Source organism: Pocillopora verrucosa, chromosome 1 (assembly GCF_036669915.1).
Source record: "Pocillopora verrucosa isolate sample1 chromosome 1, ASM3666991v2, whole genome shotgun sequence".
Taxonomy (NCBI): domain Eukaryota; kingdom Metazoa; phylum Cnidaria; class Anthozoa; order Scleractinia; family Pocilloporidae; genus Pocillopora; species Pocillopora verrucosa.
Genome location: NC_089312.1, coordinates 291,614 through 416,722, shown reverse-complemented (window position 1 = coordinate 416,722; position 125,109 = coordinate 291,614). Strand labels below are relative to the sequence as shown.

The 125,109-nt window shown below is 37.3% G+C and overlaps 17 protein-coding genes across 22 annotated transcripts; 10 read left to right on the top strand and 7 right to left on the bottom strand.

The window, feature by feature from the left end:
• Positions 1-1,777: 1,777 nt before the first annotated feature.
• LOC131785506 (uncharacterized) lies at positions 1,778-3,419 on the bottom strand. The gene is given in 9 exon segments (XM_066173223.1): positions 1,778-2,008; positions 2,010-2,066; positions 2,068-2,121; positions 2,123-2,158; positions 2,160-2,249; positions 2,252-2,340; positions 2,343-2,460; positions 2,462-2,496; positions 3,326-3,419. Coding segments are annotated over 9 exon segments (804 nt in total).
• A 73-nt stretch (positions 3,420-3,492) lies between these two features.
• Positions 3,493-8,704, top strand: LOC131785466 (ras-related protein Rab-28). Its single transcript, XM_066173177.1, has 6 exons — positions 3,493-3,571; positions 3,918-3,942; positions 6,163-6,237; positions 6,426-6,456; positions 6,589-6,666; positions 7,256-8,704. Exons 1-6 carry the CDS (start codon positions 3,493-3,495, stop codon positions 7,352-7,354), a joined length of 387 nt encoding a protein of 128 aa, XP_066029274.1. The 3' UTR covers positions 7,355-8,704.
• Positions 8,705-9,495: 791 nt separating this feature from the next.
• Positions 9,496-13,051, bottom strand: LOC131785494 (biorientation of chromosomes in cell division protein 1-like 1). The gene is made up of 3 exons (XM_059102385.2): positions 12,919-13,051; positions 12,636-12,760; positions 9,496-11,841 (listed from the first exon to the last, which is right to left on the bottom strand). The coding sequence occupies exons 1-3, from the start codon at positions 13,048-13,050 to the stop codon at positions 9,738-9,740; spliced, it is 2,361 nt and encodes a 786-aa protein (XP_058958368.2). The 5' UTR covers position 13,051; the 3' UTR covers positions 9,496-9,737.
• A 70-nt stretch (positions 13,052-13,121) lies between these two features.
• LOC131785419 (suppressor of fused homolog) lies at positions 13,122-19,355 on the top strand. The gene is made up of 10 exons (XM_059102305.2): positions 13,122-13,639; positions 14,290-14,424; positions 14,648-14,784; positions 15,359-15,531; positions 15,633-15,718; positions 16,477-16,549; positions 17,207-17,559; positions 17,754-17,892; positions 18,638-18,706; positions 18,825-19,355. Exons 1-10 carry the CDS (start codon positions 13,500-13,502, stop codon positions 18,894-18,896), a joined length of 1,377 nt encoding a protein of 458 aa, XP_058958288.1. The 5' UTR covers positions 13,122-13,499; the 3' UTR covers positions 18,897-19,355.
• Positions 19,356-19,993: 638 nt separating this feature from the next.
• LOC131785420 (mitoferrin-2-like) lies at positions 19,994-24,941 on the bottom strand. Its single transcript, XM_059102306.2, has 4 exons — positions 24,682-24,941; positions 23,200-23,422; positions 22,162-22,218; positions 19,994-21,728 (listed from the first exon to the last, which is right to left on the bottom strand). Exons 1-4 carry the CDS (start codon positions 24,796-24,798, stop codon positions 21,187-21,189), a joined length of 939 nt encoding a protein of 312 aa, XP_058958289.1. The 5' UTR covers positions 24,799-24,941; the 3' UTR covers positions 19,994-21,186.
• A 1,341-nt stretch (positions 24,942-26,282) lies between these two features.
• On the bottom strand, positions 26,283-33,831 carry LOC131785489 (fibronectin type 3 and ankyrin repeat domains 1 protein-like). Of its 3 annotated transcripts, none has more exons than XM_059102373.2 (13): positions 33,673-33,831; positions 33,104-33,148; positions 32,339-32,504; positions 31,745-31,869; positions 31,184-31,265; positions 30,981-31,058; positions 30,393-30,458; positions 30,062-30,227; positions 29,164-29,209; positions 28,808-28,902; positions 28,629-28,706; positions 28,367-28,411; positions 26,283-26,647 (listed from the first exon to the last, which is right to left on the bottom strand). In XM_059102373.2, exons 2-13 carry the CDS (start codon positions 33,108-33,110, stop codon positions 26,558-26,560), a joined length of 1,044 nt encoding a protein of 347 aa, XP_058958356.2. In that variant the 5' UTR covers positions 33,111-33,148; positions 33,673-33,831; the 3' UTR covers positions 26,283-26,557. The 3 variants fall into 3 exon arrangements, with proteins under 3 accessions (XP_058958356.2, XP_058958357.2, XP_058958359.2); XM_059102374.2 differs by having other exon boundaries at positions 33,104-33,145; XM_059102376.2 differs by having other exon boundaries at positions 26,547-26,647; positions 28,625-28,706.
• A 335-nt stretch (positions 33,832-34,166) lies between these two features.
• LOC131785521 (WD repeat-containing protein 11) lies at positions 34,167-46,872 on the top strand. Its single transcript, XM_059102430.2, has 28 exons — positions 34,167-34,370; positions 34,800-34,869; positions 34,982-35,023; positions 35,138-35,465; positions 35,899-36,127; positions 36,540-37,291; positions 37,411-37,495; positions 37,932-38,029; positions 38,154-38,229; positions 38,379-38,487; positions 38,653-38,778; positions 39,317-39,421; positions 39,674-39,780; positions 39,909-40,023; positions 40,250-40,418; positions 40,512-40,623; positions 41,555-41,614; positions 41,796-41,861; positions 42,120-42,213; positions 42,558-42,803; positions 43,339-43,434; positions 43,799-43,869; positions 44,378-44,472; positions 44,567-44,664; positions 45,326-45,406; positions 45,831-45,895; positions 45,979-46,061; positions 46,474-46,872. Exons 1-28 carry the CDS (start codon positions 34,306-34,308, stop codon positions 46,599-46,601), a joined length of 3,771 nt encoding a protein of 1,256 aa, XP_058958413.2. The 5' UTR covers positions 34,167-34,305; the 3' UTR covers positions 46,602-46,872.
• Positions 46,873-52,778: 5,906 nt separating this feature from the next.
• On the top strand, positions 52,779-61,841 carry LOC131785470 (cytosolic phospholipase A2). The gene is made up of 15 exons (XM_059102357.2): positions 52,779-52,918; positions 54,219-54,306; positions 54,836-54,982; positions 55,097-55,215; positions 55,601-55,638; positions 55,724-55,859; positions 56,299-56,435; positions 56,945-57,167; positions 57,543-57,660; positions 58,093-58,230; positions 58,826-58,939; positions 59,179-59,451; positions 59,659-59,843; positions 60,259-60,448; positions 61,055-61,841. The coding sequence occupies exons 1-15, from the start codon at positions 52,904-52,906 to the stop codon at positions 61,282-61,284; spliced, it is 2,151 nt and encodes a 716-aa protein (XP_058958340.2). The 5' UTR covers positions 52,779-52,903; the 3' UTR covers positions 61,285-61,841.
• A 4,122-nt stretch (positions 61,842-65,963) lies between these two features.
• On the top strand, positions 65,964-76,046 carry LOC131785518 (E3 ubiquitin-protein ligase Mdm2). The gene is made up of 7 exons (XM_059102425.2): positions 65,964-66,310; positions 69,216-69,262; positions 69,802-69,861; positions 70,446-70,640; positions 71,194-71,283; positions 71,748-71,943; positions 72,371-76,046. Exons 1-7 carry the CDS (start codon positions 66,279-66,281, stop codon positions 72,843-72,845), a joined length of 1,095 nt encoding a protein of 364 aa, XP_058958408.2. The 5' UTR covers positions 65,964-66,278; the 3' UTR covers positions 72,846-76,046.
• Positions 76,047-76,917: 871 nt separating this feature from the next.
• LOC131785462 (ciliary-associated calcium-binding coiled-coil protein 1) lies at positions 76,918-85,957 on the top strand. 3 transcript variants are annotated; one of them, XM_059102348.2, is made up of 11 exons: positions 76,918-77,065; positions 78,275-78,471; positions 82,232-82,323; positions 82,656-82,742; positions 83,217-83,299; positions 83,423-83,567; positions 84,007-84,079; positions 84,345-84,476; positions 84,985-85,012; positions 85,235-85,359; positions 85,629-85,957. In XM_059102348.2, exons 2-11 carry the CDS (start codon positions 78,349-78,351, stop codon positions 85,701-85,703), a joined length of 963 nt encoding a protein of 320 aa, XP_058958331.2. In that variant the 5' UTR covers positions 76,918-77,065; positions 78,275-78,348; the 3' UTR covers positions 85,704-85,957. The 3 variants fall into 3 exon arrangements, with proteins under 3 accessions (XP_058958331.2, XP_066022121.1, XP_058958332.2); XM_066166024.1 differs by lacking the exons at positions 76,918-77,065; positions 78,275-78,471 and adding an exon at positions 79,673-79,794; XM_059102349.2 differs by lacking the exons at positions 76,918-77,065; positions 78,275-78,471 and adding an exon at positions 81,576-81,705.
• Positions 85,958-86,102: 145 nt separating this feature from the next.
• Positions 86,103-88,978, bottom strand: LOC131785460 (E3 ubiquitin-protein ligase TRIM71-like). The gene has a single exon (XM_059102344.2). The coding sequence runs from the start codon at positions 88,827-88,829 to the stop codon at positions 86,607-86,609; it is 2,223 nt and encodes a 740-aa protein (XP_058958327.2). The 5' UTR covers positions 88,830-88,978; the 3' UTR covers positions 86,103-86,606.
• A 379-nt stretch (positions 88,979-89,357) lies between these two features.
• Positions 89,358-93,137, top strand: LOC131785461 (TBC1 domain family member 24; the record flags this gene model as incomplete). Its single annotated transcript, XM_059102345.2, has 9 exons — positions 89,358-89,752; positions 90,368-90,681; positions 91,436-91,561; positions 91,679-91,778; positions 91,939-92,024; positions 92,170-92,340; positions 92,476-92,561; positions 92,741-92,813; positions 93,078-93,137. Coding segments are annotated over exons 1-9 (1,401 nt in total), but the record flags the coding sequence as incomplete, so codon positions are not given.
• Positions 93,138-97,650: 4,513 nt separating this feature from the next.
• On the top strand, positions 97,651-102,109 carry LOC131785430 (ATP-binding cassette sub-family C member 4-like). Its single transcript, XM_066173093.1, has 5 exons — positions 97,651-97,781; positions 98,165-99,390; positions 99,505-100,069; positions 100,616-100,749; positions 101,196-102,109. The coding sequence occupies exons 1-5, from the start codon at positions 97,651-97,653 to the stop codon at positions 102,107-102,109; spliced, it is 2,970 nt and encodes a 989-aa protein (XP_066029190.1).
• A 52-nt stretch (positions 102,110-102,161) lies between these two features.
• Positions 102,162-106,654, bottom strand: LOC131793045 (RNA/RNP complex-1-interacting phosphatase-like). Its single transcript, XM_059110457.2, has 10 exons — positions 106,529-106,654; positions 105,579-105,654; positions 105,362-105,411; positions 105,135-105,234; positions 104,845-104,924; positions 104,714-104,760; positions 104,568-104,628; positions 104,398-104,444; positions 103,815-103,890; positions 102,162-103,682 (listed from the first exon to the last, which is right to left on the bottom strand). Exons 1-10 carry the CDS (start codon positions 106,651-106,653, stop codon positions 103,121-103,123), a joined length of 1,224 nt encoding a protein of 407 aa, XP_058966440.2. The 5' UTR covers position 106,654; the 3' UTR covers positions 102,162-103,120.
• Positions 106,655-106,743: 89 nt separating this feature from the next.
• LOC131785522 (reactive oxygen species modulator 1-like) lies at positions 106,744-107,982 on the top strand. The gene is made up of 2 exons (XM_059102431.2): positions 106,744-106,979; positions 107,642-107,982. The coding sequence occupies exons 1-2, from the start codon at positions 106,867-106,869 to the stop codon at positions 107,748-107,750; spliced, it is 222 nt and encodes a 73-aa protein (XP_058958414.1). The 5' UTR covers positions 106,744-106,866; the 3' UTR covers positions 107,751-107,982.
• A 2,466-nt stretch (positions 107,983-110,448) lies between these two features.
• On the top strand, positions 110,449-119,079 carry LOC131785523 (uncharacterized). 2 transcript variants are annotated; one of them, XM_059102433.2, is made up of 8 exons: positions 110,449-110,500; positions 110,680-110,768; positions 111,115-112,834; positions 114,710-114,796; positions 115,057-115,532; positions 115,839-115,953; positions 117,151-117,328; positions 117,762-119,079. In XM_059102433.2, the coding sequence occupies exons 3-8, from the start codon at positions 111,235-111,237 to the stop codon at positions 118,159-118,161; spliced, it is 2,856 nt and encodes a 951-aa protein (XP_058958416.2). In that variant the 5' UTR covers positions 110,449-110,500; positions 110,680-110,768; positions 111,115-111,234; the 3' UTR covers positions 118,162-119,079. The 2 variants fall into 2 exon arrangements, with proteins under 2 accessions (XP_058958416.2, XP_058958415.2); XM_059102432.2 differs by lacking the exons at positions 110,449-110,500; positions 110,680-110,768 and having other exon boundaries at positions 110,960-112,834.
• An 826-nt stretch (positions 119,080-119,905) lies between these two features.
• LOC131785471 (uncharacterized) lies at positions 119,906-124,867 on the bottom strand. The gene has a single exon (XM_059102359.2). The coding sequence runs from the start codon at positions 124,366-124,368 to the stop codon at positions 123,019-123,021; it is 1,350 nt and encodes a 449-aa protein (XP_058958342.2). The 5' UTR covers positions 124,369-124,867; the 3' UTR covers positions 119,906-123,018.
• Positions 124,868-125,109: the final 242 nt, after the last annotated feature.

Sequence of the window (125,109 nt, the reverse complement as noted above, 5' to 3'; positions counted from 1 at the left end):
TCAATAACCAACTCTAATATGAAATGTGGGAAGCTAAAATTAATTGATGTTAACCAGAGGGACACAAAGAGAAAGATTTACAGCAATAAAGTTTCATTGTGTATGTATGGTTTTCTTTTCTTTTTTTCCACTTTTAATCAGAGGTCGATGAAAGAAAAATTTTGTCAGTAACATGTCATAAAGGAGCGGGAAGAAAATAACATTCTGCCACTAAGATTCAGTAATTTTCTACTAATAATTCTTCTAGCGTATCGCAAGCTTACCAAATACAAATTTCAGATTGCAATCTAGATACAAGTTTGACCGACACAATAAAACTCAGTTTTCCATAAGTTTGACGACACACGGCCCTAAAATTGGTATAGATGGCTGAATTGACATAATCAGTCACAACAATAGAAATCTGAAGGCTGTTTTTTCTCATAAAATTGATTTATCTTATTGATATATATTTCAAATTCATCTAACAAAATGAAAACAATGAAAAACTGCATTTAAAGTCTGTCTTAATGTGTAATTGTAAATTGAAATTGAACAAATAATTGATACAAATCAAATATTCTTTATGAAGCTGTTTGCCCTTTTGTTCTGAATATTAAAATACGAAAAAAAATTAGTTAGGAAAGATAACTTAAATCACAAAAATAAAATGTAGCAGCTTTTATTTTTATCACGCACTTCCAATACAACCTGTAGCAAATATACATTGTAATCTATGTTCCTCAACGTGAAACTGCTAAAATAAGGTTCTTCAGACCCAAGATTTCCTTGCAACTCTTTCCACCTTTTCTCTTTACTTTTAACCAATACGGTAAAAACCCTTTCATCCATATGGTTATAAGTTTTTAATTATCTCATCAATATTTAATTACCTATTACAAATTTTACTCATAGATACTATATAACTGAACATCATACCTATGGAAGCTGAAAAAACAACCTCTTCTGTATCCTCTCATGGTATACAATGTTCCATTTGTTCCAAGGATGGCGAAGGGGAGAGGGGAGGGGGTTGCGATCGTGTCAAAGCAATCTCCTGTGTGGTAGCCTGTGGCGGGTGATCGTGCGATACCAACGGAGATGGGTAAGCTGAAAAACGAAAAATGGTTTCCCCTAACGTTCTGACACAAAGAAAACACACTCAGCTGACCCAAAAAAAAACAAACAGACAGCTGAAAGCAACAATTTTTTCCTGCATCATTAATCTAAGGCCTCAAAAAACTGAGTAAAATAAATTTACACACTCTCCGCACATGAGAGTAACACGAATCAGCCACTTAAGCTGACAAATGGACGGCTTGGTCAAAGCCCCACCTCAAAATTGCTGGCAAGGTCCTTACCACTGCTGATAAGGTCTCAAAATTTCTTTTAAAAAACAGTTCTAAACAGTTCATAATATTTGTTTCCTTACCATTACATTTCCAACTTTGCAAGCCCGATACAAGCAAATTTGATATGAATGCATCGTATTATTTTATAAGTTCAAGTTTGTAGTAAACAGACTTCACAAAGTCCTGTATTTGTAAGCGCGTTAGTATAGCTTACCGAAATTCCTGAGGTGAAAATACTTGTTTCATTACCAATAGTCAGGTCAACAGGTAGTTGCCTTTGCTCACAGTATTCCTCAGGATAATTCCTATAAGGTGGCTTTGCACATGACCCCTTCTCGACCACTTCCCCCAGCACTTTTCAAAAACCTTAATCCCTTTCTTTTTGTGTGGCTCAATGGAAAACCCAACCATCTCTCAGTTCAGGAATCTAAAGGATCAGCTGCTATTCAGGAAAAGGAACAACTCAGGTACAACCATACGGAGGGGTAGGATATGGCAGTTGTTCTTCGGTATATAAGTTGTTGTTTAATTGCCAATTTAAGAGAACAAACAAAATCCTGCTCCCGTGGACAATTACACAGTTCCTTATAGCCCACCCACCACAGCACAGCCCTTTATCATGAGGATGGATTTTGGCTAATGGTTTCTAAAATTGTGGACTGTATACCCTTCTTAGTTGACACTATGCCAACCAGGAAAATGGGGCGCAAACGGTAAAATATGCAAACCAATGATAATTGATGGATTTAAAATGCCTCTGCCCTGGGATAGATATAGCTTATCTAATAAATGTGGCCAACATTGAACCCTCCCATACTGAAGGCATAAAAGTATAAATGGACTGTTTTTATTTGAATTCATTTCCTCTAGTATTTCCACAAGTTCCAGACTGATCTCTTTGACTCGGTTTAAGCGCAAAGGAAAGGGTTGTATGGGGTTGCAGGAATCATGATGGTGTCAAAGCATTTTATTTTTTCACATATTTCGCTGTATTTAGCCAGATGCTTATTTGTGCACTATTCCAGCCCCAAGAAGAGCAACCAACTGGGCTTCTACTGGATTCTGTTCCTGTTCTGTTGACAAACGCACCACTCTTATTACACTTATCCTCAAAGTTATGGAGGAGAGTAAAGTGTTACAATGTGATTCCCAGAGGCACAGTTGACTGATTGTACGCCAGACTAGGAAAGCTTTCTTGTCCGCAGTGTGCCAAGTGCCATGTTTATAATAAGTTAATTAAATTCCACAGAGGGACAGAAAAAACCAAATGTGTCTGAAAAAATAAAGGTTAGTGCATGCAATAAAAACAATATTGTGCACTGTGTTAATTTGCCATGGATTTTCAATATCGGGTTGTTTAAAAAATATAGAGAAAGTCTCACCCTTCAACTCCCCACCATGACGTGAACAAAGATTGAATTTCTCCTCACAATATCAATACAATATCAAGCAACCAATGTGATGAGAATTAAAAGAAAAATTATGAAGGGATTATCAGTAGATCAAACACCACGATTCCAGAATTAATAATGACACTTTGGGAGTGAAAGGGTTTAAATGCAGCATTCTTGCAAAAAGCTGGAAGGTAAACTTCCATATAAATTCATTCATAATATTTGTTGGCTTGCAAGAACAAGCTACAACACAAGGGCTACAAAAATGGTCATTAATATCTATAACAGACTTTGGGAAAGAGTTCCCTATACGTCCATCTATTCTTCTCAAAGCTGTAGTCAACAAAGGCAATTAAACCATCTAATAATTTGTCTCCGCAAGTGTCTTATTTATCCAAGAATTGTGTGGATAATGAAGTATGCAGGACTGTGCGGGAAAAGCTTACCACGATTTTTTTTTTCTCTTTTTCATTTGTCGATGGTTCCGTAAATTGATACAATCGTAAAATCATTTAAACTTTCAATTGACAATAAACTATACAATTACAATTATACAAAAATATAACTTAAAAAAATACCCAAATCACCCTAAACTTACACCATTGCCGCCATTGTGTCTACGCAAATCGTTTGAGCCCACGGCAATGTTGTACATGGATTTTGTTACCGTGACGTCACTACAAACCAAGTCCATCGGAAGCAAAATGGATCCACAATATTCATGGTATCAAACTCGGTTAAATCAGCTTTTGAAAAAACTGAAAAAAATGACGATTCTGATGAGGAAAAGACCAACAGACCATCAGCTTAAGTTTGTTCTTTTAGGTGATGGTGCATCGGGCAATGGTAAGGGTAATAATGGAGTTCAGGGATCATTTTTCAGTCCGTTTCGAAGCCTCTAATTCGGATTATATTAGAGAATTTGGTTTAAAAGTGGGCTGAAAATTCCCTTAAATAAAGGCTAGTTGTGATACTCTTTCTTTGCAGACATCACTCTGTGTCAAGATATTTCTCAGGAGAACCGTTTGACAAAGCTTACAAACCGACACTAGGAAAGGATTTCTTTTCTGGGAAGAAGCTGTTTTTACAAGTTACGTTTCGAAACTTGAAATCTGTTGTAGAACAGGTGCTATTGCTTCGGCTTTATCACAGTCATTTTTCACACATTATTGACCTATGCTGCTTTTTTTAGGCGAATGGTCCCACGTCACGTACACGTATTGGTTGATATGGAGGCCAAACCCTCGGTGGAAAAATGTTAGACAAATATATTTATGGCGCTCATGTAAGTATGATAAAGCAAGCAAAGGCATAGGAGATGAATTGAAAAGAAAAAACTTTCTATTGATGTATTTATCATTCAAAGTTCATTACCCTAAAGTGGTATTGAGTGATTCCAATTTAAGTCTATTAGGGTCAGGAGAAAAGAGAAATAAAATCATATGTATTATACACTTGGTTAATTTAGGTTTTTTGTTGGTAGAACTGTAAGAAGGTAGGCTTAAATGTAGTTTCTGATAGATGTCCGTCTCAAAATCTAAACCATAAAATAACCCATAAAAGAACCAAATAATTTACTACCATGACTGATGAGATAAACAATTATGATAAGTGCTAAATGGCTGGTAGTCAGTAAGGAGGATTTATTTCACATTCTTGGAATAACCAATATACTAACATGAGCAATACAAACGGGGGTTAGTTTCTAAGGAAAATGTGGTGCTGCATCGGTGGGAGAGTATAGCAGGTAATTAAGTGTTAACAACTGAGTTGAAGACATAAATTGGCCACCATAAAGGGTAAAAAACAGGAGCACCATGATTGGTCAAAAAACCATCATTGATTGCATCAGTCAACTCATAGAACATTGAAACATTTAGAGATGTGCCAATAAAAGCCATAGCCAACAATTTCTATTGGTTTACCAGCATAAGATCCACAGTGAATGTTTCCTGACATCCCACATGGGTTATATACTGTGTGAACTGATTAGAAACTTCTTGTCTGTGGGAATAATATCTGGTGGTGAGTGGAGATGACACAGTGATGGGGAGCACTCACCTCTCACCACCGTGGCATGGATTCACTCTCAAACACGGGGCCACTTATGAGTTGCGGTTGTTGTGTTTCTGTTGTCCTGTACTCAAAGTTGGCTTTTCTCCGGGTCCCTCCACATTTTTTAAATTTACCATTTTTACATTTCCAAATTTCAATTAGACCTGGAAACAATTGACATGAGGAGCAACGCATGGATTGTCCACTGTTAAAATATTACTATATAATCAGTATTATATCATCATCATCATCGCATTTGTCGTTGTCATCATTGTCGTCGTCGTTCGTCTTCATCGGCATCATCATCATCGTCATCATCATTATCTATCATCTAACTTGTCATGGTGCTATTCTTCTGTCGGCTGTGCTACTCTGGTGGATGACGTAACACACCAGGATAGTTTTGATAACCTTGAAGAATGGTGTGATACTGTGCAAAAAGCCCTTTGTGAGAAAGGATGGCTCTCGATTACATCATATAGCACTTGTTAGCTAATAAAGGGTAAGTCATGTAATGGTTTTGTTGGAGTTATTTGGGATATACAAACGAGACATGTGTTTGTTCATTCTCAGTCGTGTGAATGAGAAATTAATATTTTTATCTGCCACACAATTAAGAGCCACCATCAGTGATTAGTCATAAGTGGACCACTTGACAATCACAGACATTCTTTGCCTAATACTCTGATTACTTCGAAGGAGAGTAATCAAGCTGCTATGGAGAATATCCCAGTTAAGTTTTGTTTTGGTCTGAGCCCTCTTGATTAACAGGGATGCAAAAAATTCTTTCTGTTACTTGGCATTTTTTTTTTTTTGGCGGTGACTTTTCTTTTTTTGCTTGTGGACTAAACATTTATTTAATTTTTTGAACTTTTCTACTGCCTATTATCATCAGGACCCGTGACAAAGAGCAACAGTACAGCTGTCAAAACATCATAAAACTCAACTGACACATTGACTTTGCAAATTGACAAGTGACGACTTTAAGTTGTGAGATCAATGATTTAACAGCCATTGTTTATAATTTCTAATTATGTTTGCCTATAGATAGCCAATTTGTTACTTTCGTGTACTGATTTGGTAATGTATGTTATCACACTTCCAGTTACAAGTTAACCCTTTACACACAAACATATGACTAGGAAACTTCTACCATAAATATCTTCTATAGCAATTCTAAGTTGCTTTAAGGAGACTTTGTTGAAAGATCAAGGACTGGTTTTGTGGTTATTGTTTCCCGTATATTTGATCCGCAACGTGCAATTCATGGGTGATCTTGTGAGGAGACTTTCGATGTTCGTGCACTCTGTTGGGTCCATGGGTTAAAGACAGGAGCACGATCAGGAATTTTGTTCCTCTGACATTTTTTACCATCTCTTTAGTGGACTGGAGCATCTAGAGTGGTCAAGATCGACACAAACAGGGGAAATTTGCTCAGGCGCATATGGGTTGTCCAGGTAAGAACTCTGGACGTATCAGGGGGTTTCACTCTGTCCTCTCTCCTAGTTTACTAGTGGTTTTTTAGTTTTTTTCATCATTTTAATGCTGATGTGCATCCAGCATTTAACCTGGGCACAGGGGAAGTGAGGTCGTTTAATGTTGTAGTGGAAATTGAATTTTTCGGTACTGTTATTTTTGTTTTTAGTTACTACGTATCTGCCAAGACAGCAGACCAGGTTAGTTGCTCTGTATAAAAAAATAAAAATCAAAGTTAAAATGTTATGCCCATTGAAATTGATTTTATGCTGTTTTCAGAACTGAGTGTCACAAGTGTGATGACAGTAAACATTGTACTTTATTATATACAGATCAGCCTCTGCTTTCAAAAAATAGCTGCAGAAGTATTAGGAATACGGCTAACAAAGAATGAAATGGAGCAACAATCTGTATCCTTTAAAAACTGTTGTGCAAATGTATTATGTCCATTAAATACTTATGAAGATTGGTAGATCATAAGGGTAACTGTTTGTTAGATTAGGATTTAGTGATGTTACCATCTGGTCACATTTCAGAACCTTGTGTATTGTCTGTGTGTTATGTGGCCAACAAATAATATAATCTTATAGTCTTTGCAATATTTTATTACAGTTTCCAGTATGTTTTTATCATTTAGGTGTATTGAGAGGACAATTGGTAAGAATGTGTTTCACCCTTGGTAGTTTTATTTCATTTCTGCTCCCATTTTCATTGGTTTTCCTTGTGCTTGTTGATTTGTCACACAGCTGTTGTTCAGCTGTTTCTTCCATGTTGCTTGGATTATAATTTATGTTCATATTTTAGTTTGACAGTATTGAACTTGAAATCAGTCTAGCCATATTGTCATAGACAGAACTTTTAATTTGTGACTGCAAATGCCTGAAGCTACCATTAGCTTTTCTTGCTTAAGTCTCCAGTTGCATGGTTTTTATGTTGAGTGTTAGGCTGAATGAGGAGTTGTGGTTTGCCATTTTCCTTGACACTGGTCTTAACATACAGAGAGTCATTAAGGCTGACATCATACAGTATGGAAATCATGAAATGCCTTCAAGAGCAACACCATCCCAAACCAAGAGTTCCTTCTGCTCTGTTCAGTAGTTACTGTAGATACTTGTCATAAGTAATTTCATTTTAGACCAGATTAATTTGTAGTGGACAACTGACAGGGTAATGTTCTGCACTCTGTTAAAAACTTACTGTACCAAAGGTTTTCATTGTAATTTATTTTCCTATTGTAATTGAGAGGTAAAAAATCAGAGGATTTAGCATTCTTGTGGTTTGAAAAGAAAGTAGACCAAGCTGTGAGATTGATCCCACTACCTTCTCATTTGACAGGAAATTATGAGTAACCCTTTCACTCCCAAGATCTCATTAGTAATTTTCCTTACTGTCTGCCATACAAGTGTTGTACTGTTACTGTTTACTAGATAATTTTATATTGAATGAACTTATTATCACCATATAATTTTTTTTATTCCTATCTCCTGTCTGCTTGATATTGTATTAATATTGCACGGAGAAATTCTGTGTCTGTCACTCATAGAAGTTTAAAGGTTCTAGAGACTCAACATAATGGTCACACACCAAAAATTTCTTAGTATGATATGAAATCAATCTCTTTCAGTTGGTGCTGTAAGAGTTGAAGTGTGTAGATGCCAGTCGAGATAATTGAAAAAATAATAGTGTAAGGGCTGAATGGTAGAATTGATGAATGCTCTAGAAACCTTTTTTCAATCTCCATCATGAAAAAGTAGACTGAATGAATATGACACTGACAGGGCTTTGACTAATGACACCATGGGTTTGGGTCTTGCTTAGCAGTATCACTGCATCCTGTGATGTAACCAGCCTCACACCTCTTTCTCTCATTAACCCTTTAACTCTCAGATCAGATTGTAATTCTCCTTACTGTCAACCATACAATTCATGTAATGTTAGTCCAGAGAATTTAGTATTGGATCAACTAATTGACCCCAAATTGATATTTTTCTTTATTCTCTTCACTTAACTGGTTGACATTGTATTGATATTGTAAGTAGAAATTCTTCTGTGGTCACTCATGGGAGTGAAAGGGTTAAGAAGTCATATTGATTTATGTTGCATTGCATTTTTCTATTGGGAACATTCACAATGCAGGAGTGGGACACCAGGCTTCAATTTTGATGGAAACCAGTCTTGAAATCAATGAACTGTACAGGGGTATGAAGTAGACTGACTTTCACAGGCTTTCACATCCTCCTAGATCTAAATAGTTTAAGTGTTAACTGACTGCTTGTAATATATATCTAGATTTTATACTTTGAGTTAAATTTTGTGATTATCATTTTCCCAGTTAATGTGGTGTAGGAGCAATATTATCCTGTCTTCTTTTGGCGTACAGTGTACAGTTTTAATATATCCTTAAAATGTGTGCATTGAAAGTTAATAAACATTCAACGTGGACTCTGATGCCATTACAGACTATCTTTGACCCATTCCACTTGCAAGAACCAAATTTAAATTCTCTGCGATGGTTGTCAAACAAGTCTTATGGGACTTTTAAGTCCCATAAGACTTGTGAGCTTAAAAGCTCTGAGAATTTAGATTCAGATAAAAATATCATGACGGATATTTTCACTCCATTTATTGCCTTTCTCCTTGAAATGTATAAATATAGTTAGGAGAAATTCCTTTTTGTTCAATCCTGAGATTGGAAGAGTTTACCAGGCAAAGGACTGTGGCATAAAACTTCCAGCAGCAGGTGTGGTAAAATTCCTTAATCACTGTCTAGTGATAACAAGAAGTGTGTTAGGTTACATAGGGAATAGAAGGGATGCCCAAGGACACTGATGCCCTACTAAGATGGCATTGCATGTGCAAGTAATGGATAAGGGCAGTGTCAAAAGGACCCTGCTTCGTGAGTATTTTTTTCCTTTTAAAGATATTGGGTCAGACCTTTGTCGTTATTTTACAAATTGCACAAGTTGATTAGAAAAAATCTATATATTTCTCTTCATCTGCTCTGGATTAAAAAAAGAAAAATTCAAGAAATTTGGCTTCAGCAGCTTGATTTTATAACTCTTGGTTAACTGGGGCATGGGATGATGAAGTAAATAACTAAAAAAATGTTAGTTGAAAGCATCAGGGCTTGAAATAATCACCAAGAGCAAACTATGCCTCCCAAAAATTGCCTGCAAGCAGGCCAGGTCTAGTGTTCATGATGAATTCTACCCCACAAAGAACACAGAAACAGTTCTGTGATTTTATTTTTATTAGATGAAAGCAGCTTTGAAAAATCCTTTGCCTCTTCTGAAAATATATAGTAGGCATACTTGAACAGGTAATTTCTTGGACAAACTTATTTCACGCATGTTGCTCCCTAATAGTTTGCACAAATCCTGTCAGATAATTTCGACTTGGTGAATCGCATGTAGCTGGAAAGAACTATCAGGATAATCAAATTGTACAATGACTTGTATAAAGGTTCTCAAGTACTATTAAGCTAATTAACATCATCTCGACTACGTTTGCGAGGCAAAAATACCTCTCTTGTCCCTTCACTACTGGGCGAGTAACACCGTGTTCGTTTGATCTGTCTTTGTGATCGCGTACTTCTAGACTCTTTGGTATCACTTTCACTCCTGTCTGTTGTTGCACCACTATCTTCACGTTCACGTGCTCTAGAATGCCTGATCTGACTTCCAGATTGACTACTGACACGTCTGTCGTCTTTTCGAGGTCGCCCTCTTCTTCGGGGTTTGTCAACATCAGATACACTTCGTACTTTGTTACCCACAGGGCCAGGTTTTCTGGTCCTCTTCTCACCATGCCTTCGTTTATGAGAACTTCTGTGTTTTTCTTTGCTGGCTTCGCCCTCTGATGTTTCACTTTCACCTTCCTTTGTGCTCCTCCGTGAGCTGATTCTTGTCGAGCGGCGCCTTGGTGCTGCATCAGAATTCTGCTCACTCTGCAACACGCTTATCCTTTCTGTGTCACCATCTCCATCCAGTTCTCTCTTCTCTATTGTCTTCTTTGTTCCCTCTGCCTCCTCCTCCTCCTCCTCATCTTCATCATCAAATGACGACAAGTCACTTGTATGAACAGAAGACACATCGGATATGTCTGATGCACTATCTGAAAATTCACCCATGGAGGATGGCTGTGTAAAGTCTACTCCAACCAAAGAGGATGCTTCTAGATTTGAATCACCTAGAATATCGTATCCTTCTTTCTGTCTGGACAGGAGCTCAAGGCTTTCCTCTGACAAATTCAGTCTCTGTACCTCATGACTTGAAGTGTCCATCTTGGAAGCATCTGATCTTGCCTCTGATGGGAACTCTTTAGCAACCTTTTCAATCCCACCATCACTTAACAAAGATTGAGGCATTTTTACAGTGTTTATAATATTTTTGAAAGAATCAACAGGGTTTCTCTCTTCACTATCTGTACCAATGGCTCTGGAAATCTTTTCAGAAAACAGCATAATTGGCTCAAATCTTTTCACATTTTCATCTTCTTTGAATTCACCAGCAGAAACCGTGACATCCATGGCAGGTGTTTCATTGAATACACTCCAGATTTTAGGAACTTCGTCATCTGCTGTCACTGTTTGAAAGCTGTCACTTTGCATACATTTACTTCCTTCATTCAGCACCATGTTGTCCTGCTTCAATTTACCAAAGTTAGATATGACCTTTGTCCCTGCTTTGGCTCTTTGTTCCGCCATCAGTTTCCCTGGAACATTGCTCTCTTCATTCATTTCACAAACATTAACTGTTTCTTCTTTGACCTTGGAGTTAATCAATGTGTTTGCTTCATTTCCTTTGTCGGCCTTCACTATTGTTCCCCTCATGATTTCCTCCTTGACAGCCTCAGTTTCTGCAACTCCAGACAAAAGATAACTTTGATTCGCATTTTCATTCTTTCCCTCAGATGTCATGTATTTGTCACCTCTTTCATCCAGTGAGGAAGAAGCACAACTTTCCCCTGGACTGGAACTTGCCAGTTTCAATCTGTTGATTTTACTCATCTCATCCTTGACTTTGTAAAAACTCTCTTCCACTTTAGGTGTAAGACGACTCTCATCTCGACTCATATTCTCTGCTTTCACTCTTGATGTCTTGCTTTTTCCATCTTTAGATTTGCTACTCTCATCTACCTGTGTAACCTTTTCATCAAAGGGACTTGCATTCTTACTTTCCTCGCCTTTTCCCGCATGCAAATTTGACTTCCCCTGCATAGACTGATACTTCTTTCCTGTTGGAAAACTTTTTGAGGTTGCACTCTTTGAACCCTCTTGAGCCCCTGATTTCTTATCAGCAGTCTCTGTTGTCTTGGCAACAGTGCTCGTAAGGCCTGGTATGGGAATAAGGTCACTAATGTCACATATCCCAGCATGCTTGAAGTCAGAGCTTGAGTTAGATTTGCTATCCTCTTTTTCATCCACTGTCTTGTGTTTGCGATTTTGTTTGTCTTGATTCTGTGGATTATTTTGTGTGTAAATGTAGTTCTGTACAACACCTTCGATGCGAGTTTGGAAGCCTTTGGCTTTAGTATCAAGAGCTTGGGAGATCAGTTGATTTATGCCTCGCTCCAACACTTCTGATCTAGAACATTATTGTATCTCTCAGTTAGTAGGTGCACCATAATTGGTCAATTCAGTTGGCCATACTTCACTGTATGGCCGCTAAATTTAATAGTTTGTTTGAATTGAATTGTTCACCCTCTATTAAAACCCAGAGACATAACATGTATCTTACTAAGCTTGTTTTCGCAGTCTGTACTGTAAGTTACAGAACCTTGTCTTTTTTTGCTCTGATTTATGGCCTGCACACTTAAGGTGAAAAAAATTTGGTCCATACCTTTCATTTTGGACTGAGAAAAAAGGTTAGTAAGAGGTATTATTTCACTAAAAATTAAAAGTTCTATTCCAAATTGTATCATAAGTGCTAAGTCAACTCTGTCAGTATAAATACAAAAACATTTCTTCAGAGAAATCTAATTCCATCTACATCCTTAACTTTGTTTAATTTTATCACAGCAACTTATCCTATCCTTAAAACAAGTCTGTATTAAAGTAAGATAAGCTGCAGAACTATTTTCAACTGAGGTTGGTTAAACCTACATAAAAGAAATGGTAATGGCCAAAGAGAGCAAAGGTAAATCTCACAAGAAGATAATAAGAACTCATAGTAAATATATGCAAAGGAAATTAAGAGACAAAGTTGCAATTGATTTAATTTAGCATCTGGCTCGCCTGTTTAGAAGGTAGGGCAAGCTTTTAGGTATGATCACAAAGCAAAAGAAAAGCCATCCTATATTACCCACGACACTCATTTGAAATTTCTCCAATAGTTCTATTCATAAATAAATTTTCTGAGAGTTATTATCATATACTTACTGATTGATATGTTTTCGCAGACTGTCTCTGACTTGATTTTTGGGCAAAGCGTCTGTCCAAGTCTGTTTTGATAAGAATGTAGCCACATGGCTCTCAACTCTTTGCTTCAACTGACGATAGGATTCCTGAGCGAATAAGGTTAAAATCAGTGAAGAACAATGTGCATATGTAGAAAAAATTATAGGATTTTCTGAGCTGAAGTTGCGATAACGCACCTGTCATACTCGTCCTAATTAACAATACTTGATTAAAAAACAAGAATACTTGTCGGTCGTTAACCAACCTTTTGCTCCAATTCGTCAGTGCAGTCACGTCTAAACTGGTCAAAAATGCCTTGTGACTTTATATGTTGTACAATCTGGTCGACTAAAAGCCTCGATTTGTAATCAAGTTTGGCTGGTCGTTCGGCCGCCATCTTGAGAGTTTGTGAAAGACATCCATCCCAGAAGTCTGTGCTGCATAACCTCACCTCGGTCCAGTCTTCTTCGAAATTTATTACACATCTGAGATTCATGTTTGGCAAAGTAAGGCTTTGGAGCCATGATGAAGTTTGACTCTTGAAAACGCTTTTTACCACTGATTTGCTTAATCACGTGGCTACGCTATCCGGTAACAAAGTGTTCTCTCGTTTGGCGTGATCGCTGAATTTCTCTTCAAGAACCGATCGCATCGCACATTCCATCGATGTGTGTTATGACTTTACGAAATTTTATCTCATGACTCTAAAGTTTGGCTTTGGATAATTAATAGCTCAGGATCAGAGGGCATATTTGTTTATCCTTTGAGTTTCCAATAGTAGGCTTGTTTCTATTATCCTGTTTACTTGCGCTTAAAATTCTGTGATCAAAATATCTGCGGGAAGCGATGTCAGGATATTGCGGAATGTCTTTACCGGCGCCAAGTATTCCAACGCCTCGAGGCTTAGAAACAATCTACTCCACTCTAAGACAAATCTATCCTGATCAACCGAATCCGCTACAAGTTACTGCTCTGATTAAATACTGGTGAGTACATTATGAAAGGAGACAAGCTAAAATACGATAGAGATGTAGAAACGGCCATTCTGCAACTATCTTTACATATATCACAGGGTAAATCTGCTATAAGTCGTCACATTTTTTACCTGTTCTTAAAACTAGACTTCTCACTTTGTTATAGTTACAGAGCAAAATTAAGGCAAGCACTTTGAAATTGAGCTTAGAAGGCCTTTGCAGCTCGTTGTTTAGTCCCTGTGTCATGATGCAAAATGTATGAAGGTAACTGTTAAGGACCAGTCATGTTTCATCCCTGTGGAGGGGGATTGGGGGATTTTTGGGGGGATCATATGGTTTTCAGGGGGAAGAGGGGGGGCATCAGTCATTGTTAACAGGGAGAGACTTTAAAAAGTTGACTGCCAATTAACTGCTAATGAGGGGGGGGGGGAGGGGGGGGAGAGATCATAGCAATTTTACAGAGCCTTACAGGGGGATCACCAAATTTTAATTTGACACAAACAAAAGTCTCTGACCCTCCTCCAGGTGATAAATACAGATCAGACCTTAAGTGTTTACTATGGGTAGCTCAGAGGGCCCAGGTGACAAAATCCTTGAAGAGAGGGATAGGGGTCACTTTCCTTATGAGACTTGATGTAAGTTACTGTGGCCTTTCTATGCAGGCTTGGTGGTCCTGATCCCCTGGATTTTATCAGTATGTTCAATAATCCTGGCAGTCCAATGGAGGGGATTCCCTCACACTGGCACTATATCTCAGCGGGACTGTCTGATCTCCATGGCGATGGACGTGTTCATGAGTATGTGTGATAAATTTTTCTATTGATTCACATTACCTAGTAGAAACATTTTTTTTTTGTTTCAGTATACTGTTTGGTTTTACCCAACACTCACTTTCCATAAAATGAAAAGCGTTTTCCTTCTAATTTAGTCCTTTTTTCCTCCACATTTTCTATTTATTTCTCTGGAGTCATGATATTATTGCAAAGGACCTGAAAGAACTTTTTTTATGATTTGCTGCAGAGTCAATAGGCGAGACAGTTCAAGTGGATTTGGTTTTGAGCTCACCTTTCGTCTGAAGAAGCAAGTTGGAGAGACATCACCACCCAGCTGGCCAGCAGAATTGCTCCAGTCCCTTGCACGTTATGTGTTCCAGACGGGTAAAGACATAAAGCTCTCTTGCAAATTGAAATATATTAATTATACAGTAGGTTTAGAAGTTAGTATGGTTAAGGTTAGCTTAGGGTTAGGTAAGGTTAAGTCTGTATTGATGCACCTAGCTGGAGCTTATCTTGGTCTCCATGTAGCTTGAAGCGACCACAAGTTTTACTACTCTTCCCTGAATAGGATGCTAGTCCATTACAAAGTTACCTCCCCTCACTCCCACAGCATTTCATCAGGCATCCTTGAAAATTTGCTTATACTCATTTATACTCATGGGTGGAGAGAGGCACTGCCTAAGAACACAACACATTGACTCATCAAGGTGTCAAATGGAGACCTCTCCACCTGGAGTCCAGTGCACTGACCACTGGGCAACTGCACCTTCTACTGTTTATAGGTAGGCTTAAATTCATTTATCTATCAAAGAACCTGGTTTTGGAAACCTTCAGAGGAAAATAGTTAAATTCTTTTGACAAAAGGAAGAGGTGATATGCAAATGAAAAGTTCCCTTTTCTTAGCCTTTGTTTAGTGCACTATGTTTGTTTTATATGATAATTTTTTTTTTGTAAGACAACATGCTAGTGAGTGGAGACCATGTTTCCTGGCATCTCCCATTAGACCAGACACCTTCTGCTGCTGGTCAATATAACTGTAATCCATCCCACATACAACACATGCTGATGGTAGATGATCCTCGTGTACCAGTTATTACAGGTCCCTTGGGATCAATTCGTTTCATTCAGGTAATGTAAAGCACTCTAGCAATAATTTTAATTGTTTTTGTTTCTCAGTCTTTATTGAATGGAATATAATTATAAACTAGTAGTGCACTTACCAACAACAGGTAGTTGGGATTTGTATAGAAGAACTGCAAGCAGCACAACATTGGAATGGTATTGCTGTGTTGGATCTATTAAAACAAGTACCTCCGTAAGTTTAACAAAAATTAAAATATCCATAAGTAATGAAAAAACTACAGTTTAACCTCTCCACAACAGTTACCTTTGGGAAAGAGGAGAGTGTGAGTTGTATTATTAAGTTGGCCATTGATAGGAGGTTGGTAGGTGGGAAGGGGGGAGGGGAAGGGAAGGGGGAGAGGAAGGGGGAGGGGGAAGGAGAAGGGGAAGGAGAAGGGGGAGGGGGTGGGGAAAGAGGGCAGTGAGGGTCCAATATCTTTATTTCCAAAAATTCTCATCATATTATATAATATAAATATGTAATACAATTGATTAGGCACAGGTAACCTTTGGAGAGAAACTAAATTCACAGCTCTAATTAACACAAAATATTGCCAACTTAATACCTTAACACCCAAGATCTGATTGTTAACTCTCCCCTCTAGCTGCTACACATTTATCTGTTGAATAGTTACAAGAATTTAGTTTTAGATCAAGATAACAACTTCTAGTGATTAGTTTGGCTGTTCTCATTACCTTTTTGCTGGATAATCTATAGATTATGTAGGGAGAAGTTGCATGTTAATTACCTCTGGTAGTCAAATGGTTCAACAAGTTGAGGAGTCATTCAGAGGGTTTGAGGCCTAGCACTATGAAGAGAGCTGCTGATAAAAGATGTATTATGAGATTTATGTAACAAATACATGTTTTTAGTAAACTTTGTTCAGTAAATTGGTAAAAGGTAAATCAATGATTAAAATAAGTCTATCAATTTCTTCCCCTTGTTTTCAGAGCTGGTGGACCATGGCTTGTGACTGACATGGACAGGATAGAATCAATTTTTGTAATTAAACCCTCCCTGCGGGTAAATCTTAGTTATCTTTCATTGGTTAAGTGACACAAGATAACTGGAAAAAAAAATTTTAAAAATGGTCATGTTACAATTATTCGATTAATTCAATTGGGCGCTCCACTGGTCATTGAATGTTTTCCATTTTTGATGCTGTTTTTATTCAAGGACAGGATTTATTTTAAACTCATATTTCTCTAACCACTGACATCATCCACAGAAAATTGTACGTAATATTTTTGATATTGATTTGTAAGGAAGGGGTAGATTACTGAGTTCTACCCTACTTTTTATTTTATTTTATTTTATTACAATACTCCAATAGACACTGTGTTTTTCTGATTGAGGAAACCCTTTTTTTCTGTTCAAGAGTGGCGTCGATGTGTAATTTTAATATCACTTGTGATGTTCAGTCTAGGGCAGCATTTTTGCAATGGCAGCATGTAATGAAGTATAAATGTTTTTTGTTCAACTACTGGTATTTGATTAGAAAAATTTATATTATTTGTTGTCATATTAAAAATTACACAATTATGAGATATATGTCCAACTGTTACAGAAGGAGGAGAAAAAACACCTACATTATTTATCCAAAGCTTTCTAATGACATAACATTTTTAGTTACCTCTAATCTAAGCTAATATAATATTATGTTGTCATTTTTATTCACAGGAAACAGTTACAAATGGAATTGAGAAAGAGGGCTCCAATCTAAGTGGTGTCAGTGCAAAATGCTGGTGGGAAGAAAGCTTTGTAAATAATTCTACCAGCCAACAAACAAGTTTTTCTTATGGGTCATCGAATGAAACCCAGACTGGGAAGGATCTGAACACACGCTTCCCTGTCCTACCACCAATACGCAGTGGGTCTTCCTTTACATCACACAAGGCCACAGATGGTGTGACGACTGAAAGACGCTCTGCTTGTAGTAGTGTTGTCAGTGAAATTTCTCGCACACGAACTTTGCGAGGTATTCATCTTCGGTTTGGTTTGGAGGCAGCCATGCTCTTACCACTAGCTCTGAGGTATTCTTGAAAAGAGCTGTACACTTTCTCCATATGGTGATGAATTCTCAACTTGTTTCCAGTAGATAAAACTAGTGTTTTATAGTCACTGTATTATTTTTTAAACTCCATGTAAAAGAAAAAAATAGATGATGGTGATAATGATGATGATGGGGTTGCTAGATAATAATGATTGTGGTCTGTTTGTTAAACAGGGGTCGGCTTAATCATGGACGACACTTCACATTCCATAGTTCAGTCAATGACATGGCCATCACACTTCTTAGTTCTAATGTAACTGGTTCCATTGCTGATAATGAGCACAGGTTTGCAGCATGTGGAACTTGGCTTCAGGTATGTATGAAAAAGATCAAATGTATGCTAAGTATCAAAGGTCATTCTTCTCCCATCACCTTCCCTCTCGCAGGAGTAGATCTGTAAGTCTTGTGACAAAAGGAAGAAAGGGAGAGAAGAAAAAAAATTGACTGTGGGAGCTTGAGTTAACCCTTTACACCCCAACATCAGTATTCATTTTCTCCATACTGTTCTCTGTACATTTACTAAGATGCTGACAGGGAGAATATGTTCAACAATCAAGAGTTACTTTAGTTGGTGATCATTTCCTTTATTCTCATGACACTAATGTTTGATACAGTAGTGATATGGTAAGGAGAAATTAGACACCAGTTTCTCTGAGGGGTTAAAGGATTAAAGAAATGCCTGGGTGGTAACACCTTTTATTCTGACATCAGCATGTTTATTCTCCATACTGTACCATATACACCTGTACATTCCCCATGAGACTAACATAAAGAATTTGTTTAGCAATTAAGAGCTTCTTTAAATTTGAGATCATTTCCTTTATTATTGCAAACCTGGGTGTTTGATTCGAAAGTGATATTGTGAGGAGAAATTGGATACTGTAGTCAGCCTTTTTACATTTGAGAGCTTGGTTGCTAATCGCAATTTTCTTTCCTAACTGATTTATTACCATTAACATGTCCAGCGTAATCATGCAGGCTAGAAAATGAGATCCAGATCATTTCTGTTCAAGTCAGTATTGTTTGTCAGTGTATTCTTTTTCTACTTCGTCTATCAGGTTTTGATAACTGAGGACTTCCTACAAACACTTGACAGAGACCTGGATGTTTTAACAAGGCCCAATGAGGTATCCTTGTGTCAAATATTTAGGGCTGTTTTTTTCAATTATTATTTAATTTAAAAGTGTTGTCTCTAAAGGAGAAATCTTTTATGATGACTTAGGCTGAGTGTCACATTTTTTTCAGCTTGTCCTCCCAAGAGAATATCGCTGGCCAAGATATGGAATGATCATCTCTGTCCTTCCCGATAATAACTAGCTAGGAAGTACTGCCATCATAACACCTTGTAGCAAGTGGTTAACTCTGACAATGTTTAATTATAAACTGGGCTTGGGGTAGCTTCCAGAGGAACCTGTCCTCTCCCTAGGTAGGAGTGGAGAATACTGATAAACACAGGATTCTCCCCACAAGATGACCTATGCCATAAAATTGTTGAAACTTAAATGCCAAATATTGTTAATATTTTACTCATGCCTAATTCCAAATATTCTGATGAACAAAAACATTTGTCCTGTTAACGGGAGACTACCACAAAAACATGCAAAAAAAGACCATAGAGAGCCTTATACCCAGGAACCCTGGCTAGATTTGTTCTGTACTGCTTAATGCACAGGAAAATGAACTCTCCCTAAATTTAGCAATTCTTTTTAAAGAATATAACTTGTAGCATAACAGTAACAAGGAAAGGTGTAAAATAAAGAAAAAAGGCATTTCCAACTTTTTGACACAATTTTTCATGGTATTGTCATGTGGGGTTGTTTGAACAATTTTTAAAGTCAGGCATTCATGCAAAGGGAAGATAGAGCCATGTAATTTTCTGAAAGCAAATAGGTTAAATTGACATATTTTTACCAGCTTAATGCCAGTAAATAGTTTGTGCAGTTAAGAAAAGATATCTTACCTGAAGGGGCTAATATTGGAGTGATGATTTAAACGCCAAGACCCTACAAGTCTTTAGTAACTGTCCACCTCTAAGGGAGAGCAAAAGAGTGTCCCCTTCATTCTTTTCACCCTCACACTCCTATTTCCCATTGGAATATAGCAGGAAAAGGAAGGGAAATATTTAAGGGGATTAGGGAGAGAAACATCAGTCCTCTGTTGCCTTCTTGCCTCATCCAGGTCCCCACCGATGTTTACTTCCACAATTTTTCAGCCATATAGGTTCATAATTGATTGAACCAGCCAGGCAGTATTTACCATATCCTTTATTCTAGGGAGTGACTAGCATCCAGGTTTCTTCATCATTATCACTACTGAATCAAGTTTTAAGGTTGTGAAAATACAGGAAATGATCACCCACTCAAGAAGCCCTTTCTTCAAAGGTTCCAAGGCGACAAATTATCAATAGAGAACAATGCATTTTAGTGAGAAAGAGCTGAATTTTATTCTAAAATCATTCACAATACAAATCTTTATCTTTAACTACACCTTTTCAGAGTGAAACTGGCAAACACTGTGAGACCGAGTTTGACTTCTGCTCATATATATATATATATATATATATATATATATATATATATATATATATATATATACATACATATATATATATATATATATATATATGTATAAACGTACACAGCCCTTTCAAGATTTGTTTCCATGCCATAATATAAATGATTAAGATACCTCATACCAGTGAAATGGCAAGACTGGTAGAAGCTCTTGCTGCCCAGAAGAGGTCACAAAACCCTGCAGAGAAAGTCTGTAGTCCTATCTTACTTAACTGCAACAAGCTCTGTGCCCCTCTAACAACAAGAAATGGCTGAAAACTGAAACTGCAAATTCTTCTTTGAAGAGCAGCCACCCCAAAATTCAAACATTATAACACTGTCTTACTATCATCATATTTGCCTTGTCATGGCAAACACATGGATATACTTTCCATGTAAAAATAAACATTGGCATAAGATTTGCAGCTCCCTAATGTATCAACAATTTGAATTAATCTACTGGTGCATGGTTAACTTCCTTTTTCGGTTTTATACTCTTAATAAACTACTTCATTCCATACCCTAAAGGCACTGTTAAGAGTTTTAAAATGCATCACATGATCTTCCATAAACACCTCAAACACTACCATCAGCAGTAAAACTACACTGCTTCCAAATTATGTAGAACTGTCCAGTGAGGCAGGAAGTGGCATAATAACACTGAAGCCGACATTCCTCTCCTTAACTTTCTCATCTACATTTTAAACCTACAACAAGGCAATAGAATGAAGGAACTGGCACATCATCATTTAGACAAAATTCCTTCCTTCTATCTTGAGTTTGACTTTCAACTACATTAAAAAGCCACAGCAATACAAGGAACCACTGAATCCAAGTACTCTGTATTCCTTCCAAGGTGGTTTAAAACTTTCAATAATGCTGTAGTCTCCTTAACATATATGAAAACTGGCAAACCAGCTGCAGCCAAGAAATCCATCTTCATTAATAAGTCGATTAAGGCATTCCATGGAAGACTCTATGTGATTACTGATAACTACCTTTTCATATCTGCAGATAAAAGAATCTGCTGTTGTGATTTCTCCATGCCCATCCTTTTAAGCCACAGTGAGTTCATAATCAGTAGTCTCTTTCTCAGTCAGGTGCAAGAAATGTTTGAAAAACTCGTAAACTGACCAGCAAATAGCACATGATGGCATTTGATAAAGCACTCTAGCTTGAACTCCTTGGAAATAACCAGAGAAGCCACGAAGTCTGTAAATAGAGCGGAAAGCGGTAACCATTCCATTTAAGTAAACATGTCCTTCTTGTTTACTTACTAAGCAAACAGCTTCCCTCTCCTGGGTGTTAAGTAACGTCTTTGCTACATCCAGTGGTGTGGTTATGGCAGCTGCAACAGCTCCCGCAGTTGCCCCTGCTATCACATGAGTCTTTGGGTCATAACCACGCGAAGGGTTTAGTGTCTCTCGCGCATATTCATACACAGTAAAGTGTAAAGTTTGGAAAGGTATATTCATTGAAAGCTGAGTTGTGTAACTGCGATAGAAGGCTCTGAATCCTTCCTCACGAAATACAGTCCTTATGCAATGAAGAACATTATGATATGGACTCCCATACATCTGCATTCTTTGCTTGATCACTGATTTGACACCACAAAAGAAGAGAAATACAGTGTTAGTATCTATGTACTGTATGGCAACACTTAAGATAGTATTGTGTATGTACAAACAAATGCTAAATAATGGAGGGCCAATAGTTAACTGTATGATTATGTGTGTAATCTGCCCAGCAGCAGAATGGCTGTCCAGAATCTTCCCGAGCTAAATAATAGTTATCAAAGAGAGTGCCACATCACCAACTGGATGGTGAACTGGCTTCACCTTAAAATAGAATTGGAGACCTGTTGACTGGAGTCATCACCATTCAAATATAGCTATCTTCTTGAATTACATTAAATAAAATGATTACAGATTGCTTCAAGCTATTTTCAGTGACTTTATGTTGCATGGGTATTAAAAGGTGGTGAGGGATAAAACTAGTGATGAATTAGAAGAAACACTGTCTAGATACACCTTCTATAGGATTCATGGCACCATCATGAAATACTGTTGCACAAATACCAGCCAGACCTACGAGGAAAACATATTAAAAGCCAGTTAATGTCTGTTGACAGATGATCTTTCTTTAACATAAGATATTTCAAGTTTGCTTGACAATTTTTTTTTTTCCAAAAACAATTTCAATCCACAATCATTTGAGGTAACAAGAATTTCAAAGTTCGAAACAATGAAAAATAAAATAGAAAGAAAAACAAAGAGAGAAATTCTTCTTTTGTAGCCACATTACTTTATCAGTTAAGTTCAAGGCCAAATGATGAGCATGCATTTTGCTATAGAACTGAGAGAGTACATATAATGCAGTAATGACCAAAATTTTCCAATAACCAAGCAGTAACATCTCCCTCTACCAAGCAAATGACAAGAAAAAGGTAAAAATCTACCCAAGAAAAAGAAACAATAAAAGCTACAGATTAGGAAGTTATGCATAAATTTATGAACATGCTTAACTACATGTTAGCAAACCATATCTGGAATGTCTTCTCAGATATCATCTGGTGTTGCTGCAACTTAAGAAAAGGAACAACTGTTCTCCAAAATACCTTACGCTAACTACTAGCCAGAACCTGAATAAGTTATATGAAGTAAATGTTTCCCTTTTGGACTGCCTCACTTTGAATCCATGAGCAAAATAATCAAGAAAGGGAAATTCTTCAAATATATTAGACAAGCTGGATCAAAAATATTTTTGTTGCCAAATTATGTGAAAGTGGTCTTTCAAGCTCTCCAAATCTCCAACAAAAAAATGAAAATACTGCCTTTGTTTTCTTTTGAAAAGCTGAAAATACACCAAATAACTAATCACAACCATCAAAAAATAGACAAGGGGATTAACTTTTTAAGAATCAACTTGCAGAATATACAATTTTCTTCCAGTAATACAGAGGAAACATTGTTATCTCTTGCCTTCTCTTCACTTTCACTAAGTTTAAATTTTCTTCAGCTCTGATAGGTGTATCATTAACATTCTCAAATGCCTACAAAGATACCTACCATGTGAAAAGGGATTGTAAGTGTCTTGGTTCCCGTTCAGAAACTTCTTAGTGGCCTCGTAAGTGCTGAAATACAGAGCATGTGCAGGGCCAGCTCCTATTGCCACCACATTCATTCCCCTGAGTGGGGTAAAAAGTCCTTCCCTTTTAACCATAGTTGTAAGAGCATCCCCAATGTTTCTATAACTAGCATTTGGATGTGGACGCAAACTCTGCATCCTTGTCTGTAATTAAAAAGGAGGCATATCAGTTTTTTCCACCGCTAAATTTTGAGTACTTGACCATGTAAAGCCGTCCATATGAATTAGTTTCATTCCTCTTAAAAAAAAAAAAGAAAAAAAAGAGCGAAACCTAAGTGACAAATATGATTTTACATAATCCAGACTCAAAACAGCACAAACACTACTTTAACTTTTTGAAGTTTTCTACAACTCTTACATGATGGTCAAAACTTCACACTGATGCAAATTTCAAACTTTTTTTTTTCATCCAACTTCCAAAATAAACAAGAAGTTTGAATACAAGGTACTTGTTCAGACTGTTTTGTTGATATTTTTTTCAGTTTTTATTTCTTGGCACCCTCACAAGTGACAATAATTGCAATACAGTTTATGTTCCCCAGCATAAATATATTTTGAGCTCTTGTCAGAGTAGTTACAACCCTTGCCTATCAACTCCAACTAAAATGACTTTGAGTCCCACCCAAAACACACTTAAATGCATCGGAACATAGACTCTACTATTTTGTTATCGTGATTAATTTGTTAGCACATGCAGTTATCTGCAATACAAATAGACATGCTTCTGTATAAACTGGATTGTTTAAAGGTGTGCTATATCATAACAAAAGTGTAATGTTCTTTTAATTCCCACTTCTTTGAATGCGTGTTAAGTCCAATATTGCAGTATCAATGCTATCCTTACAGAGCAAACATTTCCCCTGCAATCTGGCCAGCAACGACAGGCATTTCCCGAAGCTGGCTAACTTGTTTATTGAGGGAAATTTAAACCCCAAAAGATGTAAATAAAAAGTTTTACAAATTCGACCTATAAGAACAACTTTTTGAGCTGACGACGATCTAAACGACGTAATCGATAATTGCAAAGCCTTTAATTATCTGCGGGAGTATTTCTGGTTAAAACTTAAACTAATGACCCAATATCATCCACAGTGACGGTGTCAAAAAATGAAAGTTCTAGATTTCTTGCCGAACATTAAAAGTGAACTATGTGTTAAAGGCTATACCTACGATTTACAGATGTAAAACTAAAATTGGCGAAAACATTCCACCCACCCAATGTGACCTAATGTTGAATTTCACAAGGCCACGAGTACTGATCGAGACCAGCCTACATGTTTTAAGATAGACAGCCGATACGTTTCCCGCGCTCATTGAAGAGAAAACCCATGTTTTACCCATGTGAATTGTTCGATTTGATTACGTTTGATTTTTAGAATTCTCAACTCGTAGATCGATCGTACCTTCACGCAGTCCACGGGGTACATTACACAATGTTCCATAACTCCTGCCATAGCGCCCGCGGCAAGATGTACCGTCACCTTTTCCGTTGGTAGGCTTTCATACTCTGAATCATCCATAACGCAAGGAAAACTAATGGACTCCAGCCTTAAAGTTGCAGTAAATCCCTAAAAATTCGTTGTTTGTCCGCGAGTTTCTTACTATCTTGTACTCAGTTAAATTCCACCCGCCATATTGCACAGTCTTAGTTAGCTCACGTGTCACGTGACGTGTATCATCCACTGAAAAAAAGAGAATCTGTAAAAATAGCCAATCAGGTTGCTCAATATACCGAGACAAAGGGAACGTGACGAAGAGTTTTTGGATGGAAGCCACACGAGCGGCGGAAGTTTTAGTTAAAAACAATTGTGGAAGCTAGTTGAAAAGTTACCGAAACACAATTGCTTCTTTCCTCCAACTAAAAATACACGATAACTTTGTGGCCTAGTAAGTTTCATTTTATCGTCTCAAAAATATTTGTTAGCGACACTTTTTTAGCATGATCAATATCTGCTGTTCATGACGTAATGATTACGTAATCGTACAAATGTACATTTTCACAATATTTAAGATTTTAAAAGTAGTGATAATTCTTCCCCTAAAAATGGTAAGTACAGATTATGGAAAAAAAATTTCTTATTCTCAAGATACGGTGGACTTATTGGTGAGCGATCACACAGAATGCATTCTCGATAATATCATGGAAATTGAAAGGCGGAACTTCGATTAACGGTGCGTAACTAGCAAACAACATCACAAAACTTTCGTGGTAGAAATGTAGCTAGAATTCCTATCTACTACAAGAGAAACGACGGACGTAATTTTCCGTATTTCATAAGATCGCTTGTAAGTATCTATTTAGGATCATACATTTAGAGAAGATGACTCCCAATAGACTTGAAATTATAAGAGTGTTATTAATACCTGAGGACAAAATATACAAATTAAAAGGTTTGCGTAAGAAGTAAGGTGACTGAATAATTCTTCTGTCTTGCCTTAACAAGTAAGAAGGAAAAAACGCGATTTTTGCGGAATTGGGTCACAGACCGCGGTTTTGCCGCAAGAAACTTGGAAATTATAGCAACTATGACCAAGCCTTAGCTTCGAGTAAACAGGAAAACAAACAAACCAATTCCATCAAGAGACGAACACAATTGACGTTACTTCAAAAATAATTAGCGAGTCTCAAAGTCCACTTGTTGCCACAAATTACGTAAATGGTCTTCCTGAATAAATTTCACACACGCATAAATATAACACCTTTAGAAACGGCTGAGCGCTGGAGTATTTTGCTTCCTCGATCTGTAAATCCTTTGAGACACTGCTTGATGACGAAGCCTCCAGTTGAATGAGACAACAGAACTGTTCCGAAGGTCGACTTCTGTGAAAAGCAATATTTCTTTTTACAGAAGAGAGGTTTTTTGTCTCATGACCGGAGAACCAAGGTGTGTAATTTACGACATTGCGGAGGGGGGGAATTGTTGTTTGGCATCTTGAAAACAACAAAAAAACCTCTGGAAGTAAAGTATGTACGTTAAGAAACGAAGTTAATAGAAACAATTGCTGACCTTTCAAGTGATTTATTTACGAAACTTAAATCGTGATCTATAAAATTCGACAAATGGTTGAATCAAAACCAAACATCAGATCGTGTTCACAAACAGCACGAAAGGCTGGTTAGAAAACCGAACACAAAAAAATGGCAATCGGTGAAAGATACGCGAAAAGTCACTTGATTAAAATTAAGAATGCGCATGGTTGGTTGTTGAAACTGCATCTTCACTCTGACCGGTTGGATGGAACGAATTGGAATTTGCACTAAGTTATCCACTGATGATTTCAAGTGTCCTCGGAATCTTCTGTTTCTTTTTCGGGTTTCACATCCGTTTCATTTCCTTCCATTACTTCTTTAAGATAACTAGCGACTTCCTGTAACGGAGATGAACGAAATAAAATCAGTGAAATCAGATTTTATATGAGCCGAGATGTAGTTATCTCTCGAGACGGTTTACAGTCAAGTCGCCCGAGAGTCATCTCGCCCGAAACCTGAGTCATGATGCCCGAAATTTAGTTATGTCATCTGAAAAAAAAAGTCAAGTCGCCCGAAGAAACAAATACTAAAAAGATCTGAATTTCAGACTGTTAATAGGCAATAACGTAGGAAATTTTTATCACTAAAGCACTCGTTGTTTCCGACAACACCATGAAGATTCTTAAAGCGTTGTTCGTTTCTAACAACAAAGGGAAGCGTTCTCCGTTTCTAACAAAAAAGGGAAGTGTTGTTCGTTTGGTATGTACTCGTTTCTTACTCATGGACATTTCGTAAGCTTGAAAAACTTTTTCTTGGCTTCTAACAAAGCCATGAAGACTTTGACATAGAAATCGATCATATGGTCAGAAAGGCCATGTGATCAACCGTAATCAGTCGTCGCACTGTAGGGCTTGTTGACGTGGTCTAACTTCATCATCACACTCAATGCAAGGGTGAATGCTCATTTTGATCAGTTCGTATTCGTATCGTAGCCAGCATTACCTTCTTCATATATACTTTGATCGGATCAAAATATACATGCGACCGCCAGAGTACAACTACATAATTTATGCCTATTCTGATCCTAAGGGAAACGACGCTATCAGACTACTACTGTGAAAAAAGTCACAAGCATAAACAATAGACTGTTACCTTAAAAATATCACACTTACCTTATGCAAGGCAACAAGTTAATTTTTAATGTTACGAAGTTCACAAAAAACACAATTTTATTTGTATGTTACTCACTTTACCTTTTACCGACTTGTCGAACGCGACAATCGACATTCGTTCACCAGGTGTTTTCATCTTTTATTGTTAAGAAAGTCACAAATAGACACAACAGAACTTTACTTGTATGTTACGCTGCATCCGTGCATTTGTTGTTATAGAAACGAACAACGCTTCCCTCTGTTGTTAGAAACAAACAACGCTTTTAGAGCCGTTACTCAAACATATTTCAGTTCTGCATGACCATATAATCGATTTCTGTGTAGTCAAAGTCTTCGTGGCATTTTTAGAAACGAGAAAGAGTTTCTCAAGCTTACGAAATGTCCGTGAGTAAGAAACGAGCCCATACCAAACGAACAACGCTTCATTTCTTTGTTAGAAACGGAGAACGCTTCCCTTTGTTGTTAGGAACGAACAACGCTCTAAGAATCTTCATGGTGTTGTCTGAAACAAAGAGCGCTTTAGTGATAGAAAATTTCTCAACGTTATTGACTATTTACAGTTTGAAATTCTGATCTTTTTAGTATTTGTTTCTTCGGGCGACTTGACTTTTTTTTTCGGGCGACATTACTAAACTTTCGGGCATGACTCCGGGCGAGATGACTCTCGGGCGACTTGACCAGTTATCCTCGAGACATGTAATCATTTTTGTTATTTAAAAAACGTCTTATAACTTGACAGAAACTACTAAATATTACCTCGGCAAAAAAGAAAAACACGAAACAGGCACTGATAAACCAGAGGGAAAAAGATAGTTTGGTTTTATCAACAGTAAAGAGTTTCTAAAGCTGACGTTTTTAGCGTTAGCCCTTCGTCAGAGCAAGAAGGAACAAAAATGTCTGAACCACTGTAATTGTATGAGCCTACATTCCACCATAAAGACATACCTTTCTGCCAAACGTCTCAGAAAAATCAACAGCTCTATGTCCATACTAAAAAGAAAGTAAAAAAAGGTGAAGCAAGGAATGTAAAAAAATAATAATACTGAAAGAAAATAGAGCAATACGGAAATCCATGACAGATGCCATGTTTTGACCAAAGCAAGTTGATATCTACACAGTAAATAAAGAGAAAAAAATATTTGTACTTCCTCGCTCTTGCACAATCTCTCCTAACTACACAATCTTAATACTAAACGTACTTACAAACCTCATTTTCAGCATAAACATCTGCCCCTTTTGTCACCAGTAGCTTAATCAAATCAACGTTACCACCCACTGCAGCAGCCTGAAAAAACGTAACAAATGTTAAATTATTCAAAATTAATTTTTCAAAGTAGTTCGTAATAAAATGGAAAATCTACATTGAGCTGAGAAATATAACATTACCATCAAAGCAGATTTCTTTATCTTGTCCTTTTTGTTCACATCTGCCCCATTTTCAATCAAAATCTTGGCCACCTCAACATTTCCATTCAAAGAGGCTGCAACATAAATTCGGGAATTACAAAAGGTTAAATTTGAAGGGATCTTTCAGCTAACATCGTCATATTCTGTGTGATTCTGAATTTTGGAGTGGATTGATTGGATGAGTGAAGTAATGAGTCTAACATTGACATCTATGCATATTAAAAGTGACTCAACCCTTTTTCTGCTGATTGAAGACTTTTTAACAATGAGATTATAGCAAATCAAAATTGGAAATATCAGAAAATATAAACTGTGAATTATTTACCACTGCATACCAAGTCTTATTAAAGGTGAACAACCAAAATCATCTTCGATATCAACCTGTTGAAAAAATTATGACATTTAAATTACCCTCCAATGCTTCCATTGGTAAATTAGAGCTGGTAAGTTTATGTATTAATTATAATTGGTTGTGGAGCTGCATCAGAGAGAAGGATGGAGGAAGTGCTGTTTGCAGGCGAGGTAGACCTTCCAATGGTGGAAAAAATTGTCGGGGTTGGACAAACAACACTGCAATTTTACAGGGCCTTATTTCCAACATGCTGAACAAGTATAGCTTAGATAGAAAATAAGAGAGATGGTAGGTTTTGAACTCAGTAAAGAAATAGAGAAAGATTTTTTTTTGTCTTGTCACAAGTGTGGGACAAAGACAAAATTCTGAGTCCCCATGAGGAATCAAACCTCAGACCTTTGGATTCTGCACTCCAATGCTCTACCACTGAGCCGCAGACTCCACTGTGAGCAAGATCTATTGCCAAGTTCATATGATACACGTCCTGCATACTGCTATGATCAGCAATGTCAATAGCATAATGTTTGTAGATCAAAAATAAGAGAGATGGTAGGTATAGCTTTATTGCTTTTTCAGCCAAGGTGCGAGGTGAGTGAATAAGGGGAGTCATACTGTGGAGAAGTGGGTCAGTAAGAAGTTATAAAAGTAGAAACAATGTGATCTTTCAGCTCCTCCTCTATTATATGACTCACCCTTGGCACTCACCTTACACTTGTCTCCAAACAAAAAAAAAAAGCATCCCCTTATCTGCAAGCAAAACTAGAACTGGACAGGATGCACATCTTTTACTGGACAGTAATGAAACAATGAAAAATCTGACATCAAACAAACACAACTTGACATTGAAATAAAATGACTATTTGATACAAGAATGGTCATACATCAATTCCATTGTCCAACAGCCATTGTATGCAGGCTGTGTTACCACCATCCACTGCCCAATGAAGACAACAAGAGCCACCATTGTCTTTGCTATCTATAAACGCTCCTTTTCCAAACAGCATAACTGCTACTTTGATGTGACCACCAGCACAGGCCAACATCATACTAAAATATTTTTAAGAAAAAGCATTAAATACAAATTAATTTTTATATAGATTGTAGCTTTAAAAACATACTTTATAAAGCATATATCATATATCATTTGTATATCAAGCTGTTTCATTAATGAATCAGATCTGGCTCTAACTGTTAAATTAATCATTAAATCACCTAGTTTTTCCACTTGTGTTGGAGTAGTTGACATCAGCTTTGTGTGCAATTAAAGTTGAAATAATGCTGAATAAAAGAAAAGTTACCAATAAATTATAAAAATTAATGTTATTTCTAAGAACAGTTATTTAGGAAGAGGAATGAATGAACTCTCTTGGAAAATATTGCAGTTTAAGGAAGTACTTTTATCAAAACCTTTCACAGAAAATGGGAGACACTGTAGCATAGAAGTTAGTGTGCTGGACTCTGGACCAAGAGGTCTGGGTCTGAGGCCTGGCCATTGCAATATGTTGTGTTCTCAGGCAAAACACTGCACACTCACGGTGCATCTCTCCACCCAGGAGTATAAATTGATACTGACCAATTGTCAGGGAAGCCTGATGAAAGGCTGGGGGTAACTTGCATCCTACCCAGAAGAAAGTAGTAATACTCCTAGTGGCTTCATGCTCAAAAGACCCAGATAATCTCCAGCTGGGTGAGCCAGTAGGCTCAAGTACATTACTTTTCAAAGAAAATGCTTTGGCTCCCAGGCAAACATTTCTTCAATAACTCATTATAGTATCTGATTACCTGTGAATGAACACAAACCTTGTGTAACCCTTTTGAGAAGCAATCATCAGAGGAGACATTCCAAATGCATTAGGACAATCAACTATGGTTTCAGTACTAGTAAAATACAAGAGTAAAAAGAGCAAACTTAAATTTACTGCACTTGATGTCACAAAATTTTTCAATTTTTCAAATGCCATGATCATGAGCCACTTTGAAAGTTAATAGGAGAGTCCACCAACCTTTCTTCAAGAATTGATGTCACTTTCTCAACTTCCCAGTTAAGGACTGCATTGTGAAGGTCACGGCCAGAAAGTGGAATTTCTTTGCAAAACAAAAAAAGAGTTTATTACTTGTCACTCCAGTGTATAATTTTCCTTTTTTGCAGTACAGATGACAATTTATCAACAAGTCTTTCATTATCAGCTACTTTAACTATTAAAATCAAAACTCCCTTATTTAAAGGAATATCAGTGGTTAAAGAAGATTATTAGTTATCCAGTGAGTTGTCAACAAAAGTATAACTCTCTGAGTTGAAGATTACATCTTCAAAATGTTTTGAACACCTTGTAATTGCTGCCTGTAGTACCTCTTATTACCATCTAAAATTGCTTAGAATTCTTGAAAATTCAACAGGTAAAAGGATTGCTTTACCGGTTTAAAAATTTATTTTACCTGTCATGCTTAAAATAAGGGAAAACACTGCATAAAGAAAATGAATATTATCTTCTGTTTAAGATCAAAAGTCACAGATAATGCCCTTAACACTGACAAAAGTGAGAGCAATAAGACATATTACTTACTTGTAGTAGTAACAGATATAACCTGACTCCAAGGGCTGTTCCCATTATTATTACTTATTCGAAGACGATAGCGATAAGTCTTGCTTGGCTCCAGGCCTTTGAACTCATTGCTTTTAGCAAAGCCACTGAGGGACAATAAAAATTTTCATTGAAATGATTAGAATTCTATTACTAACATAACAAATCTACACTACCAGTAAATATCATATGAAACTAATTCAATACAACCCACGCACTGGTTACAGTCAAAGTTGCTTAAGGTATGAGGCAATGAGACAATCATCAAATCATAAACCAATTTAAGATATAGAGTGCTCTTCAATTAGGTGCCTTAACATTAAAACCAAAATAATCACCATGGCCATTCAGAAGAAGGGAAAATACTTTTAAGAGCCAGTTAGAACTCAAACTAAAGCCAATCAAACAAGCAGTTATTAGTTTTCATTTTGCATCTAATTGTTTGAGGAGAGGTACACGTTTCCTGAATCAATGACAAGGCAAAGTTTAAAAAAGGCAAAGCAATTGCAGCTTACTTCTGAAACTCAATTGAAAAATTCTCTATAAACCATCATAAAAAATTAAATGGCTCCATACTTGTAGACATTTCCAAATCCTTTTCGTCCCTCCTCTTCTTCTTCCTGTACACAGTAACGTAGCCTCCCTCCTGAGCTGTCTTCAGTACCTGCTATCTGATCCCAGTACAACTCAATGCTGTTGAATGTAACTTTTCCAACTACAGGAGGTGCTGGCTTCTCAGGAGCTGTGTATGGAAAGAAAGGAAAAAAAGGAACTAATTGTCAGTTCCTGTTTACACCAACAAACTGATTGAAAATAAAGAACAAAATCAACTTATAATCTCATTTTAAATTATATGATTAAAAAGTATGCCCTGATTCAATTGAAATTTTCAAAACAATTTCCATTTTATTTTCTGCAGTTTCAGGCTATCATTATGAATACAAGATAAAGATTGAACATACTGAAACAGAAAAACAACCACTTGTTTGAGAAATATCAAACTAAGAAAAAACTAGAGACACAAAAGTCTACAAATACTTTAAATACTACTATATTCCTTATCTAGTGGGATCATTATTAAACTTTTTAAGGGATATTAAAATAACCTTCGTCATTTCTTCTTAGGGTGAGACTAGTTGACCATTGAAACCTGGCCAATGTGGGGAGGTTTTCACATGAAATAAGAAATGTTGGCAGCTGTGGAGAGTACTGAGTGAGCTTTTACTCTGTGGTTTAGAGGAAGAGCATCTACAAGACTAAAGGGCTTTGAATTTCAATTCCTCGTATGGAACTCTGATTTTTTGTTTCCACGTCATGATAGATAAATTCATCAAGTCTTACCTGACATTGTTATGAGACCACATCAGCTGAACTTTCCAAGGACTGCTTCGTAATTTGTGAACGAAAAGCAGCAATAAAATTCATGTCTGTTATAACCTCTGTTCTAAAATGACTAACAAAATTTTCTTAGGACGTAAAAAACGAACACCAAAAGTATTTTGCTGTTGACAACCTTTAATACACGATCACTCTTTAAAATATTTTCAGTGATTTTAATCAGATGGTACCAGGTGCTAATTAATGGCTTTCAACGCCTGAAAAAAAAAATATGAATAAACGCTGAAAGGAATTTGAACAAAGTACAATGGTTACTTTGCTCTTAACCCGCTAATTGCAAGTACTTAACTACCATTGAGGTATGAACTCCCCAAGGATTACTAAGAGGCCAATTAAGAAGTATTTCACGAAATCGTTATGTCATACAACAAAATAATATGGAGTTACACATATAGAGAGGATCGGTGAAGGAATAGTTCAAAAAAAGTTGACTTAACTGCCCTTCGCCATAATCAAAGGTTATCCTGAAAAAATTCTAAGCTAACACATACAAGGCGATGATTTGAGCTTACCATGTCAATCGCAGGTTTGCAGGATTACCAGAAGCGACAAAAGACCTTCTGTCCTTTTATAGGGCAATAATATGGTGATATTTTTTGCATAAACTACTGGCATTGTAGAGTATTGAGAAGTGACCCCTCCAGCAGCCAGATGTTGACGCTTCTCACATTTAGTCCCAGGGCTTTAGAAATTGGCGCCATCGCTAATAGTAAAAAGCAATCTCTTCCAGGGTATAGAGAGATGATGGTCTAACTTTAATGACCATTGCCACGCTGCTTCTCTGCCTTTATTTGTTTTTAAAACTAGGTAAATTTTTTCTTGAAATATTTTTTAAATCGTTCTTTATACTACATTCAGAAAATAAATAAATGATAGCATTTGTGCTGACCCTCTCATCCCTCCCTAAAGATAATTATGATTTTCGCTTTTTTACAAACCAGCGGTCTGAGGAGTAAACAGCTGATGTGTTCTGTATGAACATATATAATGTACTGCAAAGACGAAACAAGGACTACAATGGCGGAAATAAGGGGTGCCTTTGGGGTATAATTAAGGATTACTGGGTCTAGATCTAACTTTTTCTACAAAACCCAGTCATTGTGCAAGTTTGGATTCCGATATAACTGATTGAGATTTTAACTACCATGAAGCTGTCGCCTCGAGTTTTGCCTGGTGCTCTTCATAGTCATAACAGAGGAGCTTGTGATTGGTAAGTCTGCTGGCCTGGTTTCTTCCTCCATTGAACAATTTGAACACATTGAGCCCATTATTCAAAATCAATCGCACACAGTGACGTTCCTCGTAACTTTTGTATAAAGAAACTCTCGAAGCTCGAGCATTGGTATGTGAATCTGTGATGTCGAAAAAGATGGTCGAGGGACCAATTTCTTTATTATAATTGTTTCCTCTTAACAGTGTTTGCTTCCTATCCCATTAGATTCATATAACAATCTTGTGTTGTCTATGACAGTATGATGAAAAAAGTAAACTGCGAGAAATTAAAGATAGACCCCTTTCCAACATCTCGACTGAAATTTTCCCTATTAACTTTGCATATTATTTTGTTGGCTAGTTCTGATAATGCGTCATTTCATCAAATATATTTGAAGAATTTGTTGTTTTTTGTTTGGTTTATAAGGGGACGACAGTCACTGATTGCCTATGGTTGTCAAAACTTTGTAGTTGTCTTTGATCCCAAATCAGTTCAGGTGAGGATAATCAGTTTATCTTCTAATCGTTTTATTTCAGATCTGTGGCTTGAAAACTAATTTCTGTATTTAAATTGTCTAATATTCTCGTCACTTTTTTCTTTCTTCACAGGTTATTCAAGTGCTAACCTTGCACACTGCCCCTTGCACAAAGGTAGGTAAATTTAGATCTTTAGGACTATCTAATTCTCCTGATTCATGTTTTTATTGTTTATTAAAATTGTTTTATTTATAAAGATGTTTTTAACTTTACCACATTCATTCTTAGGTGAAATGGGCACGTGATAATTACCATCATGACAGTAATTCTCCATATATACTTCGTCTTGCATCTGGAGATACATCTGGTAACGTCATTGTCTGGGACATTTCACAAGGGACTGCAGTGACTGAGTTCTCAGATGGAAACAGGCCAATTCTTGATCTAGAATGGCTTGCAACTCAAGATGCCTGTCATGATCTTTTGGCAGTTCTCCATGCTCCATCATCAATGATCCTTTGGAATGCTGATACTGGCACAAAATTGTGGAAAAAGACTTTTCAAGAAGCTCTGCTCTGCTTTGCTTTTGATCCTTTTATATCTTCAAATGTAACCTGTAAGTTGAAATTTTATCTTTAAAAAGTGCATACTACATTGAAAATACTGGTCAGACTTTACAAATGGTATCTTAACCCACTAATAAGGCTATGTCACAATTTATTACAACATCTGAGCCCAGTGAATTGCTCTTTTGCTCTCCTTGAAAGAATCCATAGGTAGAAGCAGGAGGAAAGTGAAAAAAAGCAATCAAGAATTACTAGTGGGAGAATTCTGGAAAGCAGCCAGAAAATATTTTTGAGTGATCAGTGATATCTAGCAAACACTTTGAATCAGTTAAACTGTAATTAGTTCAATCTATAACAATAAAAAAAGCAGTATTTCTGAGTTTATGAAACACATTTGTTGGACATATTCAGGAGGATTTTTTTCCTAAAACTCATCCAAGAAAAAGGTACTAAGTTGCATTCCTTTGCCTTAACCTTGTTAAGTGATGTGTCAGGACTGGATTCTCTTCATCAATGACTTTTCCATCGGCAAAGCCCCAGAAAGCAATGGGCGTAAGTTTTACCTTACAAGCTCTGGCTCTGCATCACCTAGTGGCGGTTATGTTGGCTCACCAACTGCTGGCCCAGACAGCAAGAATGCAACCAAACAATCCACACCCAAGTCTGCTCTCTCTAGGATGAGGCTATGGGGAGGAGGTGAATCAAAAAACAGGTAGAATTTATATGTTTTGTCTTTTTTATCCATGGGAGTGTTTCACCAAACATGTCAAGTTGTATTTAACCAAAGGGGCCCTCAGGTACCTTTCCTAGTGGGAAAGAAAGTTTACAGTTCCTAAACCCTCCCCCCCTACTCTTTCTCTTCCCAGCATGATTGCTAGACTCCAAAAGTATTTTTTTTCCAATTTGCGTTTTTCATATTTACAAAAACTCTGTTAGAGATTGTAAGAGTGAAATTTCATGTCCTGTATCAGTTATGGTTTCAGCCTTTAAGTAAATTAATTAATACTTAGTATATTTGTGAACAAGAGAATAATTGAAACAGGAACTAATTTCTGGGGATAATACATTTGGTAAAAATGTCTTTTGGATTATAAAAACTGTTTCCTATCATTTTCCTGTTTAAGAGCTGGAGAAGAAAGTGTGGCTTTGAGTGACTGTCTTCAGCTTGCATACCTTCCATCTGCTCATCATCATCTTTTAGCATTGTTTCCAAGGGAAGTAATGATCTTAGACATGGAAATCAACCAGGCAGTTTGCTCATTCAGTCTGGAGAGAAACAGCCCTTCTTTTCTTCAGGTCATCCCTTGTCAACAACGTGATGTTCTAATGTGTTTACATGAGAATGGCAGTGTGATCATGCGAGTGCGTAGAAGAGTAGAGAACAATCCTTACTTCACTGAACCTGATGAAAGGAGTAATGATGTTAATTCATCTGTAGATATAATCTATGAGAACAAATGCCAGTCAGATCCACTGCGTCTCAGCAAATCAAGCCGACTCTTTGGCTTCATGTGCTGTCCATCAAGTGAACGGAAAGTTGCCCTTTTGATTAGTGATGGAAGAATGATTATTTGGGAATTAAAGGCTAAAAGGCTTCAAGGAGAAGCATCAGTCTTGTCACAGGAAGCTTTGAAAGCTTCACTACCATGCAACACAGACTCTGAACACCTGCGGTGTCATGTCAATCCTAATTTGACACTTTCTGATGTGATTCCTCCACCTCTTACCTCTGGAAATGTCATTCAAAATTCTGTTCATTACAAGTTTGTCATGGTAACCCTTTCCAGCTCAGTATCATCTCCTCCAACTTGTGCTGTCATGTGTCCGCCCTTGACTACTAAGAATTGGGGGAGTTACAAGCCTTTGTTAGCAGTTGGTAAGAGACTTCATTACATGTCATATTGTAGAGTTTTGCTACAACTTTGTTTGGTTAATATATAGAACATACTCAATATAACAATTTCTAAAAAGATTACTAATTGTCTTTTTGTACAGGAAACACCCAAGGTTGTATTCAAGTTTTCAATCTGGGTACTGGCTTACTTGCAAGAGAATATACGATTCACACTGGAGCAGTGAAGTAAGACAATTTACCTACTTCGAGAAAAATTCAGTTTGAAAAATACACCGAAAAAGCTAACTGTTGTGATATTTTTTTTTTAGGAGTGTTAAGTGATGTCTTAGTTTTGAACAAGTCTACTGCTGTAGTTCCTAGGAAATTACACAAGCTCAATGGGAATTACTGACTAACCCTCTGACCATCCAGACTGGATGCTATCTAATTTTTCCTAACAGTATCACTGCTGAATCAAACACAAAAGTTGTGCGAATTTAGGAAGTGATCATTGCCCTAAGAAACTCTTTATTATAAAACAAATTCTTCTTGTCAATACCTTAGGAAATTTATAGAGAACAATGTGGAGAGTAATATGCATGCTAATGTGAGGGTGTAAAGGATTAATGTATAGGGAATTTTTTATTAAAATAATAAAAGATATTTGTTGTTTCCATTACAGAGGGATTACATGGAGTAGTTTGGAGAGCTTTTTCTCCTGGGCCCAGGCCTCAGGGAGCACATCCAAAAATGAGCTTCAACTGGTCAGCATAAAAACTGGTAGGATGTCGATATACTTGAGTGTTCTAGGAATGTGCTTCTGAATTGTATTTTGCTTGACCAAGATTTTTATTTCCACATATCAATTATAAGTATTGTTGTTTATTGTTGAAAAAAATAACAGGTCAAACAACACCTATTGAACTTGGTAAAGCAGCAGAGGAATCAACTGTTGAGGCTCTCAAGGTTTCTCAACTCAGGTAATAATTACTTTCAATTTTTGTATGAGTGTTAAAAACAGACTAACTGCCACAAGGATCCCAGTCTCAACTTCAGCTCCTAATTGAATCCTTTTTCCTATTTTACAAACTTTTAAGTTTTATTAGATTATTTGCCTTTAATTTTGCAGGCAATATTTTCTTGTTGTGATTAAGGACAGACCACTGCAATTATGGGATTTAAAAAATCTCACAGTACTCAGAGAGATGCCATCAAACTTTCCATCAGTCACAGCTTTGGTATGTGTGGTATAGTAGGCAACCATTCAAATGAAAGCTTTGAAAGAGTCATTATTTTTCATTATCATTACAGTGTAGAGTAGATATATAAATATGCATTTCATTAAAACTGAGTGATGTTGTTTTCAATAGTTAATCATAATTTAATTGTCCTTAACTCTCCAGGAATGGTCACCATCTCTTCACTCCAAGCACTTGAAGAAAAAACTGAGTCAGCAGTTGGAGCAGAATGCTTCTGGCATTGCAGCAAATGTTTTGAATTCAAGCAGGGCAAACCAAACGCAGACACAGGTGAAAATACTCCCTTCAACGACTCCTCCCTTGTCCTTTGAATCACAGGAAAAAATCATCTTCTTCATTTTGCAATTAGTCTACGAGCAGGCCCCCTCTTAATTAAGCACTAGAGCTCTAACTTCTCTTCACCCCCAGGCCCTGAATAATGTGAGCGGAGAAAAGGTCTGCTAAGGGTCTAGACTCTTGGCAAACCTCTTCCCAACCTCCCCCCAGATAATCCAGCAGGCAGAGAAAGGCAAGTCCTTCTGCACTAATAAAGACACCTTGTTCACTGGTTTCTTTGCAATAGATAATCTTTCCTAATTAATTCAAGTATAGAATCTTGGACTTATCTGCTGGGTTTTTATTTTCACACAAAACATCTTGACTATATACATATTATGTGTTCCATCAAATCTCAGTGCAGTCTTAGAAAGCATACTGTTACAAATTACAATCAGTCACACCAGGAAGTGTTTTTTCTGTCTTTTGGTTCACCAGATTAACTTACTGCTCATAAAAACATGTTTTTTGTTCAATGTTTTTTTTTTCTCAGTCCTGGATAAAAGAGCACTTTGTGTGTGTGGATCAAGACAGAGTGTTGTATCATTTCCTTGTAGAGGGGACAGTGATCAAAGATGGCTCCAAAGTTCAGTGTGATGTATGTTACTCAATAATTTATGGTCAAACTTTTAGGTTGCAATAAAGTTATTTTGTCTTGTCATGAAAATGCTCCTGTGTTACTGTTGGGGAGGGAACATAAGGAACAGGTGGCAGAAGGTATGGCGAATTTCCCCCCCCCCCCTCCCTCTTAATATTTAGAACTTATTCAGTGAAACCTCTCTGACTGTTATTGTTGAGTTCATTTTTTGTTTTAAACACTGAAAATTGTGTTTCTCCCACCTTTCCACAGAGTACCCTTGGAATTGTAACTTATGTTGCTTGGAAAGGTGACTATTTGGTGCTGAGTGATGTGGATGGCAATTTAAGTATTTGGGAATTAAAGGCAAGAGTAACCAGGTAAAAACATAAGTTCTGTAAGTCTGAAAAAAAACAAAAAAACAAAAAAAAACAAGCTAACACAGGATTAATTAGTGTGAAATGGTAGTAATTCCTAACCATTTTGATCTCTGTTTTTACATTACAAGATCTATTGCAACGCACAGAGGACACATAAAGAAAATAAAGTTTGCTCCTGGGCGGGGTAACTTCAAACTTGGTGTGCTCTTTAGTGATGGAGTTGATATTTGGGACCTACAAAAGGTAATTTATGTTTTTTTGACAGCACATTGTAAATAATATAGATCTACTCAGAAACATGTTCCTTAGAATGGCATTTTTATAGCTTTCCATCACCTTACGCAGTTAACGTCAACAATATGCAAGTATTGGGAATCATTTTTTGCATTCTGTAGTGAATTCAAGATTTGTGACATTTTGTTGGAATACAAAATTAAACTGTAATAACTATTTTTTTTTTCATCTTAAGTTTGAGATCTTCAGTAGCTATAAGCTGCCAAAGGAATCTCCCCCACTTACTGACTTGGACTGGTTGGCATCAGACCTACCCATAACCACCCACACTAATGGAGCTATCCTTGTGATGACCATGGATTTAAATAACTCCACCTCATCTATGGCTCAGATGGATCTTGATGGTATGTACCTGTGTTTGACCCCTCCCACTGCAACATATTTTGTGTGTAAACTGTGATCTGTTCAATGATTGGCTTTGCTGTGTTGTTATTAAGGTCCTTTATGGTGTCCTCACATCATGGAGCCAAAATCAAGTCTCATTCTGAAGTCCATTTTACAGCACTCACTTGGAAGGGACAAATACTCATTTACGGATATCTCAGACTTGTGAGGCTCAGATGTATTTGTTTTGCTATGTGTAGAGGTAGTGTTTGTAGAACGTATCCTAGTTTGGAGAAAGATGTTTTTCGTCTTTTCACGAGCGTAGGACAAAGAAAAAATTGAGTCCCCATGAGGAATCGAACTTCAGACCACTGAGCCACAGATACTCTACGGTGAGCGAGGCCTATTACGAAGTTCATATGACACGCGGCCTGCATACTAAGATTAGCAATGTCGATAGCGTCATTTTTGTATATAGAATGAAAGAGATGGTAAGTCTTGAGCTCGGTAAAGTAGTAGAGCATCGGAGCACGGAAATCCGAAGGTCTGAGGTTTGATTCCACATGGAGACTCAGAATTTTTTCTTTGTCCCACGCTCGTGACAAGACAAAAAACATGTTTCTCTGTTCCTTTACCAAGTTCAAAACTTACTATCTCTATTATTCTACATCCTACTTTAAGCTTATACTTAAACACTGGATAGTGTTGAAGGCGCGTTTTGATTGGCTACTAAAACTCCGAATATCCTTTGTTATTCACCTCCGAGCGATGCGCGCAGGATTTGATCCCGAAAATTGGCAATCGTTGAGGAAATAAATGAGTTAAAGTCATCTTTTTGTGCTATGTTATCTCACTGTTTTTAGTTTTGTGGCTCGGTAAATATACACCACTAACCACCTCCACTTCGGTTTCTAGTTGTTAATTGATACTAAGCTGTACTTTCCATTACAAGGAGGAAATTATTAAAATATAAATTTTGAGGGTTTTTTAATGTTATTGGTGATAAACACAAAAAGGAGCACAAATCAGGAAAGCACAAACGGTGACAAATTCCACTCAATTGTTGGGTAGAAAGTAAAGCTTTTCCTGTTGTCAGTTCTATTGCTAAAGTCTCTCAACATCTTTTCATTTACTTTGTGTTCTTTACTCGGTTTAGGGAAATCAAGAAAGAAGAATCTGTCAGTGCAATTCAAGATCAACTAAAAATGATTCCATTGTGAGTACAAGAATGTTTTTGTCTTTGGGAGGAAATTGCACTTCACGGCCTGTTCTCATGAGATTCCTGAGAAAAGTTCACAACTGTTGCTACCCGATGACTGCATTCTTTCCCATACAGAACATATAACAGACGATAAAGCTGAAACTCTGGTAATAGGAAATTTCTTTTTTTCGTACAGGGCCATTGAAAATCTGCTCCAGAATTCGACTCTAGGGACTGCACAGAAGTGCTACCTTGCTGCTTTGTAAGTTCAGTCTCATAAAAAAGCTTTGGGTCAGATTCAATCCTTCAATCAAGTTAGTATGTTCTGTTCAACACTCTTGGGTTTGCGCCATTTGATATACGGATTACTTCGGCTGTTAAATCTGTAATCATCAGTGAATTAACAAGGAGAGCTATTCTCTGTACGTTATTAGCTTTACTGCCAAGAGTTAGTTTCAAATCTCGTTTGCGCGTGAATTGCGGCTGGACTTAAGTCTCTCCTTATAATTTATCATTTTAGTTTATTTGGAGATGAATCCGAAACAGCCTTTTGGGAAGTTGCTCTTCACTTCCTCAGACGAGAAAAAGCCAGGTTGTTGTGTGCAAAGCATCAGGTACGTGTTAATTTAACTAATAATAACATTATCCTCAGCAGAAAAAAACTACTTAGGTTGTGTAACAGTCAGGAGGGAGGTTAGTCTTACGAGTTTAGTGGTACATAGGTGCTGATCCATAACCTGACTCGACTTTCTGACTACTCCCTCCTGGTTGACAGAATAGTTTATCGCCAGTATCTCCCCCACCCCACCCCGCCTCCCGATCTACCTCTATCGCTCAAACCCAGACACCTCAAATCCAAATTATAATGCACTTACCATGTCTGCCTTCATTAGAGGACTGGCCGCGCTTAAAAACGTCCTTATGAGTTCACAGTTGTTGATTTTTGTTTACCTTGCAGAGTGACCATCAGCCCTTGTACAATCGTGCACGATCATACTCAGCTGATCTCTTCAACCCGTCCGAGGCTACAGCTAAGCTCAAGCGGAGCTTTAGTGCTAGGAGCCTGGACTTGCTGTCAATCGACGATGACCTAGAATTGTGTGGCCAAGAGGAGACTGGTACGAATGGAAGCGAAACCTGTTGCTGCTACCCAGTCTCCCTCGACACTTGTTACGACATCCTTAGTGATACTGATGCATTCCAGGTGAGTCGATTCTTTAGTAAGTAAATAAACAATGTGCTTCCTTACACCTGCTCCAACAAGGCTGTAACTCTACTCCTTTCCCCTCTACTTACTGGAAAACCACGGTCACTCATGGCGCCTGCAGTCAATCAGCCCACACCAACCACCTTCCAGAACGACCAGTTCAAAAGGAAAGGCTTGTTTCTGTGTTTTGTAAAAATTTCACCAGAGTGGTTTTAAATCGTGAAAGATATTGTTTGGATTCTAGTAGCCAAATTTAAGAAATCAACAACAAAGAAAAGCGCTGCATTTTCCGTATCGGAAAAAAACAGGAAGACTCTTTGGGAAGTTTAAACAATCATAGGCGTCGTCTAGTTGTACAAAAAAATCCTTAAAATTCTTCCGAGTATTTCTTTGGTGACTCTGTTTGGAAAGAGGAGTACGCAAAGTCATGTAGTACTTCTTTTCACTTTAGGTATGGCTTTTCCTCAATCGGTGGACAGGAGTTTGTAATGATTCAGTTTTTTAACCATTGCATCTTTTGATCTTTTCTCAGAGGAGTCAGTTGGACCGACTCGCTCTACATGACAGCAAACGATCCACATATGAACATACGAAAAAATGTGCCGATACTCTGGTGCTCTTGGGACAAGTACGAACACAGTTTGACTTTTGATTTATTTTGTATACTCATCAAACTATGTTTTTGTTGATGAAAATGGCAAGTAAAGCTTGATCTATAGATTGTTACAGTTTCAATTTCGATAAAGTATGGTAAATTCAGTTCTTCTTTTACAGCTCAGCTCTCCCCCTTTGTACGTGAAAAAAAAAACAACCATATTCTGTAAGGTCCATTTCCTGTAGTTCGCTTTGTAATAGGCAAGCCTTGAACGTTTGGGCTGTGGTCAGCCTCAAGAGATTTTCGCCAGGAAGAAGGGCTTAGTGATACAATTATTGCCTTAACTTCGCTACATTATTTTTTTTATTTATTTACTTTTTACACGATTTTGTTACAGGCAGACAGAGCAGTGCAGTTGTTCCTCGAGACAGATTCCGCCAATGATAACTATTATGTGGACTCTCTAAGGTATTCTTGAACATCAATTTTTTGCTCAATAAATTTACTTGGTACCAAAATTTGACTCGGGGACTGAGTTCGGTGATAGTGCATTTATTTGTCGCAAGTTCTCTGAATTTGCATTAGTTTTGATGTACTTCGCTCTGATTGGTCAAGAAAACTCGCGCCACCTTCTCAGCCAATTAGATGCAAAACTTAAACCAATCACGACAATTAAGTCTAGCGTTTTCCCGCGCTTTAGGCCTTTTACATGCATTTCCTTTGAGTTCTGATTGGTTCATCGTGTTACCATAGTTCTGATTGGCATTTGTGACCACTTTGAATTTGTTTCACGGCATTTGATCAAAAGGTTCACTGAATAGAAAAAGAAAAAACGAAAACGAAACAAGATGTTGAAGTGATTAGCTTTTTGTGGCCTCTTCCAGTGTCTTAAGGATGGACTAAAATATTTCTCAATAGGAGCGTCCTCCCTACGCTTTCATTCCCTTTTATTACCTCTCATCCTTTTCCTCCATAGGGCCTGTCTTGTGGCCACGATTCGTTCGTCGGGTGCTTCACAGAGCACCATCAAACTTGTGGCCACAAATCTCATCGCTAGTGGTAAACTTGCAGGTGAGCATTATCGTGGCAATTAACGGGCATGTGCAACGTAGCTGCCGATGTTGAGCGGGTTCATAATGAATCTTTTTTTTGTTATTATGTACAGAGGGAGTTCAGCTCCTCTGTTTGATTGACAAGGGATTGGATGCCTGCCGTTATCTTCAGACATATGGCGAATGGGATAGGGCTGCGTGGCTAGCAAAGGTAATATCTTCGCCCTCTGAACAATTTCCTGTTCTCCTCCAGTGTTTCTCTGTTAAGTCACCACTTTTCCTTTCTTGGGAAACCGCAAAATAGGGCATATTTAATCAGTATCGATTGCAGCCTGGGATTCCATTGGTGTTGCGTTATTACATCTGGGAAGCGTGCGCCATCCTCTCAACCAAAATGCGAAAATGTTTGTTATTTATATCGTAATAACCTTTACTGTAAGGTGAGTTATAAAATTAGTAAGATTTAGGTATCGATACCTCTCTTACGCATATATGTTGTTCGTATAAGGGCACCATGCAGTTGACTGTCGAAAAATTGGATAATCATAAAAAAGGATAACATCAACATTAGCCAAGGAAAACTCATAGTAAAAACGGACAAACTAACAAAAGCGCGGGAAAACGCGGGTGACCAAACCACGTTTGGTCCTCCTTTTACGTTTGATTGGTTAAGAGGATGGCGCCAGTTTCTGGACCAAACACAGAGCGAGGTGAAGCAAAGACAAAGTAATCCCGGATTACTTTCGCGATTTCAGCAAATATTCGATTAGCGCTGCAGTTTTTTTTTGTTTTCGATTTTTTGGGTTTTTTTTTTTGTTTTGGTTTGGTTTTTTTGTTTTTCAATCAAGGTCCCATTGTGCTTGTTATTGCAGGCAACTCTGAGCTATCCAGACTGTGCAGAGGTGGTTAGAAGATGGATTGAACATCTCTCCAGTACACACACCAGTCAACAGGTCAGGATAGAACAAAGAAAATCACAACAAATACTAAATTAGCGACACCCGTAAATATCATTGACAAACTAGATATTTTCCTCTCGCATGCAAACAGCCTAAAAATGGTACATGGCGAATCAAAATGAGAGCAATCATACGATATTCCCCAGTTTGCGATATGTTTAGGCCAATAGTGTAAGGAAAGATATTTACACGTTTTACCCGTTGTATTTTACAAATATTTTTTTTGGACCTTTTTTCCATTGTAACCGTAATCTTTTCCCTAAAGAAGTAGCTTTACTTTGTAGAACTTATTGCAAAGAACAGTCTCTGGTGCCTCTGAGAAATTGTCTCTAATAAACTGTTCATGGACAAATTTTTGCAAGGGCAAGTTTGCTATTTGTTTTAATCAAAGTTTCTGTTAATACCCTTTCTCTAACAGAGCAAAGCTGTTTTGGTGCTACTGTCCTTGGGAAAGTTCTACAAGGCGCTTGATATGCTCTATAGGTATGAACAAGAACTGAAAGTTTTACTCCAGAGTTTTTGAAGTATTTAATAGTCATCAAAATTACATTTTTGTTCATTTTCAGCATGCGTTACTTTGACCGAGCAGCAATGTTTGCCGAAGCCTGCCAAGAATACGGCTTTCTTTCGCCATCAGACGAAAAGAACAGTATCCTCTTGAAATATGTTGTTCGGCGGAGCGCTCTCAAAAAAAGGGTTTGATTGCATAATTCGACGATGTTTTAGCGCTCGCCAGGATTAATGTGTTCTGGCCTTTTGAGTAACTCTTCTGCAAAAGTACTCGGGAAGGCTACAAAACGGAATTGCAGGGGGGTGGGGTAAGGGCTGATTACCCGGGATTAACTAGCGTCGCAACCAGGTGGAGAACGGATACTTATGGTAATTTATGCCACGGTAATCGATATAAACTCTGCTGTTTATGCATGAGGGAAAAGGTTTGGATAATAGGTTGTGAAGACTTGAGGCAGCCGTTCTGTCTCCTGTAGGTCTCGCTTAAGGCGTGAGACATGTTAAAACAAAATCTTACTGTTTAGAATATGTCCTTAACATACTGATATCAGCTGCCCTGGTACACGCAGTCTATACGGAATATGCTCGATATCTCCATGGTCTTGGACTTGAAAAACCAGCTTATTTCTTTGCCAGTAAAGCTGGACCAAAAGCACGACAACTTCTGGATGGACTGTAGAAATACAAACCTCAAAATGACGTAAAATGAAGAATTGATTCATATGTTTAATAAAGTCACTCGACATTTTTGTATTTTGTCAAAGGTTACTGGATACAAACAGCAGATAATCAATGCCTTTCACGAATGAGAAGAATGTATTAAGAACACACGAAAATTATGCATTTTACCGTTTTCAGATGATGAGTATTAAAAGAAGAAACAAAAGTCGTAGTTAGTCGTACGGTTTTTAGTCGTTTTTACGGTTTTACGGTTTTACGGTTTTACGGTTAGTCGTACGTAAGCATTTCCGTGAATAAATATTGGCTAAATGTCCGAGATAAATTTTGCAATTCTCAGAGAAGATAAACGTCTGTATCCTAAAGAAGGCGAGTCACTTATTCTAAAGGTATTCAAGCATTTTACAATCGGCAATGCTTACAAGGCTGGAAATAGAACAAAGAACAATCTCGCGCTCTCGACGGAAATCAACGAGTTTAATCACACTGTACTATGTATTAACAGTAATGACATGTAATTACAGTCACCTAGATAAAGTGAGTTACAGGGAAACCGGGGAAGTAAGCTGTGGTCATCTTTTCCGCTACAATTTTCAGTCATACAATACCAATACACTTTCAAAGGCCGAAGGAGATGAGAAGAAAGAAAACATCGATAAGGGGTTATCGTTTGATTCAGCTCTAAATTCGTGGAGACGAAATTATGAGAAATGTATGGTGACATTGATGAGAATTGGCTATTGGACCTCGGGATTGAGAGGATTAGCTGACAGGTCTGACAAGTGTGACAGGTATCTTCAGTTAGAGGCAATGTTAAAAGCCGCTCGTTAAACATTACAATCACGAATTACAGTGATAGAAATGGAAGGAACATTCAACTCTTTAGTGAGTCAGTCTGGTCAGTTTGATTGATTCCTCAAAGACTTGTTTCCTTTGTTCTCAGAAATGAAATTATTTGAGACGATAAAAAAAAGCTTTACTGAAATTCGACAACAACCATATGTGCAGGCTATGAAATTGCAAACGCTTCAGTTCGTTTATAGATTATTTATGGGAATTATCTGTAGCTGTTAAAAATTCCTATCGGTGCAACTTCGGTCAATTAGTTAGTCAGATCGTCAGGCAAACTGTGACTAATTCGTCAGGCAGTCAGTTAGTCCTTATGTCAGTCGGTCAACCAATAGTCAGTCAGTCAAATGGATAAAGGGGGTAAGGGGGACAGAAAAAAGGTGAGAGAGCCTGTCCACTGTCACCACCTCTGTCACCAACAGTCACCCCCACCCTGTCACCACCACGACGTCATCGTCAAAGCTAAAATATGCATTTCGTTGACGTTTTGTTTTTTTTTCGACTGAGTTTGATGAAAAGGACATGACCACAGTACCTGGAAGCCACTTGGTTGAGCCTCGAGTTTACTCTAAAGCATCCTTTTTAATTCTATTTGGTGGAAAATTTTAAAGCTTTGCATATTCGTGTGCAGCTGTATAGAATTCCTATAACCTGTGAATTTAATTTAAACCACGATGGTAAGCTTTAGAATAAAAGTTCCCCTCCACTTGCCACTATGCAATAACAATCAGGCGTTCCATTCTATCCAAAGAGACTGGACACTAATGTTGGTATCCAGTTCCTCACAAGAAGTATATTTGTAAACAAGATGGCGTCTTCATCAGAAAAGAAATCTGCAAGACAATCCACACTTGCATTTCGATTGATCAATCCGGAGTTATTTATCAAACCTGTGAGTATCCTAGGTTTATTCTCATTTTATTTGATTCAATGGTAAAGCAATAAACTTCAGAGATCACTCTCGGACTGACTTCGATTTATGTTATACATTTCATTAAGTTAGTAGATAATGACTCATCCGTTAAGCTCTATGAAAACCATCCCTATTCACTCTTCCACACTTCCTCGTGCAGCTTCCTAATTCCCCAGTGAACAAACACCTACAATAATTGCTACATATCTTAACTCCCGGATGTGGTTATTGTGTAACTTCTCCTTAAAGGTTGAAGTTGTTATCTTGATCTAACACCAAAGCCCTGTCACTATTTTACAATGAAAAGTGTCACAGCTGTAGGGAAGAATTAACCCTTTAACCCCTAAGAGTGACTAGCATCTATTTTCTCCTTACAATATCACCCCTAAATCACTCATTAAGGTCATGAGAGTGAAGAAAAAATAAAAAAAATAAATTAACAAGCTCTTGATTATTAAACAGATTCTCTTTGTCAGCACCTTAGGAAATGTATGTATGACAGTATGGAGAATATACACACTGATGTTAGTGTATAAAGGGTTAATAATCAGATCTTTGGAGTTAAAGGGTTAACTGGTTTGCCAAACATTCAGGCTGATTTAGCGATAGGATACCTGTAAACACAGAGGAAACAAAGTGAAATGTAAGAAAGAGGCCTCATTGCTTCAATTTGCCTAAAATTTTGTCAAGTGCTAATGTCTGTAATGTTCAATGAAATTTTGCATCAGCATTTGTTGTGTTAACTTCCTGTCTATATATCTTTTTTTTTCAATAAATATGTATGACTACTAACATTCTTAAAGTTGTGAAACCTAAGTATTATAGACATTAAAATAAAAAAAATGAATATTCCTGTCAGGTACTTATGTACCTTACATAGAGGATTGATTATTTGAAACAAGAAATTATTATCATTTTATTTATAGAAGCATTGTTAGAAGGAAAGCATTGCATAATTTTATTTTCTTCATTCTTAAATCTAGAACAAAGTGATCATGATTGGAGGTTCAGTTGCACTTGCTGGCTGTGTATTGTTCCTGGGTTACATGAATTTTGGAGGAGAAAAACAGACAGTTTCAACATCGGCACATAACCATGGACATGTGAAAAGCAAGTGGGACTAAATGGCAAGTTATACACAGGAAAAGAACACTGGAAAAAAAACATGCATGTCATCTGCATTATCAATAGACATATTCTGCTGTGGGAATGTGCCAAGGCAGTTCTGTGCTCTACCTCTCAACAAATCAAGCACTCCAGTTGAATTTAATGTAAACATCTCAGTAACTGCCATTACTGGATTGTGAGTAGAATGTTGTCACCAGAAATAGGCTAATAATGCTAAGAACAAAATTTAACACTGCCAGTAAGCAAATGTCAATTTCCATTCTGAGTGTTGAGATCATAACAGGCAAAATTGTTTGGAGCAACTTCAAACTGCCACACAAATTGTTAAAATTTAAAGAGGATGAAAAAAAAAACCACTTCATCTATCAATAAGATAAATGAGAAATAAACTGTAAAGGATTCTTAGAAAATATTCTTATGTATAATGTCTTTTGACAGCTCTAAGGTGAATTGTTGATTACGTGGACTGATATCAAACCAGTGATTGGCAATTTTTTTGGAAAAAACTCCTTTTTTCCCTTCCTTCCTGTTTTTAATCAATTGTTATTATGCAGCCAATTTATCTTGTTTGCTGATCATCTCTTGTGAAAAGAACTATTTAGTGGGTTTGTACTCCCTTATCCAAGATTTCCTTTTATGTGGAATGTAACTACAATTAAACCTCAAGAAAAACTTGTTTAGAGCATTCTATTCTGAATGACTGTGGATATATGAATATCATATGAAAAAAACATTTCAGGCCTGTACGGGAGTTGAACCCATCACCTCTGCGATACCAGTGCAGTGCTCTACCAACTGGGAGCTCGTAATTTTGTTGGTTCGTATTTAATCCGTGAAGTGATGTTCATAACTGCTTTTCCATCAGACCAGTTGTTTAATCAGTTTTCAGAGAAGACCGAAAGTGGGGTAATTGTGAACAACAACTCCCTGAAAAAGCCCATCGGTCGTCAGTCGGCCAACAGTGCGCCGACTGTCAGCCGACAGGTTTTTCTATGGAGTTGTTCTACGTGATTACCCCTTGTCCTCTCGACGAGCTCGTGAGTACGTGAGTACAGAAACAATTCAAACTAGTATGTCTTCCGCGAAAATTACACATTTCCTTTCAAAGGAAGTTGAAAGTAGATTTCGACTGTCTCTCTTTCTCTCTTTCACTCTCTGAGGAGAGGGTCAATGGGATGTGGTTAAGCAGTTTGCAAATGTTTGAAATTTTTGTGGTTTAAAGAAGCGCTCGAACTTTTGGAATAGTACATCTTATAGTTGTCAGGATATTGACCTAATACAACTGTATCGCATATAATCAAGAATTTGCGATTTTCCGGAAGCCACCGGACATATTGCAGGCGCAAATATCGCGTGGGGAATTTAATAACATCCATTTGTTGTGGTTTATGGCATGATTACCTACGTTTTTGTTTTCGGTTTGTTTTGTCTCAGTTTGGTGTCTTTTTTTTTTTCATCATTATTTGTTTTGTTCTTATTTTTATGTTTTTCCGATCGAAGTAGCTTTAGCTAGATTTTATCTTTACGGCGAGGGTTCGCTTGTTATTGTACTGTGTAATCATAGATCTTACTTATGAATACTAATAATGAAAAGATAGCGAATTTGTGAAAAAAAATCCTTTTAAATCGTCACCCATCAAAATTACTCTCCTTGCCCTCATTCATCTTCATGGGGTTAGGAAAAAGATGTTATAGGAATCTTTCTTGCCTAAGATAGTTTGAATTTAGAGAAGTCTTCTTATCAGAGTCTCTTCCTTAGCAATGGTAGTATTGCGTTACATGAATTGTATTTTCGTCATAAATGTCACGAGCCAGTAAGCCACTGGTTTAATGCATATTTTATGGAAAACTTTATCGCTGAACGACCAAAGCTCTATCCTGACTTCTTATCTTTTGTGGTAGAAGACCAATCCATTTCTTTTGTTCTATTGTAATATTATGGACGACTCTCAAGTCTCTCAAGGCGAGTTTACATTTGCCACTTCCATGCGGCAAATTTTAAAAAAGATTTGGATCCATGTCACAGTATCTTAGCAACTGCGCACCTACCCCTTCCCTAATCCAACAAAAGTCACCTTATCGCAAATTGGGCCTTATGTTGGGTTAGGGGAGGGGCAAGTGCACAGTTGCTAAGATACTGGCGTTGATCCGAAGACTATTGTTTCTATGAGAATATTTACTTCAGGTAAAAAAGATACGTGACTTCGATATTAAAAAGGAAGCAAAACGTGATGAGCAGTGTCAGGTCGTATTGGGAATGTAGAGATCATGGACCTTGTAATCTCAGTGAAATCGCGTGTTATACTATGACCCTCATCTAGTGAAATCACTCCCTTTATCTTCGATTATACTGATAAGGTCTGCAAAAGTAGTAACAATCACGTTTGTTTCAGTACTTACTTTGTTTGGGGTCTCATGCGCTACCGATTGAACTGGCTTTCGGTGTATTTTACGTCACAAAACGTCACGAACTGATAGCACCTGTTCGTCATCTGCAGGGATCACGCGCTTCCTTCGCTCATTAAAAAGCTTTGAAAAATACGAGACCTTTGTCTTGCGTACTTCTCTCGTTTACATTCGAGAAAACGCGGTTTTATCAACGGAGTTGAACATGTAAATTGGCCATTGTAGAGAGTTTCTTCATCTTACATTTAGAGCGTCAGCCATTTCGTCACAGCGAAATCGTCTTGAAGGGCCGCTGCAAAAAATATAATTATCTTTGCACACTAAGATATCGGCTCATAAAACACTAACAAAGAATAAGTTTCCTTGTATGATTTAATAAACGCTCTCACGAGTAAAGTTCTACTCGATGATTCAAATTGTTTCTTTTTTTGTTAAATAATAATAATATAGCAGACAGCTTTGACCAACGAAAATTAGGATCTTTAAGATACTTGTCGCAATCAAAAATGTTTAATGTTTCATTTGTTGAAATGCGTAAATGTGATTTACCGTAAAATTCATGTCTATCCATCCTTGAACCACGAGCAAAAAGGTAATTTGTGAAGATTGTAGTGGAATCATGATTTAATAATTAAATTAGATATCAAACATATCTACTGTGTACGTGGGTAACATCAAACAATTCTGCGTGTGATACACAAAGTGTGGATTGAATTTTAGAAACAAAACTGCATAGGCAACTGAAAAAAAAGGCTCATACAGAGGTTTTCGACTTCCGTCGCTAGGCTTAATCTTAAGGGTCTCAAAAGGTTATTGTGGTTCACGCTCTGACGCGCAAATTGATTTTACGTAATGCCGCACAGGTCACGTACGACTCAGCAAGTAGGATCTACAAATAGTATATAAACAAACAGCCTTCCAGCCACTTCTCATAATCAGAGACAAACATTAGTACTAGGACTATTTATTATATTTCTGCAAAGGTGAAGAGAATAACAGAGAACAGAATGGAAACAACTCCGGTAAGATTTTAATGAACGGTGCATAGAAGTTCAGTCCATTTTCACCCTTATTACGATACACGTTTCGTTCAATTTACACCTGTATAGATCGGCAACTCGTGGAGTGAACTAGTTTTAAACAGTAGTCAGCGTATATTAGATTAATAGTTTTCATTACGCTTGCGGATAAAAATTCGGCAAAAAGCTATTGATGAACTTTCACTCAACGCACAGAGAAAAAAGGCTTGGTGCTACTTCGAAATTGATTAAAGAGGTTTTATGGATAAGGTTATTCGCGAATGAGTCTGAGCTTTAGTAATGAAATAGCGCATTGGATAAACTCATGGCACGTACGACTTGATGCAAATGAGGAAATTCTCGTAATATATGTTTGTGAAAGGTAATTCAATTTCAAAAGTTGAAAGTTGTTGTTTTCAATCCGCCCACACGGGGCGGAAGATTGAAACACGGATCATGTTGTCAAACAATTTGTAAACGGACTGGAGGGTGATGGCCGCTTAAATTTGAAGGGATAATTTAAACATAGCTATATTAGTAAACGTAAAAAGTTACGGACATTACGCGATTCAACTGATTTGGATAACGTTACAGACTTGCTGAAAACAAAGTTTGCCATTCATTTCTGCCAAAAATGTGACATAACAGAATCAATGCAATTACAATCATAATTCCTGACATCGCAGTGTCCGAGAAAAAACGATATTATTTTCAAAGTGTATCCAAATTGTGCAACTGAGTCAGTTGCACAATTTGGCTCCGAAAATTTGAGGTTGGATGCAATTTGAAATTCTACGGAGCAGACTTTTTGGTCACCAATAAATTATATAATCACAGAACAGTCAAAAGGCCTCGGGGCGATTGCAAAACCTGTGATCCTATTACCATTTACACAAACGCGTGAAAAATTTTTGGCTGATTTCTATCAGAGGGATTCAACATGCCAAAGGATCTAAATACATATTTATTGCGCAAAAGCTGTGGCTCTATAACAAAGAGAGGTTTATCAAATCCAACCATATGTCAGGAGATGCCTGTATTTTTGTCTATGGCTGCATGGCATTGATTTCCGGAAATTCGCCAAGAAACGATTTTAAAAACTAAAGTATTCAGCATTACGGAAATTTCAGACATTCAGTCGTTCTATAGCTCAAAATTTGCCCTTTTTGGGCGTGGCTTTCGCCCAATAGGCCAATTGGCTCGCACAATCGGCCAAAGGTAAAAGGGTAGCAAAACTTGTTTGAACCCTGATTGTATGTCAAGAGGTTTTCCCTATACTTACTCAGTGTAATTCTTTTACTAGTTCCAGTGCTCCTACCGCCAATGTTATGAACTCATCGTCAACGTCGTGTGTGGAAGAAACATCACACTTGGCGCCTGGCATGACACCTGTGAGTCAACATCAGGCCGAGTAGTTTAGCTGAGAACAAACAGAATCGACTTATTAAGTCCCGCACTCTAACTAAATAACTTACTTACTGACTCACTGACTTCCAAACAAGCTAACTGACTTACTAACTCACTGACTTACTGACTCATTATCTCCCTGGCTGACTCACTAACTCAATTACTTACTGATTGACTTCCTAACTGACCGACTCGCTGACTCACACACTCATTGACTCACTTACTGATTCACTAACTCACCAACTCACTGTCTGACAAACTAACGGACCGACTTAATGCCAAACTAACCCACTGGCTCATTAACGCACTATCTCACTCGCTGACTAACTCACTGACTCACAGGCTCATCACTTACTGTCCGACTTGCAGACACACTGGCTGACTCACTGACTCCCTGACTTACTCACTGGATCGCTGATTGACCAGCTGACACACTGGCTTATTGACTCACTGATTTTAACTGACTGACTAGTAAGTGAATGGATCATTTATCGATCTGTGTTTTTGTTCTAGTCGACACGCCAGATCCATATGTGAAGTTATTTATCCCTACTGCTCCGAATGGACGGAAGAAAACACAGACGATATCCAGCTCTAAAAACCCTGTTTGGAACAAGGAATTCAAGTTTCTCATCGACAAAGAGTTGGAAAACGTTTTACGTGAGTGCAACTTCCTGCAGATGGAACTGATTTTAAACTTTAAGAACGGAAGATTTCTCTTTTCTTTTACGGTCTTCTTAATCATCAACTTGGTATTGGTTTTCTCTTCCTCAGATATTACACTGATGGAAGATGATACATTTATTGATGATTTGGTCGGGGAAACAGAGACCTTTCCCTTGAGTGGTCTGGAAATCGATAGAATTTTGCGCAAAACTTTCGTATTTCGACAGGTACTGATTTTGTGTACAGTTTAGGAAATTGTGTAACGAATTAACGAGACCAAAAGTATTGTAAACTGTCATTTTCATCTGCAAGTATTTCTGTGTTTATTTTTGTCAGAAAGTCTAGATTATGTTTACACTGATTGATGTTTATTGTTTAACTGGTGGTGAGGAGTGTGTACTGATATCTGTTTTACGACGTAGGTACACTTCTGTGTTTTACATATCAGTGATTGAAAAAAATACAGCACAATTTAGATAGAAATTTCTTTTTTCTACTAACCAATCCACTTTTTACTCGGACTTTAAGCTCGATTAGAATTTGTGTCAAAATTGTGAAATGTCTTCAAACAGTTCTAACGTTGTCTACTTCTTTCTTCATTTCTGCATGCAGACTTCAGAGGTGGACATTACGCTCGAGCTTAAAAACTGGTAAATTTTTCATTTTGTCTTATTAAAGGTCATCCTTCCATCTAAAATGCAAACAGTAAACTGAAAAGAATAATTTGCATTATAGTGCAGAGCCCCGTGACATGCGATACAGCTTGAAACTATGTAAGGATGAAATCGATTTTCGAGAGAACAGGAAGCCTTTCTTGTTTCAAGCGATGAGGAAGCTTCTCGGACCAAGAGGACCAAAGAGTATGGATGAGGTTAGCCTATTTTTCTATTTTTTTCCGTGTAATTTCCTTCTCACAAACACCTTTAGAAGTCAGGCTCGGTCAAGCGTTTGGGGTATTCAAATAAACAATATTTTCGTTTTTCAATAACTTTTTTTGTGTTTGTACATTGACAACATTCAACAACTTTCGGTACTTTATGGTATGAGGTACTAAAGCATTAACAAATTTAAGGTATATTTTTATCTCGTGGGGTACAAATCCCTACCTACCCTCCCCTATCCAACCCTTCCCACCTCTGGCCCAGCTCGTCGATTGCTGAACGGGTGAATGTGAAGTTCCCAGGAACAGATGAACATGAGGTTTCTGATGGTAACCAATTTAAAGTATTTGGAGACAGTGTCAAATTAAAGCTCAAAGATAAATTGCATTGGTTTGTCTTACTTATTCATAGTCGTTATTTTCCTCCTAGATACCAACTGTGGGTATTGTTGGGTCCGGAGGTGGTTTTCGAGCCATGGTTGGCCTTAGTGGTGTGTTTTGTGCGCTAGAAGATATGGGTGTGTTGGACTGTGCCATGTATGCCGCGGGATTGTCAGGATCAACTTGGTAAGTTTATACAAAAGACAATAGTCTCTTGAACAGAAGACAGTCTACCGTGTTATACATAGGGGGCTTAACCTGGATCTGTTTTTCCCAGCAAAAACGATATAGCTTGAAACTGCAAGGAGAAAACTTTTGTCGATAAAAACGACCTCGAAGAAGACAGGGAAAGGTATTCTTTGAACGAAAATAATTGCGTTTCAGCGTAAGTAAAAAGATTAAAAAAAGATTTTGATGCAATCAAAATATTCCGCCTTATTGTTCCTCTTTCACCCGTAATTTTCTCTTAGTTTGTAACGAAATCCGTCGTGCATGCAAAAGAATCAGCAAAAAAAAAAGGGTTGATTTTTGCGCACCACGCGGGAGTGTGGAAGTGAGGCACATAAATGTTACGGTTGCTCCTTTTCGTGCGCCTTACCTCAAGAGTTCCTCGCTGCGCGCTAACATCAATTTTCTTTTCGCTGTTTTTTTGCGCAATGCATCACGACACATTGTTAACCTTTTACATACTTTAGGTACCTCTCCACGTTGTATTCTCATCCTGAATTTCCAAATGTCCATCCAAAGAAAGTGATGGAACAGCTGAGGCAAAACGTGCAATACAACTGGATCTGGATGTTGACACCTTCGTGGTTGTACAAGCACATCAAAATCATCCATCAGAAAAAAATACAAGGCCAGCCAATCAGTTTTACCGATTTCTTTGGCTACCTCGTGGGTGAAACCATATTGAGAGACGTAAGTATTACTTGAAATCCTATTAATCCTTTTCAGATTAATAACTGTAATAATGATATAGGACAAAAAGATGCCGCAAACCGCGCAGAACCATAGACAAGTTCATTTTAGGTCTCACCGCAGACGCTACTACATCGTGACGCCGTTTTTTAAATTTCAACTTGCATTCGATGTATGATCACGCTCAGTCTGTGATCACCCTGTTGTCGAAGAGTTTGCCGTCTAATCTAAGTCTGCCAATAATATCTTAGTTGAAAGCGTGTTTGTTGAATATGTTAAGAATACAAGTGTTTCCTTTTCAGCCGCTCTTTAAGTCTGCCAAATGTAAGAGCCGTAATTTTTGTTAAGTAATTGTTTCTTGAATTTCGTTTTTAGCTCAAAAATATTCCGAAACTGAGCGATCAACGTGGCGCAGTCAAACACGGGAACGTTCCCCTTCCGCTTTACACATGTGTGCACGTGAAGAATGATGTTTCGGCTAAGGCATACAATGGTAAGATTTCAAATATTCTTCGTTTAAGTCGCACCATATTGTAAAGCAATTCCAAATAGGCATAGACAAATTTAGTGTGATAGTAATACAAGAATCATGGATAGTGTGAAATTTTGGATGCGTAAAAATTGTGGAATTAACGCGGTAAGGCTGCAAAAAAGATGCAGTTAGGTTGAGGAAATTATGATAAAGCCGTGAGTAAAATATATCACTACTGATCTTGGAGAGACCAAGTCAGATAATCGATATTGCAACATAGAACTGCATGCGTACTTCACTGAAAAATGATAAAGATATCAAAAGTGCAAAATATTATGAAACTTGATCAAAGAAATGAAAACAGCGTAAGAACTCTGTCATTAGCCTAGACGTAGTGAGAGTCGGACAAGTTGTAAATGCGTCAGCTTGTATGATACGTTCTTTTTACAACAGAATGGATGGAGTTTAGCCCTTATGAAATAGGAATGGCTAAATATGGCACTTTTATGAAAACGGAGGATTTTGGAAGCAAGTTTTTCTGTGGGCACCTTCACACAAAGTATCCTGAGCCTCCACTTGAATATCTGCAAGGTTAGTAACACTTAAACAACTCTCCTGTTTGTTTTTATTTTACTTTCAAGAAGAAGATGATTTTGTCTGGGTTCGTGGGGATGATAAACTGTAGATTAATAAATATAGTCTCAAGCTGTAGCTGGGGTGATCAAATTTAACGGAAACGTACGACCTCTTGCCATAACCAATATAAGGAGGTTCCAACCTGAAAACGTCAATATAAGTTAATTAAAAACTTTTGTTGGTGACCTCTCGTGGACTTATACTCCATTTAGGGTTTCATACAGGTCGCCATTTTTTCAAGGATCGACGAGTTGAAAAATTATTATATCTGGGATGTAGGCAGAGTACAAGAACATTCTTTTTAGGGGAAGTTATGCAAGTCATTTTTTCTGAGCAAAAAAATTCTTGCATGTAACATTTGAGCTTAAAAAACATTTGCAAAGCTTGAAAATTTCCCTTCCCTCCCCTCCCCCACGATAAGCTCCTTGAATATTCTTATGTTCTGTCACAAAGGTTATCAGGTAAAGACGATCTAAATTGAATTGCAAACGGAACCAAGCGTGTTTAATATACCAAGCTGACAATCCATCTTTCTCATTGCATTTCGTAGGCATCTGGGGCAGTGCCTTCACCATTTTACTGCAACGCATGCTCGGTGAGGGTCAAGCACCGAGCGCAATTAGAAAATTTCGCCGCAGCTCCTCCAGTATGAGAGAGGACTTACGTATGTATCTCCTTTGCTATAATTGTGGCTAAAAATTACCCTTTTAAGGCTCTAAAGTTTAAGTCATGTGAATTTTCTGGAATGTGACTATTATTGATATATGTATTTGGCTTTGCTGCAAGCGCTCTGTGATGGGTTAAACGAGGACTCGGCAGCCAATCAAATATCTTGCCCGCACTAAAGGCTTAGTGCGTTAAATAATACGAGATTTTTACAAAACATATCCCTCCATCCCCCAGATAAGATTCTGTATCCAGACAACGGACACGATGACGAGGAAAGCGACAGTGAAGATGAGGAACATGGCGTTGATGGTCTAAAAGAAGTACCAGTCTTTGATGAAAAAGACATGGAAGAACCAAAGGAAGATCATAACGATCCTGGATTGTTGGGCAGAATAGCGCAGAGATTTATGAACAAGTTCCCTGTGCTACAAACTCGCTCCGGCCGCGCGGGAAGGGTGCATAATTACTTGCGTGGTCTAGGGCTTGCGTTCGCTCCAGTCCCCTTCGGTGAGTCACCGTCGTTTGCTGAGTTAAAAGCTAAAAGCAATGAATTATTTTTTCTCAAACGTAAAAACAGTCCGTAAAAAGTTGTCGGTTGTTAGTGGTTGTCCGGGAGAACCAGTGCAAAATTACATCCGCAGGAAACTCAGAGTGAGCATAACCTTCCTTACATCGCAATTTTTTTATAGTCCTGTAATACATATTTTCACGCAGAATCTGAAGACGTCACTGATACCGCTGACCATCCTACCCTGAAGGCTAAGCGCATATACCTGGCTGACAGTGGGCTCGTGTTCAATTCTCCGTATCCATTGGTTATAAGACCCCAGCGGGGATGCGACGTACTCCTGTCATTTGACTTCAGTGCAAGGGACAAAGAGATAGAGATGCCCTTTGAGGTGATTTAATTGCATCTACCTAAGCTTTACTCATATATAACAAGATAAATATTAGACTACTTACTTCCTCTCTAGGCTCCTTAGTGTTTTCGAATCAAGGTTAGTATCGAGCAACTGAGCATAACCCAACAACAGTCAACAAGACAGAATTAATTTTGGGCAAGACAGGGTCAATGTTGGGTAAGACAGGATCAATGTTAGGCTAAGGGAGTGTAAGGTACGCAGTGGTTCAGATACTGACAATGATCCGTGTTTCCCCCTCATTTTTGTCAAGTTTGATCTATTTCTTGGGCGCATTTCGGTCAAGTTTGTAGACCTCAAGTTTTATAGAAGTCGTTCTCGATAAAGAAGAAATGGTGAAACAGAAGCTGACAGTATTGCTGATTGATAACAATCCTCTTTTAATCTTCCATAGGAACTTTTGCTGGCAGAAGAATGGGCACGAAAGAACAAATTGAAATTCCCTCCCATTAATGCCCAGGAACAATACCAGAAACATGGTCTGAAGGAGTTCTATGTGTTCTCAGATCCTGAAGACCCAGAATGCCCCGTAGTCATACACTTTGTGTTGATGAACGGCTCTTTCAAAGACCATAGCCGTCCAGGTATGTTCGGTCACATGATCTACCCCAATAAATTCACCAAAAAGCATCCCTAACAAACTTACTCAGTTGACTTTTCAGAGCAATACTTATCACCCAAAATTAGTTGGCTTCCCTGACCAACATTAAAAAAAAATGTCTATTTATTCATTACTTTTCCCCGTCCACCAACCTGTCAGAAACCGGTCATTATTTATCGTCTGGGAAGGGGGTGTGGGTCAGAGAATTTTAGTTGTGCCACAATAAATTTTACCTGATCCCACCCCCCCCCCCCGTCCCCCCATGGCTCTGTAGTATCCTAGTGATCCTCCCTCATTGACAGTCAATTTTCTATAGTCCCCCTTCCTTTATACACTGTTAGTGACGTCTGATACGGTGATATCCCCTTCACTCCCCCTTGAAAACCATGTGATCCCAAAAAAATAATGACTAAATAATGGCTGGTCTCCAAGACAAAAGGCCAATGCTAAACAAGAAGGAAAAGCAAAAGAAGAAGAGACTCATTCTGAACTGCACAATTTTAGCTCATCTGGACTATGCATTGCGGCTGCCAGTCCAATATATCTCCCATATATCATTTGCTGATGTTTTGCGGTTTGACCTCCCCAGGTGTACCTCGCAAAACCTCTTCAGAAAAGGAATTCGGAGCATTCGCAATTTTTGAAGACCCTGATAATCATTACAGCACATTCAACTTCCATTACCCTCACAAAGCATTTGATCGCTTGACTCAGCTGATGGAATTCAACACACTATTGGCGAAAGAAACCATCAAAGATGTTATAGCTGATGGCGTCAGAAGAAAACGTCAGCTGAAAGCGATGAGGAGTTCGAGATAAAACAAGTAACTTGCTCAACCAAAGAAACCAAAATATTCAGAGGAGGTTCGATTGAACTTCGGCTGAAAACAGATATTTCATACACCTCAAAAATAAAAAACACCAATTTGGACACATCAGAGCATAAATATTTGCTAAGTTGGTATTCTCTGGCATTCTCAAGGTGTTATACATCATATCTCAGTCCCCACTCATGACTACGCCTTTTTTTAAACGTGTGCAGTTGCGGAACGCTAATAATTGATAATACATCGCGCAGCGTATGCACCAAGATTTTTCGAGTTTTCCCCATATAACACATATTTTTAAGTGATAAATAATTATTACTTTGGTTTTCTGTAATTGACCAAACTATAGCAAGACAGTAGATGGTTCTATTGCATGATGAAAGAGGGCGAGGATTTTGAATTTAAACAACATTTAAAGCTATTCAACCAAACTATATCCGGTCAATTCATAAAATGTATTACGGCCCGTATTTACAAAAGCATTGAGATAATTATTACCAAACTAATTGTGCAGTTGTGAGATATGATAATAAAGATACTTTTAAAAAGTATGTGAAATCGGTGTCAGCTGTGTACAAAAGTAGTCAGTAGTGTGGGAGTTGGCCGAACGAGATCAATTTTTTTAAATTGATCGCATGAAACGCTAACTCAATATATGTATTACAATGTGGACACCGTGAAGCCTGCTGAAAATATACAAAATGATGAAGGATTTTTTGATCTTGGTCATTCAAACTGACTGGAAAGTTGTCAAAGATCTGGCCACAAAAGCAGCAACAAAAGCCAACGAAAAAAGTGCAGAAAATGTTGGAAGCAAAACAGGTCAGCTTATCGGAGTAAAATTAGTGACAAATTTAACACTCGCAAGGGAGAAAAAATTCATGACACTCCCAAAAAGGTAGGAATTCGTGACACTCCCAAGGAAGATAAAGGAGAGGAACTAATCAAACTATTGGAAACACAAACAGAAACAAAAAATAACACAACTAAAAGAGTCTCCAAACAAATATTTTCTGTTGTCACAACGGGGTTACTCATATTTTAAGAACCGAATTTGTTGACACTGCGATATAAAACTTTGATATCTTTAAGTGGATAAAATACTTCAGAATCAAAAATTTCAATGGTGTTTTTTGGATGGATCAAATACGGAATCAATTCAAAAACGGTTATTATTACGTCACGAATTTGGATGACAAAATTGAACCCGGAATTCATTCTGTCCACCAGAAGTTGTTCAGTTGTCAGATAAACGGGGATTGATTTATCTTTATAACAGTACTCAGTATCAAAATTTGATGAGTGTGTTGTGTAGTTACTATTGTCAGTATTACATTAATGAATCAAGCAGACACAAAGATTATTATGATGTCATAAAACCATTTTCACAAACTGGCACCAATCATAATGAAAAATTGATCAAACACTACTTCAAAAATATGTAATCATATGTATATATGGGAGCATTTAATGGTGATAGTTACATTAAAGAAAATTTGAAAGGTAATGATGGAGAACGGGGTAGGGAGGGGCCTCCAGGATCCGCTGGTCCTCAAGGAGTTCAGGGTCCAAAAGGTGATACCGGTACTTAACGACCAAAAGGTGATACCGGTGCTCAGGGTCTGATAGGTGATACTGGTGATCAAGGACCAAAAGGTGAGAAATTTATGAAATTCAAGGGCCTAAGGGTGATTCAACTGGTTTAAAAATTGATAAAAATAATGCATGGGATGCTGATAATAAGCTGATGACTGATTTAAGAAGAGGTCAAAATGATGATGATGCCGCTGTTACATTATCATCAGATGACTGACATAACTAGCGAAAAAGTCGCCGGATATGGATAACTTGCTTCCACAGACTTTGTAATCAGGACTGTTGATTCCATACTATGACAGCAGCAATTCATCACCACAAGATGTTATGAACAAAATATATATTGATTCAAAAGCCTTCTCCCTCGATTTGTCTAACGGCCTCGATGTGAAAGGAAACGCAATTTCTAATCTAGCTGACCCGACTAGTCAAACAGATAGAAGTAATAAACGGTACATTGATACGAAGACGAACAATTTTTTTAAAAATCGATGGGTCAGAAATGGTGTCTATTTTTTTATATTCACAGTCCTAGTCACAACAACGAAAAATTCGTCAAATTTGATAACAGTACCCTTAACACTGTCAGTTCAAGCAGCTCGTATTTTGCTGAGGTCAATAATGAATTGGTTGTCAAACAACGTGGAATTTATGAAATTCATTTTAGAGATGGTTGTAAGAGAGGCGCTGCAGATGTCCTGCTAAAAAGAACAGCATAGGAGATGTGTCCTTTGGTTGACAATTGAGATGAATAATATTCACAAAAATTCATCTCCGTATAATTGTTTTGCTATCATCATCGATTAGTGTTTGAATTTTACACCAGGATTGCTTATAAAATGTTAATGTTCTTTTTAATTTGGATATTGGTATGCTTTTATAGGGTAATTTTATCACCTTGAATATTCGTTTAAAATGAAATTAATATTGATCATCATCCCTTTACGATCACCATTAATCTGAGGTAGCACACTCTCAGTCTTCAAAATATCCTATATTTTTATCGTTCGTTGATATCTGCATGTTATCTTTACTGCATAAAGTGGTAATCATATTATAAAAGTGATACTTTCTATGATAAACGAACTTTCCTCTTATGTTGATTCTCATGAAATCAACAAATTCATTAACAGTGTCATATTATCAACCTGACCGCAATAAACTCATACATATTCTTAATTATTGTTTTCAAGTTTCACATTCTTACAACATTTTTCACTTATCACTGTATGTTCATGAAGTTGCTCGTCACATATTGGACAATAAATCGACGACTGCGCTCAAGAAAACGAGCCCAACATTTTGCGCGACAGTAATAACTACTTATTAACCTAGCGCCAATATTCCCCGGTGTGGCTCGAACAAGCAAGGTAATTATTATATGGTACTCCGACCAAAATTTTACGGTCAGTTGAGTTTTACCGGCTTCTGCCATGACATGTTTTCGATGACCCGAGCAACTCAGAAAGATCAAGCTTCCATTAGTTTGAAAATAAATTCTGTCAACTGTGACGTTAAATCATAACTGAGAGTTTTCATCTTTAGCTCGGAAACCGCAATGTAGGCATAAAAACGACTATACCGTTCTCTGAAGTGCAACTCGACTGAACTGGATTGGAGTCGCTGAATTCTGGTTTTTAAAAGAGGATCTTGCTCGCTTTCGTCAGTCGTCCAAGCGCCTTGTATTTTTACTCCGCAGGTAGCATTATTCTCAATTTTTCAAACTCATTGTCCTAGGCATAGGTTAAATGAATATTTCTTCTTGTTTTAGCATTGCTTTCTACTTTCTACTGGCTCTAAAATTGTCGGAATAGTTTTTAAAATGCTGAAAATTTATTCGCTACGTGCTCTACCGATTGAAAAACCGAGGGATATGTTGATTTTTCTCTGACGAATTTGTAAAATTTATTTCGACAACCACAAACCTAAACTCACAGAAAGGCCAAGGTGTCAAACAAAAAGAGGTTTTTCCTCCGATGTGTAAAGACGTGTCTGAAAACTAAAAGGACGAAGCTAAAACAACAAGATCTCTCCAAGCTTGTCAATCAAACAGATGCACAGAAGGAATGGCAAGGTTCCCTGCCTCGATCATCAAGCCTCGGTGGGGTATTTGATAAGGTTTCCCACAGGAATGCTCGACCTCGTTTCTCGCACTTCAAACTTGCAGTCTCCTCCTTCCCCCCCCCCCCCCCCCCCACCCCCAAACTCAAAAAATCCAATCAATCAATCAATGAAAACGTCTGTCCAAAAAAAAAAGGTTGCACTCTTGTCCCCTTATTTCACCCCAACGAGGCATCACAGGTTTCAATAAATGCCAATTGAAATTTTGTACTAAGGAGAAAACAGTAAGAGGGGAAACAGATTTCACATTTTCATCGCATAGATTTTAAAAAATCCACGGATTGCAAACATACCAAGAGGGACTAGTTTTAATGAAAATATTTGGCAAAACAAAACATTCCCACTAAAGCAGAGGGGATGAATTGATGCCAAGCGACATTAAAATGTTTGCATTTATGTTAATCACGTAACCATCCAATTTAGGATAATTTACTTGAAGGGCGCCGTAAGTAAGGTGGAATGATAAAGTTTATTTTCATTGTTGCTCACGCCACTTTTTGAGTACACCAAACTTTGTCTGCTCTAATTTTTACTTTAAAAAGTCGCTCTTGAAGGCTGTTGAAGAAGCCTTGATTCATATCTATTCATTTCTAAAAAAAAAAGAAAAAATTCGTTTTCTTTTTACAGAAATTTCTCTTTCAGGTCAAAATTCATGTTTCGACCTGTTCAAGCAAAACAATTTGCGGTTGGTGAGCGAAAGCGTTCCGACTGACAAAATAAGGTCAACAAGGGCACTGATGCGCGCGAAATTGCCATTGATAACTAGCTGATAAAAAGCGCGCGAAAGTGAAATAGCTCTAAAAGAAAGCTGTCAAAAACAGACCAATCAGCACCAAGATTAAAATTTAAACAGCCAATGATAATCAGGACATGCTTGGACAAGTTCGCTCATTGTCAAGCCTTGGTATCCGGTGCGAGGTGCCCAGCTTCCGGCGCCATTTGGGAGAAATTCAAGTCCATCGAGGGTTCGAACTACTGGTTTCGAACCGAATACTGAACAACATTATTTCTTTTTGATACCAATTTATACCTGGTTTTGTCGTTTATTTCTAAATTCCTTTTGTTCGAGAGAGGTTTTTCTCAACGAAAAAGAGAAGAGAATTGTTTTAGAAAATCTAGCAGTGTTTCAGCTGAAAATTTGGATGAGGATCAGTATGAAATTCTCCTAAGTGTAGAAGCATTTGTCTTCGAAGTCCATGGACCGAAAGCAAGGATATGAACGTTCATGTGTATCGGTGAGCGTGGAGTGAAGGGACTGATAAGAAGGTTATGGATGGCGCTTTGGTCGAGCAGAAGGCTTGGTAAGTTAGACTGTACTTTCAACTATTTATGAGTCTAGTTGTTTGATAAATTTTGTCATCGGGAGCCCCAAGTGTATCGATAAGTAGTGTTACTATAACTTCCTTCAGAGCGAAGTCGGCTTGTCCGCAATTCACATCTTGCTGTTGTTTGTAAGCCCAACCTTTTTGCTCTCTTTAGTAATTTCCTTGATTTTATCGGTAATTTTGCGCAAGGGTTGCTTGAATAATGTGATTGTGATAGTCAGCTAAACAGACATTTGTTTTGCAATATTTTGAATGTAAAATTCAACCGTGAATATTTTTTTGTAATCGCATGGAAAAGTTATGGCGAAATCTCCCATTGATTACAAAATCCACGGCAAACATTTAACTCGGGATACATTTTAATTAAGTAATTTCGCCGTTTCCCTGTTTTCCATTGCTGTGAATACCACAGTTCTCGCCGCGCTATATCTTGGGACGTGAAAGGACATATCCGAAATCTTCACAGAATGGTACCCACGCTAAAATACACTTGGGAAATGTAAGCCGAGAATTTTCGCGCCCTTAGCTATTTAGAAACGTAAGAATTTCACTCGAATTTTAGAGGTCAGTGAATCTTAGGTGATGAGTTGATTGTTCAAGAAAGGTTTTGTCCATTCATTAATACGCGAGTTACATGAACATAATCTGTTGTCCCATGTGAAGAGGTCGAGTTACACGTTATGGCCTTTCATTTTCGTCGGAGGTATCTCAAACATGTGTATTTGTTGAAGACTCATTCTACTTATCTGTGAAGAATTATTATTCCTCAATCGCACTACGCAAATTGAAATAAAGCCCGGATTATGGCTCTAGCCGACGACTGACGCGGCTATAGCAAAATGTTAAAGGTCGTTTTCCCACGCTCAACGCCAGACCGTATCTAATTTCTTGGCATCTCTGTTTTTACTTTCCTTTCCCTCTCAATCAGACCTCAGAACATCTGTTTGTTATCATAAGAGCCTTGCTGTTAAGATTCTGAATTATTCTTCTCATTTTTCGTCCAAGTGACCCAGGAACCAACCCACTGTTTTGCCCTCATCTTACATTCGATCAGTGTGTTGTGTGATGTGATTGGGTTTATTTTTTTTTTTCTTTTTTTCATCTTCTTGCCGATCTTGACATTCTTTTAGCGATATTAAGAGCTCAAAATCTTTCGGTACTTAGTGGCTTACATCGTCTGATAAACGCTGCAATACTTTTATCTCGTCAACAGCACACTGCTTTTCGCTTCACAAAGCAAGACCTCGTGTTATTTTATTTGCATTTACATGTTGTTGACCTAGGAGAGCGTGGTGCAAAATAAGTTACCGAACTGTTAAATGCACGGTATAGAGGCTTAAAGATGTCGTTCGTGATCTACGATCGCCAATAAATGACATTAGCATTCCATCCTGATGGCTGCATCACTACGGTATTGATACCTAGGACAAGTCGAGGCTTGTCAATCGAACGAGTCTGAACAACTGCCCTAGTGCTATTAGAAAAACGTGGTCACTCCAGCGAAACAATCTCAACCGTTCATTTAGATTTGGTTCACTGCTTTCAAATAATATGAGTTTAAATGTTATATGTTGCTAAATTATACAAACTCACATTTTTTTTTATCTGCATCTGAATTAGGGCTACCAGATTTTTTCCTTGATGCATTCACTGCTATAAATGCAATCCCCCAATTAGGTTATATTCATTAAGCACAGTGAATTGATAAATAGTAGAGGTTCTAGCAAACTGGTGTGCAAAATAGCATAGGTTGTGAATTTATTGTAGGACTTCATGAAAACTGGTGAATTAGTGTTGGAGCAGCACAGCATTGCACCAATTAGCTTATGCAAATTTTTCTCTATTTTTATAACGCTATTTTAATGCCCCATGCCTGTTTTTTTTTCTACAGCAAAAAGATAAGGGCTCTTCTTGGGCTGGCCTTGGCATGCTCCCTGGGTTATCAGGGTGGAGTAAAAATGTTTATTTCATTCTTTCAACAGAACATAATGGGCAAGCCCATTATAAAACATAACTGGAACAACTGATTGGAATTTTTAATGTGCAGTGCAAACTATTATATTGTACATCTATTTCATGCAGTTTTTTAAAAGTCCCAAGCAGCTGGAAAAACCTTCCTCCCTTTATTTCCTTTCCAATACTAGTTAATTATGAGAATAAGGGATTTGATCATGCCAAGATTGTCAAAATAGACCAAAATTCCCCTTTGTTTGTTAAGGAGTAAGACACTTGGTAGCACTTAAAAGGTGCACTTTATGTTTCACCCTTATTGATTTAAAAGGTGAAATCCAGTCTACACATATGTGGTTTGTGAATTGGATGTACATGGAGAGATTTTGGAAAAGGGTGAAAGATTCATGGTTTGGAAACTGTACTGAACACAATTTTTAGGGGCCATGGTTATTTATGTCAATGTACCTTAAAATAGAGGCAAGCTCTCTCTGAGATGATAACTTTGCTGAAAATTGCACTAAGATTTTGGACATCTATCCATGATGTGACAAGCTTCCTTGTACCAATAATTGTCTCTTAATTTAATGTTATTTATGTGAGGCTTTTAGTATGATTTAACTAAACAAGTTATTTATGTTTTGTTGTTTGTGTGACCTTGTGCATGGAAAAGTTGGGATCTCTAAAACCAACTGTTATGAAACATCTCAGAGCTCAAAGGTTAATCCTTTCACCCACCTTCTTTTTGTTGTAACTCAATTCTATTGTTTCTGTTTGTCAGATTACAGTCATATGACCTCACCATACATTCATGAAAACAGATCTTTAATGAAATTCATGGACCAATTTGAAGGAGTGTTACTTAATTCATCAGTCAGTTAAAGCTGTACTAATTTATATTCATGAATGTTTATTTATTTGATTTCTCTAGTGAGATACGGATTGGTCCACAGTGTGATAGTTCAGACAATGAGCAAGGTAACCAATGTTCAATGTTTATAGTGTCCAAATTAGCACCATGACTATGAGCATGTTATAACTAGCATCTAACATTTTTCATTTTTATTATCACAGACATGTTTTTGCAACATGTCATTAAGCCATCCTTGAACATACCAACTCAGTGCGTGTGAAAAAGTGTGTCCTCTCTTAACTTAATAAAGCAACTACTTCCTGCAATTTAGTATAGGATGAAAAACATTGTCATCTATTGTTAAGCACCCTCTTACAGTAAATATTATGGTAGTACTGAGCAGAATGTTTATCTTTAATCCTCTTATGGCAATCTGACTAAATGTTCTCTGTAAGGAGAGTTAACCACAAGGTATAAATATATTGTTCTTTCAGAGTAATGTTTACAGCATTTGAATGTGAAATGCAAGTAATGATATAATTCTGTTATGAGATTTGAAGAGATCAATAAGGTTGAAATGCTGTCATGCCAGTTTGTGGCCCACATTCAGTTTTGGCAGGTTACTGAAAGACCCATTATACCTTAATTGTTTTAAATAATACAGGAGGCTTTGGTAAGAAGAAAAGTGTGGAAGGTAGAAAAAGAAAACGAGGATCATGGACAGGTATGGAGATGCTTTCTTTAGATGTATTTTTGTGGTCAGCTTTCTTGCTTCAAAAGGAAATTAGTTTCAATTGGATAAACTGATCCAATCTCATTATTTGTAATTTAAAAAATATTTGGTTATTTTATGAAGGAATTTAACTGATAAAAAATATTTGTCATCTGCCAAAGGTTGTGCCCTGAGATGCAATTTCAACTATGAACAGTTTTGTTGATAAAGTTGAACCGATTATCTTCTTAAGTGTTCCCTGTTTTTGGGTATTTGATTTGAAAATTCCCTTCTCTACCTTTGAAGGCCAAGACCAAAGTACATGATATCTTGCTGTGCATGATGTCATTAGAACATCATTCATAAACAGACCACTTAATTGTCAAGTTGCCAGTTAGTTTCATTATAAAATCATGATTCTTAATGCTGGTGTATTTAGAGTGAAATACACACTAATTGTGGTATAAAACCATGTCTTAATTGATTTCTGCAATTGTAGACAACTCTACTAAGTGTGTTACTTGTATGTTTCATAGCAAAAATAAATCTGACTGTCATATTGAACTTTAACCTGGAGTGTTTTTCTTGTTTTCCAGATGTTCTTGGGGTGAAAGGTAGTTACAGTCCTCCAGAGCGAATTCCTTGGTGTATTGGGTTCAAATCAACAAGAGCATCAGAAAGTGAGAGTGAAGTGTCTGAATCATCCAGCACAGTTTACTTTGTGAAAGGTTACGAGTCTGCTGTGACTGCTATTGTGACTGACTCTGAAGATGATCTCTTTTTTCTGAATGGTATGCAAGTTAGCATCTTCTTAAAACCTGCAACATTTAACCCTTTCAGTCCGATGATCATATTAGTAATTCTCTATGCTGTCTGCCTTCATATTCTTATCATGTTAGTAAGGGGCTTTGGCATTAAATCAACCAATAAACCCCAAATTCATATTTTTATTTACTCTCATCAGTAATATACTTGATTTTGTATTGATATTGTAAGGAGAAATTCTGTCTTGGTCTCTCATTAGAGTCAAAGGGTTAAGTACTGCTTTGCTGAAATAATGTTACTTTTGTGCACTTGAGCTGTAAAGAAGGGAAGACTAAAATTTACTTTGAGGGATCTATAAAGATCAGCTGTAATTTCTCCTAAGAAGTGATAATTTGTAAACTTATCTTTTTATGTCAGTAATATTTGAAAGTTACTCATCTGATTTGTCATTTTTGTAAAGAGCAAGGGGTGGTTACAGATGAGGTACATGCAACCTTTTAGGAAGGGGTGCAGCCCCTTTTTTTTTGGTCAATTTCTTACTTAACTATGATAGGCTGATGTATATTTATTTTGTTGTAGGAGATGTTGAGACTGTGGAATATGAGCCTCCTGATTCTGACACAGAAGAACCTGAGGAAGAAGAGGAAGATGACGATGAAAGTGATACTGGTTTGTGATAGCAAACATTGTTTGCATTTTTAAGCAGTTGGTCAAAGAACATATAAGAGGGAACTTATGGTACATAAGTCTTCTGCTGGAATCACCAACTTGCCAACATTTATCAGAAATAAATGTGAAGTCATAGGAACCAAAATTGTAATTATATTTAATTTCCATGGAATGTTTGTTCCCATCCTTCTAGAGGGGCTGATTCAAAGTGTTGTCTGGGATGGTTTGTTTAGTACAGAGCAAGAGATATTGAGCTGCAGAGTTCAATGTGTACATTTTAGTGCAAAGGCATTTTCACAAGTTGAATTACGTGAAATTTTGGATAAACCTTTGAGATGCCCAAGTAACTTTTACCATAGTGAGAAGTCATCCCTAGGACCTTGAACAGAGAAAAAACAGAATTGAGGTAGATATGTAACAGTATTTGAACTCAATACTCATTGGCTTTTACTGTTCTCTATAAGAAAATATAACCAGTTCAGAAGAGGATCCTGGGGCTGAAGGAGGAGATGAGTATGAAGGGGATAGGGAATCTGATTCAGAATTTGATGAAGATGACTTTTGGGCATGCTCACATTGTGACTTGAAAAACCATCCATTTTCTCCCCGATGTGCTCGTTGCTGGATTGAGAGACATGCCTGGCTGCCTACATTGAAAAGGTCTGTACACATTCAGTTTAATTTGTAGTTTTACATGCATTTTGACTGGGTATTGGAGAATGGACACATAGATGACATCATCATTATCAACATTTTGCTTTTGTAGAATTTTAATGTTGTTGAGGGTCTGTACAGTTAAAGATTACAGAAGACTTTATGATGTGGCAAGAACATCAGTGACACACTCGGCTGTACATTGTATGTCCCTTTTTGTTTTCCACATTGTGATGTCATCTGTGATCTTTTGCCAAACAGGCACAGCAACATGGAATCTATCTGTTCATTTTCAGTAACTCGACAGTAAGTTTTGATTTGAGGTGTTTGAATTGAGTCCGAAACTCAGGTTCATGATAGCTTGACATAACCACAACCAATATGGAAGCAGTACTATCTAAGGTATTTTTACATTTCTCTTTTCTATTTATAGATTGACTTCAGAACCTAATATAGATTTAACAGGATCAACAGACAAATCATGCTCACATTCTCTACAAAAATCTTCATCACTTGCCGTTACACCAACCATTGACCATCCATCCTCAACAGTGGCATTATCAACAGTTGCGCCACTTCCTAATCTTGCATCATATATTGAGGGTTCATCTTCATCAGTAAAGGAGAATACTGAAAGACTGTCTCATGCTTCAAATCACACTACATCAAAAGCTGAAAATCCCAGCAAAACTTTGCTACAGAACTTCAACAATGAAAACTCTGCATCAGGGTTTACACCTGACTTGTGCATAATTTGCTTGACGCAACCTCGAAATGCTAGTATTGTTCATGGAAGAACTGGTCATCTTGTGTGTTGCATTGGATGTGCGGAGAGACTAAAGGAAGAAAAAAAGAAATGTCCAGTGTGCCGCAAGAAAATCAAACTGGTGGTTAAAAATTTCTTCTAGATCATTAATATTCTTTCATCATGTTTGCCTTCCAGCTTTACTCTTTCTCTCTCTTACTCTCTTTGCCTTCTTCTTCTCACCCAAAATAATATCAGCAAGTGAAAAGATGTATTTCTGAAACAATTGAAAATTTGGGTATGTGCAATCTTTGGAAACAGGAATTGTATTCAGAGGTTCTTCAAAGAGACACCCTTCTTTCCCGACATGTCTCTTTCTTTAGCACAATACATTTGTCCTGTCATATTTTAGGACTTTTTGACAAGGTGGCATGGTTAATCTGTTCCAGATAAGTATCTCATACTAAGGTGTGAAGACAGTCATCTGTGGCTAATTTTTTGCCATGTCTGACTTGCGGGGTGATAATTTTTTCTTCAAGGTGAAGGTAGCAGTTTTTTTGTTTGTCTATTTTAGAATTAAGTATAAGTTGAAACATTTTTCCTACAATTTAGTTCAATTCTCAATACTTTAATATCAATAACACAGTCCAGCCATGCATATTTGAAATTATGTTAAATGTTTTATAAAATTATGTTTTTAACATTGATGTAGTTTCCATGAGTGGAACACTGTCCATAATGTTACTGTGTTTTCAGGATTTTGTTAAATTGTGAAGTACAAGCTTACATTAAGCAGAAATTCATGAACTTCCCTGAAAACATTCCAGTGAAGAATCCCCCAATTTTAAATACTTTTTTATGTTTCTTATAATAGTATCTAATTAGATGTTTAAAAAGTTATAATTTATTTCACTTGATGTAAGAGATAAAATGCCTACTTAGGGGTTTTCCATCGTGTTTACACGTAACCAGTAGTGGTAGCATTTTTACATCCAAAAAGTTTTATTTACATACTTTGGTTGATACAATAATAATTAAGCTAAATGAAACTAGCTTTTATAGCATTGCTACCTGCTGAATTTTAATCAAGATTATTTTCCAAGTAATAGCGATCTGAGAAAAGTATTTTTACCAAATTAATGACTTTTTTTACTTAGCATCATGTGGAAACTGTTTACTCCACAGTGTCAAGAAAGAACCTCTTCATAAAGCCACCGTGTTTTGATTTAACTGTTTCCACATTTGCCACAGTTTAAAGTTGTCAATATTAGTAGAAGGTGACAAATGAAACGAGTTTGAAAACTTAAGTTTAATATTGTCATACAAAGAATGAAATATGAATGATAGAGAACATAGCTTGGGGATTCATTTCTTTGCTTTTTTTTCCTTATGTGTTATTTACTACGTAAAGTTTATCAAAAATTGTGAATTGCTAGACAATTCCTATGTCTGTACTTATTGCACTTCTTGCACCGTTGCATGATGGGTTTTGGTCGAGTGTTTGTAACAGTTTTAACAACAACAACATCGTTGTAACCACTGATTGTTTCGGTTTTTTATCATATTAGGAGAAGATGTTTAGTCTGAGGACTTTTTAGTGGGTAATTTTCTGGTTTCTTTTCATAGTCAGCATGTTAACTTAAAAAGATCTCATATAATAAGAATGCCTTTGTAAGGTTATCTCGTAACTGTATTGTGACAAACTCATACTCCCAGTCCTCTGGGTATTTTTGGTTTTACTAAAAAAACTAGAGGACTGCCACATTATCGTATCGCTTTTTGTTCTATTAATCACGTTTTTTTTTTCAAAAGGTGACATTATTCAATTATAAACTTAAATTGGTCTAAGATAAATTGATTCAGCTAATGACCTTTTAGTGGATAGGAAAAATTTACTTATTTCTTATAAAGTCAGCATCAAAGGAGATTTCATACGTAGAAGTTCCGTCTATTTCTTTACTGGATGTGTAGAAGTTTTGAAGGGTAATAATTTTTTTTATAGAGGTGGAAGGCATCTTAGTACTGTATGTGATACAAACTTAATTTTTAAAGTGTGTCAACATATTTTATTGAAGTTAGATTACTGAACAATATAACAAATATATTTTTAAGGCAATAAGACGTATTTTTATCATATTGGTTTGTATTGCACCAGCATAATTCAACTTAGTGTGCTGAACTATATGACCATGTTATGGCTGGACTGTGTTGCTGATATAAGTGTATATATTATATGAAATCATAGGTCTAATATTACTTAAAATTTAGGTATTTTAGAGCGTGTTTCATTCGAACGTTACAAAATTGCAGCCAGAGTTTTCACCAAGGCCAGTCATAAGGAAAGAAAGAAAATGAAACAAGAAGCAAATGAGAACACAGGGTGAAAGCAAGCTAACGTTTTGAAGCGCGGGAAAACGCGACTGACCGAATCACGATTGGTTAGGATTTTGTGTATTTGATTGGTTGACAGAGTCGCGCGAATTTTTCTTGACCAATCATAGATCCTGGTGATGACGATCAATTGAAAAGTACTCTAATTTTTGTTAAACGAAGATAAAATCTGTTACCTCCCAAATACAGACGGGCTTTTTTAAAATTTAATTTGTTGCTTTGAGTGATGTTTAAAATCCTGAGAATTTTCTCAGATCTGTGGAGGCGATTCAATGGTATTCCAAACTGTCGACTTGTTTGAAATAATCAAACACATCAACAAGCACAACTGCTATCGATTATTTTAATTTTATTTGCTTTAGAAGTGCACTGTATACTTAAATAAGAGTAGTGTCAGTATTTTTAGTTTTTTCCTACTTCTTAGGAAAGTTAAAAGAACAAGTTGTTTGTTTTGATTCGTTTTTAGTTGTTGTTTTTCATTTAAGTTTGTGCGTGTACCTTAATGTAGCCTGCATGACAACAATTAACTTATGTTAATGTAGATTAGCGTTTTCATATCTTTTGGTAGCTTTATCAAACCAATGTATGATCTTGGAACTGACAGATCTAACTTGACGTGCTGCGGAGACTTCTAGCAGTAAACTTTGTTGCTGTCAATTCGTAATAGAGTTCCTATCGTTGTTCTGTGACACAGCAGTTCGAAAAACAGCGGCTCATTTTGGACTCCAAAAAATTATTCAAACATTGTGCTGTTCTTATTGTGCTCTGCTGCTTTATTAAGGCCTTTTATTTGTTTGATGTATTCTAGTTTTTCTAAATGTGTAGCTTTGTCGCAGTTCTCGTAGAGGAAGAAAACAGTTAGATAGTTGGCAACCAGTTGGGAAAAGAATGTGTACTTTGTTAAAAGCAAAGGATGATCCTTTGCTTCTTTAGAAATGAGGTCAATTAAAGTAAAGTATGTTTTTTTTCTTAATTCTGTAGGATTTTTGTGCTGTGTAATAAACCCTAACCCCTTATAAGAAACCACCCACAGTGTGTAGCCACAATATTTGCACCTAGAACATTCTGCCGTAAGGTAAAGTAGACCTACAATACCAATACAGGGTACCCGGCAGGAATTGAACCTGTTGAACAGTGTGCCTTACGATAAATAAGCCTACCAAGCAGGAGACCCAGCATTTGCCGAAGCTTGTAGACAAGGAAGCGAACCATCTGCATGGGTTGTCTAGCATTTGGTGAACCTCTAGGACAGGGCACGTAACACCTGAACCTATTTATCGCATAGAGAACCTAGCGCTGAGAGGACTACCACACAGGGCACTTATCGTTTGGTTAACCCTCGACAAACTGTACCTTCTACAACATGCGACAACCGCACAGTGATCTGAGGTCAGCATCTACGTTATTATAGAAACACGAGACTCATCAAATAAAAATATTTCTTTTTTTTCATCCACAGATAAATATCGAGACAAAAATTCACGTATCCCTTCACTTTTTTCGAAAAATATACCTAAGATTTAATTCTACCTTAGAGATAACTTGGTGGTTATCGCAAGCAATGTAATTAAAAATTTTATGCCAAGTAACTGGGAGCCGTAGGCTAAACTGTTGGCTCAATTTATTACAACTCCTCTCGCACTCGTTTGCAGTTAGTGTCATAAAACTGTATTTCAGCTTCGAAATGTCTAATGCATCTGGGGGAAACAACAACTTCGTTTGTGGTCGTGCGTTGATATATCTGTTGAAAGAAGTGAAAATGGATTGCAAATTACTTTCTGCGAAATATGATACTACTAATCAGTCTCCTTTCAGAAATGTCAATTCTCACTAAAAGCCGGAAAAGCAAAAGACAAAGGCCTCGTACTTCAACGGCAAAGAAGATCTCGGCAGACTCCGCTCAAAATAGGATTCTCCCACATTGCCTCTTCTCTGGCCGGGTTTTTCTTGAACTGAAGTTATGATAAATAAGTTATTTTGATAGTAAGACCGGTAAGTTACATTATGAGCTGTTAAAAAGGACTTAAAATGTGTTCTTCCAAAATGTCACACTAATTAATTCTTAGCGCAAGAGACTCCTAAAATTGCATATCCCAAACCACTGCAGCTTCAAAAATCGTAGCGTACATTTTATCTCTCTTCCTTCCACAATAGTACTTGTGATTTCATTTCTGTGGACCTTTTTTATATCCGAGCTTGGCATTTTGTAATACTCAATCTTATTTTGTTTCCTTACGCACTATCTCTATAATCAAGTGTTATGTATAAATTGTGTCCCCACGTTAACATCGAGATTTCGTAAACAACAGTCATTTAGTTTTCAAGACAAGACGGTTACACTGTTTTTGGGTGTTTTTCAAATACAGAAAATTGCCCGGTCTGATTTCGGTCTGATTTAGAATGGGAATAACTGATAATAAAAAATGTCAATCTTGAACGAATCTCTATAACTCAATTCCCTCTTTAAAAACTCTCCCTTGAATTTTGTGTCACTTTGCCACACTCGTAAGTTTTCAGGAGTTCAAACCTATTTGCGGTTTTATATAATTTTTTTCGTCTGAGGAAGTCAATCCAATGACAAAGAAAGCCAATCTTTTATTTCAAAAACAGCTGCACAGTTTTCATCAACAACTGATTAACGAAAACCAAGAAAAAATGCTGATCGATATTGTCTTGAGACACAGCAATAGGTTTCCAATGTTTGTTAACGAGAATACTCTAAGAAAAATATTCTGTCTTTAAAATTCAGTCATAACGGTGTTTTCTAGGACTCATTTCATAAAGTTAGCCTAAGGTTCCTGGTAAGGACTTACCAAGCCTCATGGAAATGAAAAGCAATTAAGTTTAATTTCACTTTTGAGTTGGTTTGACGCGTTGATGCACCACCACAAACAAAATCATCCCTTGTTTTTATCTTATATGTCACAACTCGAGAGGAAAACTATTAAATCGCGATTGTTTGTGCTACATCGATTCACGATGTTAATCTCTAAAAAAATAAGGTATTGAGGGTACCATCTGAAGTCTGTAAACATCATTAAATTTTCAAGACTAACTGCTATTTAACATGCCAATTTCAGTCATACGTTACCACTTTGCTTAACAAAAAAAGCATCGTTGATAGGACAAATCTAATTTATTCACTGATATTTATCTTATTGTAGAAAGACCACATGTTGCTAATGTTTTCACTTTGTTCAGTATAAAAGTAAAACAACAGCTTCTCGATACAACTGTTATAAATACACATACTCCATTGCTGGCGCCATCGAGTTATGGATTACTCAAGAGCTAAGTCGCCGAATATTGGAAATGTTTTGAACGCGCGGAGACTCGCTCGAAGGAAGTTACAAAGAAGCGCGATAAGAGAACGGGAAAAGCAAGAAATAGAGAAAAAGGTAAATAGAAAATACTATGTCATTTACCAAATACGTTTGACTTCCAATCTGCAGTCAGCTCTCGACCAGAACCGCTTACAGAAACACCGAACGTCCTTATATCAATTTTTTTTGTTGTTTTATCGACGCGAACTTTTGAAACGAAGTGGAGGGCAAAAGATTTGTAATCAGAGATGACATACCCCATGTTGCGGTCGGGTACGCCGGCTTAAGTATTTCTAAATTAAAAAAGGACTGTTTATCAATAACACCACAGTTTGTTGCCAGTGTTGATACAAAAAAAATTGAAATTTCCTCACATCAAATGTATTCAAAACAAATACCCTTTTAAATGACTGAAAAAAGAACTTATTGCATGCAATTTAATTTCATATCAAAGAAAGATGTATTTTCGTATATACATTTGTAGAATCCTCTATTCTCTCGTTGTCTTAGTAACCTAAACCCAAAATAAGTTTCACATTTAATACCGTTTGGAAAAAATGACTCTCGAATCGTAAATTATGCACAACACTACAGGTATGAGGGAGTCCTGACTAGTGACTAAAGGGGGCGCCCTTGGGAGTTATCTTGGTAGAAGAACTATATCTCGGTTTTTACTACAAGCTTGTTTATATATGCGGGAGAGACGGGATGCAGGGTGGGGGTTTAGGCTTCCTTATCTAGATTGGCTGCTGCTTTGTTAATCACCAGTTGAGGGGGTTAACAGTCAGGGGGGTCGTAGGATGCATATTGTCCCCCTCCCCTGGTTTGAAAAAGCAATGATTTATACCAGGAGCCTTATGCTAATAATACATCCCAGTATGCTCCTCAACTCAGACAAAAGACTGTGCAAGACTCTTTCCCCCCCCCCCCCCCATCTTTTGTGGTATAAACTTTTCAATTTAACGAAACATAGATGATATGAACTACCGACATATTAAAGGAAGCTTCCAAAACACTTGTTAGATAGTTGTTTATTACAATCGATAAGAGGTTTTATTAGCGTTGGGGTAATTTACAACGACGTGAAGATGGATCAACTAGTCAGTCATTAAAACCTTTCAAATCACAGCTTTGCTTGTTTAAAACACAATGCAACGCTTTATCAAAGTAATCTGTTCTTGAAACCTGTCAATATTTCTTTTGTTTGGGTTAATTAGACGCTTAAATGAAACTAAAAAGTACAACCATATTCAACTCGTAGCGCATTGTGAAAGCATCCACATTGTTATTAACATGGAATATCATAGAAACTATAAAAGGTCCAAAAAAGCGACTGGTATTTTGAAAAAACGCTTAGTGCCAGTTCCAGCACCCACACCGGAAATTGTGGTGAAAAAAGTAAGTCAAGAGGTTTGTTGAGGGTAAAATGTAAATTACTCGAGTAGAGTCGATCAAGGGTAGCCAAGTGCTCATCATGACACTCAACGTCATTCACTTGATGGCACAGATTACTGAATTGTATTTCAATGTTCGAGTAGTTGGCTTGGCTTCTTTGCCATGTTTGTGTATGTTTTCCAAACACAGTACATGTACTAAGAGACCTCGGCGACGTGAGAGAGGACAGTAGTTACTCCTTTGTGAGGTAGATGTGGACAGAAGCTGGGGGAATCACAACGGTTTTATAAGTTTATTATGATACTTAACTCACTTGATGACAGTGCTACATCCCTCTTTGGGAAAAAAACATCCCTAAACTTAGGGATGAAGTTGAGCACAAGCCTTTGAAATGTCAACGGAATCTTACAGACGATAGGCTCTCCCGTCATCACATTCTCCTTGAAACCTTCCTTCAACTTGCTCAGCATGTTTCCATATTAATTCAGTTCATCAGCTTCTCTTGATCACTTTCCTTTGCACGCTTTGAATCCTAAACTCAGAACTGGTGCAAATTACTAGTAAGCGATGAGTTATATTTTCGGTCGCCTTCCATCAGGAATTAGAAAGTCTTTGGGTGTTACCATGGCAATTATTAAAATATCGATTAAATCAAATGAGATTGGTTTGCATATGGGTGCAATAGTGGGCGATGTGGCTTGTCGATAGTAGATTACTCATGATTGGAAGGGTAATACTTTCTATAGGATACCGCGCCTCTAAGTTCTCCCTGCCTATTTTGATGAATAAAGAAAGAAAGTTACCACAGCGTATCAAAAGACCAGTAATAGAATTATCTCAGTTTTTAGAGCACTTTGGTTCGGCAGTGGGGTAGATAACTACATAACAAAACATAGAAGGAAATTGAATTACAAAATCAAGAAACGAATAATTATTTTCATTGGCCTCTCGAGACGTCTCTACCCCCACCCCACCTTGTACATGATTTGAGTGAAATAAATTTATGACGGGGGAGGGGTGGGGGTAAGGATCCAACTAGGAATTCGCAACCAATTTTAATTAACTTTCACAAACTTAACAAGCTTCTAAATCTTATTCAAAATTGTCGAAAATAATTAGAAGAGATTTCGTCCGTTATCTTGCAAACAACTAAATGGTCTCTAAAGACTGTCGGCATTTTGAAGTCTCTTATTACCGGCTAACAAAGCTAATTAGCGTCTCATCAAAACGGTCGTTTATTGGACGACGTATCAGAGTTATTATGCCTTTGATCTTGACCTATTTAGTGGCTCAAAATTATAGTACACAAAAAGTATTGCCAAGTCAATCCTTACAATACCGTTCGGAATTTACAGAGCTGCAAAGTCTAGAAGTTCCAAGTATATAGTTTTTAAGATGCATGATAGTCAAATTTGATTTTTACAGAAGGTATGGAAAATTTAGACGTTCCACATCGCTTAAAGCGTGGTAAAACCCCTCCAAAAGTTTCACGCAAAAGAAGCGAACTCGCTTCTAAGGTAATAACAATAGTAACTACGATATTGACCTCTAAAGGTTTGGTCGTTTCTTGTCATACGAAAGCAAGTATTTCGCAAAAGTCAAGTTGTATGCTCGGTATAGAGTGATTAGAATTTTAATCCAGCTTTTTAAATCGATTTCCTGCAAAATGTAGTGCATCCTGTTTACTGAAATGCCAATTACTCCTCCCCCCATCCCCCCAGTCCTACGACCCGCACGCGCACGGAGATTTTAGGTCAGTTGCATAGCAACGAGTGTCACCCAGGAGTAAGGCCGTATTCAAAGATGGCGGAGAAGAAGTCTCGATCGGCCATTCGAATAAAATCTTCGGAGAGAGAACGGAAGAAATCTGCAGCGAAACGGGACTCGGCAACAAATCGAAACAAAGGCCAATCTGTTAGTGTTTTTGTTAGTTTCATGTCTTTATATGTAGATCTGGATAGACAATGCGTTGTTTTGTTTTGCAAAACTTTTCGACTTCAGCTGATGTTTACAGTACTTTTTACTTTGTTGTGATCATCTTATTGTATTTCTCTCTGTACTGCGACTTCGTATGAGCTCAGGATTTCTATTTGGTCTTTATGGCAAAGTTACGGGAAGAGTTTTAAGGCGACATTGTTCTAAAAAGGTCGTTATCGTGACTTAGAAGTAGTGCAAAGAACGATTTTCAACTTAACGTTTTATGGAAGCAGCATTTTGTTCATGTTTTGAATGTTGCAGTAAGAATCCAGGTCTGAAGCGTCATTTAATGAATTTAAATTCAAAGTAATCGTGCACTATTTCTATGTGATTGTGCATTATTTCTGAATAGATGTCAATTAATTGTTTGAAAAGTAACGCGAGACCTGAATTGATCTCTTTGTGCTAGTGCTGGTGTTCATTAGTATGACTTGAGTTAAGTTTCGTGTTCTTCTTATTGAAGGAGGAAGAGGAGAAAGAGTCACTAGCATGGAAGGTCCTTTCAGAAGAACAGACTCAGTCTCTGAAGGAACTTACTGTCCTTGAATTGGAAGTGTAAGTCGATTTCTAATGAACCAAACTTAAATTTATTCACACTACAGTTGGGTAAATGTAGATTAGGAAGTCAATTTTCTGTAAAATTTTCATGCCTGACGGATAGACCTGGATTGCTTGTTCATTAGCACATTAACAAGAGAACAAACTTCAGTTTTGACAAAAATGAAAATAAGTTCTGAACATGGCACAAACAAATTTGTAAACATTTTGTGCAATCAAACGAATTTGTCCACTGTCAATAGACTTTGCACCCCACCATTTAAGATAGTAACAATTCGTTTAACTTCTGTATGTACTGATTGACATATGTTATTCTGTTATGACCTCAGGAAACTTGCAGAAGTGCTGTCCATTGAAAATTATCACATCTCTCTACCAGAGGCCTGTGTACTGGATTACTATGTTGCAGGGTTTTGGTATCCTTTGTAAAAAGAAAAATCACTTTTTACTAAAATCGGAATCAAAGACAATAAACAGGCGATAAGAATACTCAAACTTATCAGGTAGAAATTGTTATCTATATCTAACACCATATTCTTGTGAGTAATTTACAAGGAAATTTGAAGTAGCTGGAGGGGAGAATTAGTAAACAGTTCTTGGGAATTGAAGGATTAAATGAACCAACCTATCAAATGATTGTGGTGTGTTGTTTTTTTTTTTCTGGTTTTGTCCACATCATTGCAGAGAGATTAGATGAGAGGTGATCGTTTGTGATAAAAGAGTTTATTCAATTTATGATGACAGACAGATGACAGACCGTAAGATGATTCTTCCCTGTATTGTAATTAAAAATAATTTGATAATTTGTAGTATCAATGTGCAACAGACTGAGGTTTTAATTGATAAGACCACTCCTTGCTTAGTTTTACCTTGACAATGATATTATGTAGGTTTGCAAAAGAACAGAATTTCACCCTTCAGCAAATATCTGCATTTTTCACTCTTTTGAAGGAAATGCTAGACAATATTAAAGGTAATAATCACATATCATTGATAGTAGTGGATGCCCCTGGCAGCAATTCAGCTAGTTGTTCACTAGTTACTGTTGAAACAACTACTTAATTGTAGGACTTAACAATTTTTTCTTTCTTCTCAGAAAAACAATTTTCATTGGTTGACAGTATACAAAATTTCAAGTCACTTCTGGCAGGGATTGGAGTTGAAAACTGTCCACTAAATGGGGGCCTGGAATGTTTTGATGTAAATCAGGCAAAGCTCATAACTGATTACTTTACTGACAGGTAAATTTTGCATTACATTTAATTTTGTGGAGATAATGTGCTTCTGTTAATGTGAGTGGGAACAATTTTAGGCAAAACAAAGGATCATTATAGATTATATGTTAATGATAATAATGAAGATTGCGATGACAAATAACCAAGGATGGCACTCTAGAAGACTTGGTCATGGTGACTTGTAAGCTGTAAAATTCAATTTAAAGAACGGAAACATTAAAGTTTTGGGAATCTAAATCTAACAAGGATAGAGCTTTCTTTGTCAATTATTTATGAAAGGTAAAAGTATATAAGTTTATCCTCTTTCAAGATGTTATATCCATTCAAGACAATGGTATCCAATATAATGGAGGGGTTTTTATAATAAAGCAATCACACAGGAACTCCTATTGACTTTCAGCTCTCAATGTGATTGGATAAAACCATAATTGTTGATCTTTTGCAGTTTGTTCCAGCATTACAAGTTGTACCAGTTTCTTTTTACTCAGGAGCCACAAGAGGAAGTCGTCATATCTGAGGTTTGTACTTTAGTATTACTGCATTATTCTTAGGGTTGTGTCCTTGTGTACCGGTACACAAAGGAACGAAACATTAATGAACTGTGTCACAACTCCATGTATGGATATGAAAACAATAGGAATTTCCCCGTGTACCGGTACACCAGGACAGCCCCATTCTTAGGTTTAAAATTGTTTTGTTAAAGTACAGTGCATGTACATTTTCAATCACTTCTCCAGAATTAAGGAAAACAAATTAAGTGGCAATCCCTTATTTTTTGCACAGTTGGAAGTTGAAGTTCCTCCACTGGCTAGCATTCCATTTCCACCTCCATTAGATGAAGGCATGACTGAGGAAATGTGGAGGGAACATGTGATGACACCACCACAGTCACCCCAACCAGAAGAACAGACAGAAGTAAGCATTGCCCTAGCATTAGCAGAATTGATATAAATATATAAACTGGGCAAATTAGACCAGCTTTTGATCAGTTTAATTTTGCATTTAATGAAGGGTGACTTCAAATGAATTTGCTCATTGCCCTCTGTTTTTTTTAGACTGTTCACTTTGTGAAACAAATTGGACATTAAGCAGGAACATAGAGTAGAGTTCAAGGTCTAATGAGAGAGGAAAATAAGCATATTGGGGTTTTGTTTGTCTCCCCTTTGTTGGCACCCTTGTACCTCACACTTGCAGTTCTTTTCATCAACTTTTCTACTATGGAAATGACTGTGTTACTCAATTTCAAAATGATATAGCACTGAAAAGACATTCTTTGTGAGTCGATTTTTACATTTCATCATTATGATAACCATGCATATCTATGAGGTCACAAAAATTGACAAATTTCAACAGATTGGGCTCATTAGACTTGATTTCAAAAGCTATTTTGATGTTAGCTACCTAATCTTACCTGTGTTTGTAGGGAGAAAAGGAACAATCAGGAGAAGAAGGTACATGTAATTTCTTGTTCTTGGAAACTGCACATTACACCTCATCACTCTTGTATACTCTTAAAGTCCTTAAAGAATACTGTTTGAGCTAATGTAGCCTTTCTTAAGGAAAAAATACTTATTTTTATCACAATTTTTATTTCTTTAATTTTTCTTTAGTTACAGTCCTGTTGTAATACTTCCATGTCATGTTTAATTAGTTTTCTTTTGAATTGTTTGTAGCTCATTCAGATAATGTTGCCCACTCCAAGGATCAAACTGCAGAGAACATTTTATCATCCATAGAACCCGCCCAGGTCAAGAATATTGTGAAGAAAGTAGCTGATGAAGTGTTGGGAAATTTTCAGGTGGTTATTATAGCTGAGCCTTGTTGAACAACCACAGTCAGACTTGAACAATACATTGAGTGAAGGATTAATTTTTATTTACGGAGTAGTTTCTTCAATCTCAGCCAGAGTCACTTGTTAATATGTTTAAAGGCAAGATACTTCCCTCAAGTTTCCCTCTCAGAAACACAACACAACTCAAAGGTGTTTTTAAATCCTCTTAAAGGAGAAATAAGTCCTTGTCCCATGAAAGTATTATTAATCAGTTTTTTTTTCCTTTGTTACATAAGGCTGAAGTTGAGGTACGGCTTAAGGAAAGAGAGACAGCGTTGGCTGCTAAGATTGGAAAGCTACAACCAAGATAGCAGAACAAATCTAGTGTTACAAATTTTGGAGTCTGTTCATATCACTTGAAAAAGATAGTTTGTAAATACATTGCTCAGTAAGTTAAAATTCAATTAACTAATAGTTAAGAGCTAATTCCAACTGCATTTCTGGAGAGAAGCCATACTCCTCAGTAAACAACTGTACATAATAGTTAAACCTGAATGAAAGAACTTTGAATATAATAGAATGCGAAAAAGGAAAGTTGCAAATAAAGAGAAGCTGACACAGTAAACATTTCAATGGCTGCATTAAACACACTTTGTTAGACCTAGAAGTCCCTTTCAAACTTAGTGGGTATGGAATGTAAATATAAGTAACTCCACAGCTACTTTGTAATGCTTTATCTGGGAAACAGAAGCAAATTCGGAATATTTTTAAAACTCAAAAGTGTGAAATGCTAAAAGTATGCAGATTAATTCTGGTGTTTCCTTTGGCTTTAGTATAATACTATCTGAGGCAAACTAGCCCAAAGAATTCTTCATGGGGTGATTTTACAGCATAGTTTATAGATTTCATTCAGACAATCATAAGAGACAAACCTCGAAACAAGATCAAAAGAAAAAGTGGTAGATGTAAATTTACTAAATGTGACTGGAATAAGCTTTTAACTCTGGTTTTATCCAGATTTTTTTCAAAATACAGAAACACCATTCCATTTGCTTCTGAGCAAAACTCCACTGAAAAAAAATTCACCGAGTATAGTTGCAATTGTAATATATCTGTTGAGTGATTAGAATTTTCTATTTGGGACAATGGCAAGTTACCAGCATGACTTGTGATTATTAGAATTAGCTCATTAAACATTGAAGTCACAATTATTGAATCTTTTAAGAAATTTAGCATGAAGACCTTGCTAGGAATATTTCCATCCAGAGAACCAGCTAGTTTCTAAAATATTGGAGACGATTATTTCCAAATTCTGCAACAACAATGTCACCATTCCGACAGACTGCCAAGCCCGTTGGCTTATTCAGCTGTCCCATTTCATTTCCATAACATCCAAACTTTGATAGGAACCTTCCATCTTTGGTAAAAACTTGCACTCTGTGGTTGTAGTCATCACAAACTAAGAGATTTCCTGCTTTGTCCACTGCTAGTCCTGTTGGTGATTTAAACTGGCCATTCCCAGATCCCTCTTCACCAAATTGAAATAAAAACTCTCCAACGTCATTAAAAACTTTGATACTATGGCCTTTGAAATCAGACACATATACATTGTTTTCATGGAAAGTGCAGTCAAATGGTAATTGAAGTCCACAAGCTCTACCATCATAGGTTAGGAGAAGGTCCCCTTCAGAGGAAAGCAGTTGGACACAACTTTTTCCTGAATTGCAGATAATAATGTTTCCCTCAGGATCTAGTGATATCCCACGTGGTTCTTTCAGTCCTCCCTCATCTCCAATCTTTTTGCATAATTCATGTTTGGAATTGAACAGAAGTATTCTGTTTAAACCTCTGTCTGTGACATAGATCCTTCCTGAAGAATCAGTGCAGATTCCAGAAGGAGAATAAAACACATCACATGCAAAGGTTCTTGAAAAAGGCTCATGATCTCTCAAAATCTTCACTTTTTTATTGTTCAAGTCAGTAACGTAAATGTCATCTGAGGTATTAACAGCAACTCCCCATGGGTTATAAAAGTCTGAATGAATCACATCCACAGATGCATAAGTTCTCCCCTTTATGTTAAGAAGTAAAGTCTGCTTTATAGGTTCTCCATTTATTGTGAACTGAGCCCTGACCTTTCCCAACAAATTACTGTAAAAGGAAATTATATACTTTCCATTCTTCTCATCCACTGTTTTCCACACAAAGTCACGTGAACAGTCTGTTTCCCACACAAAGTCATGTGAACAGTTTGTTTCCACAAGGGAAAATTTTGAGGAAATGCTGTCATTTGAGCTGTAACACTGATCCCCACGTGAATTCCTTGAGACAATCTCAATCTTTGTCTCTTCACCAACCATAGCTGTACGTTTTGCAGTTACAGTACACTTACTTGCCACAGTTGCACTACATGACAGAGTACCCAGTGCTGTACTTCCAAGATCATCAATCTTTTCAAGAAAAGAGTGGTTTGGAATGAAGTCCAAAATTAACCTTTCCTCACCTTCATTTCTACATGGGGGTTCAATCTTCAATTCATGAAGGGACTTACTGACATGGGATTGCAACTGCACGACTTCTGCTGCAGTACCTCTGTTAACCAAGTGTTCAATCTGTGATATGGTTTCTTCATATTTGGTCAACTGTGCCTGATATGCTGTACTTCTTACTGAAAGTTTTTCAAGTGCTGCCTTGCCCTTATCTTCAACTTCTGAAGTGAGTTTTTGCTCAAACTGTTGAAGTTTTCCAATAATTGACTGGGTTGTATTTCTTATTTTTTCAACGGTGGCTTTAGTGCAATTTTCTATTTCGTTCATCTCTTCTTTGAGGTATGTGTGAGTTTTACCAGCACTTTTAGCCAAGTCTAATTGAATCATGATGTTTTCCTTGGCAGCTTTCGCCGTTAACTCCAAATGTTCAACATTATGACCGACATGGTCGACTATGACACAAGTTTGACAAACGGGGACGTTGCACATTTTACAGAAAAATTTCAGCACTTGTCGCTCGTGGAGTTCCTTCAAGCAGAAAGCCGGTCGTTTAAGAACATCTTCGAAGTCTTTGTCTTCGAAATCCTTTAATGAGAGAACACGATGATCCTTGTTCGCACGAATGATATTATGCCCACTTAGACAAACACTGCACCAAAACTCCCCACAATGGAAGCAATAAGACACTTTCTCGTTTTTCTCACCACAGTTACCGCAAGTCACTTTAGCATTGCCGCACTTCTTGATGGCCAAAATATCCAGAAGATTTTTTTGATAAAAACAGTCTGGTAAAGACTCCATTGTACCACAATCAGGCACAGCTACTTCACGTTGGCAAAGAGGACATCTTATCATGCCATTTCGTTTGCTTGTTCGAGCAACATTGTTAAGACATTGTAGGCAAAATGTATGTAGACAAGGCAGCTGTTTGGGATCTGTATATAACTGCATACATACAGAACAAGTTACTTCCTCCTTTAGGTTATGCATCAACGTTGGAACATCCATAATTACTTCGATTTCAACCTCAAGTGAAGGTTTCAGCTAATCAAGAATGGTAGCGACAGTGAAAGAAGTACCACGTTAACTAAGACTGGGACCGAAGGTTCCATATTTGGTTAATCCAAACTAAAAATACCCGTGTCAACATGGAGAACATAACAGACTTTGTCCGATGGTCTTTAAGTTAAAGGTTTTCCTCATTTTTTCCCGTTTCTAATGTTACATGTCACGTCATCTGTGAAGAAACTAGATATTTAATCATCGTGACCTTTGATTACCTCTATCGTGCACAGTCGTTCCGAGAAGTATGATGAAATAAGAAATTACACGGAATTAGTGAGAAGCGATTGACGGCATTGATTTCGAAGACAGGGTTCTAAATATATCTTGATTTATCAAAAAGCGATCTCATGATTTGGACTGCAGAAGCGTGTTGTGTGTATCGTGAAAGACGCGTGTACAACTGATGGTTCTAAATGCTTCAGTTACTCCTTGTGAGCACTTGTTAATCAGTAGACATCAGCCGTATAGCTGCGTGTAAATAATGGAATTAATCGAGATAAGCGGTACGTTCTTCTCGCACTGGGTAGAGAGTTCTTCTTCAGATATAAAACTGCACAGAGAGGACTCCAAAACGTCCAAAGGATCCAGAAAATTATCAAGATCGAGAAAAACATCTAGACAAGATTCGAGAACTTCTGTCTCCAAACTCTACTTACCAAAAGCAAGATATTCTGAGGATGAATTTAAAGAAGCCTTACAAATGTGGATACAGCATCCAGAGCACGAGGAAACCATGCAGTTGAAGAAACTAGTTAGACAAGGTGTCCTTCCCAAACTCAGATCTGAACTGTGGAAGGATTCTAGCGGTGGAGCTGACATCATTTTTAACTCTCCTCACTATTATGAAGAAATGATTGATGACATAGGTGAGCTATCAGTCATTGTCTCAACATTACTGTGTTACAGTGAAAATTAATGATTGTGGGCAGGATCAACAAAAAAAAAAAGCAGCAGTAACCAGAGACATGTTCAGAGTCACAGTGGAGAAACATAATTTTGACCTCTTGCATGCAAGCAGGCATCCTACATGTAGATAAGACTGATCTTTCTGTAGATTTCAAGGTCTTTTTCTTTATATCTTCAACCTTGAGACTTGTGATGTTTGTCAAATTCACTTACAAAGACTTTCTTTGTTTGAACTTTTGTATACTGACTGACACAAAAATTTTGGTTGTTTCATTGACTGACTGGCTGACTGTCAGGTTGCCTGACTGTCTGTCTGGCTGCCTGCCTGACTGTTTGGCTGCCTAACTTACTGTCTGGCTGGCTGACAGACTGACTGTCTGGCTGATTGACTGACCGACTGACATAGGGATAGGGTATGGTTAACCTACCTTTGCAAACTTTATCTCAACCATACCAAATGTAAAAGGATGACATTTTCAGCATTATTTTATAAGGAGCAAAGTCTCTGTATGTGACTTTAAGATCATTGTCTTGAGACTGACTGATTGATTGATGATGTAACCACTGTTTTGCAGGTATTCAAGTACCCTCCAGTATACCTTCAACAATTTTTAGTGGCAACAGAAATGTTCCTTCATACCTATTATCACCAGATGGAGAGAAGACCTGTCTAAAAGTCCTTTATATCTTGTCTCACATGCACCCTGATATCCAATTTGCTCCTTTGGTTCCACCATTAACATCTCTTTTCCTTCATTTCATGGAGGAAAATCTTTGTTATACTTGTATGTCTGCTTTAGTGAATTCTCACCGCTCTATGTTGGACCAAAGTCAGAGGGCCTTTGCTGTGATGGCAAAGACATTTCAAGATTCTTTGAAGTCTTATTTTGTAAGTTGATTTGTCAATGGGTATTGCTAAAACTTTTGCACCAGGCCATTGGATGATTTTTTAAATATTTGAAAACTATGTGAAAAATTTTGTGTTGAGATTGGTACAAATTATTTTCTTTAGATTTTTATATGGTTTTAGCCCTTCACACCCTAACACCAGTATGCATATTCTCCACACTGTTCTCTGCACATTTACTAATATGCTGACAAGGAGAATTTCTCTAGCAATCAAGAGTTTCTTTAGTTGGTGATCATTTCCATTATTCTCATGACATTAATGTGTGATTTAGTGGTGATATTGTTGGGAGAAATTAGATGCTAGTCACTCTTAGGGGTTGAAGGGTTAATGGTACTGTTTGTGTATTGCCTAGGGTTGAAAATGAATAGTTTAAAATGAAGTTTAGATTGAATTGTTTTTAACCCTTTCTCTCCCAAGATCTCATTAGTGATACTCCTTACTGTCTGCCATACAATTCTTATGATTTAGGGTGGGAGAATTTGGTATTGAATCAACTAATAATCCCTTAATTGATATTTTTCATTATTCTCATTACTTGTCTGCTTGATATAGTATTAATATTATAGGGAGAAATGCTGTCCTAGTCTTTTCCTTTGCTTCATATACATTACAATAATCCTTAAACAAAGGAAAAAAAATCAAATCAGTTTGAAATAATTCTAGTTTAAACTACTACATAACAATTTGTGATTGTTCCTGTTTTTTTTTTTTGTTGTTGATTCTATGAACACAGATGCCATCTTACAAACAGATCAAGGAATTTATTGAAACAGCAAAGGGAGAACAGTTGCGTAAAAACACTATTCTTATTCCTGATTGGCTTATCTGGATGTTCCATTACATTGATTTTTGGACACTGGTAGGTGCAGGGTTTTGTTTTTGTCAAAGTTTCTGCATGACATCAATAAGTTTAAATAAAATAATTTGTCTTTTTATGAGCACTTAGTTCAGTGTAATTTTTTTTGTCTTTTTTTAGGTCTACATTGTTGATAGTTTTGTTGTCCAAGGACCCAAAGTTTTTGTGCGTGTTGGTTTGATTGTATTCAGTCAGTTTGCAAAGTTTATTGAACAAGAAGGTACTTTGAGTTATTGATTATATTGATGCAAATTAATAAAGGTATGAGGATTTTTTAATGAGATATTCATTGCCCTTTTGTAGTTAATCATTGCACAAAAAGTGCTGGGTGTTGTTAGAGTTATGGCTTTGCAATGGATCAGATCTTTTTCATTTTAAAGCAGAAGTATCAGAAAATGGAAACCTAGAGGATCTGTTTAAACAGTTTGCATCACTTATGCCTTTGAGGGGATACAAGCTTCTTCAGGTTAGTGATTTTGTATGGAGAAGTGGACAGCTCAGGACAACCTTCTCTTGAGCTGTCCAAAATGATACTGTTATCTCTCTAAGCTTGAATGTTTGTTTTTACTCACCCAATTTTATTTCTTATTGTCTTTTTTGTCTTTTTACAGGCAGCTTTCAGAATTCGAGGTCTCTCAAGGAAACAGCTGGAAAGACTGAAAAGTAAAAATATAACTTTATTGGAGAACAGATTGTTGGATGTTCCTCAGCAGACCTGGGCACCAGTTCAGACCCTGACTGTGTTTGCAGTTAAAGGTTCCAACTTGCTATCATTACAAGAGGTTAATATTGCTGCTAATTAACCCTTTATATGTTAAAAGTGACTAATATCTAATTTTTCCTCTTTAGGACCTCCTGAAAACCCTCAGGGCTCTCTGGGTAAAGATTTCTTATTCCTTTAATCTGTTTGTTTACAGTGGGAGTTACTGTCATCATGGCTACCAGACAGGTTACGCATTAAGAGACCTATTTGCTTGTTCACCACAGACACTGATGGATGCAGGTATTGTGTAATACCATAAAGCTGAACTCTTTTGTTGTATATAGGAGTCATAGGCACAGATTAACTTATACAGAGTTTAATGAAGATTATTTTCTGTCAATTTTTAGGTGATATATTTCAAAAGATTCCTCCTCTCTTTAGGTATTGAATTTGTGAATTAGAGTTTTATTTTATTTCAGTATAAGAACTTTATACAACAAGTGTGAAGGTGATGACGAGACAGTTCTTCTAGTCAAATCATCTGTTGGTGAGGTGAGATGTCAAGTTTTGTGTTAAATCATCAACTGTGATGAAAAGTGCATAAATCTGGATCACTTTATTGTTCTTTGGGCTATAATGCCTCCTGTGATGCCTTCATTTTAATGGCCTAAATCATCCGGAGCCAATTACAGATTTATTTCTACCTGTGAAATGGAATCCTTTCTGAAGGCATTTATGTGGTTTCTGTAGCAGATCAAACATTCTCTTGATGTCAATTGGGCTTATTATTAATTTGTGTTTTATTATCAGCCACAGATCATTGGAGGTTGTTGGTCACATCCAGATGTGAGTGAGAGAACCACAGGGGCCCCAGAAACTCTTATCATATTTTGGTTACTGGGGAAAGTTTTGTCTTTAGGCCTGGGAGAGTCCCAGGCTCTGTTAGATATTTATGGACAGGACTACAGAAGGAGGGCCCAGGTACCAAGGATTTGTTTATTGGCTGGAGATGACAAATGTTTCTCATGATTGGGGGAGGGTGAGTAATGACAATTGTTTTAGGACTAGGGACGGGTAAGTCAGCTAAAGTGGTATGGGCAAAGAGTTTAAAGCAGATGTAGAAAAATTATGTGGTGCTTGTCTGATATACCAGACTGAATTTTCTTGTTGGTTTGTTTGTTGTTTCTTTTTATAACCTTAAACCAAGCACTGTTATTTTTCAGGGGTGATAATGCCATATGGTTAGATAATGAGCTTTGTCGGGGACACAGTGGTCCAACTGAGACATTTGGCAATGAACAACTCCTGAGACCCAAGATTTCCTTTGTGCCAGAGTTGAAGTGTTTGGTTTTGTCCCAGAAAGCTGATCAGTGCTAAGAACTTCAATAGCCTGTTAGTTAATACATACATTTTAGATATCACTCATTCATATTATCATTTTAATACTAACACTAATATCAGTGGTTGATGTAATTGTAAGAATGAAAAAAAAAGTCGTATTTACCAACAAAAAGGACACACTTAGTTGTTCCAAAAATGATCCACAAATTTGAAAATGCCATTTGGATCCAAAATGGAAAATAATTTTTGTTACTTTTTTCATAATTGCTTTACCAGGTAATACTCATAGTGATCCTTCTGGAATCCTTAAAATGTTTTGTGCAAACATTTTGTATTACATTACATTTTAACTGTAACAATATGGCACTAAGGGGGCTTTCTGTTATAGCATGTTAATTATGGTAAATCCATGCATTTTTATGAAGAAAATCTTAATGGAAACTCAAAGCTTGATGTTATCAATAATTGTTTAAATGCATGGAATTATAGGAATTTTTAATTATTTATTAGTTATTACACAGTGATTTCCTAGGCAATATCAAAGAGCGGTCTTGATTAATTTATGATGTGAATTGGGAAATTGGATGCAGTAATATGCAGGAAATGAACTTCCTACCAAATCATAATTACTTTTTTTGCATAATTTTACAAATTGTTTTAGTTCCATTTGTCTGATAAAATTATGAAATTGATACAAGTATGGAATATGATCTGTATGGTTGAAAATTATTACAGTTTAATGTGAGATTAGTTAATTTTTTTATTCCTTGCAGGTTTTAGGAATATCTGATTGAAATACATGTAATTCAGTGTTGTTTGAGGGGTTTATTTTATAACTGTAGATTTCATCGCTGTATTAAATGCAGTCTAAAACATGCAACCATCGTTGAGGTCCTTTTTAAATTCTTCGCAAAGGGATAGTTTTTTTTTTAACTTCTATGTATTGTTTAATTATTGGAATTTTTCATATACATGTTTTTTCCAAGGTGTTAAACATTTAACTGTATCATTCCCGGCAGAAATTTAAAACCACCTTCATTCCTTAAAAATTGAGGGTTATATTTTATGTAGAAGTAATTTATTGTTCAAATCGGATCGGTCTTTCGCATGTGCCAAAAAAACAGGTAATGGCAGGTTGATCCAGCCTTTCCCCCGCCTTCCCCGAGAAAGATTTGCGCGTCTTGTGAGACCTTAAAAATGAGCTCCGAGGTGCACGCGGTGAGAGAGAGAGGAAAGAACAAACTTTGGTGGGGATTTTTAAACAAAAATTGAGTAACGCGCTCTTTAAAATGGCTTAACTAGCGCAGGTGACGTAACGGAAGGTGGGGTTGGGGATAATATTAAAAAATGAGGTGAATCGGAGAGTGGGCGCAGGAATTTGTAGCTGATCGCAGGGGGAAGGTAAAGCTTACCGTAGAAGAGTTTATCAACTTCTTACTTACCATTTCCCAGGCGGAGAGCATTCTTACAGGTAGTACAAACCCAACACAATTGACGCATTGACTAAAAGGGAAATGCAGCGTCCTATTCTACAGCTATTATATTGAGCTGACAGCTTGAATTGTAATTAACCTTCAGCAAATTCTGCAAAACCCCACAGACTTTGCGATGATTAAACAAAACTTTTAGAAAGCATCTTTGTCTGCCAAACTATTTAAGCGTATTTGCAATCCGTCTCTTTTAATCAGTCCTTTTTAACTGAGTGGCCAACTGAAGAGCTCACAGAAGCCAGATGGACCATGCCAATTGAGCGAAAAGCTTAGAAGGTTACCCGAGGGATTTCCAAGTTATTCTCTTTGTCATGTTTCGTGCAGGACTGAAGCGTGTGAAGATTTTTTAGAGAACCTCTTAGTTTTGAGTACTGGACGCTATCGCAGTTGTCATCCTAACAAATACACTGATCAGAAATACCTTTTTGAGTACCACGATGGACTAGACTTGACCCCATTGGAATTCATCTCTGAGGTAATTTAGTTCCCTATGACTTATAAATGCGTCTTCATTTTATCCCCAACAATGAAAAGCTTAGAACTAAAAGGCAAAAATTTCACTCTAAAAATCGCATGAAACAAAAATTTCGTTCAAAACTTCCAGCGATTTAGTGCACTGGGTAAGCTTCAAACCGCCATCAATATCTAGCATCAACATTTTAAGATGGCAAAATTTTTCTCCCGACTGCAAGGTCATCGACACACATACCACTTTCAGCGACGTTTAACTTAAAACGCTTAGAATACAATCATTAGATTTTTACCGTTTTAATAGCAAATGTTTCTGCATTCTCTTTGCAACCTTGAAACCTCTCTTTCTTTGCTATACTGGAAAAGATAGAGTGGGACTAATCATGTTGCTCCTTTACAGAAGAATTTACATAAACGAAGAATCTACAGTTTTTGTCATGGTCCATTTGTCTAACGACAAGCCATAAGTTAAGTCAAACATCAGGAATTTTTCCTCGCGGCTGTCGGATAGTCATTTATTATCGGTCTTCTATTAATTAAAAGTGAGAAAATGGATTTCTCTTCTAAATTTGTGTATATATATATATATATATATATATACATATATATAGGGTAGATCTTCGAAGATTGATCTTGGAAAAAAAAGCATTGTTGTTTTTGATCAGCAGACCATAGCACCATGCATTGTTATGACAATGGAGTCTGAAGCAAGGTAATGTGCTGTTACCAACTTAGTTGGTAACGTAAATTGGCGAATGATTCGCTCTGACGAAGGGCTAACACAGAAATGTCTGCTTTGAAACCCTTTGAGGTGGCCACCTTACGTTATTAGCTCGTTTGATAATACCAAATAACCTTTTTATACTCTCCCACCGACGCAGCAACACAGTTTCTTTAGAAGTTTACTCCTTTATTGTATTGAAAATTCATGCCGCTTCGTCAGTCTTGTCTCATATGTTGATTGATCGAAGGATTTTCTTTTGTGAATTATAAGCTCTTCGCCTAATTGAAAGTACTAAAAATCAAATCATTGTTTTGGTTATACCAACGAGCTCTTAATGGGATTTTTTTTCCAGATTCCGATGTTAAAAAAGGCGCTATGTTCAATGCCACACCTCAGTACTCTTATAACAAGGTCCCTATGGAGGTACCACAGGGAAACAAGAAAGATGCCCCAGAAGAACTATCATTTTGGTCACGTGTGACGTTCAGCTGGGTACTGGGAAGATTGAATAGTGCCCAGGAATCAGTTGATAGGCTCGTTCCCGGGCAACGCTCGACTTTCTGGAACTGGAGAGACCTGCGTGACATATGGATGAAACACGCGCGATCAGCACAAGCGCGGGACAAAGCGCCTCGTTTGTGGAAAGTCGTCCTCTCTTTTCTGAAAATTGAGGGTTTCACTCAACTGTTCTTGCTTCAGATCTCCATTCTTTGTGCACGTATTCTACAACCAACCATGTTCTCGTTTGTGTTCACCTCAGACCCATTGTTCGTTTCGCCTGTACCGTGGTATTGGGCCGCACTCACTGGCTATGGCTGTCTGTCTCGGTTGAGGGTCTGGTGCGGAGTCATTACTCTTACTCTGCTGAAATGACAAGTGGGTCGGTAAAATCTGGTCTGGATGGTTTGGTATTTGATAAGGTAATCCTTATACAAACACGCGAATGCTTCTGATTTATAAACTTTTCTTTCTTCCTCTTACTCTCCGGATGTGTTCACTCGGTGAATCGGTAGAAAGATCGGTATACTTTTTAACTGATCATTTTGTATCCATTTTGATAATAGATCAAATCAAGACCTGAAAGATTCTAAACTAACTACAACTTTGCTTTTCAGGTTATGCGCCTCAAGAAAACTTCTCTTGTTCATTATACGAGTAGTCACGTGGTTAACTTGATATCCAAAGATTTGGATTCTATTGGTTCATGTGTCTATTCGGTACCATTCCTCTTCACCGCGCCTGTCGAGCTACTGATTATGTCTTGTTATTGCTTGTGATGGTTGGCTGGGAGGTTCTGTTGGGAGTTTCCTACATCATGTTCTGTACATTTTTACGCTGTGGGGTGGGGAAAGTGTACAAAAAAATGCACCTCGGCACTGCGTTTTTCAGTGACCAGCGGATCGCCCTGTTGAGCGAGGTTATTTGTGGTATAAGAGTTATAAAAATGAACGTGTGGGAAGAAGTGTTTGAGAAACTGCTCGGGAATAGTCGCAGGTTTGTGTCACGGATACTTTCCATTTACAATTAGTCGGATGGTCAGTCAGTCAGTCAGCATGTCAGTCAGTCAGTATCTTCGTCAGTCAGTATCTTCGTCAGTCAGTAAGTCTATCAGTCAGGCAGTAAGTCAGTCAGTCATTCAGTCAATTGATCAGTCAGTCAGTCAGTAAATGAGTCGGTCATTAAGTCAACCAATCCGGTAACTTTTAAACTGAGTTATCTGTCAACCAGCCTCTGGTCAGTCAATCGGTAAGGCAAACTGTTAATGTCTCAGTGACATGTTGAGTCCACAGGCAAAAGCTAATTAAGCAACCGAACAGATCCTCCTTACTTACTTGTTTTCTTAATTTTATTCTTAATATACGTGTTTTTCTTTCCAGGAAAGAGCTGCCTTTCATCAGGAATAAAACGCTGGCTCTTGGTGCATTTGTATCCGTTCAACAAGCCGTTCCCATCATAGCCTCTTTAGTTTCCATAGTAACATTAATGATGAGTGGAAAAGAACTCACCCACGAGAACGTATTCTTGATCATATTAGTAATGTACATACTCGAGTCTTCATGCGGTGAATCTTTTGCCAGAGGAACAGATGTCCTTGTAAGAACACTTGGCCTGCTCGATAGAATAGAGAGTTTTCTCCTAATAGACTTTCCGTTGTCATCGTTTTACGAAAACGTAGCAAGTCGTACGAGTGAGGTCCCTCCCTCCGACAAACCTCCGAGTCTTTCTTTGATTGGAGTTTGCTGCGAACGCGAATGTGAGTTGGTGGATATTGATCTAAACTTCGTCACTTTTAACTGCGAAGGTGCACAACTTGTCGCACTCACAGGGCCCCCTAAGGAAGGGGCCGTTACTTCACTGTTCTGTGAGGCTATACTGAAAGAAGTTCCACTTTCAAGGGGGCGTATAGTCCAACATGGTGACCTCGCCTACGTTGGCCAAAAGCCATGGATATTTTCAGGAACTGTTCGGGAAAACATTGTTTTCGGGGAACCTTACATCAAAGAAAGCTATTCAGCTGTTTTAAGAGCTTGTAAACTGAATGAAGCCATGCAGTGTTTACCGGATGGTGATATGACTAAAATTGGCCATGGTGGTTACAAACTAGCACTTAGTCAGCAGGAACTCATAAACGTAGCACGCGCATCTTACTCATCAGCGTCCATCGTCCTAATGGATAATCCTCTTAGTCACGTAAGCATCTCAGTAGCCAATCAGGTCTTCGATGATTGCATCCTAAGTTTTCTCTCGTCTCGTCTGCGTGTCGTGGTGACGGGTAGAGCAAGTTTCCTCGAGAGGTGTCCACGTGTGTTGCTGATGGTTGATGGCCTTATTATCAGAGAGGGATCACTCGATAACATTCGGGAGTCTGGTGAAAATCTCACGTGGCTGAGGACAGACACTATCCATGAGAGAGAAAACAGTGGAGTGGTCCAACAATCCTTGTCTGGTGGAATCCTTTCCGCGAGTTTGAGGGAACCAAGCGTCAAAAATATCACTGATCGAGATGCTGAAGGATTTTCTATCTATCTGAGATATGCGAGGCAAACAGGATGGCTTCCATCACTGTCAGTTGTAGGTTTCCTGTTAACATTAACTCCAGGAGGTAAGGAATGTCTATTCAGAAATATCTGCTTCGAACCCTACCTTAAAATGATAAATAATCCACAATATTTATATGCTGAAAGCTGTATTCGATAACGTTGTTTTCCTCTTTCAGTCGTCCTCGCAGGTCTTGGAATATGGTTTGCACGAATTGCAGATCTATCTCGTGATTACCACTACCACCACTTCAGTTTGTCTGCAATAGTTGTGGGAGCCTATGTCATACTGCTTCTTCTTAGAGCTCTGTTTCTGCTCTTGTGTGGCCTTCGATCGTCCATGCGCATCCACGACAGAGCTATTTCTACACTGCTTAAGACATCAGTCCAACATTTTGAAAACGAAGAGAAGGATGCTTTCCTAAGAGTATTTTCTAAAGATGTAGAATGTTTGGACGAGAAGCTCCCCTCCGACATTCTGCAGTTGGCACAGTCGGTGGTAGAACATGCTGCAGTGGCTGTTATGATCACGCTAGTAGCTCCGTGGACGGTGTTTGCTTTCATACCCGCATCTCTTATCTCATTTGTGGTTGGGAAAAAATATCTCTGGTTGGAGCGACAGGCCAGAGATAATGAAAACAACACCTTAACGCCCCTGATGATATATTTTTCGGATACTATGATGGGTGCGGTCACCATTCGAGCCTCTCAAAAGGAAAGCTACTTCATGAAAGAGTTTTTCAGGTAAGTTTTGTTATTGATGTCACGACCTACCTCCATGTAATTGAGGATATCCTGTCTATCATTTCGGAATTCATTTTACTTCAGTCGGACAAACGTTTCAGTCAGGGAACAGTAATGGATTATTGCCTAGGGAGGGGAAGGGAGGTCGGAGGATTTGCGGGGAGATCACATGGCTTTCAGGGGGGGACGGAGGGTAGAATCGGTCGTCACTAACAGAGTGTGAACAGGGGAGAAGAAAAAATTGACTGCCGTCATTAAAATACTACAGAACCTTAGGGGAGGATCAGATAAATTTTATCGTAACAAAACCAAAATCATAAGACCCCCACCCAGCATGTTTCTTTTAAACAAATCCGTACAGTGAAGTCCCATTGTCTCGCACTCCTGTTCTCTCCGCGCCTCGTTTCCTCGAAATTAGGCCTCTTGTCGGGCGTGGACCGTCCCATTTTCTTCTGGATATCTCGACGCATTTTCACAGATCTCCAAGAGGTTTGCGATCGTACCGTGTGCCGTATTGCTAACTCGTAAAACTTTCTGATTATCCAGATTGCAAAATCAGCACATGACGGCAGTATGCATGCGGTCAGCGGCGGAACAATGGTTGGCAGTGAGACATTTAGCTGTGATGTCATTGACCATGTGTGTTGCCACTGTGGTAGTCATCTTCACAAGCAACAACAGTAAGTGTAAGTCATGATTGACTGATAAATGAAACTAAATAACTCCTAAATGACTACGTCGAATGTTTAACTTGCATCCCAACTTGACTTCTGAAAGTTAACGGACTCTAATGGAACCCGGTAGATATGACCGCCTTCCGTCAGGAATATTTTAGTGGTATTAAGGAGATATTAGATGGGGTTACACTGAAGAACTGTTGCCCCCCCCCTCTCCTCTGGAACCGAAGCATTTGTAGCTAATTCTCCAGCTTATTTGCAAACATTTCGTCAGATGTGACTAAGTTACTTTTGGTTTTTGTCCGGGAAAAATTGAAGGGAATCGTTGAGGCAAAACCAGCTTACCCCAGCTAGGGCTTGAAGGTACGGTATTGAGTAACTAACTTCTTTGAAGCATTTACCAACATACATAGTGCTGGCTGACCAGGAACGAATTTTTTCTTTTTCAGCTTTTGTCGCTCTGTCGTTGACATTTGTCAGACAGCTTGTTGTAGGAATTGCTATTATTCCATTTCTCGTCAAAAACATAGAACAGGACATGACTTCAGCGGCCCGATTGATGAGTTTCCATGACATGCGCTCCGAGTCTAGTCACCAGAATGACACGAAGCTACCCGAAGATTGGCCGAAGGAGGGCGCCGTGTGTGTCAGCGATTCCTTATTGTCTCACACCTACGGTCGTCGACGGGTATCATTTGAAACGTTGTCTTTAAGCATTGAGCCAAGAGAGAAAGTTTGTATCATAGGCCAAAAAAACGCAAAGACGATCTCCTTTGCTTCTAAACTTATGCTTCTGTCAAAAGGATCCCAACAGGAGGTATGGGTCGATGATATTTCACTAGCAACGATTAATCTCCGAGAAGCGAGGAAAGCTTTCTGCACACTTCAGCAAACACCATTCATTTTTACGGCTTCAATACGAAAAAACCTTGACCCGGAAGAGAAACATGAAGACGAAGAGTTGTGGAACGTTTTGGATACCGTGACAATGAAAGAATATGTGAAAGGACTGCCTGGGGGGCTAGACTACATGATGACACAGTCTGTGAACTTCTCCAATTCTCGGCTGCTGTTGTTGTCTCTCGCTCGTGCGATACTACAGAAGAAGAAAATCGTGATTTTTGATGGAGTTGTCTCAGGCGTCGACTTCACCACATTGCGCATAATCCATAGTGTTGTCAAGAACCAGTTTGCCAATTCTTCAGTGATCACGGTTGCGTATGGACCTATTGGACTGGAAACAATTCTGCACCACGACCGCGTTGTTGTTATGGAACAAGGGAGGATTGTGGAAATGGATAGTCCAAATGCTCTACTTGCCCGGAAGGGAAGCTTACTGTCAGAATTTCTTGCCCCCACGTGACAGTCACATTGTATACCCGAAAGGCTCCGCAGCGGTGCCCGAGACTTTGAAATTAGTAATTTACTTTTAATAATAATCAAACATATAATAGTCAAAGAATACTCTGCTTTCCATGTTCGTGAGTACACCAGCCCTTTCAGTATTGATTTCAAATGTATAAAGCTACGTTGCCTGTAATTTTTTGCCAGTTTGTATTTCAGTGTCATCTGTTCAAATGTTTTTAAGTGTTCCATCACTTCTAAAATGTCAGCTTTGTTTTTAAATAACCAAAATCAGAGCAAGTAGACCAGAAGTAAATTTTTCAAACTGTCTTGAGGACGTAATTAGTGATTCTCTTTTTATCTGGGTGACTGCATCTGTCCAAAGAATTTAGCGTTTCAGAGGGAAAATAGTTGTTAGCTTTTTTCTTTCTCATACCCAATCCTTTTGAAAACGTATTTATACAGATTTAAATAAAATTACTCTGGTCGGTTTTCAGCTATATTTTCCACTCCACCTCTAAGTATAAGATACATATCATAAAATCTTAAGATATCAAAGCGTCCTCACCTATTACTAGCACTAAAAAAATCATTTTCAACGTCGTGACAGTTTTCTATTGAAAAACTCAGCTTATATTCTAAACTGGGAACTGTTTAAAGTAAAAAGACTAATATTAAGGTATAACTGAGCGATTAAAATTTTTTTCGATTAAAATGTGGTAGCTTGCAATACACGAATCTTAGGGCGCTGTCGAAAAGGCTGTCGTCTGGCAGAAGTAATCCTAATGACTGGAAGCAACAACGAACCAACTACCTGTAGCTGGTTGAAAGGAATGGAAACAAGTCGCGATTGATTCTAGTCATAGTTAGTCATAGTTAGTAGAGTCCCCTCTACTAACTATGTTCTAGTTTTGAATCTGATCGTTCGTGAAGGTGGCATGACTTAGGAAACCCATCACGGCACACTAGATCATCTAAGCCCTTTGAAGTAAAAATAATAATGAACCTTGACCTTTTAGTTTTAAGAACGTTATTTTCTGCGCTGAGCGTATGGCTTCGGTCGATCCCTAACTAAGGAAGTTCTCTTTACGTGATCGCGCCTGTAAGAGTCCTCTCGACTTCTTCTAGGTCGACTGGAGCTTGCATATGTTTCATATTCCCTACCATATTCACAGTAATTATCAGAATAAAAATAACCATCACCGTGATCATTATAATTCCTTTCGGGATAATTACGATGGTCACGTTCAGGATTATAATAAGTTCTATTAGAATCATCGTAGCGAGAATAAGTATCATGATCATCTTCCCTGTGTCGTTCGCTTCTAAACCTCCTTTCCGTGTAATGTCTACGTTGGGTTGGGGTGCCTGTAGGTTGATAACGATCGACTTGTTGATAACGCGATCTGAAGTCGTTGTAACCACTTGTACTTCCCCTGATGTAGTTAGAAGATCTCGAGTTTGTTTTGTTCTCTTCAAATGCGTCGTTCCTTGAGGCATATCTTGAGTTGGTATGGAGATGTCTTGGTCTGTCAAATTGAATTTCGTCCTGTTTCCGGTTATCCCCAACACGAACGAAAGACGTGAAATCGCTATTAAAAGTGACAAAATTTCATACAAATTTAAATGGTATGCAGGAAGTGGCTTGCCATACATTACTTTGTGACGTGTATTTATCTTAGCGTAACAAAATCGTGTAAAAAGAAATTGAATAGTTTACTCACAATTCGGGGATTTTTTTATGAAGATCCTCCAGGTAATTCTCACGCTCCATATCATGTCCTCGAGCTTTATTAAATGCTGGAAAAGTAATTAAGAACAAAAAAAGTTTCTAAGTGTTATTCTAAATTCATTCATCACAACAGTAGGTCTCAACAGGTTGGAAATAAAAAGCAAGTTCGCAGATTACTTTCAGAAACAATCTGGTCAAAGAAGAGATGACGGCGAAAATAGCTATTTTCCTTTTAGGTAAATGAGAGGTTTACTCAGTAGAGCGCTTTTCGATTGAGTATCGTAAAACCAAAACTAGAGTAACCACAACAGCCAATCAGAAGAAAGAAAAATACCTTTGAGAGCCAATGAGAACTCAAAGTAAAACAAGGCGACTGTGCGGGAAAACGAGGGCGACCAAGTCGTAGTAGTGTTAGCTTTGAATTTGATTGGTTGAGAGAGTAGCGGGAGTTTTCAGGACCAATCACAAAGCAAAGTCACGCAAAAGAGAATCAATCTCTGATTATTCAACTTGTGTAACACTCATTGTAGCGTTATCTGAAAAGATTTTGTCTTTGACCTCACAGCTTATTGTACCTTTGATAGCCTCTTCAGGGGTGTATCCTCTGCATTCAATAAGATATCTAAAATGAACAAGTGGATTCATTACATCAGTTGAAACTCAAATGTTGTTCTTCGTTGAAATAGAATTTCCCAATCACATAATGAAATCACTTTTTGTACTATTGTATGTCACTTCTTCTCACCTACAAACTACATAACCACTTCTGTTTAGACCATGAGTACAGTGGACCCCAACAACAGCATCTGGAGAAAAATTAAAGATGGTAACATATCATATGGGATTCAACAGACTAAAGGAGTAAACTGTTTGCACCATTATGTTTCTCACCTGAGTTACTCCTCTTATCCAGAAAGCTGCAGACCTCAGTCTTAAACCTTTGGAAGAATGTAACATTGCTTTTTAAATGTACCAAGAATGGTTATCCAGATCCCAATTACATTATTCAAATTATTCCTTACCTTTTTACCACATTTTCATCTGGAATTTCTTTTCCAACACATTTGATCTTGCAATGAAGTATGCCATGGTCAGAGAGCTCCTTTAACAATATATGATCAATAAATCTATTACTGTTTTGGTAGAAATCATGATGCCTAACAACAAAGCTTGTCTAATTTTCAAGATCTTTCAATGTGAACACCGTTGCAATAACCTTTAACTTATTTTTCCTCCCACAGAGTTGCTGTATTAAATGTATGAAAAATATGTATGAAAAAAAGAAGCTAACATTATTCTTTGATCTACATACCCTGTAATTATAATATCTGTAAGTGTTAGTGAAGTCCACAACCATTCCAAGTTTTATATGCTTTCGGTTGAGGCAATTCAGCAGATCCATCGGTGTAAACCTTAAAAAAGATTAAAAACTGATGAAAGATATTGAAAGCGCAGTTTTTAAAGTGTGTGATGAAAAAATGTGAACAGAAATTTTAAAAAATTAGCATCCACATGTCTAGTAAATAACACTGTACCTACCTTTCATGCGGTTTGATTCCATTGTCTTGATCACTTTCATTGTCATATTGCTGCAACAAGATAGTATTTCTAAGTAAATTCAAAGCCCTGTCAGTTCTAAGATGTAGGGTAGTGCTAAAAAAGACAGCAGTTGGTGATTGTTTTCAGTACTGATATCTTGACAACATGAGCGATACTTCATTTCAGAAATCACTAACATGTTTTTATTTCACCTTACATGTGACAAAGGTGTCTTAAATGCAATAATTCTCTCTCCTGGTATGGGTACCCCACATGGTTTATAGTCTCTCCACCTGTTATAAAATAAATCAAAGTCATTGCTGATCATTGCTGACAAACAATCTTAACATTTCCTAACAAATTCAAGGGGTTTTAAAAGGTTTTTTTAAAATACGTCAAACAAACCTGTCTTTTAACATTATATGTGAACAAAAATATGTTCATTTTTGACCACTTGGTTTGTCAGAAGGGGGTAAGATTATGAAGAAAAAGAGGTGCTGCATTGGTGGGGGGGGGGGGGGGCACTACAAGATAGTTTAGTTTTGTCAAATGAATTGGCAACTGTCAAATTAAATTGGCCACCGTCAAAAGTTTCTGAAGATGCCTTTTTGAGTCTCAGCCCTTTGTAGTATGCCACTAATCCAAGAAATAGGAGGATAGTGTGCTCGTGACAAGACGATTAAAAAACATCTTTCTCTACATAGGTGGATAGTTATCAATTTTGTAGCATGCAGGTCCAGCTTACTTAAATCGTGATACAGTTCACTGAAAAAGTAGTTCCTTCTCATATCCAGATGGTTTTTATGGTATCTTTTATAATAGTAATGTCTTTTAGAAAGGCATAACACCATTCCATTTTATGATGATAATGACTGATGACGTTCTTTAAGCCTTTTACACCATAACGTCAGTATGCATCTTCTCCACGCTGTTCTCGACACATTTTTTAAGGTACTGACATGGAAATTTAATCAACAGTCAACAGCTGCTACAGTTGGTGATCATTTCATTTACTCTCGTGACTTTATGTTTGATTCAGGGGTGATTAAGTGTGGAGACACTTAATCAATCTATAATGGAAGATTGAAGACTCATGAAGAACACCACACAAACCAACTTGGTCAAAGTTCCTTTTGATATAAAGAGGTAATAAAAATATATACTCACTTATCAGGTATCCTTTTGTCAATAACTACCTCTGTATTCATTTTCCTGTAAAATCTAAGCGAAGTTAAAGATAAAAGCCTTCCTAAATACACAAATCCCGGAAGCTCTCGTGAAAAGCGAAACATCATCGCCGAAAACGAGAAGGAATGGGAACAAAGCGAACGCGATGGAATGCCCAGCGGTTTCTTTCTTACGTGCTAGCGAAAGCTCATGTCCAATCTTCTGACGAGCTAACGGGCAGTCATCTCTCCTCGCATGTGGGGCTGTTTTTGCTGTTCTCATTCTCTATCTTTCAAGTTTACACTAGCAACTCATAGGAAATAAAGAAGAGGATAAGTATGCAAAGAGCACCTCAGCCAAGCTGTTTTGACCGGGTTAAAGTTGGCTTCATGATCGGATTTGCTATTGGAATGAGCTCTGCTGCGCTCTTTGGAACCTATTCTGCGTTCAAGTAAGATGCTAATATTACTACTACAACTTTTGGACCTGTAGCGTTATAAGTACCTAAACCTAGATTTAGAGGAATTCTTTCACTCTATTTTACTTGTACTTAATTGTCATCTGTTCATATGGAAATCGCAGCCCGGTTACTGAGATGAAAAAGATGTCGTCTTTCGATGCAAGTTCATCACAGTTGCACTCCGGATAAAGTGTTTATATGGAAATGTTTTATGTATAAATTTCCTAAGATCCTGGATAGAATCAAAAGAAACGGCTAACCACCATACCCCTCCCAAAGTAATGATGAAGATATGTGAATACCGAAATGTGTCATTTGATGTGTCATTTTGACGTCAATAAAATAGGAGGAGGGGGAGGGTTTGTGGGGTTGTACAAATGTTAGTTATTTTGTCTTAGGTCACAACCTGGTTAGGCAGTAAACAAAACTTTGACATCAGTGGGCAGGCTCAATTGCATTGTAGCATTTTTATCTTACTTTTATGACAAAGGAGATTATTGTTAAGCAAGATTTTAGTAACTGAAATTGTCCAGATGATCATGTTTATAAGCAGAGGTCCTACTCAGAGTATCACTCTTTAGATTGATTGCTAGAAAAGTGAAAGAAACACTGCAGAAAGCTAGAAAACTTGACACTTATTCTTTCCCCGCCAGATATGGACTAAGAGGAAGAGAGTTAGTCAGTAGTGTCGGCAAGATCATGCTTCAAGGAGGAGGAACGTTTGGAGTGTTCATGTCTGTTGGCACAGCTATCAGATGTTGACTTCTAACAAAGTGGGATTTTTTATTCTGTAACGAACACCAGTCATTGCTAAGGCTAGGATATCATTATGTGAGAGATGCTGGCAAACTTTCAACACAGTCTGTGCTGTCAATGTTTATAACGATTAGAACACTGTATCCTGTCATATATGACATAAGTTCAGCAGAAAACTAAAGAAAAAAAGATGAAAATAAAATGTTACCCGTAGAAAAGGAAAAGTCAAGTCAAATCATTTGTTTGTGTCAATATCTTATCTGTGTCATCTTTTCTTGATTAGTTTTTGTTTAAATTGTGGCAATTGGTTGTAGTTAAAGAATTTACTATCTTAACTCTTTAAACCCCAATATCTGTGTGTATATTCTCCATACTGTTCTGTATACATGTCCTATAGTGCTGACAGGGAGAATTGGTTCAACAGCATAAAGCTTCTTTAGTTAATGATCATTTCCCTCATTCTTGTGACCCTAATGTGTGACTCATGGGTGATACTGTATGGAGAAATTAGGTGCTAGTCATTCTTAGGGGTGAAAGGATTAATTGCAGTGGAGCTCTAGCCTTATTTAAAGACAATACTTTAGACCTTTTTAATTTTTCCAAGGAAAAGTCTTGGTATGAAAATCAAGGTTTTCCATTTATTTGAAAACAAAATTGTGACATCTGGAAAAAAAAATGAATTTGGGAACTCCTACCAAATGAAGAGGATGGATAAGATTAAATTTATTATTCATGGACTTAAAGCAACAGCAATGATTCAAATAAATTTCACTGTATATATTGGTATTTCAATCTTTATGTGCTGTTTTTGCTGTGGGAAACCTTTTGTATGACACAACTCAAAACAGTAACATTTATTTGCTAAAGATGTTTATTTATACGTTTCCATAAGCTTTAGTCTGTATCCTTTACATTGTTGTATGAAAGAAGTGCTCTTTTTACTGGTTTGTTATAACAGAAAGATTTACTGACACCTCTGTACCAAAGCATTGTGAACCAGTGTCCCTCTCCCTTTCCACTAGCCACTGGTTACTGTCAAGCTATTCACTGTATTTAGTTACTTTGTTATATGACAACAATTGTTTCACAACACTCAGAGTAGTTTTGATGCAGTCAGTTATGTTGGCATTGCAATTTAAGCAGTCCAGCCTACTAATTTTTGGACACAAACAATAGTAATCTGTTATCTGTTTCAGTTCCTTTCATCCTTCATACTTAATGGATCATCTGAACCACAAACGCTTTGACAACCCATTCAGTAGTGCTATGTCAGCAGCGTTAGTTTCATGTTTTTTTTCTAAATCTAATTATTCAACACACCGAACATTTGGGGTTTTAGCGACCTTTTCTCGCTGGTATAAATAGGAAGATACATCCATAAGACTTGCAAAGCTACATGATTTGAGTGTGAAAAGAATTCCTGAAAAAAATTAAAATTTGACATTCCATCCAATATGGAGCAACCTTTCTCTGGTTCGCGGCACAAAAAATTGTACTAGTAAACGAATCTCTTTGGAGTTGTTCACCTCAGGGAGTCAAAGCCAAAAGAGGTCACTATTTTTATCTCAGTCACTGTCAATACTATGGCAGTTGCGGTGTAGCCTCGTACGGTAAACCTGGCGAAAAAAAAAATTGTTTACCTTCTACCCTATAACTTTTGTGAGGTTCAGCTGTGTACATGTTAAAATCTTTATTATGTTAATTAGCAGAATGATTTGAAACCAGTCTTAAGCGGCACGTTGCTATAATTGGGAAGATGGATGCATTATAGATCCGAGTTGGAAATACAATGATGAATAAAGTAGAATGGAACGACTTATAATATATTGTCCAGTTGTTCATACACATAACTCTGGTTCTGCCATTTTGACGTTTTCCTTGGATCTTCGTAATAACTTTCATGTCAAATTTGCTGTTAAGTGTTTCATTTCGTGTTACTGGTGTCAAGAGCACTTCGCTTTTTTTCCTCCTAAGATACGTTGGAAATTTGTTCCAGTCATTTCAATTTTTGCGAGCTGTCGATAATTTATTTGAATTTTTGGTTCAAAGAAATCTGCAATTGATAGTAAAAAAAGAAATAATTCTATTCGGGCCCAGAGATGAAACTCAATACAGACTTAGTTCAAAGTCCATACCAAAATAGAACGGTAAAACAAATTCTGCTTTGAGCTATTCTTTGAACACAGAAATATTCAGCAAAGTGTTATGCAATATATCTTAGAACTGGATGTACTGCAAATGGAAACATGGTCTTCACGTGAATTGTTAAAGAGCGCTAAAACTCGGTGACACGAGAAAATAAACTAATCGATATTAGTGTATTGTTGCTTCATTGAATCAGTGAAGCTTTTTTTTCTATGACTGAGCGTATGTCGGCTTTTTACGCTTTGAAATGAAGGGAAAATTAAAGGAAAAGAAATGAAATATGGGTTTTTGAAGTGTTTTATGCACGGATGGTCACCAGGTGGTTATTGAGGTCTATTTTTAGCATCGTGCTCTTGAAATATCCATCCGGTCATTGTATTGGACTGGCATCGATTCATCACCTAGAGACCACCTCTTCACTTTTTCCCGCTCCAATCGAATTCAATTTTAATTTGTTAATGTAAAAGAAATCGGTGTGTCTCACATCATCTTGCTGAATTCAAACTCTCGCCTTGCTTATCCGCGTACACCTGTTTTAATGGAAGGGATCAATCGACGCGAGTCTTTTCAATTTGAAAAAGCGTAGTTAATGGCATATTATAGAGCTCGAGGTTATTAACCACAATTAATTTCTTTTCTATATTGACCACTAATTCATATCTTAGGGTGAAGTTTTTGAAAGACATTTAAAAATCGTGCCGATGTTGTACAAGTAGTTGCTGCTCTTTGTTGGCAAATTTTAGACGCTTTGTTTTTTCGTGTATAATAATATTCTTTTTTTAAACGATAGCGAATTCAAAGATTATTCAAGCTTCCTTGGCCGAGATAGTAAGCAAGATCTCTCCCTCCCAGAATCACCAGAAAACAACTCATTAAAATGTAAGTTGAACGAAAGAAAACCTTTCCTTTATTTTAAGGGCGTTCATTGCTAATTATGGCTTCTTTTATTCCCCCCGGCTTGGTTTCAATTTGCATTTTTAGCTTTTTAATTCTGTATTGACTTCCATCGTCTTCGTCAAAAAGTCTAGCCTTATGACAGGTTATTTCGGCGGAGTATTGGAGGTAGAAAATGGTTTCTGAAATTTTTCTTTGGAATTAGGAATTTTCTATTTCCGGTGGATTAGCGCGCGGATGAACTGGGCATGAAGTTTGTTATTATCAACAAAGATGGTAGATCAGGCACTGACTGAACGCTAAACAGATAAACTTTTTTATTACCATGTAGATCTTTATTGTCGAACCAGTCCTGTGCCAGACGTCCTACTACCAAGATTATGCTTTTTCTGCCAATCTGTTGTGCCGCTGAAGGAAGAAAGCAGGGCAGCTTAGTTCTTTTTGAAGGGCTATGAATTTCAGCTCGTCTTCGGCAGCCGCTAGCAACGATGGCATCAACAACTCTTTCCAAAGACTCTCTGTTACTCAAATTGCCCCAACGGACATAAAAAAGAACATTTGGACTCTCAAAAAAGCGTTCAAAAGTGTAAGTTTAACCAGAAATTCGTGCTTGAAACCTCAACATGTTCCCGGCAGCTTTGGGCATTTTGAGCAAGGTGTTCCTTTGTGCGAGATTTTCACCGATATCGGCCAGAAATTTCTTGATCGCTCAAAGATTGTTTTGGCGAGAGAGTGCCTGGTACGCCTTGAATCTTCCACTAAGTTTGTACAAGAGCTAGAAGAAACAGTGGAAAAGTATATGGCCTATTTAGATGGTGAAATGCCAATTCCAAGCGAGTTCCCATTCAAAGTTGAAAGATTTCACGACATTTGCCATGCAGCAAAAACACAATGTATGTACCGACTGGCGATAAGAAAACTTATCTTTTCCGATCCATGGCTTCGCAAATGTGTGCCAGACATGCTGGAGGACTTGGAAGTGGTGAATAAAGCGCTCTCGCAATTAGCAGATACGAGTATATCGCTCATTTCAATTATTTTATCGTGCGTGTTGCGCCTTGCCGAAAAATGCAAATGGTGGTTGAGTCAGCAAGGTTTAAGTGCTGTTTGCCAGGGAATTGAAGATTTCAATCGCCTTTTTGAGTACACTAGAAATTTTCAGAGCGACGAAAGAGAACTTTTAAGTGTGAGCGAGATTAGAAATTTTGTGCAGTCGAAGGGTCGAGAAACTGCAGTTTCAACTACAGCTGTTTCTAGTGTTTGTTTATTGTCACTGAACAAACTTTTGAATGGCGTTGCTTGTGAACGTTCTCGTATTTTGGCTGGTCACGTTTATGAATTGGTAAGCGAACATCAGGAGGTTACTCGGACGTTAAAGTACGACTTTGCTACAAACTTCGAATGGAAAGACTTTGGGGTGGTATGTACTGGAGGGAATGTAAGACTTGAGGGAGGTACACTCAAAAATGGAGTGTTGTCAGTGTTAAGCCGCAACCAAATCCCGCTCCTGAAACTCGAGCCGGACTCTCCATTGCTTTCATTTGATTCAGAGGAGCAGAAATTTTTCAGTAATTTAATATCACAACTTGCTACCTCAACAACACTTATCTTAAGCCGTCATGTTAGTGGTGAGAGGAAAAATGTGATTCAGTTGCCGCCATTAGAGCAGCTGACCTCAAGTTCAAGGAGTGAAGATGCTGATCTGCAGGGGACATCAACAGCTGAGGAGGCTGGAGGGTCAACAAGTTCATTACTGCACCATCAGGAGGGTCATGGCATTCTCAGGCACAGCTCAAGTCCAGGATCACCCAGACTCAACAAGCGTGTTCAGTGGAACGCACCCTTAGACTCTGAAACAACAAAGCAGTTACATTATGATTATAGCACTATGCTTTGGGCCAGTTTTGGAGAGCAGCTGGTGGCACTGATGGCAGAAAATCAAGAATCTATAGGCAACTTAATGCAAAATGTGGCCTTGGGTCCATTGTTCTTATGGTCTGATTTTCTTTTGATGGTTGTTGTTCGCATGATGGAGTCACTACGTCTGTCAGGTAAGTTTGAAAGAGTACAGGGGACATCTGAGAAGTAAAGGAAGGTTTGAATAAGAAAGTAGAGGGGAAAAAAAACAAGGAGGAAAACATTTCCTTTACTAGCAGTTTATCCAGAATATGAAAATACAAACTGTTGAGTTATCTTGAATGAAGAAATTATTAATTTTTGCTTGAAATGTATGCAATTATACCCAAATGTGTGATAAATGTAGAAAATGGTAAAATGCCTTATAAGCCATTATAATGTACCAAACCTTTTGCTTGCCTTTTTCTGCATAATTGTTCCAGCTGTTGAATAAAGATCAAAGCTCAGAAAACTGTTTGTATACAGACCCATCAGTCTCCTCTTTCATATTCTCAAACAGGAATGGATGTGTAAAGATGACTTTTTTCTTAACTTGGAAATAATTTTGGCCTCATAGTGGATAAATTTCTCTTTTTTTGAGACCCCCAAGATATTTTGTTTTTCCTTCTTTGGGGAAACATCAATTTAGTTTTAGTTACTTCCTTCCCTCTGAGTCTAAAGCCATTGAAAACTTCATGTAATAGTAATTAATTAAGCATTGTGTTAAAATCTACATTTATGCCAATGAAAATCCTATCATGTACATTTTGTTGTATCTGCATATGGTGTTCTTGAGTGATATCTATCACATCAGCTATCACTGCTTTTGTAAAATTTACATTTGTGGTCAAATCCTTAATTGATCAGTGTGAGGATTTTGCTCTCATATTTTTTGTAATTAAGATTGGTCTGCAACAAATGGATTATTATTTTTTTCAAAACTCTATGAATTACATCTATGAATTGGTCAATACTTCGGTTTTAAAATGCCAAAAATTTATAGCTCATTTCTGATGTCACACTGCAATCACTAGCAAACCTAATATTTTAAAAGTGAATGATTTTTAAATAGTAATTGTTAGCTGGAAAGAAATTAGACTTCTCTTTTTTTCTCTCAGGATTAATTAAATTTCTTTTTTTGAATGTAAGTTGCAGATGTAAATTAAGTTACAATTTTAATATAAAGTAACATGAAGTTTTTTATTTATCGTCTTTGTGTGAGAAGATGTTAATGGATACACCAGCTGTAATGACGGAAATTTGTTTGATTTGAGGAAATTCTGCCTCGTGCAAAATGAGAATAAATTATTACCTTTTATAGTCCAGGGGATAGGTCCTTATTTATATTGAACAATGACCTTTAATTTACATTGCAATATCATCACAAAAAATATGATGATTCATCCTTATCAAGAAATGCTTTATTTATCAAGTTGCATGATTCATTTGAAGTCATTTCTGAAAAATTACATGCTTGTACTTTTTCTGCAAGCTGGACCTGATGTTTAATATGATCATAATAAATTAATTTTTTAATTCATATAGATTTTATTTTATATCTTCCCTTGATTTTGATGCAATAGATTTATTTATTTTTGTTGTTTGTGCTTGTTATTTGCATAGTGCCTTTTGGCTTTGTCAGTAGAGCTGAAAATGTTAATTAATTCATTTTTGGTTGAATCACAATTCTAAGAGATGTTGTTAAACAGCTGGATTTACAGTGCAACTAGGCAAAATTTGCTTATTATGAATGCAGTTATTTTTCTAGGTGGATCCTGGTTGAACTATGTCCACTGCTTATCTAATGTGTTAGCTGGTTGAAGATTAAAGTTTTTCCTTGTATAGTTGTGGGTGACATAACCTGTTCTATCCTTTTCATGAATGATTTCTTGAAATGTTTGTACAAATTATTGAATATAATGTTCACTGGTTGTTTCATGTATGATAAAATGGCTCCACACATGGCTGTAGTGAGCCAAATATAAATTTTAAAGGAGGAGAATTGTTTTATTTTTCCTTTCTGTTCACAGGCTGTTTGCCACCAGCTGGTACTAGTTCCCTTCAAGCTGTAAGCTGCTATCTTCATTGTCTGGCCTCTGCATCAAGCTGGGATTCAGGTAAGATTAAGATCTGCTGATCTTCTCTGTGTGCACATAAACATTGCCCTAAAAGCTCTTCAATAAAAGTAGCAATAGTTTCTATATTATGTGCAACTCTGCACCACACAATTAAATTAGTGACAGTCCTAAAGGTTCTTGTATCTGTTCATTACTAGGTTTCATTTCATTTGAAACTGATAGTTAATTAAATAATTGCTTCTCTTACCTTGCCTTCTACTGTGACCAGTTCTGAAGTTATTGCATTTTTTTCTCATTAGCTTTCAGTGGTGTTCTTGGTTCCTGTCTGTCTGACAAATGCCGCATGGACAGTGAACTTACAGACAGCATCCCAGGTACGCAGACAGCACAATCCATAGTTAGTCTCTTGGATCCACTTGAAAGCATTTTTGAAATGGCAGGTTACTGGAAACGATCATCTAGCCACTTGGAACCTCATGCCAATAGAAGTGCCAGAGCTCTAACACTGTCAGTTTTTCCCAGTCTGTGCCGCTTTCATTCGTTGCTGTCCTTTGGATTTAACTGGTTTGATACCAAAATACATCATTTTTTATCCTTATGGTCCCTTGAGCAGTTTCTGCTTCTGACGCAGTGGGACTTACCACTTTTTCTACAGTCAGTGAAGAAGACATTTTTCCTTGTACAGTCACTGAGTGCAGTTCACAGTGATAGCATCAGTTGGAACTCTCTTTCTGTACAGTACAGTCTTTTACAGGAGCAAAGAAGCAACTTGGAGGTCAGTTCTTGTCATTTCCTTGATGTGAAATGTCATAAATGTTGTCCATCTTCAACATTTTCTTTATTATTGTCATATAGTGCTTAGCAATCAAATGTGTCTGATTGCCCTCAGCCACCATCTTAGAGTACTTTGTTAAGTCTGCACAAAGGTGTTATGGATTCACTTGAAAATGTTTCAAGTTGCTAGGTGGTTTCTGAGACTGGCGGGAATAAGTTCTTTATACTTCGTGCCAAGATCTGGTAGTTGCATATATTTTGATTGTGATGTGCTCTTTGCAAAACCTGTGATTTTTCTGTTCACTAGGGTTTATTGAAGAAGTCATGGGTTCTGTTCTCAAGAGATCTGACGAAAATTTCAACAGAATTCTTTCAGGAGGCCATGCCTGTTGGCAAGAGTTGGAAGAAGAGTCGCCACTCTGGTAAAATTAATGGCACCCTAACTCTAACCTTACTTCCATCATTTGAAACTAAAATCACCCTCCACTGGGATTAACTGTTTAGGCCACAACTAGTTTAGGCTGAAGTGGTCAAAATCTCCCAACAGAATATTTTCTGATGTTATTCTTTTTTTTTTTTTTTTTTTTTTTGCCTTAATTCATGGTAAAAGCTGTGATCACATTTCTACACATTCAGAAGTTCAGGGGAAACACAGTACAGTCGAACCTCGATTATCCGGACTGATCGTGACCTCAGTAAATAGTCCGGATAATCAAGAGTCCAGATAATCGAAAATATGAATATTAATGAGATAGAAATATGAAATAATTATCTGCTTATCTTTAATCAATAGAACGGCTAGCTTTTGCTTGGTAGGCATGTTTTTGATTTGAGTTTACAATAATTATTGATCGTTCATGTGACATAACCCACGCGGAAGGAACTAATCAAGCATGAAATTCCCTCGGCAACAAAACAATTGAGCCAACCATATTTTCGCAAAACGCATCAGAATATTTCTTTGTCTCGTCGCACTTTCAAATTTTGAAAAGCGCACAGGATAATATGCTGTTTCAACAGTCTTTTGAAAGAATCATTGGGCTTTTTGTGACTTTGAGTTTTCAAGATCACAACTAATTAATATTCATGGAAAATTGGGACCAGAGAAGAAAGTCCAGATAATTGAATAGTCCAGATAATTGGGGTCCGGATAATCGAGGTTCGACTGTAGTCAATTTTGGTCTTTTGGTGTGATTCCCATGGCTTTTTGCTGATTTGCATGCATATGAATCCATCTGTGAAATAGGACCAGCTCTATCAACTCACCCTAAAAGTATTGTAAACATAGGCATGTAAGTTGCAACTCAGATCTTTTAAAGAAAGTGCTTGAAAAGGAATTGAAGGAAATCACCAGTGGTGTCTTGAGAAAGTTGCATTATTTTGGTTGCTTCATTAAATGTGCATGCATGTTGTTTTTTTGGTTGTCTCATTTTGGTTTGATGACAACTGAAAAAGTTAATCAACCAGATGAACTAAGAAAATTCTTTTTTCCTAGCATAATACAGAAAACCCAGCCAACCCTAACAGTTGTTCTCAAGAGAGCCAGACTTAATAGCATGACTTAATTTTGATGATATCTCATTTTCTCTTATGACTTGTTTTGTAATACTTATAATCAGGGATTCCTCATCAGCGGAGCCAATATGTAGAACACGCAGTGTTTCAGATTTTGGAACCAGTTGTAGAGAGCTCCATGGGTTTGTCTTTTGAAAGTCGACTGAATGTTCTGACCCTTGTTGTCAACACCATGATGGAATCATGGAGTGATTTCATTCTCAAAGAGGAAATTGTTTTTAGGTAAGAATTTGTAGTATATGATGGCCTTTTCACTAGCATTTCAGAAAGAATGTGTTTAAATGCAGATATCTCTGGAAAAAGACAACCAGCCCCACCCCACAGGGCTTCATGTTAAACCTTGCTTGAAAGATCAGGCTGAAGTAACACAAAAACTGACGAGTTGGTGAGACAACAAAAGTGAAAAATAGCTGGAAAAGAGAGGAACATTTTCAATTATCAGTGATCATTGTTGAATTTTCCTTAAGCACAGCCCAGGCTGGAATTATTGAGTAGATACTCTGATTAGGAGCTTTGAAACTGGCTTAATAGCTTTCTTTTGATTCATTGTCTAAGCTCCTTCATTGTACAATCAGTTGCCAGTCAATTGTGGTATTGATTACAGAAGAAGTCAGCAAGTGAAGAATTTATTTTCCTTTTCAAATCAATTCCACAGCTTTTATGGTGCCCAGCAGCTTAGCTTAGATTTTGGTTACATCAAAGTATGGATTGCATCTGACTCAAGCAACCTCTCATCTGAAATTCAGTCACACCTCCTGAAGTTAGATGTGTTTCGGCATCTTGATGGTGCTATCGGTCTGCTGATGTTGCAGCCAAGGAAGAAGAAATCAACTGTTGAAGATAATGATGGGGAATTTGAATCTAATGCTAGTACCATGAGTAGTAGTTCAGTTCTGTCATCATTATCAGGGGTGGATATTGATGCATATGACATTGATGTCCTCAATGACAAGACAATTCCTAACAGGCAGAAGTGGTTGGATCTACGTCTGCGAGGAGGAAAATCTAAGAAAGGGTTATTGCCATTTTGCTTGAAGGTGCAAGAAATGAAATGAGCATCTACTCATATTTATTGTGAACCAAATTGCAGATCCATTCTACTCTTGAAACAAAATGGAAGGATGATGATGACATGCATTTATTCATTGTTCAGGAAAGTTTTTAAACTGAATGATATTTTAAAATTATCACAAATGATTATTGTTAAATATGTTTTCCCTTTCATTTCTGAAATGTTATTAATTGGATGTGTAGGCAGATGAATTTATGCAGCCTTTGAAATCAGGCTTTTGTGAAAGACATGTTGTACAAAAGAAACCATTCACTCTTCAAGAGATGATGAAAAAGTTAAGTCATAACTTATTTTTAGAGCTAACTGGCCAAGTTGGTTATACTTCTGGACATGTAATATATTTTAGAACCACAACTTCAAGTATTGTTGTATACTGTTTCTGATGGGTTATTTGGCCAACATATGAAAAGAGAAAATGGCTACTGATTCAGCTACAAAAGAATTGGATTACAATAACTTAAACATGAGATGTATTGAATATTTAAGTCCCAGAGGAAAATGTTGCAAATAATAGAGCATAATACTGTGTCAGCAAGGAGAAATTCCTCAAGCTTAGAATGCTCAGAAGAAACTGAAACTATTTAAAGCTAGTAAAACAAGAAGTTTATTTACCTTTTAAGCTAATGATTTCTTAAGTTGGATATGTTTTCACAAATTATTTAAGGTTTTTTTTTTCAAAATTAAGATCCTGTAGAAGGGTCAAGAAACTGTTGCAGTAAATGTTAGAAATTAGAGCAGTGGTTAGCTAATGTACTTTGCAGACCTGTGTATTGCTTTTCTTGAAGGCAAGTCAAGGAATCAAGAATGCTTACTTTAACATAATAATTAATGGTGTAATTATATATTGTTGTATAAAAGTTGTCAGGATTCAAATTATTAAATTTAAATTATCAAATTACAATATTAAGAAACTTCATCTTTTTGTTGAAACTTTGTCTTATTTTGCTGTTCAATCTATTTTAAAATACTGATGAAGAAAGATGTTATGGGTGTTAAAAACAGTATTTTAGGGATCACAGAAACCCACTTCAGCTGTTGCTTTCCCTGGATTCTGTAACCTTCTCAAAGGAAATTTACAATTGCTAGACTCAGAAAGAAGTCAGGTTTACAATAGCAGTGTGCACTGTGAGAGTTGAATTTCTATTTTTGCCTCAAAGAAGAAACCCATTGAGCTGGACTAGAGCTTGTAACACTTGAACCATGCAGGACCACTTCAAAACATTCTCTGGAAATTAATGTGGGATTGTAAGGTATTTTATCTAAGAAGGGGACATGGATGCTGTTGTAGTTTTTAATACATTCAATTTGGTTTTCCATTCTACAATAGAGCTCAAGGCTATAAAGTAAACTGGCCTTGACTTTATAAAAACCTTGAAAGCAGGTTCTTAATCATGCCAATACTAAATCAATGAGAGTAAAAGGATCACAACCTCCTGTTTGAGATAATAGGGAATTGACTGAGTATGAATAGCAACAGACTTGTCAGAAGGTAAGTTGTTCTCATTTGTAGATTTCCAAGTCCAGTAATTAGTTAACTGGCTCCATATCTTTTGAGTCTTTCCAATTCAATTTGCACTTTTATACTGGCACTGTAATAACAGTTTATGACATTTAAAATACTAGAGCACCTGAGTTTCTGTTTAATAAAATGATTACAGGGGAAAGTGCAGCAGATCACACTTAGTATCAGATACACTTTGACACAAGCAAGTGAAAAATTCACAAAATTCATAAAGATGTTCATTACGTTTATTCTGAATTAAAAACACTACATTTTAAATAATGATTTTCTGATTAATAATGAACGTATGCAGAGCCGACTGCCAATATACCATACACCAGACAAACAAGAGAAAGGCCTGAATGATTTTCCCTTCACAGAACGATGTGTGATCAAAAGCAAGGACTTTTGATCAGATTATGGGTTCTTAATGTATTTTGCATTTGGTATAAAAAAAGGAGGGCAACAGAAATGAAAGGAGGGAAGTTGCTACCATAATGTACAGTACTACTTAAAGATTAACATTTCGGCCTTCCTCTAGTTCATCAAAATCTAATGCACTTGTAGCGTGCATGGGTCTACCTCCAAGATACCAAGAATTTGCTTAATGATAATGAATAAAACTTGTACCAAAGGCTTTCACAAAACAGTCAAATCCTTTCTTTACAATAATATGAAGTTCACATAAATCTTAGAAAGTTACTGGTAATTACTCTGTCAGTTACACAGTAACCAGAGGCATAAAATATCTTACAAATGGTAAAAATCTATTCACTGTTTATTAGCCTAGAGATTCAGCATACTATTTTGATTTACCTATGACTTGACAGATTACTTCTACCATCATAATTTGAAAAAGTAAAATCAACTGTGTAATAGCATTGAAACCTGGCTTATCTATTTTCATACAATAAATGAATGGTGTGTATTTTCATCATTTATTAACTTTTTGTGTCTATAAACTACTTTGAATATGAATGGTAATGTAATCCTTGTTAAATAAGCCTATATCATCACATTTAGAATTCTACCATTCCATACTACTATTGTTTAACTATTCAACATCAACCTTTTGGAAAATATCAATTAATGTCAACTCTGCATAACAGGTAGTAAGCATATCCCACCCTTGGCAAAGAATTGGAGTTCCATGGTGTTTATCTTTAACATAAATTCTATGTCTGATTGCGGTGTGTATACCTGTCTAACATTCTGTAAAAAACTTTGTCACCACCTTAAATTTACATTCTGAACTGGATTGTTAAACTGCACATTGTCTCTCATGTTTTCTTCTTTAACAATAGTTTTTGCCATTAATTTAACATCCTCAGCAATGATAGCAAACAAACAATACAAAAACATGAAAAGTACAGTAATAAACACTGTCACAAGATGAACGTACACTACTAACAACACAGTCACCTTAAAATACAAACTTCTACACTTAAATAAGACAAATGGCTCTTGAAGTCTAAAGTAACTAGATACCATTACAGTTAATCTTTGTTACAGAAAGATGAATGTGTATTCTTTCATAAATATGCTGCTACATTTTACAAAAAAAAAGAAAATAACAAGTTCATTGCACCAACACTGAAGCAGTTTTATGTGATCAACTTTGTCTTGAGAATAACTTTATAATGAGTATTATGTAATAATAAAGAAATGAAAAAATAATTCACTGAGAAGTGAATGTCCACTTGTGCAATTAAAAAGGAGATTATAGTACCCTCAAGGAAAAGTGTCATAAAGTATACATGCAGGGTAAAATTACTCATTCAAGCTCAAAATTAAAACAAAAACAATTTCTCAGGGCTGGTTTCAAAAGAACAAAATAATCTTGGAAATAGCAAGATTTCCATTGAAAAAGCTTAACTTTCTAAGAACAATGAACAATAAGGAATATCATCTACATACATTTTGCCACAGAAGAATTTCAACACTTTGGTTTGCATCTTCACATTTATCAGCTCAGACAAGAACAATTGTAGAATTTAATATTTAGGATTTGACCCAGATCTTCTGCATGCATACCTTACGGCACTTGTCTTTTGACTTTGAGAGCCAACTAACAAACAAACTCCAGCCCCATAAAATAACAAGACCTTTTTTCTATGTTTTGCCCGATGTCTCACACTTATTTAACCTACCACAGCAGTAATTTACTCCTCAGAAAACCAAAGCTCTAATTTGTTGCAAGGAAATGTTAGCAGTAAGCAACCAAAATTACATGCCAGAAAAAAGTTATCACCAAAAGTATTCAAAACATACAATATAAGATTTTCCTTGATTTTTCATGTTCTTTTCTAGAACTGTACTTGAAATTATTAACAACTGAAGGTAAAAAAAACTATTTGTTGACCAACATGTCTTAGTCTGTCCAAATTTTGATCAGAAATAATTCAAAACAATTGACAAGCAGTTTCGTAATCACAAATCTCTCTTGAAATGTACACAGTCCTGTCAAATTAAACAATAAAACCTTTTCAAATGCTCAAAGAAACAAATGGCTTAGAAACCATTCAAGCTTATGTCTTTCAGATGTTTTTTTTTCACGAAATCGCACTAAGTAATAATCATTTTAAACAAGTAATTTCGTAATATCCTTTAACCTCTGACAAATATACCCCTTTCAATAAAATAAATAGCAACTGCAGTCTTCACCGTTCGCAATAAATAAAGCGCTATTGCTATTTGTATACGAACGAATGATCGGTCACACGAATCGAATGATTGATCGTTCGAATAAGTCAGGATTCGAACATACTGGAACTGTCTTCAGACACACCTTGCTTTTGGAAGGCGTGTGAAATCGCAGGCATAATTAGAATAGTGCGCGGTAAAACTACAGCTTAGCGCTGGGCTGAACGTGCTTTAAAACGAAACAAACATGTCACAATTGTTAATTTCACATACAATTAAAAATCTTTTGAACCGGAGTATACTGCCGAACAATAGAAAATACTACGAGTACATTCTTGTAGAAAGGATCGTACAAAAGAGAGAGGCGATGACGTGTGAAGCACATTGGGCAAAAACATAATAAACTCATTCTGTAAGAACAATCATTTGTGGCCTCCAGATTGTCGACCCTTGATGCAAGTGTACATCAACTAGGTACACAATAGAAAGGCCTGTCACACGTGCACTGAATTTACAATCGCAAGACAGAGAGAAACCACAGTCAGAGAGTAACACGACTGTTCTAGCGAGCGAGGAAGTCGTAAGAAAAGTACCATGTTACAAATTACTAACAGTAAATAAATAAACACAAAATTTAGGGTTAGTACTTGCACGCTATGGCCTACCGAGATTTATGAGGCAGCCAGTAATTTAAGATTAAATCCGACATCCCTCAGCTGTTTTCACCTCAATACTCTGTGGATGCTCTGCGTTTGACGCATCAACTTGGTTCTCAGTGCCATTTCTCGACACAGAAACAGTCAGAACGGAATTATTATCCACCGCATGTTGGCTTTCCGAGGTTTTGGGTTGGACAGGATCCGAATTGGGCGCCACAAGTCCTGCAGCCGCAATAGTGGCGAAATGATTGTTCATGGGCCCAGCCATTGAAGCGGGAATGCTTATGGTAGCCAGAGGTACGTTTTCCGTAGGTTTTTCTGTAGCCATGTTTGTATTGTCGGTAGAGTTAACCAGGTTATTGACACCGCTCGAAACAATAATCGGCGCTCCAGCGTACTGTGTTAACGGGATAGCATAACTTGGAGTCGCCAGAGTTGTTGCTACGGTAGATCTGACCGCCTGCACGGTTACAGAAGCTGCAGGTTGGATTGATGTTGGATTCGTTACTGCAGTTGTAACGAACGTTGGTCGTAGAATCATACTTCCTCCCGGAATAGGAGTCGTTGGTACGTATCCTACACTACCGATTGGCGCATACGTTACCGTGCCTCCATTGTTCACTGCTTGTACTGGGACTGTCTGAATTCCTTGAGGAAAAACCTGAGCCACTTGGGAATTCTGTGTCAAGGCTGTAGTGGGAAAGGTGCCGTTTTGAGCTGCGATGGTAGCCGTCCCGTTCATTGCGATTGGAGTTTGAGCCTGTCCAGCAGGCCACCCGGGTGTCACAGCAACTCGCGTTTGAACATACGGACGTTTCATCGGTTTCTGCTTCCTTCTTGGTCGATATTTATAGTCTGGAAATTCCTCTTTGTGTCTTTTGTCTAGCCTTGCCGCCTCATCCACGTACGGTTGCTTTTCAGCAGGGGGAAGCATTCGCCAGAGTTTTCCGAGCATTTTGCTTAATTCAGCATTATGTACGTGCGGGTACTGTTCGGCGAGTTTTCTTCTCGCTGACTGCGCCCAAACCATGAACGAATTCATCGGCCGTTTGACATGATTTTCCTTCTTGGGCAGCTGAACTTCAGAGTAAGGGCCAGGCATGATCTGTGTCTTCATTGGCAAAGTAGCAAGCTTTAGAGTAGCAGCATCGATTTGAGGACATTCTGCCACTACTACATTATTACTGTTGTCCGAAGACGTGTTTTCTGTTACGGTTGTTGTTGTGTTCAGGGAATTGGCATCGTTATATGAAGGCACCGTCGTCGTTATTTTCCAGTTGAAGTTCTGATCGCTCGTCTTGATCTGATCTACTTTCTCTATTTTCACTTCACCAAGTTCAGGTCCGTTTGGGATCGCGTTATTCATTCCACTCGCAACCGTAGCCATTGTTGGAGTTTGATCACAACTAGCAATATCACTGGAACACAAATGACATTTCTTGTAATCACGTGATAGAATAGGAAACACGTCACGAGGCGCAAAACGCGCGAGTTATACAAACTAGCGAGCTCGAATTTCAGACGCAAATCTTCAACTCGGAACCTTCTTGGTGGTCCCGAGGCGAAGTTTCAACACTGGAATAGAAACAAATGGTGGAAATCCAAGCCGTCTTTGAACAATGCCGAATGGAACAATATCTGTTTTCCTTGTGGCTATTCTGCGTGTGGGGCGCTTTGTTCCGCTGTGAGCCAATAGAATTCTAGGAATTGAAAGCATGCCGTATGGCGGAGAATGGCGGAAGTTGGTAACAAAGCCGCCCTCCACAGTCTATTGTTCTCACAGACAAGTGAGACACATTTGATCCCAATTATACAGTGCGGTTGTCAAGGAAAATAATTGAACAAAAGCCCATTGTAATTGAATATCTGCTGATTGGCGGATTCCTCACAAAGATTGTCAATGAAAAATATTGCTTAGAACGCTGTGTAAAAACGAAATCCGAATTACACCAATTCTTGGCCGATATCACAAATTTAGCTGATTAGTAGATGACTTCCTTCGCAGCTTGCGACTGAAATACGATTTTCTTTTACTTAGACGACAAAAAGAAAAATAAAGAAAAAAAATAAGAGGTCAGTTATGATAATCAGGCAGTATGTTAATCTTCACGTTGAGACAGATGTTTTG

Coding starts and splice junctions, on each gene's coding strand:
- LOC131785466 (XM_066173177.1), top strand. CDS start 3,493: ATGACGATTCTGATGAGGAAAAGACCAACAGACCATCAGCTTAAGTTT. Junction 3,572..3,917: donor TGATGGTGCATCGGGCAATG/GTAAGGGTAATA, acceptor TGCTTTTTTTAG/GCGAATGGTCCCACGTCACG. Junction 6,667..7,255: donor ATGAAATGGAGCAACAATCT/GTATCCTTTAAA, acceptor CTTAACATACAG/AGAGTCATTAAGGCTGACAT.
- LOC131785494 (XM_059102385.2), bottom strand. CDS start 13,050: ATGGCGGCCGAACGACCAGCCAAACTTGATTACAAATCGAGGCTTTTA. Junction 12,761..12,918: donor CTGACGAATTGGAGCAAAAG/GTTGGTTAACGA, acceptor TTATTCGCTCAG/GAATCCTATCGTCAGTTGAA. Junction 11,842..12,635: donor CTGCGAAAACATATCAATCA/GTAAGTATATGA, acceptor ATAATGTTCTAG/ATCAGAAGTGTTGGAGCGAG.
- LOC131785419 (XM_059102305.2), top strand. CDS start 13,500: ATGTCAGGATATTGCGGAATGTCTTTACCGGCGCCAAGTATTCCAACG. Junction 13,640..14,289: donor ACTGCTCTGATTAAATACTG/GTGAGTACATTA, acceptor CTTTCTATGCAG/GCTTGGTGGTCCTGATCCCC. Junction 18,707..18,824: donor TTTTAACAAGGCCCAATGAG/GTATCCTTGTGT, acceptor CATTTTTTTCAG/CTTGTCCTCCCAAGAGAATA.
- LOC131785420 (XM_059102306.2), bottom strand. CDS start 24,798: ATGGATGATTCAGAGTATGAAAGCCTACCAACGGAAAAGGTGACGGTA. Junction 23,423..24,681: donor ACCCCGTGGACTGCGTGAAG/GTACGATCGATC, acceptor TTTTAATTACAG/ACAAGGATGCAGAGTTTGCG. Junction 22,219..23,199: donor TTACAATCCCTTTTCACATG/GTAGGTATCTTT, acceptor TTTTCCTCGTAG/GTCTGGCTGGTATTTGTGCA.
- LOC131785489 (XM_059102373.2), bottom strand. Junction 31,059..31,183: donor ACATCAATTCTTGAAGAAAG/GTTGGTGGACTC, acceptor GTATTTTACTAG/TACTGAAACCATAGTTGATT. Junction 28,412..28,628: donor ATGTTTATGCTGAAAATGAG/GTTTGTAAGTAC, acceptor CTTTCTTTTTAG/TATGGACATAGAGCTGTTGA.
- LOC131785521 (XM_059102430.2), top strand. CDS start 34,306: ATGAAGCTGTCGCCTCGAGTTTTGCCTGGTGCTCTTCATAGTCATAAC. Junction 37,496..37,931: donor ATTCACACTGGAGCAGTGAA/GTAAGACAATTT, acceptor TTTCCATTACAG/AGGGATTACATGGAGTAGTT. Junction 44,665..45,325: donor GGGCTGCGTGGCTAGCAAAG/GTAATATCTTCG, acceptor TTGTTATTGCAG/GCAACTCTGAGCTATCCAGA.
- LOC131785470 (XM_059102357.2), top strand. Junction 54,307..54,835: donor TGGCGCCTGGCATGACACCT/GTGAGTCAACAT, acceptor TTTTTGTTCTAG/TCGACACGCCAGATCCATAT. Junction 54,983..55,096: donor AGAGTTGGAAAACGTTTTAC/GTGAGTGCAACT, acceptor TCTCTTCCTCAG/ATATTACACTGATGGAAGAT.
- LOC131785518 (XM_059102425.2), top strand. CDS start 66,279: ATGGATGGCGCTTTGGTCGAGCAGAAGGCTTG. Junction 69,862..70,445: donor AAAACGAGGATCATGGACAG/GTATGGAGATGC, acceptor CTTGTTTTCCAG/ATGTTCTTGGGGTGAAAGGT. Junction 70,641..71,193: donor TGATCTCTTTTTTCTGAATG/GTATGCAAGTTA, acceptor ATTTTGTTGTAG/GAGATGTTGAGACTGTGGAA.
- LOC131785462 (XM_059102348.2), top strand. CDS start 78,349: ATGGATTACTCAAGAGCTAAGTCGCCGAATATTGGAAATGTTTTGAAC. Junction 78,472..82,231: donor AGCAAGAAATAGAGAAAAAG/GTAAATAGAAAA, acceptor TTCTTATTGAAG/GAGGAAGAGGAGAAAGAGTC. Junction 82,324..82,655: donor ACTGTCCTTGAATTGGAAGT/GTAAGTCGATTT, acceptor TTATGACCTCAG/GAAACTTGCAGAAGTGCTGT.
- LOC131785460 (XM_059102344.2), bottom strand. CDS start 88,829: ATGGATGTTCCAACGTTGATGCATAACCTAAAGGAGGAAGTAACTTGT.
- LOC131785430 (XM_066173093.1), top strand. CDS start 97,651: ATGCACCTCGGCACTGCGTTTTTCAGTGACCAGCGGATCGCCCTGTTG. Junction 97,782..98,164: donor CTGCTCGGGAATAGTCGCAG/GTTTGTGTCACG, acceptor TTTTCTTTCCAG/GAAAGAGCTGCCTTTCATCA. Junction 100,070..100,615: donor TTCATGAAAGAGTTTTTCAG/GTAAGTTTTGTT, acceptor CTGATTATCCAG/ATTGCAAAATCAGCACATGA.
- LOC131793045 (XM_059110457.2), bottom strand. CDS start 106,653: ATGTTTCGCTTTTCACGAGAGCTTCCGGGATTTGTGTATTTAGGAAGG. Junction 104,445..104,567: donor AGTGGTTATGTAGTTTGTAG/GTGAGAAGAAGT, acceptor TGTTCATTTTAG/ATATCTTATTGAATGCAGAG. Junction 103,891..104,397: donor CCCTGAAGAGGCTATCAAAG/GTACAATAAGCT, acceptor TTACTTTTCCAG/CATTTAATAAAGCTCGAGGA.
- LOC131785522 (XM_059102431.2), top strand. CDS start 106,867: ATGCAAAGAGCACCTCAGCCAAGCTGTTTTGACCGGGTTAAAGTTGGC. Junction 106,980..107,641: donor GGAACCTATTCTGCGTTCAA/GTAAGATGCTAA, acceptor TTTCCCCGCCAG/ATATGGACTAAGAGGAAGAG.
- LOC131785523 (XM_059102433.2), top strand. CDS start 111,235: ATGAATTTCAGCTCGTCTTCGGCAGCCGCTAGCAACGATGGCATCAAC. Junction 112,835..114,709: donor GGAGTCACTACGTCTGTCAG/GTAAGTTTGAAA, acceptor TTCTGTTCACAG/GCTGTTTGCCACCAGCTGGT. Junction 115,954..117,150: donor GAAGAAGAGTCGCCACTCTG/GTAAAATTAATG, acceptor ACTTATAATCAG/GGATTCCTCATCAGCGGAGC.
- LOC131785471 (XM_059102359.2), bottom strand. CDS start 124,368: ATGGCTACGGTTGCGAGTGGAATGAATAACGCGATCCCAAACGGACCT.